This window comes from Mesocricetus auratus, unplaced genomic scaffold (assembly GCF_017639785.1).
Source record: "Mesocricetus auratus isolate SY011 unplaced genomic scaffold, BCM_Maur_2.0 Super-Scaffold_100011, whole genome shotgun sequence".
Lineage (NCBI taxonomy): Eukaryota > Metazoa > Chordata > Mammalia > Rodentia > Cricetidae > Mesocricetus > Mesocricetus auratus.
The window spans coordinates 58,976,918-59,121,096 of record NW_024429195.1 but is presented as its reverse complement, the minus strand read 5'-3'; the positions used below and the strand labels follow the sequence as shown (position 1 = coordinate 59,121,096).

The window sequence follows — 144,179 nt, the reverse complement described above, 5'->3', positions numbered from 1 at the left end:
AGAAAACCTGAATTCAGTTCCTACCCATGCCAGGAAGCTCACAACTGCCTGTAACTCAAGTTACAAGTGCACAGTGCCTCCAGCCTCTGAGGAAACAGGCACACATATCAACAGATGCACATGCAAGCAGATACACACAATTAAAAATCAGTCATGTTTTATCTTTTTGAGATTATCATGTTTATTATCTTAACTCAAGAACCCACCCTCTAATTCTCTGTAATTATTTCATCTGTGATAATAATCATCTCTCTGTTGCTCCAGTCAGTCCAGCAACACATAAAGAAATCTGTCCAACTTCTACTTTTTGAATCTAGAATGATAACAAGATCATATCTTACTGATATATAACTGATTAATTAGAAATGTGAATTAGAATGTTGATTTAGGAATCATGAACCTAGAATCATAACTTATCTAATCCTCTTTACCACTTCATTAATCTAAAATGTGATCGTGTACATAGTAATGTAAATGGAAGGTTTTTTCCCATCTAGTCTTATCCCACTTGGACTGGTTTCTCTCCACCCACCAGGTCCCCCATAGCCTCTTGTAAGACAACCACTCAGAGACTTAATATATATTTATAATTGTTTTGCCAATGACTTAGGCTTATTACTAGATAGCTCTCTCTCTTCTAAATTAATCCATTTCTACTAATCAGTGTATCACCATGTGGCTGTAGCTTACCAGTGATGCTCTGGCATCTTGCCTTCCCAGTGGCTACATAGTTTCTCCTCACTCTGTCCCTTTGTTCAGGTCTCCTGTATAGCTATAATCTGTCTGTCCATTGGCCAAAACAGCTTTATTCATCGACCAATAAAAGCAACACACATTTTCAATGTACAGAAGGACATCCACATCAGAGGAAGGAACAAAAACACTGTGTTTAGGTGCCTCTGCTCATTACAAAGTAATCTTACTCAGAGAATTTCATCCACTCAGACACAGACACTGCTGTGTGGAACTTTGTGAGTTGTCTTGTGATCCTTACCTCTTAAGCTTATATTTGATGCTAGGTCAGTACTTCTCTGACTCCAGTTCTACCCTGCAGGAACTGAAAACCCCCATTCCAGCAGCCCTAGGAACAAAAAGGCAGATACCACCCAGGCTCCATGGACCAATCTTCCTTGCTACTGTGTGGCAGGCATTCCCATTTCATGAGTCAATAGATTATATGCAATTACATTCCTATTATTGCCTCAAAGCATTAGCCACGTTGAGGATTCACACCAGCATCACACACTGCTGTGAAGAAGTAAAGCCAAGTGTCTACATGTGATATAGATGGGTTGTCATTACCTCATGTCCAAACTCTGGGAACTGCCATGTGCCTTCATCAAAGTGTCTGGAAATCACCCCTCATAGAAGCAGCTATCACCAAAGTTAGTGACACATTGTGTTACCCACAGAATAACTGACACTTTGGGTTTATGTTTTCTGTGGGAGGAGATCATCTCTGACATGAACATGAGAGTTCAGGGATTGAGTCATGAAGCAATGCATAGGACAGGAGCTGAGATAATTCTTCAAATTACAGGCCTTAGACATTGTCTCACAAAGCTTCCCATGTAATTCTCCCCAGTCACATCGTGCTGCCCTTGAGAAAAAGTCAATAACCCAATTATCTTCTCCAGGGATGGATTCTTCCCCAAGGCACCTGAACGTCTCATACAGTAGAAGCTGAGCTCCAAATAAAGACTCAATTTTTATTTTGCTTTTCCTTGTTAGTAATAAACTATCAGAATTGGTTTATAGCTGCAAGAAAGATATACAATATCTTTCTCAGGAGGGGGCCAAGTAAACAAGTTTCTGTGTGGTTTCTAATGTCTTTACTTCTGATGTGCAAGCCCAATGGCAGAGAACATTCAGGTGAGAGCTTCCTGCAATAAGGGTGTGTCAGTATTGACAGAATGGTGCCCAGGCAGGAAAGGCAGGAAAGGAGCAGGTGTCCTCGGTCTAAGAGACAACATACAATTGAGATCAGGTTTGAGGTCAAGGATGTAAGCGGTATACGTACAACAAGCTGTAGTGACACCAACCGAGGCCAGCCCAGGGGACACATCACCACACCCTATGTAAAAATGGTGACTAATCCAAGCAATCTATTCTTCTTCTCTCACTGATTCTCTGTCACACCTCCAGCATGCCTCACCATCATTCCTCCATTCTGGAGGACATGCTTCTCCAACAACAGTCTTAGACACCTGACAGGAACCCAGGATGGTTTACATCAGATGGGTTTCTCTACCTATAAGAGGATGAGGACACATAGGACTTTGGGCATCGACTAATCTAAATAAAAAAGAGAGGGGTAAAAGTAAATGTTTCATTCTCACAGGTGGGAACTGGACAGTGCTCTTCCCTAGCCCCATCAATGTTCTTAAAGCTATCTTAGATGCCAAATCCTGTGATGAATGCAACTTCTCTCAGTTGTACATCTCCAGCCCAAATAACCCTTCTTCCATGACAGACTTTAAAATACTTCAGAGCAGCTATCATGCCCCCTCAGTCATCTTTTCTCTAGGCTAAATTTCCCTTGATCCTTCAATTAGAAAACAACCATGCCTGAATAGAGCCATTGAAACAAAAATCCCAGCAGCATCATTGAAGCGAAGAATCCCATCTGTAGGCATCAGTGTAAACATTAAGTAGGGAAATCCCTCCCATGCTGTCTACAAGACAGCCATCAACACAGTAGGCCATGCTAAACAAAGTCATCAGCATGGGCTTGGTGAAAATTACACAGATTTTAAAAACTATGTCCAAGTGTAAACATAAAGTTTACTTCTTATCACAAGAAGGCTATCTGGCTGTTTGTTGGTACTGTGCTCACCAGTCAGAGATGTATGAGATCTCTGAGGACAGAACCAATATTCCATGACCCTTCTCATTGAACATCTTGGGCATATAGCTTACATTTAGATCCTAAAACATGTGTCTACTAGTTAAATATATAGCTGGTACTCATTCTATCATCTTCAAAGACAAGCTGCCTACCAAATTAGAAATGGATTTGGTACTAAGAAACTGGCATACTGGATGGTAGTACTTCTGGATGGAGGAATTTAATGTATAACAACCCAGTTCTCTGTTGTCCACAACACTCCAAGGAAGCTAACTCTCTTTATTTGATAGAGACTGGTGTTGTATACTTTAAAATACAAACTGTATTTCAAAAGTATTGAGTGGTAGTTTACAAAAGTATCAATATTATAAGCAGGACAAAATGTTCAGAGAAATATGGCATGGCCTATTTCAAGATCAAATCAGGAGGGGAGATTCAAATATAATCACCTATCATAAAATTGATTTAACATGCACAGATTTAGTTATTCAATAAATATTTATTGAACACATGCTGTGTGCCAAAATGCTATCCTCAAATCCTGAATTACATTAGCTAATTATTGCTAATCATTATCAACTGCAATTAGTCAACTATTGCTGCAATAGTTCTGCATAAGGAATAAAACTAAAATTTGATGACTTAAAATTACCAATATTTTTTCTTTTTTTTACAAGTATTCGTATAACTGGGAGTTCAGCTGGACTACAATTCAGTATTAGATGCATTCTGGTTTCCAAATGCTACCCACAATGCAATCTTCACAAAGATGCCTGAAAAGAGAGCCTGTAGAAACACATCTCTCTCAAGACCCATTCTGTAAGTAGTCACCTCTACCCACTTCCCACTGGCCCAAAGAAAATCCAGCTGAGGCCAATATTAGAGTGATAGGGAAATAAAATCTGCCTGCTTTAGGAGAAAGAGCTAAATGAATGTTGAAAGGCTTGACTACATAATTCTTAGGAAACAAGCAGAGGATGGAAAACAGCCTACCATGAAGACATGCATGACTATGATCATGAGACTCAGGTTGCATGGTATTAAATTAAGGTAGTAAATAAATCAATAAGTTCAATGGAATTTGGTTAACCATTTTAATGGGTTCTATATATATGTGGATACATTCTGAGATCACATTGGCAGCCCCTGAGGAGTAAGATGCAGAGGTGTATGTAGGGAGAATAGTCAGTGAACAGTGTCAGTCCCCACAGTGAGAGATGATGACCTGGGCTAGAGAAAGGATGGATGAAGTCAGGAGGGGTGGTGAAAGCCAAACCTTACAAGTTTGGTCACTAAGAGATGTGGCATGTGGGAAGAAGCATATTCGTGTAATGCCACTGGAGCTCCTGACTTAAAAACAAAGAAATGATGACAAAATGGGGAGAAAATTATAATCTTTGTGGTCAATGTCTACAATCCATTCTCTCAAAATGACTAATTAAAACCAATAGTCTTAATAGCACAAATGCCTTCCCTCCTGGGGGTTCTAGGAAGTGTGGGAGAAAGGGTAGTTCAAGATTTTCTAGTGACTAAGAGGGTTACTTGTATTTTTCATTCAGAGTCCCTGAATGATATGATTCTGAGATACAGGGTTCATGGAATACTCCCAAAAAACAAAGGCCTGAATTTTTCTACAAGAAGCATCAACATTTCTGTTGCGAAACACCAGCCAAGACCCACGGATGTCAAAACCACCCACTCCCAAGTGGTCAGCCAGGAGCAGGTCTGACTCGATCCTGTCCAGAGATACTGGAGCAGAGCCCTAATTAATAAGGCAAAGACACAGAAAGATCCCTAGATGACATGTCTGGGACTTTCCACAGACATCCTACAATCTAATGACAAAACCCCAGATAAAGGAAGAAAAAAGAATGAAAGGAAATGGGACTTTGGAAACATCAGTGAATTGTTGAATCACACAACCTTAGACTCCACACCATATGCATACAACTGATGTAGAATATTTCACTTATGCTGCATTTGTTTAACGATTTAATGATGAATGTTTAATTATGAAAAGTTGTGTTGCAACTGTTTCACCTTACCTGCCTAAGGCACCTGATTGGTCTAACAGAGACCTGAACAGTCAATAGCTGGGCAGAAGAAACGATAGGCGGGGCTGGCCAGCAGAGGGAATAAATAGGAGGAGAAATCTAGGCTCAAGAGATGGAAAGGAATGATAGAAGGAGAAGAATAAGGGAGAACCCAGGTCAAGAAGCCAGGCAGACACCAGACAGACAGACATAGAGATGCAGTGAAAGTAAGATACACAGAAGAAAAGTCATAAGCTCTGAGGCAAAAGATAAAGAGAAACAGGTTAATTTAAGCTAAAAGAGCTAGCCAGAAATGAGCCTAAACTAACTTGAGCATTCAAAACTAATAATAAGCCTCTGTGTCATGATTTGGGAGCTGGCTGGTGGTCTAAAAGAAAAAGTCTGGTATACGCAGCAATTAATTAGAACTCAGTCTGTTGTTGTTGCTGCTGCTGTTGTTGTTGTGTGAGTAAGAAAGCATTCTAAATCATAAATAACAGATATATTAAACAAAAAATTAAGTCTCATTTGCTGAAAGAACTGGGTCTGTGCTTCAAGCTCTCAATATACAGGTTTGGAGTATAAACAAGAATGAACCTTCTCTTGGAGATATCGATACATAGATGATTGATAGACTACATACATAGATTCATAAATAGATACAGAGAAATACAGATAGATAAAAAGCAGAAGATAGATAGATAGAAACAGATACATAAATACATAGATCCAGAGACATATAGATGATAGATAGTTACATAGATACATAGATAGATGCATAGTTAAATAAATATATGGATACAGAGATAAATACATTGTTCTGGACTGTGCAATGAAGTACACTGTCATAGTTCACACCATTAAAGATGGCATACATAAAATCACTGTGCATTTGATGAAGTGTTCTGGCCTTTTGATCAAGTGCGGGCAAGATGATAACTAGTCATCTCAAAGTCATAAAGCACATGTTTGTGTCTCCTGTTGTCTCATGGATACTTGGTTTTTTTCCCAAAGGTATAAATGAAATTTTACTCCACACACACAAAATAGAATACATGGAACTCAGGGGGTTTCACTGAATTGTTTTATGTCCCAAAATTCCATCTTCACTGTTGTTGATACTGGTTAAAATGTTTCTACTTGACTATATCACATATCTAAACCCAAAGATCACAAACTATAGACCCCTGGATAAGTAGCACACAGCTTGATATTGGGGGCAGGGCTTGTCTAAGTGAAGTGTGTTTGCCTAGCAAGTGCAAGGTACTGGGCTCTGGACTCACAATGAAAAGCACATTTTTATTTGACCAGTACCAATATTGAAAACAGTTTTCCCACTAATGTCTGGGTATGTGGTTTCAAAATAAGATTGGTGACGCTGTTGCCATTTTCCTGCCTGTCAACAAAGGGTTGGAGCCAGCAACATCTCTACTCTCCATGCCAATCCCCAATAGCTGACTTCACTCACATTCTGACATGTGGCCTTCATCTCTCGGCCATCAAGCCCACTCCTCTGCAATAGCCAGGTTGAACAATGTGACCTAGCTCTAGCACTGTTTCATCTAAAGCCATGTCTTTAATTGTAGTATAACAGATTTCTACAGCTTTAGATTCCCCTTCCCTTCATTTCCATCTCCCCTTTAGCATTTAGTGCTAACACTGGTGGTCCCTAGTTTGAAGCTAACTGTATTGCCTAGTAAAAGATAGAGTCATCAAAATTCTCCTGTGGCTTAGTTCGAGGTAAACCTACAGTTTTACCTCTGTGTGTATGTGTGTATGCATGTGTACATGAGTTTACATGAGTATGAAGGTAAGAGGTTAATGACAGGTCTCTTCTTTGGTTGTTCTCCAACTTATTGTTTGAGACAGTCTCTCACTGAACCCGGAGCTCAACAGTTTGTCTAGACCAGCCTCAAGGATCCTCCTGTCTACATATTCATCTCTGCAGTTGTTGGGTCACAGGTATGTCTTGGCACATTGGGGATCTGAGCAGAGGTGCTTGTGTTTACACAGCAAGCACTTAACCATTTGAGCTGTCTCCCCAGCCCCACAGTTCTACCTTTGTAAGTTTACAGTTTACCTTATTGATAAGCAAGCATCTTCTGTTTTGTAACAGAGAGAGACAGAAACAGAGACAGAGAGAGAAGCTAGGTTCAGCCCAAAGCGAGTCCACTGTACTAGCAAAAGAAGAGTAGCCGTTCATCTCCTCGTTTTCATTATGAACAATAGGGAAACAGCTTTTTAAAATGTTTCCACTTCCAGCAAAAATTCACTGATTTTTATTTGAAGACACTGGGCAACTTTGTAGATACCTCAAGCAGAGGAGGCAAATCTGAGGCTCAGTTTTCATTTTCAGTAGCATGTCTTAGCTCCTCTTGCCCTCCATGACACCGGGATGAACTTTTCAACTCTTGAGCCATCTTGATGTTCACTCTGTTGCACTAACCAACAGGCATACTCATTTAATATGTTTAAAAGCCTACAAAGAGTAAGGACATTAGTTCCTGCTCTTATCCCACTTTGACTAAATAAAATGCAGATCTATGATCAACAGCTGTATTCAGATACAAGTATAAAAATTTGTTCACAGTATACTGTGCTACCCTTTTCTATAATCTAGAAATCTTGTATCCAAAATACTTATCTACAGAGCACTATATTAAGGGCTTTGTATTGACACCCAGTAGATGATGTTCAGATAGAAGAAGCAAGACTAACTGTTTCCAACTGCAGAGAAAATAAGAAGCCACGTCTCCCGAGAGCAATGAATTGGACAAATACCCTTTATGTCATTCACCCAGGCACCAAGTGTAGTAAAGGAGGAATGTAAATCAGACGGTCATGGAAATATTGGGACTATTATGGCTAGCCTATGATGAGGATGACATATGAGGTCACTAGCCCATTTGTCTTCAAAATTTTCTTCCTCTTCCTTGAACATAAAATGTCTCACTGCTTTTACTGCAACAGATATATTTTTTTAATTCTCAGTAATGTATTTAAAGAGCATATACAATTAAAGACAGACAACAAATAGTAATAGAGGAAATGAGTTTTCATTCATTTAAGATGTTAAAGAAAAGAATGTTTAAGATTATTTTGGCTTAGATTTTTCTTTCAGCTACATGGGAATGTATTTAAAGGAATGGACTCTACTAAGATTTTTTTTTCTACAATGACTGTACTAGGGAGCTATTAAACAAATCTTCAGGTAAAGAGACCATTTTTTCAGCCGGGCGGTGGTGGCGCACGCCTTTAATCCCAGCACTCGGGAGGCAGAGGCAGGCGGATCTCTGTGAGTTTGAGGCCAGGCTGGACTGACAGCCTTCCAAAACAATACAGAGAAACCCTGTCTCATAAAACCAGAAAAAAAAGAGACCATTTTTTCTTGTTTACTATAATGTTTTCAAAATGTGCTTTCAGTTCTGAATTGTATAAGTTATGTGCCTACTGTGTGATGTAACTCATGGTACCACATCACTTCTAATAAAGCTTCACCACTCTGTATTCTACTGATGTCCTCCTCAGAAGAGGCAAGGACTGCAATTGATAGAGTAAGGTAAACTAACTCTCACAGAATATCTGCTTGTCATCTCAGAGGCAGATTTAAAACCCCCAGAAGCTGACCTTTGTCTCCATTTTGATAAATTGCATTCACAATCATATATGTTATGAGTTTTGGCCAACTTTAATATTATCTTTAAGCTCCAAGAGTAGAATGTGAATCCCACTATGCATCCTAAGAATAAGTACATAAGACTGTTAGGTACTTGTTCTAGGAATAATCAGTGATGTTGCATATCTGATATATGCTGTTACATGTCATTATGATAATTTAGAATATAGGAATGGAGCCTGTGATTGTAACCTTATTCAGAGGGGAAACAATATATGGCATACAAGGAAAATATATGTACAAGTATAGACTTCATTTTGTTCACTCTTCACTTGAAAACTTTCTACATGTGGAAGAGGATGATTTGGTAATATCAGATGCAGATCTGGGGCTATTAAAAATTGCTTAGGGATCAGGCTCAAGGCAAGAGCCCTATGGAGTTGAGGCCAACCTTAGCTACATAGTACAGCTGTCTCAAGAAACACACAAACAGAAATCTGAAGTTACGTAATTACAAGAAGAGTAAGAACAAGATCACAGTGCATTCCTATTCAATATGATTTTTTAAATATATGTAAAAATACTCAGTCTACTTAGTTTTTATATTTTAATATGATGAACTATTCAAACTATTTAGAAAATTATCCCTATTGTGTACTCAACACTTTCATCTTTCCACATATCCTCATTCATCCATTGAACATTTATTGAGGCCTTATTATGTAGTAGGACATGATGGACATTTAAAAATCCTAATTAAAGAGCATTTACCATAGTCACAATATATGGTACACATATTATACTGCCCCTTATAGTACTGTATATATTTATCAAAATACGAAACACACATTGATCTCATCAGCCAGGTGAGGAGGAGGCATGCTAACAGTGTCTGGGTGACGTGCTTCTTTCCTAGGACAGAAAAGGCTCAAACTGGGGCTTCCTGGGGGACACGCTGTCGCATATGCTTTTCTAGGACGGATTAAGAGAGTCAGAGCAGCTGGGACTCATTTTCAATATGAAACCAGCGTGAAAGGCTTTACATGAATGGCTAAAACTCTAGGTTCGGATAAGCTGGCCGAGCCTAAGAAGAGGGTGCATTGGTCTTGGTGTTAAAGCAGAGAAAATTGATTAGATCACAAAAAGGGCAGGTTTAACTTTCGATTCCGTAAGCCTAAGAAAATGAAAAACAAAGGTCTGTGCCATCATACGTCAGTCCTCGCGTGTGCCATAGTCAAGAGACCATCAGGATTAAAGCTCTGTAAGAAATGCCACAAGGGGAAGTGAAATAAGACGATAATTTGTGTTAGAAGCCACCCGTTTGCAAAATTTTAGACGACTCTCGATAAAGTCCACTCTCTTTATATTGTTGAGCGTGTTCTTACCTTGCTATCTATGCGTCTGTTCCTCTAATTGGTATAGGTGGAGCTTGTGCTTCAGGGGGTCTCTCTTTCTCCTATTGCTATAGTTGGGGGCTGTGGCTCCCTTGGCCACTCCTCCAGGCCCAAGTAGAGCAGGGCTTTCCTGAAAGCTTCACCTCCATCCTGCTGCTTCCGGGTTTGAGGCTGGGACCTACCTCTAACACTGCTTCCGGTTCTTGAGATTCATGGCTCCCTTGATGCTGCTCTGGACATGAAGCTTCAAGGTGCATTCTCAAGGCTTCAAGTCTGAAGAAAATGGTGTTTTGCCCAAGATAAGGCATATTTGCCATTTCCGATTCCTTGAGCCTCTTCTAGCAGGAGTACCACATTTATGGTTAAGGACTTCCTTGAACATCTTTATATACAAAAACAGCTTATTGCCAATGACTCAGGCTATATTCTTAGATAACAAAATAGTGGCCTAATATTTAAATTTGCATTTCAGTCAAACGAGATAGTAAGAACCTTGGGAGTTTAGAATGATGAATTAAGGTGAAAATAAATATTTAATTCTCTATTTTTATTTAAGGAATATTGAATGACAGAATGATAATCTCTAGGCATGTGGACACGTATCTAAAGATAACACTTTGATGGTCATGCAATGTGAATTCTTTTTTAATTATATACACTTATGCATGTGCATACACACTACAATCATTAGAATTATTTTTTAATATTTCATTGCAGAAATAGATGGAGTTTGTAAAAACAAACATAATACCTAATATTGGACAGTCTGAGATATTTGATCTTTACTCCATTACTCATTCGAGTGATAAAGCCCCATTATTGATCTGACTCCTGATTTCACAGGGTAAGAATCCCATATGACTTCAGGAATCCTTCAAACGTCACACTTTAAGTTTCAGATCAAAAACTGTCTTTAAATTCTAGGTTTTTTATTTATTTTAATTACTATTCTAATATTGTTCTTTAGTGGTTGCAACATGTGATTCTCATATTATCTCAATTTTTCTTCTCCAAAGAATCTCTGTCATTCAAAAAAGGAAGTAGTAGCATTGTTGATGTTAGACGCTCTGGAAGGTCTGCTCTGTCATTCTTTCCCCTGTGGGTTTCAATGAATTTGCACACAGATGAAGGATGCTAGGTGAGGTGAGACTGAATTGTCCAGTGTATTTAGCACTCTAGATGGTGGGTGCATCTGCCAAAGAGTCAAGCTTTTTTGTTGCCCCTGAACATTTTCTCCCAAGTCCACACTTTGACTGACTTGGGGAAGTGTACATTTGTACAAATCTCCCACCCAACATATACATGGATGGCACCAAACTCCCTGTAAAAGTTCAAGGAAGGCTGCACATGGTGACCCCACCCACAGTTGAACCATCAGCCAATGGATGACTTTCTGGCCTTGTTTCACCAAGCGGTTATTTAATCCTCCCTTCCATTGAGGAAAAGCAATGGTTTAGAGGTACAATGAAAATCAAGATATTGATCTTTCTACTGTTTAAGGGGAATAACTTTATGAGAGGTTTCAATAATACTTTCCCATTAGACTTATCTTCGATAGATAGATAGATAGATAGATAGATAGATAGATGGATGGATGGACACACAGGCAGATAGATGATAGATGGATAGATAATGAATGGATGGGTAGACAGAAAGATAGATGATTCATAGATACATACATACATACATACACAGATACATAGATAGATGCATAGATAAGTACACAGATGATGGATAGACAGACAGGCAGATAGATAGATAGATAGATAGATAGATAGATAGATAGATAGATAGATAGACAGACAGACAGACAAACTGGACTAGCAAGTTGGATCATTGAGTAAAAGTACTTGTTGCCATGCTTGACAACATGAGTCCCCAAATCTTTGTAATGGAAAGATAGAACCCTCTCCTACTAGGTTTCCTTTGTCTCCCACATATCGCTCTATGTCCTGCACATGCATACACACATATAAAATAAACAAATGTCAAAAAATGATAGAAAAGCATTAGAAATTCTATTGTTTTGCCAGGATACTCTGCAAAATGATTAAACTACATAAGCTCGTTTGCCTGTTTCTCACTTGCCTAGCCAGTCACTAATGATTATGATAACAAATGCAGCCATTGGTTATTCTGTTGACCTGATACAGAGTCATCACAAGACTTGCAAGCTTCATCACACACACACACACGTCCATACACACTCTCACATGTTCCTTTGGATATTTGTCTAGCAAGACCCTAAGGGATACCTGCCCATGCTGGGAGAAGCTCTCTTACCAAGTTATCTCCTGCACATATTCACCTGTTCACACCAGGCAGCGCTCTCAGCATGGGAACAAAGAGCAAGGTCCTGGTCTTGTAGACATTCATTATCCAAAGTTGCTACTGCTAATGAATAAAAATAATAATAATAAGCAAGTTCACTTTATATAATGATAATGGAAAAATGTGCAAACTATTCTGCTTGATAGCTGCCTAAAGATTACACAATAAAGGCTGTAGAAAAAGCCTTTGATGCAGATTCCTCTAAATACAGACACAGCATGAGGACAGAAGGGGAACTACCTAGGGGATGGAAAGAAATTGGCAAGATTTGGGGGTAATGTCATGTTGGATATGAGCAAGGCACAATGATATACGTGTTTTGGAATGAAACTCACCATTTTATATGCTAATGAAAAAACTTGTTTTAGTCTGGAATAAAAAGAAAGAGGCCACTGGATTCAGGTATCTGAAAGGTAAAGGGCTCACCCTGAGACATAAATTAGAATAAGATGCCAATAAAGTCTAAAAGGAGGCATTTAAAATGTTTGAGGCAAGATGAGCGGTGGTGGTGCCTTTAATCCCAGCACTCAGGAGGCAGAGGCAAGGTGGATCTCTGTGAGTTTGAGGTCAGCCTGGTCTACAGAATGAGTACCAGGACAGGCTCAAAAGATACACAGAGAAACCCTGTCTCAAAACAATAAGTAAATAAATAAATAAATAAATAAATAAATAAATAAAATATTTGAGGCAAACAGCAATAGTCTAAAGGTAGAAAACGGTAGTTGTCATCTGTACACACGTCAGCTTATTCCAGAAACCTGATGCTATTAAATATTCCAGTCTGGCACGTAGCCTGCTCCTTCAGAAACATGTGATACACTACTGAGAAATGGCACATAACAACAAGTATATGAGCAGGTACACAGTACCTCTCAAATGTCAAATCACCAGTAACTGTTCTCTTATAATCTAACACGCATATGAGCAGGTACACAGTACCTCTCAAATGCCAAATCACCAGTAACTGTTCTCTTATAATCTCACTTTGAACCAGTACATGCACAGTCCCCTCAGTGATTTTGTTTTCAGATCTTCTCTGAACAAGGTACTTGTCATTAGATTCTATTATAAACCTGACTCAGCACCCCAATGGCCACTTAGGCTCAATTAAGGGAAATGGACAATTAAGCCACTGTAATACAATTTGATCAGAATATCAAACTCGGGTGTTGTTGGTTGTTCTCACTTGGTTGTTGTTGTTGTTGTTGTTGTTGTTGTTTTGGATTTTTTTTCCCGAGATAGGGTTTCTCTATCTCTGCCTCCCAAGTGCTGGGATCGAAGGCATATGCCACCAATACCCGGCCTGTTTTTATTCTAACTCTTGACTCTGCTCTTGCAGGACCAGCCACCCAGCTCCCAAATATATCGCGATTCTTACATATAAATATCCAGTCTTATCTTGGCATGTTTATAGACAGCTTCTCTTAACTTAAATTATCCCATCTTTTTCCTCTGGGTTTTGACCTTTCTCCTAGTTCTCTGTATCTTAATTTTCCTCTTACTCTGTGATTGGATGGGTGACTGGCCTCTAATGTCCTCCTTTCCCTTTGTTGCTCCCTTTTCCCCTCTCCTTTTTACTCTCTCTGCCTGCCAGCACCACCTATCCTTTCTCCTGTCTCGAATTGGCAGTTCAGCTCTTTACTAGACCATCAGGTGTTTTAGATAGGCAAAGAGTCACAGCTTCACAGAATTAAACAAATGAAGCATAAAAGAATGCAACACATCTTTACATCATTAAAACAAATGTAACACACATTAAAGTAACATTTCACAACAGTCAGGCACTATAGGTACATATACAACTGTTACTTAAGGAAGGAAGAGGTCAGAAACTAACATTTCAATGATGCTTTTTGGATATGCAAGTACTAGCCAGACCACATATCCGACAGTGGCCAAGAGAAGAAAGAGCCTTGGGGAGTTACAAGTTTTTGGCTGTATCTGTAGGTGGTGTGAAAAACTGTGAGAAGATAAATAGCATAGGATCTTAGCAGCAAATCTCATGGACAGTATATGCTAAGGAATTTGAACTTTATATGAAAGCAGTAGGAAGCCACTGTAGCAAGAAAATGACAAGACAGATTCTAGAGTTTTAAAGAAATGTCTAGAGCTTCCGTGTGGAGATTCCAGGGATGGAAAGACACAATGAAGGCTGAACATAATCCGTCCAAATAATTTCCTGTGAAGACTTAAAAGTCAGCATTGGGCTGAACTTTAGCCAAATTTCACAGTGCATTGCTTTAAATGAGCTAACCCTCACTTACAAACTTCACTCACATTTTTAATGCTCAGGTGGTGAGTTCAGTCCCATGAGGTTGCCTCATATTACACTTAACTTCACATATTTCAAAATGTAAGATTTTCATTGACTCAGCACAGCCTTCTTGCTTAGCTCAGGAAAACGTGTCAATCTTTATATCCCCCCAAAATGCCATTAACACACATGACATCAAATTTTGCTACGTGCTGTAAAATTAAACCATGAGTCTTCGCAATGTATTACAATAAGCTACTTCATTGGCTGTTTTCAAATGTTAATCAATGTGGCTCCAAATGAGCAGTTAACATATTCAGCTTGCTCAATGGATTCTATGAATGCACTCACCATTACAAGTTATAATTATATTACTTTTAGAAGTCATTTACAGCACTTGAACAGCCAAGAGAATTCTAAACGACTTGTGTGACAGTACAATTAAACAATATGAACTGCGAGACTATTTAATATCTTGAAATTCAGTTATGATGTTACGTTTCAGCGGAAGTGTTTTTGGAACAAATGTGGATGTTTTTTGAGTTAAAGCTTTATCGCGTTAGATTCTGGACCAAGTAAAATGATGGTACGTATGCTGCGTGGCATTAAATACATCTCTAATAGAGAGGGGCACTCTCTCCTTCGATTAAATGACAGCTAAGAATCTTTTCAGCCAAAACACTGCCTGGGAAAAGGTGATTAACTTCTCAGAGCACCTATAACATGCCACAGTCTGTGTTAAGAACTTTATATTTTGTGAATCATGTGATCCTGAATGCCTGTTGAAGAACTCATCCTTCTGATGGGGAGTGTCCTTCTATATGCTGTGAATATATGTTTCTCTTATTGGTTGATGAATAAAGCTGTTTCAGCCATTGGACAGACAGGATGTAGCCAGGCAGGAAGTATAGGTGAAGCTACCACACTAGGAGAATTCTGGGAAGAGGACCATAGAGAGTGAGTTGCCAGGGAGATGCCATGTAGCTACCAGGAAGATAGGATGCCCAAACACTCTCCAGTAAGCCAATACCACGTGAAGATACATAGATTAATAGAAATGGATTAATAATTAAGAGAGAGCTAGCCAATATGAAGCCTGAGCCATCAGCCAAACAGTTTATAATAAATATAAGTCTCTGTGTGTTTATTTCAGACTGAACAGCTACAGGACAGGGCAGGACAGAAACCTTCATCAACATCCTTCTCTCAGGTTCTCTGTTTCTGATGGTTCATTTTATACATACATATAACAGCATTATTGTCCATTGCTACATAACACATCACCCAAGTTTAGGAGCTTAAAGTAACAACAGCCATTATCATTTCTCATGGTTGGTGTAGAAACCATGTGATTCTGCTTCTATGGTGACGGGTAGGCCACTGAGTTAACTGGTAGGTCTGTAGTGACCTTGAGCCCATGACTGGCTAACGGCTTTGTTTCTCTTCTATTGGAGGCCTTTCCACACACTTGCTTGGGCTATCTCACAGCAAGCAATTTGGTTCCAAGGAGGAACAGCAGCTAAAACTCTGCGTAGGTAACTGAGGTTGTGATTTACTATAACATTCTACGTAGCATAGTAAACATCCAAGCAATGTTGAAGAAACTTCATATGATTTATTTTTCTGTTGCTAATTTAATAACCATGAACAGTGTGACTTAAAGTAGCACAAATTTGCTAGCACAGTTTCTGTAAGACGTAAGTCCAGTATGGATCTTTCCGGGCTCAGGTTCAGATGTTAGAAGGGCTACAGCCCTTCCACAGGCTCTGGGGAAGAATCTTATCTCAAGTACACTCAGTGTCTTTTGAACTCAGTCCTTTGACTCTGGAAGTCTTGAGGACCCTGTTTCCTTGCTGACTACCAATACCTGGGGCTTCTCTGCAGTCCTTGCATGTGTCTTCTTTTTTATTTTTTTATTTAAATTAGAAACAATCTTGTTTCACATGTCAATTCCAGCTCCCTTACCCTCCCCTCCTCCCCTGACCTCCCCACAAGGTCCCCCAGTCCCCCACCCAATCTCCACTCCATTCCCCAGGGAGAGTGAGGCCCTCCATGGGGGAATCTCCAGAGTCTGTCATTTTGTTCAGGGCAGGGCCTAGGCCCTCTCCCAAGAGTCCAGGCTGAGAGAGCATCCCTCATTGTGGGATGGGCACCCAAAGTCCAATCATACCCTAGGGATAAATACTGATCTACTACCCAAGGCCCCGCAGATTGCCAAGGCCTCCTCACTGACATCCATATTCAGGGGATCTGGATCAGTCCCTTGCTGGCCTCTCAGCCATCAGTCTGGGATCCAAGAGCTCCCCATTTTTTCAGGTCAGCTGTTTCTGTGGGTTTCACCAGCCCAGTCTCAAATCCTTTGCTCATCAATCCTCCCTCTCTGTCACGGGGTTCCAGAAGTTCAGTTCAGTTGCATGTGTCTTCTTAGTGCATCAAATTCTCCTCATTCTGAAATCCCAGAGTTTTGCTGACGCCCCTCCTTTCACATGGAGAAAGCTCTCTGCTAAGAAGGTTGTATAATCTTTCCTATTTATTTGGTTTTGTGAAATAATGTCTGCCTGTGTGCCCCAGGCTAACCTTCAGCTTTAAATCCTTCTGCCTCTACTTCCTAAATTCTGGGACTACAGGCAGGTGCCACCACACTCAGCTATAATCTCCCTATTTTAATACCTTTCATCTTAATGATCCCTACAAAGTTCTCTTGCCATGTAACGAAACATAGTCTCAGGTTGCAGTGATCTAGGCAAAAGCATTTTGGGGGATCATCTTTGTGGGGGTAGGGGCTATCCTGGCCAGTACAATTCCCCGACCTGAGAATCTTCATGCCAAGCAGAGCTGAGAATGCACTCTAGTCTGCTCTGCCCCATGGCCAGCAGTAAAGCCTTGGGGGCAGGGACAGCACAGATGAATCCATCATCAGTCATCATTCCCACCCTCCAACAGCTTCTCTAGGAGAGAATTTATCTGAGCTGTTATTCCTCCAAAACTAATCACAGTTGGATATTCCATAGCTAACTCTACCTCCTCATTAAAGGCCAGGCTTTCAGACAAGCATCAGTGCTGCTTTTACAATGACATCATAAACTCCCTTGGTTGGCAATGAAGACCACCAATACCTAGATTAACTGAGTCAAAATGATCTCATGACATCACACTGGAGTCTATGAACAGACATCTCCACGTCCTTCTTTACTCTGCAAATATTCTGCGTGCTTTGATCAATATTCTAAACTAACTTAGTGGTTTTGTTGACATATCTGAATATAACATTGAGAGTGAGTTGTGATTACTCCATGTGACAGAACAGTGTTTCCTACGTATAGTTACACTGAGATAAGGTGGGTTGGCAGAGAGAGGAAGAACCTATACTTTTAAAAAGTCACACTTATTTATTCCAGAATATTAAATTTTATTCTATTTCACTGGACATTATTGAGAAAACAAAGCTAAGAATTAAGGAAAGGAACAAAAGAATGTCTAAAATTTGTGAGACTTGTATGCCAAATTGTTGTTAACTATTATTCAAGGAGAGGAGAAATGTTATATAAGTGGGTTGGTAAAACCTTCTTACTAGTGATGAGAATTTTAATACTGTTCCTCCAGGGAAAAATTCAAAGTTCTACCAAGAATGGAGACAGTGTCAGGAATATTAAAGCTGACTATAAACGTAAGTTGGGAACCTTCAGTTCTAACTTTATACATTAAGGTGGAAGAGAGCCTCCTTCTGGTGAATTACACAGAAAGGAATTTTCCTTTTCTACTAAAAGCTCTTCATCTGTTTTCAAGTTAAAATACATCTAGCTTCTTTAACAGAAAAAGATTCTGCAGTATTAACACAAGAAGAGCAAATTAAAAAATTTCTGTCAACTTCCTCAGGAGAAACGTGTCCAAACATACCCGTTCTTCAAAGTTAAGAAGGTTCTGTGTTCTTTCAAATATAAGGTAATCATTTAGCACAATTATCATTTCAAGCAAAATGCAGTCCACACACCATGTTCTCCAACCATTGGTATATTTAGGACAAACTGCGTAAGCTTGAAAGTGAATTCTAAGTGACCTTTTCTGTATTAAAATATTTATTATTTGGTGTAATTTAGATTTAGACTCCTAATATTGTTTATAATGCACTATAGGAGCATAAATCATAATCCACACATTTTAATTTAAAATACATCAATTTGATTAATGGAGTCATTTTTTCTATCTTTCAAGTCAAATCCCTCAGTAACACATGAGCTCACCGGGAGATGTCTTGCCAGAATTCTTGGCACACAGTAGGCAGTCAATAAATACTGAAAATCATCAGCATGTATTTTATCCATGTCTATGTAGTAGCCAATTTTCAACCATGTGTAAACTCTTCACATTAAATGTTAACAAGGATCCAGTTTGTCCCATGTCCAAAACACCTGAGAGTTTTTTCATCTGTTAATTGAATTGCATTCTGGAGAAAGATGTTAATTACTATTAATTAAAGTTCCTATGAAAGTAATGTGTGAAGCAGCGCCATCCCTAAATACTCCGAGAATACACAGCAAGGATCTCAGAGTTGTCACATTCCTGTCCCATCAGCATATGCTGACACAGAATCATCTGAATGCAGACATAGCCACTTAGCAAGAAAAACAGCAAGCGAGGCTCACATACTTCCTTTTATATGACCTGGGAAAGCCTCCCATTTCTTTTTGTTTCCTGAAATTTCTTTTATGTTTAATAATGTATTCACATGCATGTCTGTGTACACATTACTATGAGTACCCATGGAAGCTAGACTCACTGGATCTCCTGGAGATAGAGCTACAAGAAGTTGTGAGCTTTCTGGTGGCTTTTAAGAATCAAGGTTGGTCCCTGGGAGAGAGATTCTCAATCTCTGGGCCATGTCTCTAGACCAGCCTCCTAAATTCTTACTCATAAAGATCAAATAAGGGAAAGGGGTCTATTCTAGACAAGTGCAAGGCAAGAGACAATCCCCATCCTTGAGAGACTTACAACAAAGTACTGAGACAGAAAGAATAAGCTAACAGAAGATAAACTTGTCTGTTGAAAGTTAGAGCTAAGGGAGAATTTAGAAAACTTTTCCCCAATTCCTTTAACTGAGGCACATCAGGTTCTCATGATAAAAGGTACCTGACTGTCTACGTCTTCCTAGGGAGATGTAGGAAGCGTTTCAGAAATTAGTGTGCAGGCAAAAAAAAAAAAAAACAATAACTGGAGGCTTTTTCACATAATCTTGCAATAGGCTAGTCCTTAGTCATCAGATGTGTGTTCTAATGCCAGATGTGAAATGCCAGACCGAACTTCTTACCGGGTGCACATGTATGCACATTGTGTATTACCTTACACTGTAAACTGATTTTCATACCCAATCATAAATATTCAACAGCTTGAAAACTTGACTTACTAAGGCCAAAGCACTCCAGTTCTCCAAAGAGATTCGTGTGTCCTGGGCAAATAGGAATTTTGAAAGCATGTCCCAAATATTAAATTTAGGGTGGGGGTGGGCAGGGAGCTTCCTTTCCCTCCACTAACTACCTTACTGGCACATCTACCCAGTAAGGACAACAGTGCAATGGCCACGTTAGCATGCCATCCCCAGAAAGGCTCAATATTCACACTGCTTTCCCAGCATGCCCCGGGACACTGCATTAGTGACTCACAGGGAGCTCCTTAGTTAATGATGAAAAATTTAAAACCTCTCCAATGATAACCAGGATAATAACATTCCCAGATGTTATCATGTGGTAGAAGTTCTGCAGCGTGCGGGGTGTGGGGTTGGGTGGAAATCGGTTAGTTATCTCATCTTCTCTTCCCCACAGTTTCCTAGAAGAATGCTGACTGGGATGTGGGTTGCTTATTTGTACTGCCCAGGAAGGAACACAGAAGCTCCTGCTGACGCCAAATAAGGCACGGTAGCCACTTGCTGTAAGCCACCATATGGAGCCGGTTCTACCTGGGGCATGCTTGGGCAAAGTCCAAATCATCCTGAGACCTTATGTCCAATTTATCCTTGGATATGACTTACCAAGTGTTGGCCCGAGGTAGCACCACTGATGCTGGGAGTCTGCTAGTAGAAGCAGGCCAGAGAGCCTAGAATGTACCCAAGAAGCAGGAACTATCAGATACTGGGCTCTCTTACTTGTACCCCGGGTCCTGGGGCCATTAAGTTCATATTTGTTGTAAGAGCATTTATTTGGAAAATTAATGAACAAAAAGTTCATTTGCTTTAAGAAGCGCTAAGAAGAAGCTCAACAATTTATGGGAAGTTTTATTTGACTACCGGGTCAGCGGTTTAATTTCACATATGCTCCCATAAATGTAACCAGCAGTGTTTTATAGGAGCCTCGTCTTGTAAACCAAATGTGCTGGCAGAGGGAAGTCAGTTTGTGGCCCCCAAGACATTAAGGAAATTGGCAGGGACCGAAAACACCTGTAATGCACTCCTCCCCAGCCTACCAGCTAGCCACCAGAAGAGGCATAGCCTTGTGCAAACCCTGTCTTCTCAAGTGGTTAGCTATTCTGCCAACCAATCACTTTCAATATTAAGAAGGAGACACTGGGACCAACAATGACTCTTATTCCAGTGATAACTTGTTACATATGATGTAGTTATCTATCTCTTGCAGTTTTCACTTGGCCAAGACCCACATGGAAAACTGTGCTTGTGGGAATGCCATGCCCTAGATATTTACCCCAGCCTGCTAGAGCTCAGAAATACACTGAAAACAGCGTCCATCTGAACTTGAGGGCTGAAATGATGCAAGTTTGTATTGATTAAGTGATTTAGGATCTCTGCAACCTAGTATCCCTTAATGTGATTACAAAGGGTCATAATAGGTCTCAGCAGATACTGCTGCCAGTTTTTATGGGAACCCGGCAAAAATAGAAATGATGCTGGTTTACTGAGCTTAACCTCCTTTGGTATGACTACCGTCTTGGAGGACACAAATCCTTATCCCTATTTTACAGACTAGAAGCTGAACCACAGGGAAGTTAAAAGATGAGGGAGGGATACACATAAACTTTTAATCGGTTTCCAAGGCCAAGATTCTCTCAGTACTCACAGCTGCTGATCTTAATACATGTATAGTATTATTACACATCTTCTCAGTTTGAAGACACAATAATTTGTCTACTCTTCGAGACTAGGACCAAGGACTGTCTCACTCCTCACCTGAGATCAAGATCTGTAGACCACAATAGGAAGTAACTTCTTTTTCCTTCTCCCCCTAAGAAAAATTTGATACACATTATTCATTCATTCAGTTATCCACTAAGATCCCTCTCCATGGCATATACTGCTACAAAATGAAATGAAAATAATGAGTGAAAGAGAGTGCCTGCCATCACAGAGTTCACAATATTAGGAATTCAGGCCAGTAGCAAAATTGTGATTTCTCTTCCATGGTAACAACTGTGGAAGCAAGTGTGACGTAACTGGACATAGATCGAGGAAAAAGCTCCCATGGGCACCCTTTTTCAGGTGTTAGTGCAGAGTGGTGCAGAGCACAGTATGGTTACAGTGACCTGGCAAGTCTTCTGGGCAGAAGAAGAAAAAGAATGGATGCTGACTTAATAAAGAGGACTTGCAAGCACTCGGAGAGCTCAAAGCTCTGGGTACTTCTGCATCACTAGAGGAGAACAGGAGGAAGCAATCCTACAGACCAATGTTAGGAATTCATCCTAGAGGCAGCTCTTAGTCATGCAGGCAGAGTCTCAGGAAGCTAGAATCCTGCATAGGGCCACATCCGGAACTCACTGCACAGGACCACATCAGGAGCTTACTGCACAGGACCACATCAGGAGCTCACTACATAGGAACACATCAGGAGCTCACTGCACAGGACCACATCAGGAGCTCACTGCACAGGACCACATCAGGAGCTCACTGCATAGGGCCACATCAGGAGCTCACTGCACAGGACCACATCAGGAGCTCACTGCACAGGACCACATCAGGAGCTCACTGCACAGGACCACATCAGGAGCTCACTGCACAGGACCACATCAGGAGCTCACTGCACAGGACCACATCAGGAGCTCACCGCATAGGGCCACATCAGGAGCTCACTACACAGAACCACATCAGGAGCTCACTGCACAGGACCACATCAGGAGCTCACTGCATAGGACCACATCAGGAGCTCACTGCACAGGACCACATCAGGAGCTCACTGCACAGGACCACATCAGGAGCTCACTGCATAGGGACACATCAGGAGCTCACTGCACAGGAACACATCAGGAGCTCACTACACAGAACCACATCAGGAGCTCACTGCACAGGACCACATCAGGAGCTCACTGCATAGGGACACATCAGGAGCTCACTACATAGGAATACATCAGGAGCTCACTGCACAGGACCACATCAGGAGCTCACTGCATAGGGACACATCAGGAGCTCACTGCACAGGACCACATCAGGAGCTCACTGCACAGGAACCACATCAGGAGCTCACTGCATAGGACCACATCAGGAGCTCACTGCACAGGACCACATCAGGAGCTCACTGCACAGGACCACATCAGGAGCTCACTACATAGGACCACATCAGGAGCTCACTGCACAGGACCACATCAGGAGCTCACTACATAGGACCACATCAGGAGCTCACTGCACAGGACCACATCAGGAGCTCACTGCACAGGACCACATCAGGAGCTCACTACATAGGACCACATCAGGAGCTCACTGCACAGGACCACATCAGGAGCTCACTGCACAGGACCACATCAGGAGCTCACTGCACAGGACCACATCAGGACCTGGACACTGCCCTTGTGTTGCTTGCACCAGCAGATCCCTCATTCAGTGCTAAGGGGAGGCTAGGGTGTTTTCCCACTCTGTGGTGATGATGTTCTCTATCTGTCCATGGTCATTCACAAGAAAACAGCAGGATCCAAAAAGGATGGTACAGTCATTCACAAAGGCATTCACTGGGTTGATCCTATATTTAGCATAGACAATAGAGTGATAACAGCTTAAAGCCGGAGCTTGTAATCTACCTAGTGTGTATGGACAGAATGTGACTCAGCAGCAACTTTTACAAATAACCGACTAAGGCTATGACTGTTTGATATGGGCGTCTACGGCTGCTTTCACATAAGAGGGCAACAGGGACAGTCTGTGCCACAGAGCTGAAAGTATTTGTCACCCAACCATTTACAGAAGCTGTCTGATTAGTCAGTTCAAATACTGCCTCTGCCACTAGGGTTGAATCTCTCTCAGTCTATCTTCTCATCTATAAATCAAAGATGAAAATAACGATTATTTACCTAGCAGATTGACTTTGAGAATTAAATACTTTTAGAGACAGCCCACCAAGCACAAATTAAACATTTATTGAATATTAGTTGTTCCTATTCATTCGTTCACCAATATTACAGGAGTGGTTGGAGGGCTGGGGAAAGGACTATGGTGGGTCCTTTGTCCAATAGTCATGACCGCTGTTCTGTTTAAGATGCCTATTACATAAGCACATAAGAAGTATGGGTTGTAGAGGGAAAAAACTTGGACTTGGTATACACTCTTGGGAGTCACATATGTATTTAAATTAAAACCTAAGTAAATTAATTAAAGAGAAACTCAAATGAGATCACTGGGGAAAGTGTGTGTGGACAGGAGAGGCAGACCAGGAGTCAAATCTTAGAGTGTCCTAAGTCTGAAGTTTGGAAGAGTAGGGTCATCCGGGAAAGTGGTTAAAAGTAAGAGACCAAGAAAGTGAGAGAAAATTGAGAGAGCACATTAGTAGAGAAGGCAAGGTTTGCTTTATTTTTTCAAAAAACTGTTTTAAGAAGAAAGGTAAAGTGTGCTCATACACAACTAATGGTTCATACAGACTGATGGAGCATACAAACTAGAAAATGGTCATTTGAGGTGACAACACACCAGTCACTGGTGGTTTGGCAAGAGTGGTTTTGCCGGCTGGTATGCTCTCCAAAGCCGGACATCATATGTACGGGCAACTACTCAGAGGGTGTTTCTGCAGAGAAACGGGGCAGAGTGAAGATGTGGGCCAGAGAAAGGAAATATAACACGGGAAGTGGTGCCAACTGAGGATGCTGGGGTAGCTGATGCCTCAGAGAAGATGAAAGTGAAAACTGTTGCCACAGTCAGTGAGAGGGGAGAGAATCCAGTGCGAAGTGGAAAAGTTTACCCATTTTATAAAGAGAGAAGGCAGAATGCAAAAGTACAAGAAGAAATGCCAACAGATTCTATGGAAAAAGAAAGAGGCTTTTTCTGATTATTTTTTATGGTAAAACACAAAGAGAAGTAAAGAGGAGTACTACATAAATATGAGTAGAGCAGAGGGGAGTACAAAGCTTGAAATCTAACTGAAGGGTTTTTAAGTTTGAGAAAAGGAGACAGAGTTGATAAGAGAAGCACAATAGCATTGCTTGGTAATGATGTGGCCCCCGTTTCATTCTGTAAAGTTAGAGAAGTCAAAACGGATGTGTTATTTTCATCCATATCCAACTATTCTGAGGCAGGGGGAGAATGGGACCAAAGGTAGATCCATTGAGAGTTGGAATCTGGCCAGGAAAGTGAGTAAAAGGAACTTGGGGAATTTGTTTGATAATAAGAGGCTTAACAGGAAAAAGATGATACTGGCTGGTGCTGTAGTAGAAAGGTCAATGCACTGCAGGGCTCATGGTACCCAAGTCATCACAGGAGGGTGCGAACTGGAGACATCAGAATCAATATTGAAGAAGACAGAAAGAGCGACACCCAGTAATACACTTAGCAAATTAGTACCTGAAATTCTTGAGGTGTGGGCAGAGGCATTGGTTGCTATTGTAATACTTAACATTAATAATAAAAGCCAAAGGTGGTCTCCCAGTCTAATTCTCGTGTGCTTTAAGAGAGCTTGAAGAAGTGAGTGGAAATAAGGATACAGGAGCAGCCCTAGAGAGGAAGATGATCGCCTGCCCTAATTAACTTCAGACGGCAGAAAGAAGCTAGCATCCACTCAGTAGAGTCTAAATGTAAACAATACAAAAGAGTATGTTACCAGAGCAACAGACACCAGCTGCTCTAAAAACCATAAACTCCCAAAGCCCAGTAGCTTAATGTAATAGAAGTTTGTTTCTTGCTCAGCAAATTCAACGGAAGTTTAAGTCTTTGAAGAGGAGGGGCTCTTTTTACGAAAGTTATACAAGACTCAGGTGGATGCACACCCTGTCATCTCTAACTCATGGCTTCAAGACAGGAAGGAGAAAGGAGAAGAGCCTGGCATTATGAGCCAGGCCTAGTTATGCCAACATTCTTTCTTCCTATTGAGTAATTTGACTGGAAATGGAATCTGTATTCTGTGCCCAGAAATAAAGAGAAGTTAATCTGTTGCCTTGCATAGCGAGTCTACAGAACAGTGTAACTTCATACTTTGATGGAACTTTCAGAAAAAAATGTGATGTATTTTAAGGCATCGTGAATTTGGAGGAACTGGATTTAAAAATGTGCACAGTGATCTTGAGCAAGTCATGAAAACTTACCAAGTCTTATTTATAATACTACAGTAAGTTGGTTTCTGGGTATTAAAAAATATCCTATAAACTCCAAAACAGTGTATAAATGCCTTATTATTAATACAACTGATATGTTACCCAATCTGACTTCTCCAACTTAAAAATACATGCCTCCACAAACAAGTATAATCCTATAAACAACTGCTACAAATATCAACATCCCTGTCCATTCATGTACTCCCTTCTTCTGCTCAGTTTCTGGCCCCTAAGACCTCCTATTTCCCATTCTGATATTACACTTCATTCTCATTTTCTTCCTGCCTCAGAATATGAGAGCCAAGCTTCGGCTTACCGGGCTCCCTCTGCTGTAACAAAGCAATATTTTCACAGACAGCAGTGACACATCTTGAGGTCAAGGTCCTATTGTTCACCCACATCCAGCCTCCAGGTAGCCCCACAGTGAGGTCTGTGTCCACCCAGGTGTAAGGCGAAATCATCCGACCCATTCAGGAAAATTAATCATAAAACTCAAGCAGAAGATGCCGTACTTAGAGAACCAGTGCTGCCAGTCTTCTCTTAAAAACTGTAGATGAATATTTACTGATCGTTGATGGCACAGAACTGCTGATTAATGAGCAGGTCAACTGCAAAAACACATTTGGAAGCTTGTTACACGCATGCCTGTGCTCATTATTAAATAAACCCATGGTGAGATTGTACATGACACTGCACTGATTCTCAAACAAGTAAGCACACCCTTTTTTCAAAATCCATTCAAGCATCCTACTCTCCAGGGTTAAAACACAAGCAAAGAAGCCCAGGGTCTGTGCTTCTGATTCTAGGCAGGGGCTTCCTTGTAATCTGGATAGCACCTTTAAATGCATCTTATGCAACTGATGCCCCAACATCTGCCCTGAACTGAAAACTGCCAGGTAGAGTCAGAGAAAAACACACACAATAAACAACAGCCAGTGTATGCATAACATAAAAGGAATTTGCCCCCAGGAAAATGTTCACGATAGCTGAATTTATGATCTCCAGGCTATCTCAGCACACATTAGAGAAACACATCCTTTGACACTGTACTAACCCTTTCATCTTATTTGGCCCCTATACATGATTTGTTATGATTTATCCCCATCCATCATCAAGGACCAAACTCAAAACCTATATTCTTAAAAGGATATATGTTATAAGATTATATTTATAGGAATACCCAAAGCAGCCAAATCGATAGGCACAGAAAATAGGATGGTGGTTGTAGGCACAGAAGATAGGATGGTGGTTGTCAAGAAATGAAGGAGAGACTGACTATAAAGCTACTTAATGAGTGAAAAGTTTCAGCTTGTGATATCAAAAAGTTCTGTCACTCTTACCCTCTGCCATGAATATACCTGGTACTACTGAACTATACAGGTGCGGATGTTTAAAATGGTAAGTTGTTATTTTTCAGCCTTGGTTAAAAATAAATTGTTTCATATCCAGAATCTCACCAATAATATATGTAAGCAAATATACATGTGGATATAAAGAAAAGCAAACAAGGGAAGATAAATGTAAGGGGATGAGAAAGGACTGAATGCAGGTAGTAGACAGGACATGTGAATGAGGAAATAAAGCCAATCGTTTTTCTAATTCTAAGTCTGGCATGCATTTTTTTAGTTTGGGTGGTAGATAGCTGTGTAAAATATATTTGATACTGGAAGTGTCAAATTTCATATGAAGCTTCACAGCTTCCAATATGAATGACAATTCTAACATGTATGTGTTTAAGTTATATAGACACGGAGTCTGGTAGACTTGGGTGTGTGGTTTTTTTGTAATTTTGCAAAGTTTTTATAAAATCTAAAGAGTAAAAGTTCTAAAAAATAAACTTTTTATCTGGGCATGGTGATGCCTCCTGTAACCCTAGGATTGTCCAAAGGCAGAGGCTATTACAGTCTATACCGTAAGTTCCAGATCACTCAAACCCACATAAGACCCCACTCTCAAAAAAAACATGAATTAAAATAGATTGTTTTTAAACTACATTCTTGGATTCTGTAGAAGAAAGAACCAGTTTTCCTTAAGATCGTGGCCCCTGTGAATCCACTGTGCTGCTGCAGTGAATGGCCCCACATGCATGAGTATATAGGCAGCTCAAATTCAACCTGTGGGTTATGAAAAAAGAAGAAGAAGAAAAAGAAAAAGGATAAGAAGTTGGGAGAAGGTGGGTGCAGATCTTGGAAAAGTTAGGGGTAAGAGTGGGAGGTGAATAAGACAGAAATTTCCTGTATGCACAAAATTCTCAAAGATTAATGAAAATATATTTTTGAAAGAAATTTTTAAAAGCTACATTACTTATAAGTTTTGTTCATTTATTTACGTGTGTGTGTGTGTGTGTGTGTGTGTGTGTGTGTGTGTGTGTGGTGTTCATGTACCATAGCTCTTTTATAGCTCTCTCATGGAAGTCAGAGAACAGTGTGCAGGAACTGTGGTGTGGGTTCCAGGGATCACACTCAAGTCTTCAGGCTTTGCAATGAGCACCTGTGCCCGATGAGCACTAAAACTACTAAGAAGTCTGGTTTGCCCACCTTGCCTGAAAGGGTGCCACCCTCTCTCCCCAAACGATTGTCTACAATGGTTGCGTACTCGTGTCACTACTTGCAAGGACTACTGTCTTAAACTATGTGTGTCATTTAAATATGGAAAAAGTAAGTAAATGGCACAGCTACAAAGAAATTACCTTAAAATTAGAACCCACATCTTAACACATAACCTCAGTGCCTGCCATACAGTGATATTTGCTTGTTTTTGCTTTACTTTTATTGTACCATGATAAGAATAGCCAATGTGTGTTCTACTCTCTAGGATGCTGGATAATTTTATCTTGCATTATGAAAGCATTAATCTCCTAATTGGTACCACCCCATTTCTCCTCTTTCTTAGAGCCTGGCAACCACAGTTCTGTCTCGGCTTACATGGTTTTCACTATTGGAGCCATCTCATGTAAGCAAATATTTTGCAGTGTTTGTCCTTCTATGGCTCTCTCCTTTCAGTTACTATAACATTCTCACATGTCAACCATGTAGTCAATATTGCAAGATGTGGGAATGAATAATACTCATTGCATGTGTATTTACATGTATTTCCTTGTCAGCACACTGTAATGGACATGAGAGTGCTAATCTTGAGGTCCTTCATCCAGGTCTTCTGGAAAAATACTTAGAAATGGGGTTGCTGAATCAAACAGTAGCCCTATTTTTTATGGAGAAAAGACAGCACCTTTAACAAATGGTGCTGGGGAAAAAAATGGATTTTCACATGCAAAAAACTAAATAAATTAAACTCATACCTACCACTCTGCAGTAAAATTAGATTCAAATTGGTTAAAGATCTCAATTTGAAACCTTAAACACTAAAACTGCTATAAGAAAACATAAGCAGGTGAAGGAGCTGATGTCCAGAACAGGACTCCATTTGAATCAAGGCCAACAACTGATGATGTGGATGTTGTAAAACTAAAATGCTTCTGTGCAGTTAAGGACACGATCAAGTGAGTGAAGAAGAAATCTGCAGGATAGGGAAGAGGCGTTACGAGCTGCACAGCTGATAGGGGGTTACCATCCACACTACAGAAGGAACCCAAAAGACAAAGAGCGGAGGAAACCAATGGCAGAGTTGAAAAGTGGGCTAGGCATGAGACCTCAACCCTACTAAAGAACTCCAGGCAACTAAGGAGTCCTGAGCATGCGAGAAATAGTTTTCTTCAATGAAAACTCCACTACTTGGTTATCCACTACCAAATGGTCAGCTGGAAACTATGCGTATGAATAACATTATACGAACTGAGAAGGTTATAGTTAGATGTATATCTTAGATATATGCAAGTAGCAGCAATTAATGAAAAAGATGAGTTTGAAAAAGAGCAAGGAGGGCCATCTGGGAGGGTTTGATGGGAAGAAAGAGAACAGAGAAATGATGTGATTATATTATAATCTCAAAAAGAAAAGAAAAGAAACCGCTAAAAAAAACTTATGGTAGCTTAAGAAATTGCCACAAAATTAAAGGACTGTGGATCTGAACAGAAAGTTCTCAACAGAAGAAATAAAAATGGTTACGACATACCTCAAAATATGTTCAAAATTCCACCAAGGAATTCCTATAGCTGATAAAAACTTTCTGCTAAGTAGCAGGATCCAAAATTAATATACAAAACTCAGTAGCCCTTCTATCTACAAGTGACAAATGGACTGAGAGGGAAATTGGGGACATAACACCTTTCACAATAGCCTCAAATAATATAAAATATGTTGAGGTGACTCTAAACATGCAAATGAAAGATTTGTATGATAACTTTAAGACACTGAAGAAAGCAATTGATTGCCAACATTTTGCTAATGTGGAGTCTCATGAACCTTTAGCTCAACAAATGATTGTGGGGTGCCCGTGAATAAAACACTATGGTTATTCTGTAGAATGCAATAACACAATTTCTCCTCATGGGAATTTATAATTTAGCATTCTATGACTGTTTCTCGTGTGTGTGTGTGTGTGTGTGTGTGTGTGTGTGTGTGTGTGTGTGTGTGTGTGTGTGTAGGATCATGTCAGCCAGTGATGGGAAAGGTATCACTATCCTCATTTCTTTACCGTCAATGAAAGAGTAAAGGAGTCATCCTAGATCACGTGGCTGGAACGTAGCAGTACCCGGATGTGAGATGCATCCACGGGGCTTGGCACCACATTCTCTTCCAGCTCACTAGGTTCCTCTCGCTGTCTCTACCTGATGTCCAGACATCACATTTCCAAGTGGTGGCTGATGCATGAATGAGGATTTTTTTTTCAGCGACTTGTGCAGCCCTGTCGTTTCCAGCTCACTGTCACAGCATCTGCCCATGGCAGATATCATCCTAATTACAGCATTCTTCCTGCCTTCAGTCTGTTCATTTCAGTGGCCAACCAGCCAGCACCAGCCAGTCAGACTGGCAACCTAAAGAAAGCCAAGTGGCGGTCGTGGGCACGGTAAACGGGCATCCTGGTGTCCATCTCGGAACAGAAAGGACCATATTACATCATGCTTGAGCACCCCTAGCTCAGCATGGGGATTCTACTGGGACATGGACCTGCCTCAATTCCACTCCATACAGGACAGAGGGAAGGAAAGGGGTCCTCGGGACTTTGAGGTTATCACTTATACCCTAGATGTAAGCATTTTGTTTTTTGCCATTGCTTGACTTACAATGTATGGATTCCTTTTTTTTTTTTTTTTCATTTTTGCTTTCTGACTTCTTAGTCGGACCAAAGAACAAGCTACTAATACTAAGGGGGAAAATGATCGAGTGGTAAAAGGGACCAACTAAAGTGTAACATTTATTTTTGCCAAATCCTTCCCCTTGTCAATTTGTTGCCAAAAACACTCAGTTATTTTGGGAATTATGAAGCAGAGTGTTGAATTAATCAGATGATGCTACAAATAATATCATCAGCTCAACTCAGAGGAAAGAAAATAATAGATGATTAAACACCTCAGTGTTGTCTTCTTGGGACAGTGTTTTCTAGTGAATTACATGGTGAAGATGCGTGGGAAACTCTTTTCCCTTCCAAGGGATGTTCTTTAATGAGGCTTAAAATAGTCAGAATGGTCCCCAAACAACTGCACAAATGCTTTGTTTTCAAAGAAACACTTTGTTTAAATAATAAATGAACAAGAGCAATACCCAGTGATCTGATTTTACATTCTAAGTGTGTTTCTTGCTCTGATCATCTTGAATCAACATGGAAAATCACGTGTTTTCGCTCATCACATCTTCATTTTAATCCTTACTGCCATCTCTTATACCAATACACACTGGTATAAATTTCAAATGTTTCGGGAAAATGTCACAGACACTGTGTCAGTTACCTACAACTGCCACTTTTCTGAGATCTCTGTCTAAGGCTCGCATTTTTCCAAGTCTTTAACCACTCCTGGAGTCTCCCACTTTAATACGAGCCCAGGCCTTGTACCAGAATAATACCCGTCTTCTGTGATTGACTTTCTTATTAGTGTGGGTATACAGAATGCTGGATTTCACTGCAGCATTTCATATGTACTCTCTGTCTGTCCCTTTTCCTCATTCTATTCCTCTTCCTTCCACCACCTCTCCACCCAATAGACCTACTTTACTTCCATGTCACATGTATTATATTACCCTCTCCTCCCCATTGCCTTAAGATCTCTTCCTATCCTGTAATGGTCCCCTTTGTAGTTTCATGACCTACACACAGACACACACACACAAATTAAAATATAGCTTTTCTTTTGGCTCCAGTTTGTAGGCATCTTTGAAACAGGGGTACATTTCTTGGAGTAAACAGATTACATCTTGCTTTTTAATCTAGCCAACTACCCTACACCATTTGAATGGTGAGTGGAGGCCATCTGCCTTCAAGGTCACCTGCAGTGAGAGGGCTCACTGAGTCCTCTGGTTCGGGTGGCTGTGGTTGGCTGGAACACTGTTAGATATGTTTTCCCCCTTCCCTGCTAGCCTCTGAGGTTTGTTGTTGCACATGATGAATTCCTTCTCAGAAATCTTTGTTCACTGATTTCTCTCATGAGATTTACTTCTTCCTGTACTCTTGTGAACGAGACTGGCTGTCTTCTTCCTCCATGCATTTTCTGCAGTGGTGTGTGGTCGCAAATTCCGCTGCTGTGTGGTTATCCTGTGTTCTTTTTCCTTTACAACCCTTTTAAAATATAACTTTGCAGGGTATTTTGATGGGTATAACAATCTTTGTTGGCAGTTCACTTACTTTCAGGAATAAAACCTGTCCTGCTTTGTTGGCTTTTAGGTAGCTGGTGAGGAATCGGATTTTACCTTGGTTCCCTTTCCTTCTTCACTCTTTCTCTCCTCTACTTCTGGCATTGCTTTTTCTTGTGACTTCTTACAGAGTCCTTTTCTAGACACCAGCCTTGGTCTCTCTCGAACATTCTCCTCAGTGTTTCTAACATTTATTCTGGAGAATTTAAATCTTGTATTAAGGTGATCAGTGATTTCTCATAGCTTTTAAATCAGACCCAACGTTGTCATTAAGGAACGGGGAAGGAATGTGGCTTCTCCGACTTTCCTATCCATCTCACAGTTTGTGATTTTAACACTAAACTATTTACAATGTATTGCTTTTCTTTCCTTGTGGTATTTCCTGAATCTTTATCTCTATTCATATTCATTTGTCTGCCTGATTCTTATGTAATTATAATGTTAAGATAAATCAAATGAAAGATTTCACTATCTTTGAGGTTTAAAGGACATCCATCCTAGATGGTCTTGGTGAAAAGAGGTTATAGTGATGCAGAGAACCATTCTGGAAGAAGAAAGAATTTAAGGAGCTAGGCAAAATATTTTCGAAGGGTAAGACAATTGCCAAGATAGAGAAAATTTGAAGGGAAAATATCCAAGAGAGGAAAAAAGTGCAAAAAGCTCAATTTTCACCCTAAGGCTTTTTTCTGATATGAATACAAATTAGTACAATCACTTTAGAAAACTGTTTGGCAGTAACTACTAAAGCCAAGCTACCCATGCCTTACAACAAAGAAATTCTGCCCTTATATAATACTCAGAAATGTACATCAAAAACCATGTATAAAAATATTCACAATAGCAATATTCCTAATAGCCCAATTGGGAACAACTAGTATTTTCATTAAATAATAGAATTATGAATAATTTGTATTATAGTTGTACATTAGAATGCCACACAACAATAAAAAATGACTCCTACTAACAATAGCAATAGTGAACTTCTAGACATAATTATATGAAAAATGTCACCCTTAAGCGTGTATACACTGTAACACCTCATTTGTACCAATTACAAAAGCAGGCAAAACAAAATACATGTTCAAAGTCCTGATAATGGTTTTCTTTGTAGAGAAAAGGGAACACAATAATTGCATCCTGATAACATCCATCAAAATTGTGTTTTCCTTAAAGGCATCAATTTATGATCATTTTTCCAGCTGCCTATGACTTGTACAAGCTTTGGCATGTATGTTACACACCAATAAGAACTTCTTTTTAAAAGGAATGAGTACATTTTTATCTAAATAGAAAATAGTACTGTGTAGAATTGATAAACGGATCTAAGTATAAAGCTATATTTTAAAGAAACAACTCATTTTAAACTGGTTATCTCAGCATAAATACATAAAAATCTGTTCTTACTAAATTACCTAGAAATAAAGCCACAAATGATTATGATATATATGCATTCCTACTGCAAACAAAAATTCATGTAGTAGTTGTACTTGTGCACAGTCAGTAAGGCTTCTGTGTTTCCACAACAGGAAGCAGAAATCAATTTTGTTGGGTCTTTCCAACTGACATCACCTGGGAGCTACCTGTCAATTTTATTTGTTTTAGGGCTCGGCCAAAGCTTTTGAACTGGGGCTTTTGGATTCCCTTATACTTTACAACAAGCAAGTATGTTCCTTATATAATTTGTCACCGCCTGCCAGGATCTGCAAGACTGTGTGTGTCTGTGTGTGTGTGTGTGTCTGTGTCTGTCTGTCTGTCTGTCTGTCTGCCTGTCATTTTCCAGTGCATTTAGGACTACACAGATAGGTACTGCTTTTTAAAAGCATAGAAAATAGTCTGACAGTTTCCAGGTGTTTCTCCAGTTTTCAAACTCAGGGGAAAGTTTATGTTTAAAGATGTTTGTAAAAATGAACATTAGGAAGCCAAGGAGGCATCTCAGTGGACAAAGTATATACTGCTCAAATTTTGAAGATCTGAGCACTAGGGCACCTGTCTATAAACCCAGAATTGGGGAGGTAGAGACAGCAGGATACCTAGAACTCACTAGCAATCTAATCTAGCCAAATCCTTGATCTCCATGTTCAATGAGAGATTCCCCCCTCAAAAAAGATGGGGGCTGGAAAGAGATGGCTCAGTGGTCAAGAGCACTTGGTGCTTTTTCAGAGGACCTAAGTACAGTTCCCAGCACCTGTGCTGGGTAGCTCACAACCACCTATAACTTCATATCCAAGGTTATCCAATGCCTCTGGGCTTTGAAGTCACCTGAACTCACAGGCACACACACACACACACACACACACACACACACACACACACACACTTAAAACTTTAAAAAGCAATGAAGACACAGACGTCAACTTCTGACCTACACATGCATATGAGCACACTCCACACAAGGACATACATACACCACCACCATCACCGTACACACGATGAGAATTAAATCATCAGCTCCGAGCTGTGGGTTTAAGTGGTGAAAGGATGGTAACAAAGGTTTTCATACTAATCTCCTTCAGCTTGTAGCCCAGAGATAGCAAGAGAAGCCAGCTGAGATGTTGCATTTGACTCACACCTTCTAGCTTCTTGCCACTATCCATCGTATATGGTGCAGCAGCCAGAATTCCTAGCCTACATACAAACTCATACTCTCCAGGTCCCTCACTTCCCCCAACAACGTCAGTTTCTACTTCATCAAACTACTCAGACACATAATTTTTATAAAATGGTAGTTTTCCCCTCTGGCTTCCTTTGGTCCTAAAACAAAGACTTTAACTTCCTTAAGAAAAAAAGGAATTCTGCTTATGGAGCATGGCACCAGCAACTGTCCAATAATAACCTTCTTGTTGACAGACATACAACTGTATCAGACTGGTGTAATCAACTTCCACAGTTGTGTTATCCAAACCTCTGCAGTAAGTTTATATGTGTGTGTGTGTGTGTGCGTGTGTGTGTGTATCTGTGTGTCTGTGATGTGTTATATGTACGTTTATATGTGTGTCTTTCTGAACTCCTGACCCACATTATACTATTTATAACAGTGACTAAATGTTTGTTGGTTTATATCACACTGATTCGTTATGTAATAATATATAGCATAACATTTTCTTTTACTTTCCACCTTCCAAAGAATTCCCTAAATCACTGTAGAATGCTGATTATATATTCCTTGCATGCCTCTTGGACTTTAGACAAGATTAAAAGAAGAGCAGACACTGCTCCTGAATCTAAGCACACAGTTACTATATCATGGGGGCCTCTATAATTAAGATGCCTTTCTCCCTGTAGTGAAATGTATATTAAAACACATAAGACAAAAAACTTCATAACCTGTTCTCAGTGGAAGAAATGACTTTGGCAACCCTAGGCTTTCCTTGCTACTGTCTGTGTTCAGTCATAGAAATAATGATACCACATTAGCAGAAATAGCATCAGCCCTCAAGGTGCCGCCCCTACCTTTCATAGAGCTTCTATTCTCTGAAATCTCCTCCATTCCCGTTTTTAACTTCCATTGGGGTTCTTCACAGACGAAAACAAAAAGAACTCTTCTCTGTCTCCATCTAATATCCTCCTAGGACATCCTCCACCCTGCTTCTTCCGTGCACTTTTAGGAAGATCTAGTGTTGAGCCTGCCAGTAACTGTGAAGTCTGCTGTCCATGGTGCTGATTTCTATATCACCATATCCCTAATCTAATGGAACAAAGCTCTATCTCATGTCATTAACAGCTCCAAACACCAGTCTGAGACTTGGATGCTGGATTTTGGCACGAAGGACTTTGAATATTCTCATGGTAGTGGAAACGAGTTTCAACTGAAAATACAATTGCTGGTGATAGGTACAAACATGTACCAAAGTTTGATATTCTCTCCACCTACCTTGTGAAACCCTTCATTATTTTATTGCATGCTTATTCAAGAGGCATCAAGAAAATGTTGCTCTTAGTGTATTAGCAATTTTTCATCATGTTTCATCTTCAGTTTCCTATAAATTAATATATAATCATCAAGCGGGAGAGCAAGTAGCAAACAGTTTATTGTATTACAACTCAGTCCCCAATTCTAACTATTAAGTTTGTCTATTAATTTTCTTTTTTTTTGATGATTTACATTATTTTTTTATTTTAATTTTAAATAGCTTGTTTTACATGTCAATCCCAGTTCCCTCTCCCTCCCCTCCTCCCACACTCCCCTTCCACCCTCCCTCCCACCCTATTGCCAAATCCTTCCACATAGGGGATGTCTAGAGTCTATCATTTTACTCTTGGTAGGGTCAAGGCACTCCCCTAAGAGTCCAGGCTGAGAGAGCATCTCTCTTTGTGCTATAGGCACATGAAGACAGATTGTATACTAGGGATAGACACTGATCCACAGCTCAGAGCCCCATAGGTTGTCCAGGCCTTCTCACTGACACTCACATTTGGGGGGTCCAGATCAGTCCCATTCTGGCCTCCCCACTGTCGGTCTGGGTAATTTTCTTCTCTCATACAACAGGCTAATTGTCAAATGTTTTTTGAGACTTTCTTCTGAACAAATTCTGAATGAACATGCCCTGGTGGGTAAAATGCTAAGAGGAGAAGGATGCAAACACAGCCTCAGGATCCACCTACACCACATTTCATTAGTAACTAGTTTAATTCAAAGAAATTTATGATTTCATATTCCATTTTTACAACTGAAGAATTCATGGCCTCAATTTAATTAAGAGATCTTAATTCAGCATGTTGGTTGACTTGAATTTACTGATTATAATCTTGCAAGTGATGTAACGGTTAGAGAGGAACTTTGAAATTGAGCCCACCACAGTCCCATCCATCACTGGCTGTGAGACCCTCCAAGAGTTGACTCTCCACTGGGTCTGTGCCTCATCATTCTTAGCTCTGAGATTATTAATGATGAATATACCCTTGGGTGTCAGCAAAGACTAGTTTACAACAATAATCAACATAAGTATGTGTGTATGCTTTACATGTATATCTATGGAGTTACAGTAAATATTAACAATTTTATATGAATTTGCTAATGTTATAAAACAATAGCTGAATTGCTATTATCAGCTATCCACCCCTACAAAAGAATTCTCACCTAGTGACTATAATAAGAACTGCTGTGGTCTAGTGTAGTGATAATTATTTATGATTTATTATAGGCTTGCCTGAGGATTCAGAAAGCAAAGTCAGCCACAAAGCATAGAAGCCAGGCACACATCTTTAATCCCAGCAGCCAGAAGTTAGAGGTGGTGGTACACACCTTTAATCCTAGGACTCAGGATTACGAGATAAAAGGATTTCTGTGAGTCCAAGACCTCCCAGATCTACACAAGAGTGAATCAGTCTAAAAGAGACTTATAGCTCACACCTTTAATCCCAACATTAGGAAAGTATCTGAGACAAAAGCAAGGTCAGTATGGAGCATTGGTTCTCCAGCCACACTGAGGAGAGGCAGCAGTTTGAGACTTGGTGAAGGGCTTGTGTGTGGATGAGTCCTTTCAGCCTGATCTAGAGGAGAGCTAGTGGCCAGCTGTTTTGCTTTCCTGATCTTCAGGTTGAACCCCAATATCAGTCTCTGGGTCATTTATTTATTTGTGTTACAGTCTAGATATTTGGTTTATTTATATATGTGGTTTATTTACCCCTTTAATTTTGTTTATGTATATATTTAACTCTTCTGTGCCATCTGAACTGATAGACACTTATGCATATAAAAGATTGTATAAATGTTTGTTATATTTGTCATAAGACATTAAATTCTATCACATGCTACAACTGGAAGATACTTTGTTTGGTAGAAGTTTACAAGCAAATGTGTTTACAGGCATAAAAGCATCTTTCCTGTGTACATACAGCCATGCATCTTTACTAGCAGATGGCAAAGATATATGATATTGATACATTATATATTCTAGGCAATATATAAATCTCTGAGTGTCAAGCTAAATAATTTATTATTATTGTACCAAAATAACTGTCAAAATTGTATTTATTTTGACTAAGACACACATCAACAAACATAGAAAATATACTGCTGATTTTTATGTTTTCCTCATTTAGTAGCAAAAGTGAATTGACAAAATGAAAAATAGATTTCAGTGAACACTTAGATACCCAAAACACATACTTTGATATTCATAACTGATTCATTCCTAAGCACCAAAAATGAGAAGCAAGCCAACTTGCCAATCAGTGAGTAAGGAAGTCAACAAACTATGGTATTTATTACTACACTGGTTATTTTCTTTTTCCTCTTCTTTTTTAATTTTTACAAGACTGGGTTTCCCCATAGCTTTGGAGGCTGGCCTTGAACTCACAGAGATCTGCCTGCCTCTGCCTTCCGGGAGCTGGGATTAAAGGCATATGCCACCACCACCCAGCAACACTGTGTATTTACGTACCATGACATAATACTCAGAAATAAAAAATAGTGGCATGAATATTATGAGGATAATCAACAGCTCTCTGACTGGATTTGAACCTTGTTCCATTGGGCAGACCCATGTGTGGTACTGGCAACCCAGTCAAGAGCCTTTAGCAAAAGAGGGAAATGCCCTAGAGGGGAACCTACTCCTAATGTTTGGCTAAATGTAGGTAAATGTAGGGGTGAGCCCGCAAAACTATCCACCCAAAAGGGCGGGGATAGGAAGATTATCACAGGTAGGCTATTTAAGGAAAAGAAAAGTATTCTCTCACTCTCTTTGGTTGGAAGCCTGCCACACTTCTGATCTCCCAGCTTGTATGTTCTTTCTCAAGTAAATAAATATATTATATTCCATATTGCACTGACCTCCCTTGTCAAGTAAACTACCTTATGAATGTTCATACTTATGCCCGCCCATATATTAGTAACGCTCCCAGATCTAGGGAAGCATCTTATAACTATGACATCAATTAATGTAGAGGGTCATAACCAGTCAGAGTGCCAACAATAAGTACTGGCAGAGTGCTCAGCCTTAAACGGGACAGGTAGATCACCTCCTCCAAGGCTCAGGGAACATTGTGGAAGAAGGTGTGGAAGGAATGTAAGAATCAAAAGGTAAGGTAGTATGCCACAAATGTATATCTCCTGAACGCACCTCAGTTGTGGTTACTTGCACAAGATGGGACATTTCTGCATGAATGAGAAAGTAATTAATGAAGACTATCTCTCCAGGAACTATTGATAGCTAATGGTTGGTGGATAATGAAGTGTCATTTCAATTTGTGATAGACCCAGTGAGAAGTATCCCATGCCCTGGTAAATCACCTCCATTCATGCTCTTATAAACAACTAAAATGAAATTCAATAGGACACACACACACACACACACCATAAGCATTGGAAGAGGGACTAATAGGGAGTTTTTCCACAGTAGAAAACAGTGTGAGAAAGGATAAAGACTACAATTCACTATATATCTGTACAATTTGGCAAAAATAAATTTTTCAAAATGAGTGAAATCTGAATGGTATGATTTCATTCTGCTTAGATTTACAGTATCTGTCATTTGAAAGCAGCAATTCTGCCATCATGATTCAATAAACATTTGCTCACAGCCTCCTGAGCCCTAAGAACACACAATAATAGGTATTTCGGCAAAGAAAATATTGCGTGACCTTTACAGATTTCCTGGCAGCAGGTGCTTCAGCTCCTATTCACAAATGAAGAAATAAGTGCAATGATATTAAGAAACTGACCAAAGTCTCAAGCCCAGCACACAGCAGAGCTACCTTTCACTCTCAAGCTGGTGGCAGGAGGCAGCTAGGCCTATAAGGCAACAACCACCTCCAAAATCTCTGAAAACTACTCCACTTTGATCCCTACTCCCATCTTGTAAAATAAATGTAACCCTAATTTGGTCATGTTTTCTTTATCCACACAAACCAATGGACTGCTGGCCCGTGGTAGACAGTGTGATCAAGGAGAGTGATACCATAGCCAAGCCATGACCTCCAAACTAGATGACCACTTTAGGAAACAACATCTGCCTCCCTATACTATGTAGCAAAGGGTTCCAACACACGATCCATAGGATTTTATTCTCTATTCTGTGTGATAGTCCTCAAATATTTGAAGTTAATTAGTGTGTTGTCCAAACTGTGTCTTCTCCAAAATTCTGCAAACATTCCAGCTGTTCTATGTACAACTCATAATGCCAAGAAATGGCTATAATGTGATTGTGTGTGAATGTGTGCCCAGAATAGGCCTAGCTTGCTCTTCTCACCACTCTAAACATGGAATTTCTTTATTCTATTTTTCTTTTTGAAAATTTCATACATGAACAAATACAGAATTTCCACTTCTCACTTCCCCTACAGCTTCTCATCTGTCCCCCACTCCTGCTCAAATTCAAAACCTATTCTTTAATTAATATTACATATATACATATATGATACAGTTTATTTTATATTACTCATACATGTATTTCTCATATTTGAATATATAATATAAATGTTTTATATATATTTATCAGGAGAGTTGTCCGTGGAAAAAAGTGATTCTCCTTCTCTCAGTAGCAATTTACTACCTACAGCTCTTCATCTGGGGGTAAAACCTATGAAATTTCCCCCATAATACAGACTGTTTTCTTAACATTTGCCACTATTCATTAAATGAAATTTTATATGCTGCTTCTAAGATATGTCTTTTCCCTCATAATTACACAATTGAGTGCTGTTGTTTCTTTCTTTGCTTAACTTGGTTGTGTTTTTTTTTTTTGCCAAGAAACAGGTCAGTTTATATATCTCCCAGAAAAAAAAGTTAGATATCTATTCTTTATCTGTAATTTGAAACATGCTTGGATTATAAAAACAAAACAGACTGTGTGGTGGTTTGAAATAAAATGGCCCCCATATGCTCACAGAAAGTGGCACTACCAGGAGGTGTGGCCATGTTGGAGAAGGTGTGGCCTTGTTGAAGGGAGTGTGTCACTGGGGGCAGGCTTTGAAGTCTCAGATGCTCAAGCCAGTCCTAGTGTGTATCAGTCACTTCCTGTTGCCTGCTGATCCAGATGTAGAACTCTCCAGCACCATGTCTGCCTGCACACTGCCACGCTTCCTACCATGATAATAATGGACTAAGCCACTGAACTGTAAGCCAACACCAATTAAATGTTTTCCTTCATAACAGTTGCTGTGGTCATTCTGTCTCTTCACAGCAAGGAAGCACTGACAAAGACAGATTGAATTCATAAAGCTCTGAGGTAAGGGTGGGACAAATAAAACCATCTGCAATTTTCTTCAAGAGTGGGAAGAAGGGTATCCTATCACAAAAAGCTCTAACAAGGATATGGACTTAAGGATTTTCAGAAAAAGAGTAAAAGTCACAAATTTATTACATGGGCAGTAGTAACCATGACAATTGTTTTAAGTAGTAAAATGTAAAAACGTGCTAACAACTTTGCATCTTTCTGGTATAGTATATCTGTCTACACTGTGAAGATGTGTCTTTGACAAGGCACCTTCTAACTGGTTTAATAAAAAGCTGAATGGCAAATAGCTAGGCAGGAAGAGGCTAGGCAGGACTTCCAGGGACAGAGAGGACTCTGGGAAGAAGGAAAGCAGAGTCGCCAGGAGACACAGAGAAAGCAGGATTGACAATATAGAGATACCAATGGAATGCAGAGCAAGTGGGACATACAAAACACAGTAACAGTAACTGAGCCATGTCATAGAAAGTAGACTAATAGAAGAAGGTTAGTTGAGTTATAAGAACTAGCTAAAAAAGAAGCCTAAGCTAAAGGCCAAGCTTCCATAACTATCATTAAGTCTCTATGTTGTTATTTGTGAGCTGGTGACCCAAAGAAATATCTAGCTGCATCTTTCATTTCCATGTATCTCAGACATTTGAAGTTGGGTGGTCAGAGATTGGAATGATCTGGAAGGAATTTGGGGAGGAAAACAGTTGTGATTAAAACACATTGTATGCCGGGCATTGGTGGCACATGCCTTTAATCCTAGTACTCAGGAGGCAGAGGCAGAAGCAGATGAATCTCTGTGAGTTCAAGGCCAGCCTTGTCTACAGAGCGAGTTCCAGGACAGGTTCCAAAACAATACAGAGAAACCCTGTCTCGAAAATCCAAAAAAAAAGAAAGAAAGAAAAAGATAAAAATTAATAAAATAAAAATAATTCAAGATCCTCATATCAAAGTTTATACATTCCATGACTAATGTAAACCATACACCATCACTGACTATTTTGAACATAACTATTCATTTTAATCAGTAATTATTCATAGCTATATGTAAAATTATAAAAGACCCAGTGAAGAGCTGTTTCCATGTATTTCTCATGGAAGCACAACATCAATACAAGGCTTGATTTTACTATTAAACTCAAAATAATGAATGCCCTCATAAGGCATTAATATGAGCAACTTCCATCATAATCTCATAATCCTTTGTTCTTAGGTGTCCCTGTTAGTCTTCAGGTCAAAGCTTTCTGTTTAAACTTGAATAACTTAAAAAGAATGAAATTCATAAACTCCAGCAGAAATATCAAAGATTCCATACCAAATTAAATGGATATTTTCTGATTTATGCCATTCATTTATCAAATATACAACTTGGGGAAATAAAGAAGTCACACTGTTTGGAAGAAATTATTGCATGGCTAGTTAAGCACTTGAACTTTATAGTATCTTTAATTTTCTGTTTTATAAAATTTCCTCAAAATCCTTTCAAAATTAACAACTTTACCACGTTTAATAAAGAAGAACACTCCTACTTAATTATGGATAGTATTAGACTCTCTAGACATGGGTCTGTCACTGTGAGAATCATTGTCTCATGTTGGTACTGTCACGAGTGTGTGCTCACACACTCACAGGCTCCGTTTTTATATATCTTGCCCATCTCTGTCATTAGCTCATAAAACGCGAGCGATGGAAATCATATCGACAGCTAGTCCCTTGGAACTCCCCATAAAGCCTCAAAATGTTTTGCCCATTGTAGCTATTTAATGAACACTGGCTCATTGCCTGCAGGCTGCAGTTGACAAATTCAGTCATAAAGAATCCATGGTGCTTCTCAAATTTATGAAGTTAATCTCTTCTGTTTCTGTGAGAGGCATTTATCAAAATATTTTCTAATCTTAAATGAGATCGACCTTTATAATCAGATAAGCAAAGGAACGTCCTGTCATGCATTCACAGTCGCCTGCTATTTATGACAGTAGCCTTGCCAGTGTTCAAAATTTAAATTTGCATGACTAAAATTAGAAAGGGATTGGCTCTGTTGGTAGCATTTGCTCATTTTGATACAGTCCAGATTGGGGATATGTGATGCCCAACTTGGGAAAGATGTATTAACCATCATATTTCATATGAGCATTTTTCTAAAACAATACAAAAAACAAAGCAATATGATGACGCACATGTTGGAAGTTCCTCTGCTCATATGGAAGTACTACTTGCTTGTGATGTCACCTAAAAAACTACAGGCAACAATTGACTGCTGGAAGAGAATTGTCCTCTCCCAAGTATGAGCCCTCTTGTTGGGTGTCAGATGCAGAGTGGTCAGCCCTAAAAACATATACACACAAACAATAAAAATGGACTCAGCAGGTCATATATATATATATATATGTATATATATAGCATGTATATGTGACAAATATGTTATATAATTATATTGATATTATATATATACATATGTTGTATATAAGAAATATATATTGTGTTATAAATAACCTATAGGGCATTTTCCAAATTAGTGATTGAAGGAAGAGGGCCAAGCCCATTTTATTTGGCTTACGCTTCCACATTATAGTCTATCTCTGAAGGAAGTCAGAGCAGGAACTCAAACAGAGCAGAAACCTGGAGGCAGGAACTTATGCAGAGACCCTGGAGGAGAGCTGTTTATTGGCTCTTGCTCCCTCTGCTTTTCCCAGCCCGCCTTCTTATAGAACCCAGGACCACCAGCCCAGGACTGAGCCCTCCTCCACCAATCACTAGGTAAGAAAATACCCTACAGGCTTGCCTACAACTCAGTCTTACAGAGGCATATTTTTTTTTGGTTTTTACAAGACAGGGTTTCTCTGTATTGTTTTGGAGGCTATCGGTCCAGCCCGGCCTCAAACTCACAGAGATCCACCTGCCTCTGCCTCCCGAGTGCTGGGATTAAAGGCATGTGCCACCACTGCCCGGCTTACAGAGGCATTTTTAACCTCTCCTCTCCTCTCAGATTACTTTAGCTTGTGTCAAGTTGATGTAAAACTAGCCAACATATACACACACACACACACACACACACACACACACACTCAAATCATTCAGAGAGAATAGGTTTTATACATCATCAAAAAATAATGATATCTCATCAACAATAGTAGAAACGATGAAGCATAGCAATGGCCTCTAAGTTGAGAAGGAAGATGATTTCCCATGTAGAATTCTGTACCCAGCTAAACTATCAAGTGTAAAGGTAGGATAAATGCAGCTTAGAATCTGCATATCTCAAAAGCTTCACCTCTATTGTTGATGAATCCACTAAAATGGAGACTGAAAGTAGAGAAACACTTGTGACTGAACAGAGAGTCTCAACCAAGAGAGAGAAGGAGTACTCGTGATGACATTCTGAAGAAAGCTCTATGGCAGGTTCAGAAAACACTGTCTAAATTTGAATAGGGAGAAGTCCCTGGGAAAAAATATCTTCCAAAGATAATAGAATAGCTCATCTCTTTGGAGATTTTTGGCAACTGGGGAGAACACAGGGTTAAATTTGAAATAAGTACACTCTTTTCTCTAACCAGCTGGGTGAGGCAGCATACACCTATAATGTTAGCAACTCCTATGGCTCTGAAAGGAGGACCACAAATTCAAGTGTAGCCTGAGCAACATAGAAAACCTTACCTAGAAAAAAATCTAAAGTAAGGAAGGAAATAAATTTAAAACTAGGGAAAAAAGAAAAGAATTATCTAAAAAGATAATTGTTAATCTCAGGACAAGCAAATTATTGAACCTAAAAAGGAAAATAATCATGAAATACTATTAATTAAGAGTAATCAGGGGCCTGGAGCAAAGGTTCGGTAGTTAAGAACATGAATTACTCTTCCCGAATACCCATGAGGCTGCTCACAACCCCTGTAATTCCAACTCCAGTGCATCTGCTGCCCTCTTCTGGCCTCTGTGGGTACTTCCCTCACACTCACACACACACACACACACACACACACACACTTTAAAACATTTAAAAATTAAAATTAATAACCATCATTTGTATGGTGACAGCTATTAAAATTCTGAATATAAACTCATCCACATATCTAAATACTATGAATACTTTGAGAGGATGGAAGTGTGTGAGCGAGACCGGGAGAAAAATGAAGGCTATAAAATGTAGTGAACCTTCATCTTCCACAATAGAGAAGTGGTCAATAATGACTAAAATTGAAAACTCAATAAATACATGAAAATACTCAGAAATCTCCAGATGTAAAACAACACAATTACCTAAAAGAGATTAAATGTTTTAACCACTTGGAGGGTTGTGGAGGCGAGGGGGTTTCTTTGAAGGAACTGTGTATTTCATGAAGAACTTTATACAATTATTGACTAGGCCACAGCTCCCTAGCCCACTTCCATCCCTGAATCTTCTTTCTCTCTCTTAAGGCACTGCCTATTACTAGCTCATGCCTAACCCGAAGGCATGACTTTTCCCAATCTCTCTTCCTGATGATAGCTGGTATTTTCACTTAAACTGTAATCAATTTTTGTCTTAAATTCTAACAAATTTGTCCTTGTACTTTAAAAAAATTCATCACATGTGTGGACATGGCACTTTGATAACAAGAACATTTTAATTTAAACATTTTACAAACCTCAAATTTATTTTAATGAAGTAAGAGCAAATTAAAACAGTAGTAACTAGACAGACTCATGGAGGTGGCATTCACATTACTTCTGTTTGTACTACAATGGTTTTCAATGTTCCTAATGCTGAGACCCTTTAACACAGTTCCTCACATTGTAGTGACCTCCAGACATAAAATTACTGTTGTTACTACTTCATGACTGTAATTTTGCTACTGTTACGAACCTAATATAAATATCTGTGTTTTCTGATGGCCTCGGGAAACCCCAATAAAGGAGCAACCCCAGAGGGTTCACAACCCAGAACCACTGTGTGGCTGACAACGTCTTTCCATTGGAGAGCTCAGCTGCAAAGCTGGGAACACGAGCCTTAGACTCCGAATGCTGTGAAATTGAAACCAATGCAAGTGTATGAGGAAAATATGAATGAGAGAGAACAAATCAAATCAAATCTTCATTAGAGGATAATTAAGACCAAGCCCCTGAATAATTCTGCAGCTTCCCAGGGATGCTAATGATTTGAACTGATGGTTTATTTGTTTCTTCATCAGCCATCTCTCTCTCATGTGTCGTTCTCTCTCTCATGTGTCATTCTCTCTCTCATGTGTCGTTCTCTCTCTCATGTGTCATTCTTTGCCACTCCTGCCCTTTGTTTTCAAATACCTCCTGAGGATCTGAACTCACCAAAACAACAACCAACACCACCTCATCCAATTAAGACTCTGACTCTAGTACAGAAATTGTATGATCAAGACCACTGGTGGCTCAATCTTTCCTTTGTTTGTGATTTCCCTGACCTTTGGAAGGTCAAATATTAACTTAAAAACATCTGGCCTGGTTCAGTCCTGGATTCCTGGAACCTGACTTTCTGTTTCAATCTCTACTAAACAGAAGGGCACAGGACTTGTCACAACTGACAGGCCTTCTAAGTTTAACATTTCAGGCTAAAATTTTTGTTGTTGTTCAACCAAAGTAGCAAAAGTCATTATCCAGGGCAAATAACATCTCCCTTTTTCAATGTGACTTGGTCTATTGATCTTTTACTTCACAGCTGCCTTTTCTGTCAATTTATGCAAAACCAGCCAAGTGTGGAGAAGGATGGAAATGGTGATAATTAATTTCATTATGACTTTAACCTTAATATATGAGAGCAGAAGAGTTTAATTAGAGGGTGTCTGACATTAATTTTCTTTTATTATGCAGTTTCTCTGTGCAGGCCACTATGCTGGACGCTTTATATAATATTACCTCTAACCTTCAAGGTAAAACCTCAAGATGACTGTTTCATTGCAGTTTGGGAGTGGATACATCAAGCTCTGAAGAACATGGTCTTCTCGTGATTGCCCAACAAGCCACATCATGGTGTGACCTGGCTGAATCCTGTCATCCCGCAGCCAATAGGAAAGGAGGTGTGCCCTGATAATGGTGAGTTACACCTACCTCAGAACGTTGTTACCAAGATAACACAGCTTAAATACTGAGACCCATGCCCCGAATTTAGAATGCTTAATACTTGCTAGCTCTTATGGTGATTGTCACTGTCATTACATATTAGTGATACAGTAGTTTTTCCTGTCCTCCTCTTTGTATTGCTCCTCTCCATCGGTCAAAGGGAAGAGAGATGCACTATGCCTTGAAGTAGACAAGATCCTGATTTAAGAGCATCGTTCCAGCAAATGTTCTTGTTCCAGACCTTGTCTGCTAATTGGTGCACAGTGCCTGCAGGACTGAGTCTGTTCTGTAATGTACAGCCTGGATGTTTAACAGGAATTAATACCCGGACTGAACCTATTATTTTTAACTAGTTCAGTCCTTCAGCAAGGAGTTACTAAGAGGCTTGTACTACAAGTAAAGGCCACTTATTGAAAAGAGCGTCTCCTACTTCCTTGCTTTTCTCCTTGTGTACCCTGAGGAGGTACCACTTGGATTTCTGGCCCTCTATTGGGCCATTCGTGGCATTGTACTACTCTGCAAACAAGCAGAGTAGTGTTTGATGGTGGGTTCTAGCTATGAATTTCTTTACAAAGATCATTCCCATCAAGACATATTCATGTCTTACACCCTCCACCAGTTACCACTTCATGAATTTACCTTACAGTCTTTCCCATAGCTTCCTCGCTTGTTCCCACGTGTTATCGTTAAGATTTATTGAAATTCCTCTTCTTCAGTTTCTCCTTACAGGTGATTTTCATCCCTTCTTCTCATCACCTGGACATCCCCACACCTAGGTCAAAATCTGATTTCCTGACTCTATTCGTTATTTCTAACTCTTTGAGATATTGGTTGTTGCATGGACATTCTAAGACTCCTTGTATTCCTCCTTCTTTATTTTTCTGTGTATTTCTCTGTCTGTCTGTGTGTTGCATGCAGGTGAGTGTGTGGATGCTCACATCCATGTGCACACATTCAGAGGCTAAAGAAACACTTTAGGTGTCTTCCTCTGTTGTTATCTGTGCTATTCCCTTGAGACAGGATCTCTCACTGAACTAAAATCTTGCCATTTCTGCTAAAATGACTGGCCAGGACACTCTTGGGACCCATCTGTCTCTGTCCCCTTGTGTTGAGATTATAGGCACACACAGTCAGCCCAGGCTTTGAACATGTGTGTCCAGTATTCAAATGTAAATCCTCATGCTTGCAGAGAGTCATCTCTCCACCCTCTGGCTCTCAGTTTAAATCCCTCTCAGGGTTTCTTCTAATAATACCATGCGAAGGGAGGTCTTCAGCCTCTTTCTTTGTCATTAGACTCTGTAAAGTAGAAAGAAGACTCTAAATCTGGAAGAGGGAATTTGTTACTTGCCATTCTTCACCACTATTCAAAGTTTATTTCATGGAATTGTATAGGTGCAGTTCTGAGATTACAAGACTTGTTATTAGAGCAGTGATCCTCTGCTCTAATGTATATACACTCACCATCAATGTCTGGAACACTTCTCCTGCCTTCTGTATATTAATCACTATAGTAAATATAAGGAAAGCAAAAGTGAGATAGATGAACTGGGTCAGAGGAGGGAGAGATGAGGACCAGTGATGTAATTAAGACACTATCAGGCAGGAAATGGTACAGTCCTGAATGAAGTCAATCTATAACAAAGGAGCTAGGAAGGATGGACAGATGCCATAATGGAAGGATCTGTATTTTTACTGTTTGTAAGGAACAGGTGCTGGACTCTAGGATGACACAAATGGTTGATGAGACTAAACGTGTGATAATTTCTGCTCTGTCACTGTGCCTGTAGAATATCAAAATGCAGATGACTGTCAAGGTTTATAACAAAGCCAAAATGCAAGTGTGTGAGAGATTGATTACTTCTCAAAGTAGCATTTTCTTATTAACTTAAGAGACATTTTATTAGCATTCAAAAGAAAAACCCAAAGTAGGCAAACTATAAATCTTGGCACCTGCCTGGAGGAGAACAAGAAAAGATGATAGTGTTTGGGTTGAATAATGCAAGCAGCCACATGGTTGTCAAAGAAGCTTTCAAGTGTGAAGCCCAAGGCATTAGGTAAACCACACTAAGAGAAGACTTAGAAAGAAGAAATGTGATGCCGTTCTATGGCAGACAGAACCAACTGAATTGCAGTTCTGCTACAACTACATTCATTGAAGGTGAAGAAATGAGAGTTACATTATCTAATTGTCCCTCCCATCTCTTCAGAAAGGCTCAAGGCAAACCCAACTTTCTGAGGTGCAGTCCATTGACCAGGCAACTCCACAATCCAACTGGATTCACTCTTAGAGGAGGAGCCAATGTCATGTCCATCCAGAGATAGATTCCATTCTTCACTAGTACACTTCCCCTGCCAAGGAGATAACCTTAAAACAATGTAGGGCAGGAGCTGAATTTGGTGGAATACATATATCCCATTTTTTTTATCATGAAAAGCTAGAGCTCTGGTTTCAAAGCTGTTCACCAGAAGGAATTAATGTCTAGACTGGAGTGTCATCAGCTGCTATCAAAAGATGTTTTAAGAGAATATTTATGCAGGACAAGTCAAACTGTCTTCACTCCAGGATATTGCAAGACTTTTCTCTAGAAACATACATCACTTTGTTTCAACCTGTCACAAAATAATTAACTAAAATAAACTGCATCTTCATCAGATACATAAATGTGAGATGTTTACAGGATACTGATTCCAGAGACTCACAAATTAATCCTCTACAGCAGCAATTCTCAACCTGTGGATCGCACAGGCAATGTGAGGTCTTTTTGAGAGAGAAGAACCACAGCATAGGGATTGGATCTGGGGAAATCTAAACCAGTTCAGGCAAGAAGCTGAGGCTGAGAGGCTAATTCCCACTTGGATGTTTATTTGAGAAAGACTGGAGATGTATACTCTAGGAGAATCCATGCCATCCATCCTCATCTTCTTGAAAAGATGGGTGTAACCACAATGGACAGAGTCTACAAATAAATACATGAATTCCACTTTAAACATATTGAACCTTGGGAAGTGGAGATGAAACTTAAAATGGGTGGCTTCCCTAAAACAAAACAGGTAACAAGGGCCACAGGGGTTACTATGATGTGACTCAGGCTTTAAAAAGTCCATTGAGGAGATGGCCATATCATCAGTAAGTCTGTGGTGGTTGAGATGAGAATGGCCTCCATAGGGTCATATAGTTGAATACTTGGTCCCCTGTGATGGAACTGTTTAGAAAAATCTAGATGAGATTTTGTTGGAGAAAGTGTGTCACTGGGGTGGGCTTTGAGGTTTCAAAGGTCCATACCATTTCCAATCATATCTCCTCTCTCTCTCTCTCTCTCTCTCTCTCTCTCTCTCTCTCTCTCTCTCTCTCTCTCTCTCTCTGTCTCTGTCTCTCTCTCTCCCTCTCTCTCTCTGTCTTGTATATGTGTCTGTCCATTTGTCTGTCTACTCTGTGTGCCTGTCTCTTCTGTGTGTCTGTCTGCCTGTCTTCTCTGTACGTGTCAGCCTGTTTGTCTCTCTCTCCTCTGTGTGTGTCTGTCTCTCTCTTTTCTCATTTTCTCTGTGTGTATCTGTCTATTTGTCTCTCTGTCTTCTGTGTGTGTCTGTCTCTTTCCTCTCTTTCTCTGTGTGTCTGTCTCTCTTTTCTCATTTTCTCTGTGTGTATCTGTCTATTTGTCTCTCTGTCTTCTGTGTGTGTCTGTCTCTTCCTCTCTTTCTCTGTGTGTCTGTCTCTTCCATCTATATCTATCGTCTCTCTCCTCTCTCTTCTCTCTGTCACTCTCTCTCTGTCTCTCTCTTTTCTCACTCTCTTTCTCTGTATGTGTGTCTATTTGCCTCTCTTCTGTGTCTGTCTGTGTGTGTGTGTGTGTGTGTATGTCTGTCTGTCTCTTTCCTCTCTTTCTCTGTGTCTCCCTCCTCCATCTGTATCCGTCTTTCTCTCCTCTCTTCTCTCTGTCACTCTCCTCTCTCTCTCTCTCTGTCTGTCTCTCTCTTTTCTCACTCTCTTTCTCTGTATGTGTGTCTATTTGCCTCTCTTCTGTGTCTGTCTGTGTGTGTGTGTCTGTGTGTGTGTGTGTGTGTATGTCTGTCTGTCTCTTTCCTCTCTTTCTCTGTGTCTCCCTCCTCCATCTGTATCTGTCTTTCTCTCCTCTCTTCTCACTCCCTAAGTCTATTTCTCTGCCCTGTCTTCTCTGTGTGTGCATCTTTGACTCTGTCTGTTTCTCTCTCTCTCTCTCTCTCTCTCTCTCTCTCTCTCTCTCTCTCTCTCTCTCTCTCTCTCTCTCTCTCTCTCTGTCACTTGTAGATGAGATGTAATCTTTCAGCTACTACAGCACCATGCCTGCCTGCCTGCCTACTTGCCTGCTGTCATGCTCACCATCATAATAGTCATTGACTCACTCTCTAAAATATAAACCCAACAAACTCTCTTCTAAAAGTTGCCTCGGCCATGGTGTCTCATCACAGCAATGGAAAAGTAACTAAGATGGAGTAACTTGTCTTGTTGATGGAGGCAATGCATCTCACTGGAGCAAATCCGGTTAAAGTCCTGTAAGAACTCATCAGGTGCTAGGGACTTGTTTTTATCCCTTCATAAATCAAAGGGTATCAAGTACACAAAGCTTCCCAGTTTAAAACTTTTTAAACGAACTTTTTATGTTACACTGCTAAAGAGAATTCCTATCAGAAGCTACATCACTTTGATGTTCTAATAATTTTCAGATATTGATAAGCAAAATATGGAACTCCATTAATATTTCACATAGGATGCAAATTCTAGGGCCCTTGAGAACAAAAGAACATTTGCATAATCTGATTTTTCTGTGGAGATCATTGTGCCTTGTATGCCACCTGCCTTATATCTTACAGACTTTTAACTCTGAGCTTTGAGCATTGCACAGGCTAGGGAGCAGACAGATTGACAATAAATGTGAATGTCTATAAATTTAAAAATGTTTGTAGCTATTTGTCAAATAAATTCCCAATCTTCTGTATCAAGTGCTTCATAGAAGCCACATTCTCTGTATTTTATATCTCTCCTCATAAATATAATATAATCAACACAATAGCAAACTCCATCCTTTGTACTATACTTTTTGTATTTGTGTAACTTCCTTTGCATTTAATTTTTCATACAACTACAAAGGAAGACTAGATGCTCATGTCTATAAGATAAAATGTTTATGATAAAAATAATTACTATATGAAAAAATATTGCTTCCTTCTTTTCACCAAGACAACCTACTTCAAATTTGGAACCTGGAAATCAAACTTCTGCAACATGACTGTCTACATATTTGACTAATTGGTCATCTCCCTCCATTGTTATCTCATTCTTAAACCTGTAAGCATCTGTGGACAACATGGTTCAAAACAGAAGCAGTCTTTGTATAACGGACTTGTATCAAATAAATATTTCTGAAAAGTAAAATGTACAAACTGTTTATTAACATTTTCTGCTCCTTAAGGGCAGTACTTCCAACCCTATTGTGGCACACTATACAAAAAATCTAGGCATAATATGCTTTTATATTTAAATAAACATTTGCTAGTCAGTCTGGCAACACCTCCAATCCTGCCTGCAATCCTATCTCTGCCTTCTTTTTGATTGAGAGTGAAACTTGACAGTGGTTTTTTTATCACTTTGCATCAGTATTGAGCTAAAATAGAATATATTTTCTCCCACACACCAAGAAAACATTTTACATTCTTCATTTTCCTTGCACTTTATGAGGAAAACGATGACTAAATATCTAATATATCATATCACATAATAGAGGAGATAAAAATTGTACCTTCTTTTCCTTCTTCCTTCCCCTCCTTCCTTCTTCCTTTCTTCCTTCCCGCCTCCCTTTATTTGTTTTATTCTACCTTTTTCTGTTCTTCCTTTCCATATGGCCAGCCAGTTGATCCATTATGAGATATTAAATCCCTCCCCCTTTCCTCACCTTCTTTAAGGGGACCTTTATCATACATTAAATCCTGGTATCAATAACAGCGAGCGTTTTTCACAGTGCTTACAAAAGGACACACACTGTTCTAAATGCTGCACATGTCTTGCCTTTATAGCAATTCTATGCACTATTGACCACTTTATCCCCATTTAAGAGATAAGAAATTTGAAACTCAAGAGAGCTTAATAGTCTACTGGAAACCACAGCTGTTAAGTGGCAAAGCTGTAATTTGTGCCCTGGCAGCGTGGCTCCAGGATCCACGCACTTGACTCTCGACTGCTGCCTTTTTCTGCACACGCCCCGCCTCCCTAGCAGTTGCTCAGCTGGTATCACTTTCTATTACTACAGATTTATGCTACATTTTGACCTTTATTAGGAAATGTTCACTCATCCTCTGTTTTCTTGCTCTTCTATCAGCTAGCCATTAGCATGAATTTCTTCATTAACTTGCTGAGTTAAAAATCAGCTCTAATGCATGGTGGTTAGAGAGAATGAATACTCTTTGACACCGAATCATCGCACTCTTGGTCATGTCCACAGAATACTTTTACCTGTACCACCTTATTAGTGCTTACAATAAAATGATATGGTTTTCATCATGCAAATTACACAGATCTCTTCTTCATTCACCCACAGGCATTCTATTTTTGTTTCCATGTTTTCATTATATTGCTCACTCTTTAGTGAAAATATCTATTGAAAAGCTCTTGATTCTTGTATCTCGTTTTCCACATTGTATTGAATTCTCTTATTACAGGATGTGCAGAATTTTGTTAGAAAAAAGCCCCCCTTCAAAATCTCTCTTCCTTCCCATCTCATCCTTCTCTCATCCACTCCCCACCTACTTTTTCTTTCTCTGGGTTTCTCTTTGGTACTTAAAATTCAGTACATCTGCATCATGCAGAACAAATTTCATTATGTTTATTATTTTCACATTCCCTCAAAGTTTTTATACATCCCCAAGATCTAAATGAACCCTACCTTCCAAATCATATAGTGATTTCTCTAATAAGAATTCTGGTGAATGAAGATTTCCCTGTCTTATTGTATTGATAATATATTAGCAAGTCAAATCTAGCCTTTCAAGTAGACTTTGTTCTAGGACTAGAAGACATTTTAGCATAATATGTTATAATACCATACATGAATAGATTAAAAAGGATGAATCTTCTCTGTCTAACATAAAATACACTAACCACATGTAGTTATTTTAATTGAATTTTGAATAGTTTAAATTAAGTTATTATAACCTTGGGTTCTCTTCACTAGTTTGTCACACTTCAAGAGTTAGCACCACATACAGTGGGTGACTAAAAAATTAATACAGATTAAGAACATTTGCATTTCCACCACTGAGGAAAATTCTACCAGACAGATCTGATATAGATTAATGCTGACAATCTTTTGATAAAAGATAATAGTTGTTCTTGAGTAAAAATTTGTAGTCAACTGGAGCTAGCATCAATCTTTTCTTTTTCTTTTTTTGGGGGGGGGTTTATGAGACAGGGTTTCTCTGTATTGTTTTGGAGGCTGTCGGTCCAGCCTGGCCTCGAACTCACAGAGATCCGCCTGCCACTGCCTCCCGAGTGCTGGGATTAAAGGTGTGCGCCACCACCACCAGGCCAATCTTTTCTTAATTGGATAAACATCATAAATAAGGAACAAAGTATATAGTAAATAATGAAATCCAACAGGTATTTTCACTATAGTCAGGAAAAAATGAGTGACCATCACTGTCATTATTTTTCCATTTAGATAGATTTGATATTAACTAAAAAAGTTTCTCTGTCTCATCTCATTTCATCTTAGGTTGGCAATGTGATTCTAACCCAATGGCTTCAGAGACCTAGGCTTTTTCTAAACCTAGGTTCAAAGGCATTATCTTTATTACTAGATTTCAAGATGACACAAAAGCTCCAGCTGTCACACATAAACAGGGACAAGAGAGAATTTCATGAGTGTGTTTTGTACAACATTATGATTCTTTAAAGAATGGATCAGAGTAAAGTGATAAACCGGAGAGCCTGGGTTGGAAAACAACTCAAACTAGTATCCAGCCACTCAGATATGAGGAGGTTTGGGCTAAATACAGAATGAAGTGTGACATAGTTCTGAAAGGCGACGGGCATTATACATTGCAGTTCCAGCTGGAATCTCAGTTGAATTCATCCTCACAATGACCCCCAGATAAAGCCAAACGAGGTAGAGGAAGACTGTAGCTTCACTCAGCTCGAATTCAAATCAACATGAAGAAAATAGACAGCTACTAAACTTGGGTGTGGTTTGCCATCTTGGGTATCTGCTCGTCTGGACCTGCTTGCCAGATCTTGTGCTATACTTCATCTTGCAAGAGTAATGTGGCAATCTGCATTCTGAATCTGACTGTCCTTTTTAAAGGAAACATGACCTCTCTCTTCTTCAGGAAGCAAGTCCATAAAGACATAAATAAGTCTTGAAGAAAAATGTGAACACACTTATACCAATTCTTCTCAAAGTGTTCCACACAATAGAAGCAGAAGGGTCTTTGCCAAACTCTTTCTATGAGGCTTCAATAACCTTGATCCCCAAGCCACACAAAGATACAACTAAGAAAGAGAACTTCAGACCAATATCCCTCATGAACATTGATGCAAAAATACTCAATAAAATACTGGCAAATCGGATCCAAGAACACATCAAAACAATCATTCACCACGATCAAGTAGGTTTCATCCCAGAGATGCAGGGATGGTTCAACATACGAAAATCCATCAACGTAATCCACCATATAAACAAGCTGAAAAACAAAAATCACATGATCATCTCACTAGATGCTGAAAAAGCCTTTGACAAAATCCAACACCCCTTCATGATAAAGGTCTTGGAGAGATCTGGGATAACAGGGACATACTTAAACATAATAAAAGCTATATACAGTTAACCAACAGCCAACATCAAACAAAATGGACAGAAACTCAACGCATTCCTCTAAAATCAGGAACAAAAAAAGGCTGTCCACTCTCTCCATACCTTTTCAACGTGGTACTTGAAGTTCTAGCTATTGCCATAAGACAACAAAGGGGGATCAAGGGGATACAAATTGGGAAGGAAGAGGTCAAACTTTCACTGTTTGCAGACGATATGATAGTTTACATCAATGACCCAAAGAACTCTACCAGGGAACTCTTACACCTGATTAACACCTTCAGCAAAGTGGCAGGCTACAAGATCAACTCAAGAAAATCAGTAGCCCTACTATACACAGATGATAAAAGGGCTGGAAAGGAAATCAGAGAAACATCACCCTTTACAATTGCCACAAACAACATAAAATACCTTGGGGTAACGCTAACCAAACAAGTGAAAGACCTGTATCGTAAGAACTTTGAATCTTTAAAGAAAGGAATTAAAGAAGCCCTCAGAAAATGGAAAGATCTCCCATGCTCTTGGATAGGTAGGATCAATGTAGTAAAAATGGCAATCCTGCCAAAAGCAATCTACAGATTCAATGCAATCCCCATTAAAATCCCAGCACAATTCTTCACAGACCTTGAAAAAACAATAATCAATTTTGTATGGAAAAACAAAAGACCCAGGATAGCCAAAACAACCCTGTTCAACAAGGCAACGTCCGGAGGCATCACCATCCCTGACCTCAAGCTCTATGATAGAGCTATAGTCCTGAAAACAGCTTGGTATTGGCACAAAAATAGACAGGTAGACCAATGGAATCGAATTGAAAACCCGGGTATTAACCCACACACGTACGAACATCTGATCTTTGACAAAGAAGCTAAAAATATACAATGGAATAAAGAAAGCATCTTCAACAAATGGTGCTGGCATAACTGGAGACTGGCATGTAGAAGAATGCGGATCGATCCATGTTTATCGCCATGCACAAAACTTAAATCCAAATGGATCAAAGACCTAAACATAAATCCAGCCACACTGAACCTCTTAGAAGAGAAAGTGGGTGGTACCCTTGAACAAATTGGTACAGGAGACAGCTTCCTGAACATAACACCAGTAGCACAGACAGTGAGATCAACAATTAATAAATGGGACCTACTGAAACTGAGAAGCTTCTGTAAGGCAAAGGACACAGTCAGCAAAACAAAAAGGCAGCCCACAGAATGGGAAAAAATATTCACTAATCCCACATCTGACAGAGGGTTGATCTCCAAAATTTACAAAGAACTCAAGAAGCAAGTCTCCAAAACATCAAAGGACCCAATTAAAAAGTGGGCTGCAGAAGTAAATAGAGAGTTTTCAATAGAGGAGTCTAAAATGGCTGAGAGGCACTTGAGAAAGTGCTCAACATCCTTAGCCATCCGGGAAATGCAAATCAAAACAACTCTGAGATACCATCTCACTCCTGTCAGAATGGCTAAAATCAAAAACACCAATGACAATTTATGCTGGAGAGGATGTGGTGAAAGGGGGACACTCCTCCATTGCTGGTGGGAGTGCCAACTGGTTCAGCCACTTTGGAAATCAGTATGGAGATTCCTCAGAAAAATGGGAATAAACCTACCACAAGACCCAGCAACTCCACTCTTAGGCATATATCCAAAAGATGCCCATTTATACAACAAAGATGTCTGTTCCACTATGTTCATAGCAGCTTTATTTGAAATAGCCAGAACTTGGAAGCAACCTAGATGTCCCTCAACCGAAGAGTGGATAGAGAAAATGTGGTACATTTACACAATGGAGTATTATTCAGCAGAAAAAAACAATGGAATCATGAGATTCGCAGGCAAATGGATGACACTAGAAGAAACCATCCTGAGTGAGGTAACCCAGTCACAAAAAGAGAAACATGGCATGTGCTCTCTCATATATGGATTTTAGACATAGATCTGGGGAGTGCCAGCCTACAATCCTATGTCCAGAGAGTCTGGGAAACAGAAACTTCATTTAGTGACTGATCGAAGAAGAGGCAGACTCCCTAGGTTAAGTACTGAGCTGAACTCAAGAAAGCCAGTAACAGAGAGGGAGGACTGATGATCAAAGGGATTAAGACTGGGCTGGTTTAACCCCCCAGAAACAGCTGACCAGACAAAGGTTAGCTCTTGAATCCCAGGTATCAGCCTGGGAATCCAGCATGGGACTGATCAAGACCCCCTGAATCTGGGTGTCAGTGAGGAGGCCTAGGTAATCTATTGAGCCTTGGGCAGCAGATCAGTACCCATCCCGAGTATACACACGGACTTTGGACTCCCATAGAACAATGTGAGGTGCACTCTCACCCTGAACTCTTGGGGAAGGGTCTAGGCCCTGCCCTATATGAAATGACAGACTATGGACACCCCCATGGAGGGCCTCACCCTCCCTGGGGGAATGAGGGGATAATGGGGAGGGGGTTGGGGGGAGGGCACGGGAGGAGGGGAGGGAAAGGGAGAGGGACCTGGAACTGACTTGTGAAGCAACCTTGTTTCTTATCTAAATTTAAACTGGAAAATAAAAACAAAAAAAAAAAAACAAAAATGTGAACCCACAACAATATTGTTATTTATATGGCGCCTAGTAGCATTTGCCTTGTCTGTGCTTCCCTTCAAATTCATTTTATATTATCTTTCCATTTATTGTCAGTTCTGCAAAGCTTTGATTTCCTGTCTAGATAGTCTAAACCCAAAGCTCTATGTTTTTCATATTAAGATGCACATGAAAATGAGCGTTTACTTGAGTAACAGGCTGACATCATCAGGGGTTCTAATGCCCAGCACACTCACCCATAAAATATTCCTGCTTCTATTTTTCCAGCGATGTCCAGATAAGAAGTTGATCTTGCAAAAGTTCTTCAAATACATATATAATCTGATTCAAACATATCATAGGAGTTTTGCTGAACTAGCTTGCCTCTTGATTTAATTTCCATGGATGCAGGAATGCACATACCCAGAATGCTTTGTTTCTTCCATTTCCTTCTGGATTAAGGGTTCTTTCACAGTTCAGTCATTTGAGCTTTAACAATCACTAATTTTCCATCTAAAAACAGAATTTACTGTTCTTTCGGTTGGTTCTCGGTTTATGTGAACAGCTATGATGGGGGCTACATTTCGGAATGGTGCTTATGTGCCTATCTCCCTATGAAAAGCATGAGCTAAAATGGAGGCATATGCTTCATTCTTCCTCCTCACTCCCTTTAAAGCCCAGTGTCAGTGCACAGCAGACACCAATTTCTGAAAAGCTCTTGCAGAGTCGAGAGTACATCTGAAAACTGAAAATGTTACCTGCTTGACAAAATGAAAACAAATCTAAATGGAAGAAAATATCTCATGATTGATTTTGGCAAGGCTCTTTAAGGAAGAAATTATCAGTGGAAATCATAACTAATTATAAACTAATTATTAAGGCAATGGTAGGGAACGAAAGAAAAAATAAGAAGCATTACAGCTCAAAAACAGTGAGAACTGATGGGGGATGTCCCTCTGTATATATGTTTCTCTTATTGGTTGATGAATAAAAACACTGATTGACCAGTAGCCAAGCAGGAAGTATAAGTGGGAATACCAGATGAGGAGAATTCTGGGAAGAGGATGCAGAGAGGAGCCACCAGGGAGACACGACATAGACGCTGAAGGAGTAATAGATCCAAGCATTCTCTGGTAAGCCAAGACTACATGGAGATACACAGTTTAGGAGAAACGGGCTAATAATTAAGAGAGAGCTAGCCAGTAAGAAGCCTAAGCAATCGGCCAAACAATTTATAATTAATATAAGCCCCTGTGTGTTTATTTAAACAGCTGTGGGGCAAGGCAGGACAGAAACTCTGTCTACAAAGAATATATGAAAACTGTGACTAATTAGAAAATAGTTAACAGTACAGTCAGAAGCAGATACTAGCTTAAGGTCACGTGGTTAATCCCAGTGCTCCAGAGCCAGAAGCAGGAAGATCTCCAAGTTCAAGGCCAGTCTGGTTTGCAGAGCAAGTTGCAGGACAGCCAGGACTACACACACACACAAAAAACCTGTCTCAAAAAAAGTTTGCTATTAGCTTGTTACCATTGCCTCCTCTTTCTAGAATTTGAATTATAGTTTGGAAGTTGACTCTAAATGCAGTTGTTGGTATATAACCTAAAACCACATGGAGAGGCCATCTTTATCACTGGTCTTGGAAGGAGACATTAAAGAAGAAAACAATAAAATAAACAAAAACTGACTAGCCAAGACTTTACACTTTATACTTACCCACAGAAGAAATGAAGAAAAAAATGATGTTTTTAAGAATTCCAGTAGAATCATCCTGACATTCACTGAAACAGAAAAACATCAACAAAAGAGCCATACCTGGAAGAGAGGAGAGCTTGGAACCCAACCGCTGTCTAGTCCTTCCTATTGGTTCATCTTACGTTTTCTAGAATTCAAGTCAGCCAGTGGCATAACACAGAACACACACTTTCGGGTGGGGCCTCTTTGCTGTTCTGAGTATTTTTGGCGTTCTAACCACCTTACTGTGTGTTGCTTCTCTTTCTGCCTGAGTAACAGTCAACTCTACTCCTATGCCACCGCTTCCTCCACCGTTCCTGTGCTGACAGACATCGGGGTTGCTTCCAAGATAGCACTATTATAAATAATGTCGCTATACATTGCGTAAATTTGTATTGGCATGTATTTTCATTATCTCAGGCAAATACTTATGTGTGGGATTCCTGAGTAATAAGATTACATGCTTAAGAAAACACAGAACTGTTTTTGTTTTTGTTTTTTTTAAGTGTGAGGGCTGTTTTACTTTTCCTCTGGCCATGTGTTAATATATGGCCATACCCTGGCAAGACCTGTGAAACTTTGTCAGGGTTTGATGATTATGCTCTTCACTTCTCAAGATGTTCCGGTGATTGGTGAATGGCTTGGCACTGTCGTTTCTCTTCACCATTTCCTGACAGTTAACAATCTTGAGCTAATGATGACTAATAACAAAGATATTGAGTACCTCTCTATGTGTTTATCGACCATTTGTACATCTTTTTTGGAAACTGTTTTGGCTGAGTCTTTTGCTCATGTAGTATTGATTTGTTTGGCTTCTGTTTCTGAATTGAAAGAGCTTGTCATATATTCCAGAAAGTGCACTTTCTTTATATGTATGTGTGTTGAGAATAGCTTCCCCCATGTTGTAAAACATCCATAGAACAAATGCTGTAATTTTGATAATTTTTTTTCTTGTTTGTGTTTCTTCATTCCAGGGTTTTTATGCTTTTATATCCTTATCTATGATGCATTTGAAAATATTATTTTGTGTATGGTATAATATAATGTATAATATATAAATGAAATATAGTAATAAAATGAAAAGCATTTACATTATACCACACACTGTGTCCAGCTATCCCAGTAGTATTAATTGAGACTATTACCCTGTGGTTAATTCATTTACCTTGAGCTTTCACCAAAATTCAAGTAACAATATGCTTACATGTGTACAAACAGGTGTGTGTGTGTGTGTGTGTGTGTCCATTTTTAGGAACTTGTTACTTTAACTTCGTAAGTGTCCTGGCATCTTGAAATTACATAGTTTATGTTCTCTAACTCGATTTCAAAATAGTATTATTGGTCCTGTGCATCTCCCTATAAATTGTGCAATACAGTTCCAACGAAAGAAAGATTACAGAAACGTTGGTGAAGGCTGAGTTGGATCAATGGAACAATTCGGAGAACTTAAAGCTTTTAGGAGTTCCAGGCAAACTGGCCGAACCTGAAGAGGTATGCTTCCTGGTGAGCCCAGAAGGGAGGAAGTCAGAGCCAGAAAAAATAAACTTTCTCCCAAGAGAGAAACAGAGGAAGCACTTCCTAAGTGCACTAAGAAAGGGGAGGGAGACTCGAAGGAAAAGGTGTTTAGACTCATTGTGACTATGAAGTGCGCTAAGCCAAATCCTGCCCAGGGGAGCAGGTTCCTGACTGGGGGTGGGGACCCAGGGCCACTTCCAAAAGGTAAGAGAGTGAAAGCTCAGCCGGTTAACCTCGACACAAACCCACAGCCCTCCGGAGCTCAAATCCAGTCGCAGGCGGTAGTGAGACAGTGATACCTGACTGATGTGTAAGTGGTGGAAATCCCGTTTTTGTCACCATGTCTGACGCAGAGGGAAGCACTCGGGTACCATTTTCAGAAAGAATCGGGTGTTGAAATCGGAGTCACCCTCGGGGCCTAAGATCAGGAATTCACAGACCCAGGGGACCGGGTTTGCCCTGACACAGCCCCTCGGAGAGGGAAAAGCCAAGAGGCACAGGTAGCAGGAGATCAGTGAGCTATATAATAAATTGTGAGCGCTGGAGTGGAGATTGCCCGACCCTAACTGGCAAATCTCATCAACTAATAATGAACTTGGAGTCTGAGGTCTCTGAGCCAGAGGCCAGCATATAAATCAAATTCTGGAGCCATCTATACAAGAATTCTAACTTCGGGGCATACATGATACTCTCGGTGGCATGCATCCTGAAGGATGAAAGATCCTCGGAGGATTTTTTATTATTATTGTATTATGTGTGTATATTATTGTTGTATTATTATGTGTGTATACTATGTGTTCTGCCTGCATGTATATCTGGACACCACTTTCATGCAGGGAACTTGAATTCTATAAGAAGAGTGTCACATTCTCTAAGACTAGAATTGTGAAGCAGGTTGTAAACTCCCATGTAAGGGCTGGAGGTCAAACCCAGGTCCTCGGGGAAAGCAGCCAGTGCTTTCCACTGCTGAGCCATCTCTCCAGCCTCCAGGTGATCCCACAAGTCCAAAGACAGGTCCTCTGTGCCGATCTCAAAGCAAGTTGCCTCCCACCAGCTAAAAACGTCAGCCATGCAAGCAAGACTCAGCCCAGAGACTGCAAAGCCGAGTGTGGCCAGCAGAGGCCACTGGTGTGCAGATGAGGAAAACTGCCACTTTAAAAAAAAAACAAAACAAAAAAAAAACGACCACTCCATCTGCTATTTAGGAATACAGATTCGGGAACAGCAAAAATGACATGAAAGCTAGAGTCCACGGGATCAAGTGACCTCAGGAACTAACTTTCAAAGTCCCAAAGAGACTTTTTTTCCTTCATTTTTCCCTAGTCATCTTTTCACCCTTTTGTTGTTACTGCTTTTTAACTACATATCTAGGACTTTGACTTTAGTGCATTTTTAAAATGCTTTGTTTTTATTTGTTATTCCTCTTCATACATTCATCTAATTTTCCTATGTGCATTTTTCCATGTTGAAGCAATATCTTTCTTTTCTTTGGTTTCTTATTTCCTTTTCCCTGTACTTCCCCTTACACTTACATTTGGTAGAATTTTAAATTTACCCTCACTCAGAGAGCGGTTCACTGATTCAGATATTCTAGCTCCTCAGCTTCCTCTGAGATCCACTGGCTCTGCCTCCGGTTGCTGGGATTGGAAGTGGGATGCCATGCCCCACGGCATTCATGTGGGTTCCAGGGATCCGAACTCCAGTCCTGAACACTTGTGCCCCAAACCCTCTCTGTCTGCTGAGCCACCTCCTCGTGGTTTTCTGCTTTCTAAAAGGAGTTTTATTCTGTACTCCCTTCTTATATCCATCTAATTTTTGGTTTTGAACGTTTTCATTACTGGAAACCTTATCTTGTCTTTTTACTTTCTTTGGCCTTGGCCTCTTTTCTTTCCCTCAAGAGTCTCCTCTCCTCCTTCATGTTTCCATTTTAACAGTTTTTCCTCTCCCCCTTTCCATATCTTCTTCCTTTACCACGTTCACTTCCTGTTTCTGCACTACCTGAAGTAACTGCCAATATAAAAGCACATTCCACAGCAATTTGGTCAGCTTCGCTCTTAAGGTCATTGGTGACACATTGGAGATTTGTAACTACTTTTAATGTAGTTCTAGCTCTTGCCCACAAGAGACAGAATCTTCTCACTGCTCTAGCATTTGTTTTGCTACTGCAGAACGATACGGAGCATTGTTCCTTCACACGTGAATGTTCAAAAGAAGATTCTCCCAAAATCCAAAAAGAGCTATTGAAAATTTTAAAAAAAAAAAGTGGGCCAAGTAAGACAACGGGGCTCTCACACAATTGGAATCCCTCCGCTACCGAACACAAACAGGAAGTGAATGGCAGGTGAAGATTTCCTACACCTTCTGGTAAAACACGATCAGTGGTCACAGAGAAAATACAAATAATCGGGTAAATTCAGCCCAGGGCCTAGAAAGAAAAGTCGACAACACAGAGATCAAAGTCAGCACAATGGATCAGAAAATCAGCAACGTAGCTGAAAAACACAAAACCACAGGAGAAAAAAATCAGAAAGGAGATTGAGACAGGGGTGGAAATGAAATTTTCAAAACGCAGATAAAAAGCACAGTGGGAGGCATCACCAATAGATTTGGTCAACCAGAAGAAAGACGATCAGAAACAAGAGAACAAGTCTGAGGTAAAGGAGCATCAAAGTGCTGATAAGAAAAACAAATACGATCAAGTATCAAAGAGCTCTGTGATATGGTCAAGAGAGCGAATCTAAGAATCTACAGGAAGGAGAAATCAGCTGAGAGGAATGCTGGAAGCATAGAGAACACAGTGGGCGAAATTGTGGCAGGAAAAGGCCCAAGTCTAGAGAAAGAAAGAGAAAGTCAAACATGAGGGGCCTTCAGAACCCAAACCAACATGAACAAATATGCTCAGTGGCATATTCCTATACAGATGTCAAAAACACAAAGTGATGGCACTTTAAAAGCTACAAGGAAAAAAAAGCTACTTACAAAGGGAGAAGCATCAGAATACTATCAAATCTCTCATCAGCACCCTTAAATCCAGGAAGCATAAAACACGATACATATCCAAGTCCTGAAAATAAGTAACTGCCAGCTAAGAGTGCTAAGACAGAGAAATCAGGACATCTCAAGACAAACATAAACAGTTTACGAGCCCCACCACCACCACCATCCCAGCCTCGTCAAAGATGCTTAGAGGAATATTATACGCGCAAGAGGAAGACAGGGAGCCCCAATCACGACAGCACAAGGAAGTTTCCATTTCACTAGAGGAGTGCCTGGACAAAGAGGAGCAGGATGGAATCCATTTTGTCCAGCATGATCCAACAATAGATTCTTCATACTAATAGGAAGGAAAGCAGACAACACACACTTCAACCGGTCAGAAAAATAACAAAATTACAGTTAGTAAGTGCCTCTTAAAATTAACTTAAATGTAAAAAGCTTCAACTCACCTGTAAAGAGACAAAGTGTCTGACTGAATTTTAAAAAAAAACTAACACCAACCTTCTCTTATCTGCCAGACACACACCTCAGTGGTAAAGGCTCCCATAGGCTGAGTCAAGGGATAGAAAGGGATGGAAAGCAAAAGAAAGGAAAAAAAACAGAAAACAACGTGATAAACACTATTATGGTGTTTGATAAAGTAGATTTCAAATCAAAATAGTCAAAAGATATGAGGGACGTCACATAACACATAAAGGATGTTAATGAAAACAGTTCATCAAGAAGGCATAACAAATGTAGATGTGTCGGATGCTGGGCTTCCTTATAAAACAAACACTGGCAGATGTAAAAGGTCCAGAGGTCTTGATACAGTGATAACAGGTGATTTCAATATCTCATTCTTGTCTCTAGAGAGGCCATGGGTACTGAAGGCCAGAAGAGTTAAACTGCACCATTATCAAATGGACTAAAGAGGTGTCTGCAGAATGGTTTATCTCACAGAACACACATTCTTCTCAGCAGCCCATGGATCCCTTTCTAAAACAGAGCATGTTCTAGAGACAGTCTGAACAAATCCAGATGGACTTAAGTTACCTCTTATATCAATCATATCAGATCATAATGCAATAAAGCCAAAAATCAATAGAAAAAAAAACAAGCTACAGGAAGGAACTACACATGGAGAGTGACTAGCCTTCATGATACAATTTTAAGAGGAATCTGTACATTATGCTAACATTAAAAAAATCAAATGATCCTATCCTGGACTTGGTCCTGGATATGGCACCTAGACAGGTCTTGGTGTAGCCTTCTTTAAATGAGGAACCTGATGGCCAGAATGCAGTCTGTGACAGAAATGTCTAGCTGGTCCCAAGAGTTCCAGCTTTTTACCATAATACCATGGCAACAATCAGTATACACCTTGATTCCATTATAGCATGAAGTTCTGCTTCTTCTCTCAACAGAGTGTGAGAGGAGTGAGAGATGGTTCTCCTACTGTCTTGTCTGAAACAGAAGGCTCGAAGCTTCACCTAAGGATACCACAGTAGAAGGATCTGGATCTGAGAGTGACCACACCCGGACGAGGCAGCCACCCTCCAGGAACAGTTAGCAGACATGAGAAATAATGACCCTCGCTAAACCATTGAAGTTCAGAGGCTCATTTGGTACACATATTAATGTGCTCCTGAAAGGTGTGGCGGAGACAGCTACACAGCTCTGCGAGCGGTGAGCATCCCGTCAGAGAGAGAGCAGTTGTAGTGTGATCCGCAGGCAGGATAAGAAGGGTGGAATGTATGAGCAGAGCCCCAAGCCACCTGATAGCAAATTGTTATCACCTTGACTGTACCTCAAAGCAGTAGACTAGAAGCCACACCTCTGAGCACGTATAACCCACGATAAGGACATTCTCCTTGACCTTGCACCAGGCAGACAGTTTGGAGGATGTTTGAAGCGGAAGGGAGATGTGGTGTGACATCTTAATTGGCACGCTCTACCTGTTATTCAGGAACAAGTCCCAGACAGATTCCAAGTGGGAAGGTCTGTTTTGAAACTATTAAAACAATCTGGGGAGAGCGGTGCCAGGTGCTTAGACTCAGATGGGATGGTGGAGGATATAAACTGTATTTGGAATCTGAACATGTCTCTATAGTAGTGCCAAAGGCTTCTTGTCTAAAATCCAAACACAAACGATACTTGTTTTTATATGGCTGGCTGGCTTCAATCAGAGGACTGTGTGCATTACAAGCAAAAGTTGGCTCCCAGCAGCTCATAAAGAGCAGGGTGTCCTCTGCGGTGGAAATACATGATGGGATTATTTATTATTTCATTATGAGTGTTAATAATTAATGTGTAAAGAGTAAATAAAACCAGCGGAAGCTCTTATGAATGTGCACTGAATTGCCCAGCCCATAAGTATTTCTCATTGAGATTTAATGTTCTTTTTATATATAGCAAGAATGCCAGTGACTTAAAAGACAGGATTTGGGTGGGAGTGTCAAAATGTCACCTGTGATCACCCTTGCTTACTTCCTGGAAAAACAAGAATTGGACTGCCTGTATTAGATAGGGGTCTCGCATACACAGAAAGAATGGAATGTGTGTATATAAATACACTGGTCTGAAGAAATTGGCTAATGACTCAGAATGAAAGAAGTAGCTGGCAGGTGGAAAATTCCAGAAACAGCTGCATTTTGAGTCAACCAGGAAGAACTTATGGGGTATATGAAGCCTGAACCCTGCATGCAGGCAGAATCATGCTTTCCTCATTGGAAGACATCCCCCTTTTCTCTGTCTATGCCCTCCACTCCTTGAATGAGTCCCATGCACATTATGGAAGTCACTCTGCTTTACTGACTAACCAGTTTCCATGAGAAAGATCTCAATGAAGCACCTTGGCAGAAACTGCCATAATAAAGTCTAATTAAATATCTTGGCATTGAGGTGCAGTCAAGGTGATGAACAATTTGCTATCAGGTGGCCACTATGAAGTAGATAATCACAATGCCCTATCTACACCCACTCAGTGAAATTGGCCTCACAACAACCACAAGGAGTTTTCCTTCTCTTAAAGTCTAACTGACTATTATGAGTCAACAACAACAAAATCATTGGGGACAGTCAAATGGCTCATCACACAAGGTACTTGCCATCCAAGCCTGGTGACTAGAGTCTCATTCCAGAGTTTCTGTAAAGGTGAAGGGAGAAAACTGAGTCCACAAAGTTGTTAGCTGCCTTCTGTGTGTGTGTGTGTGTGTGTGTGTGTGTGTGTGTGTGTGTGTGTGTGTGTGTGTGTGTGTACAAGCATACATACACAATAATATTTTTTAAAGTCATTAGACAATAACAGCCCAGTAATTTTTGCTATTATAAAACATCTAATTCATCTCTTTCCTTGTTTTGTAAGATTTAGACCCACAGTTAATGTGATACCTCACATTGTCTCTTTTTCTTTGTTCTCAGTTATGTATCTGGTACATTATAACATTTCTCTCCTTTAACAGAGGCACTAGAAAAATGACAAGATATTCATATGATTGTGTTGTTATTAAACTAGCCATTGTGGTTGATTTATATTGGCTCTGACTATGGTCTAATCCCTGAAATATTTAATTATTTAAAAAGATCAAATAATTACAGAAAGTTTGAGAAAAGAACAAAAACAATTCACCCTAAGGGATATTCTAGTATTATGTCATTGTAATTGCAAATATCAATAAAATATTTAATAGCTACAATAAAAGCAACCAGTAAAGTGGAAAAACAAATTCCTAGAGTAAATGTCAGTAAGCTTAAGAAAATAGTAGAGTGATCTCATGGGAACTCTACCCAGGAAGAAATCCTGATGTTGAGAATCAGAAGAAATCCTGCTTGGATCAAACGAGTAGACAGAATTTAACTGCCTTGGCTAAGAAAAAGTTGAATAAAAGCCTAGGTCTAAATCAAGACAAAACTATTAAACACTAAGAGGTGTGCAATGACTGTCAACTTGACTACATCCGGCGTGAACTGCAACCCAGAAATGGAAGGTACACCTGTGAGAGATTATTTTCACTTGGCTTGAAGTTGGTGGACCCACTTCTAGTCCAGACCTGTGAGGTAGGAAGCCACACGCCTTTGATCTGGATCTGAGGTGAAAAGACACACCTGAATAGTTACCCTAATCATTCTGTACCAATAAACATTCAGGAGTCGGATATCGGGCTAAGAGCCTGGAAGATCAGAGAAGCAGAGAAGTCACCAGCCCTCTCCTACCTACACTGTTCTCTCCTCCAAACAGAGAGCCCGAGCCCCCTTTGCCCCGCCTCACTGCTTCCTGTCTACAGCCAGCTAGTGGCTAACTCCACACTCTGATTCCAAACAACCTCAAGCAAGCTTTTTTTTTTGTCAGAACACGATCAAAATATCACACAAAACACGTCTTTAATCTGGGCCACACCTTCTACTGGAAGACTGTATAAGCACTTGGAAAAAGGAAGCTTTTGTTCTTTGCCTACTTGCTTTCCCCTTGCTAGCAAGTCCATAGAGACTGCTTCTTTGGAATTCCAGTGTCCACTGAAGACCAGATGAGACATACACTCTTATGGACTGAACAACTTCTGGACTCTTGGACTTTCCGTTCATAACCCGCCACTGCTTAATTATAAAGAGATTCATTCTGCAAGTTCTGCTACTCTAAAGAACCCTGACTAATACAAGGCATTGACCTGATATGGCTTGTCTTTATGAGGAGCAGAAGAGATCCAGTACTATATCCCAAACTCTGGGCATCAGCACCTTGCAGAACCAGTAACAAGGTACATCCTCAAAGCAGTCGAAGACCCAAATATGTTTTTACTTGATGGTAGTGGCAGTGGCTGGTGCCCTTGATGCAGAGCACAGTGGTATCAAAGAGCATGTGACCTTCTATTTGAGGATGTTGGCAAAAGAGGGCCGTATTATGTTGCTGGAGTTTCTTTCCAGCCTGGCCCCGCAGCCAATTAGCCCCAAATAAACACACAGATGCTATATGAACTATAAAACTGTTGGGTGATGGCTAGGCCTCTTACTGGCTACTTGTGTCTTAGTTATTAACCCATAACTATTAATCTATGTATTTTCACATGGTCTTGGCTTACTGGAGAATGCCCGGACCTGTTACTCCTTCCTCGGCTACATGGCATCTATCCCCAGCCTCTCTCTATCAAGCCAATCAGTGTTTTATTCATCAACCAATAAGAGAAACATATATACAGAAGAACATTCCCCCATCAGTACTGTATGGAGATTCCTGGTTCCTCGCATTACCAGTGAGTGTAGAAAGAAACCAACACTTGGCATGGGAAGGTTTAGGTATCCTGGGAGGTTAAAAGACTTTTTAAGAATATATGTGACAGAGGACTAACAAAATTCAGTCAGAGAGGACCAGGACCAGTGAGATGACTCAGTGGACTAAGGTACCTGCCACCAACCCTAATGACCTGAATTCAGTTCCCAGAATGAAGGCAATATCCAGCTCTTGCAAATTGTCTCTAATCTCTACAAGTGCTTCATGGTACACACATGCATGCACACACGCACAATACATAAACACATGTATAAAAGATTTTAAGATTTCTCTCAGAAGAAAGGATGTCTTTAAATAAGGTTAGAAATTACATTGTAGGTGCTTCTCTACTTTTGATGGTTTGGCTTACATGTTGAGACTTTACAGTGCTATATGTGTGGTACATATGCAGTAAGATTAATATTTTGAAGCTTTATATTTCCTGGGCTGGTCCTAGACAGTCTGAGTCTACCTTGCCAAGTGTAGTGGCTCTCTGCACCACAGCTCCCAGCCAGTAAATGCATGGTACTCTACAGTATACTCTATGGCCAGTCATTTTTGAGTTCAGGTATCAATATATTATATCAGATATGGAGGGGTTGTTCTGTAAAATAAGGTTTGTAATACATGGGTTTGCCCAATTATAAGCTAACGTGAGTGTTCTGAGTATGTTCAAGGTAAGTTAGCCTAAGCTAATGTTTCCAGTGAGATAGGTACAGTAAATGCATCTTCACCGCTGACACTTTCATTGTGTGACTCTGTCACAAGTTCTGGTTGTTCGAATGAGAATGACACCCATGGGTTCATATTTGAATGCTTGGCCCTGAGTTGGTATAACTGTTGGGAAGGATAAGTAGGTATGGCCTTGTTGGGGGAGGTGTGTCACTGGAGATGGGCGTGGAGATTTCAAAAGCCCGTACCTCCCATCATGTCCCCCACCCCCTCTCTCTCTCTCTCTTGTGGAATATTTGTTGCCTCATGTAAGTTCTTAGCTATCGCTCCAGTGCCACAACTGTCTGCCTGTTGCCAAGCTCTCCACTGTAATGGTCATGGACTCTAACCCTCTGGAACCCTGAGCCTCCAAATTAAATGCTTTTATAATAAGTCTTCTTGGTCATGGTATGTTGTCATGGCAATGGAAAAGCAAATAAGATACAAGTCAAGAAGCATCAAGAAGCTTCTCTATTTTGTACATGGAATTTTAGAAAACATTGTGGTCTTCACTTCAAGGTTCACCCAGCTTTCACTAAAATTTCTGATGAAAGATGTCTTCACAGGTTACATGGGTGATGTTGGTCAAATGATTACTTGTTTTTCAGGAAGTTCATATTTGATGGAGTTTTTTTCATGAAGACAACATCTAGTCTTTGTACAGAAGGTGTGCTTGACACAAGCTGTAGACATTTTGGAAGAGGGAATCTCAAGTGAGAAAATGTGCTCACCAGATTAGTTTGCATTTTATTTCTGTCATTTATTTTATAGACATATTATATAATATGTAATATGTAAATATTCATTATACAGTGTCATATAAAGCAGTTATGTGCATACTTTAAAAAGAAAAGACAGTATCTCATATATAAAATGAAGTCTAATCCCAAATTTTTCTCTCTCATTCCTTACTACAACCACATCTTTCTGCCACACAGTGAAAATATTCTTATTTGGTCCTATAAAGTATTATGATAATTAAATGCTATTAAGTAATACTATTTCATGGGTATTAAAAGTTATACCCAGACATTTAATTTTAAACTGAGAAACAAGAAAGTCACATAGTTATATTTAGTATGATTTTTAACAGCTATACTATTAAAATATAAATGTGTGTACACGAATATACATGACAAGTTAATGAGTAGAGATGTATTCTATTCAATCAAATATAGAAATAAAAGCTGTGATTCCAGTAACATCCTCACATATCCCACATCAAGTAACTAGAAGCTAGTAGGAAATAACTTTAAAGGTAGCAAAGAGTTTCAGATGCTAAACTAAGTGTCAGAGAAATAAATAAAAATTTCAGGCTTTTCAAGGTCTTCCAAATTAGTTTGCCACTTTTAGAAGAAACTAAGGCCTAGGTTGTCAATACCAACTGTCTCAAGAGAAAGCTCATGGCCAACCTTAATCTCAAATACATGCACTTTTAGTTCTCAAAGGAAATTCTTGACTTTCTTGATAAGACTCAACATTCAGAAGAACTTGATTGATCATTTCTTCAGAATCTCCGTTCCGGGGCAGTAGTCTGTCCACTGTTACTCCCCAGTGTGGTGCCTCCAAACACAGTGCTCAATATTGCAGCATAAATGATGCCTGATGTAAAGGAGGGCCCAGTGCACATGTGTGTGCGCACGCTCGGGCGCGCGCGCACACACACACACATTCCAACACTAGTCCCATAACCACTTAACTCCAAAGTCATCTGTGGACTATTCCTTTATACTGTATGAATATATGTCACTGTGATTGCTTTAATAAAGAAGCTGACTGGCCTGTAGCTAAGCAGGATAAGCATAGGTGTAGAACCACATCAAGACAATGGTGGGGAGAGGAGGGGTAGAGACTCGAGAGTCAGGGGAGATGGCATGAGATGCAGAGCGAGCAGGATGGGAAGTATGTACGAGGTAATGAAGCCTCAAGACAGCACATAGATTAATAGAAATGGAATAATTTAAGTTATAAGAGCTAGCTAAAAACAAGACCGAGCATTTATTATTAATATTAAGTCTCTGTGTGGTTATTTGGGAACTGGCTGGCGGGACAGAAAATCCACTCACAATCGTCCAACCTAGATCTAGTTTCAGTACAGCCTCTTCCCATGCCTCCTTCAGTGAATACACAGCAACACACATCGATACATCCCAAGTATCTTCTCCCATAGTGAAAGTGCAAATCATATTATTAAGAAAACTGCCCTTGTTCCATTGTGCTAATGTTTACAGGAGTCCGTTGTGCTAATGTTTATGATATAACGAATAAAGCTTAGCTAAAGTTCAGAGTGCAAAGCTAGCCACTCTTGTCAGTCAGAGATGGCCAGGCCATGGTAGCACACACTTTTGATCTCAGCAACCACAATAGTTAGTCATAGAAGCTGGTCGGGGGTGGTGCATGCCTTTAATCCCAGCACTAGAGAGGACTGTTAGGAGCTCAGGGTCTCTCAGTCTGAATTCAGTCTACAGTCACAATGAGGACAGGATCACCCCAGCCTTGGTAGACGCAAGAGCTCTCTAGAGGCCAGTTGCTTTGCTTCAGCTTGAACCCCAATATCTGTCTCTGGGTTTTTATTATTCATGCTACAGTCTATGGATGACAGCAAATGAATTCCTCTGTTCCCTATAGGGCATGCACTCACAGTTGGGGCACCTCCCTTGGAACAGCTGGATATCTAGAAATCACTAGGAAGGTTTTGCTATTATTTTCTTTATGTTGTCATGAGCCAGTTCTTCTATTGCTCGCAATCAGTCGAACACAAATGTTTGCCTTCTCTGGCCTTCTTCTAGTTAGAAAAGTGAATGCACCAGGTTCTCAGATCCATGAATGGCTGCTGACATAGCCTTTGTTTTTTTAAGACCAGTCCTCTCTAGGTAGCCCCAGCTGACCTGGACCTTGCTATGTAGATCAGGGTTATATCTGCCTCCCAAGGGTTAGGATTAAAGACACGAGCCACCATGGACTGCTCAAATGTTATTTTAAACAGCAATTTTCAGTTTAAGAAGAACAGTTAGCCAAGTCTGGTGATGAAGGTCTGTAACTCAGCTACCACAGAAGGTAATACAAGAAGGCCCTATCTCAAGGCTGTCAGGGCTATAGAATGAGTTCAAGTCCAGCTTGGGCAATGCAGCAAGACCCTATCTGGAAATTAGAATGTTGGGCCTGGAGAGACGATTCAGTGATTAACAGTCGCACTGTCTACTTGTCCAGCGGATCTAGGTCTAACTTCAGCACCCATATGGTGGCTCATAACTGTCTGCAACTCTAGTTCCAACAAGTCCAATGCCTCTTCTGGGCTTTGCAAGGCACCTGTCACACAAGTGGCTCACAAACACACATGCATCCAAAACACCCCCACACACAAAATAAAATAAAGTGGGTGTTAAACATCAAAACCTGAAGGGCTGGTGGTGTAGCTCAATGGTGGAGGGTTTGTACAGCAGGGATGGGGCCCTGGGTTTGATCCCTGGTCCAAAGGCAGTGTGGGAAAGGGGAGAGCTATTACACAGATCAAGTGAGGCTTGAGAACTGCCAGGATGCAAAGCCAACATCCCTGTGTTAGGTGAAACCTGAAACTTTACTTTGGAGAGCAGATGCCACGTTGAGAGCTATTCATTTCCATTGTTCGTGGCAGAGAAAGAGGAGGAAAATGTCGGAGGAAGCTCATATATCGACGGGACACCCGGGGCATCTTGCTCTAGAGTTGACCCTCACCGATTCCTTTTCCACTACAGTTATTCTTTCCATAAAATGTGATTAATACAACGTCTCTGAAAATCTTGATGTCCAGAATCCAAAAATGGCTCAAGACCATTTGCAGGTTTAGAAAGTGGGGTCAAGACCCCTCTGGAGGAGGGGCCAAACAACCCTTTCACAGGGGTTACCTAAGTCCATAGGAAAAAACAGATATTTACGTTACGATTCATAGCAGTAGCAAAATTAGTTATGAGATAGCAATGAAAATAATTTTACGGTTGGCCGTCTCCACAACATGAGCGATAGTATTAAAGGTCGCAGCATTAGAAAGGGCGAGAACCACCGGGATGGAGTGTGCTGTGTGGCGAGAATGCCAGGCATCGTCTGGAGGAATTCTGCTATGCACAAGTCTCCTAGCCCTCTGACCCTCTTGCTCACTCTTCTCGCTCATCAGGGTTTTCATTCACCATCACGTCCGTTTCATCCATGACACAGAAAGACCCCGTTCTCAGCACCTCTGCATCTGCTTCAGAGAGTAGCGCATTCCCTACCTCTCTCTGTCTTTGGTGGGATCTCTGTGCTACTTCTGAACCACAGAGTCCAAAGAACCCACAGGAACTGACGATGAAGCACATGGCTGGCATAACGTGGAAACCCAAGCCCTGGGCATTTTAAAACACTGGATACTCAGGTGCAAGACAAGATCAAGTGAAGGCGAGACACTTAGGCACGGGATTCAAGAGATGAAGGGATGCTAAAGCATACGCGAGGTTGAGAACTACAAGCTCAGCGTAGCTCAAGGTTATCTGGGGACTGGAGCCAGACTCATGATCCTAAGCCATTCCAGACTTTTCAAATCTGAAGCAGAAGTTTGTAGAATGGCCCCAGGTTCCTCCACGCTTCTTCCGTTGTGTGGAACAGTGTGTGTCCTTTCTCCTGGAATATGGATGAACTTTGGCCTAAAAAAGTAATACAACATCAGCGTTCTCTTCCTTCTTACGCTGTGATAGGCTGTCTACTTTGCCCCCTGAGACTTCATTTTGATTCTTTGAGGCTACCGTAGAAGCCCAACTTCCTGGAGCGCCCAGGCTACAAGGAAGTTTAGGACACACACAGAAGCCATATGTAGGGGCTGCCACAGCCTATTTTCCATGTGAACATCTGAGACACTGGTAGGGTGAGGATTCTAGAACTTACAAGCATCCGTTCTAATAAGTGTTCAGTATCTTTGAACGCGACTATCAAGTTAGGATTGTTCCGATTTTTCTACAAATCTAGGATCATTCTTACTTAAAAGTACAAGTGTCTGTGTCTGAAACTATGAGTTTTTCTTAATTCAGTAGAGGCTACTCCTGAAACTGATAGAGGACTTTTTTTTAAAAAAACAACTCAATGAAACAAGCACATAAGTTTTGAGACATCAGAAAAATGAATGGATTTTAGTTGTTTTAATTTTGTATGGACTTTGGGTTTTGAACAGTACTGAAATCCATTGTCACTGCCTTATTTGGATGACTTTTTATTTATATGATAAATAAAAATATATATTTATGTGTTTTATATATATATATACTTGCTCTTTTAAGTTACTCATTTTGTAGTTAATTTATTGTTGCAGTCACAGAAAACTACTACAGCTATAAATAATGTATTTCCTTATCTAAATTCTTGGCATCTACATGAGGGGAAAATGTAGTAAATTCCAGTTTTACTCCTTATATTTCCCTATGCTTCTCTCAGTCTACAAGACAGTTTTCAGTGCAAATTTTTAATTCTTTGTGTGTGTGTGTGTGTGTGTGTGTGTGTGTGTGTGTGTGTGTGTGTGTGTGATGAGGTGTACATGTAAATGCCAGGGTGTAGACCTGAGGTAGCCACTGGATATCTTTTTTCAATAGCTTTCCTCATTTTATTTGATTATCCATTAATTCATTCCTTTGAGACAGGGACTGTCACTGGCCTGAAACTCATCAACTAGGATAGCTTGACTGGCCAGTGAGCATCTGGAATCAGCAGGTCTCACAGCCTAGGCTACAGAACACCCCACCCCTAAGCTTTTTAAATGGGCGCTGGGAATCCCTGCTTGGTCTTCATGCTTGCTGAGCAAGCACTTGTGGATTAAGCCTTTCCCCCAACCCCCATCTTGTTTTGAACACAGGGTCTTTCCTTTATCTGAAGCTCACTGATTACACTAGACCGCCTAGCCCTCAAACCCCAGGGATCAGTCCCTGTCTGCCTGACGCTGGGATTACAAACAGGCGCCACCACACCCAGTTTTGTAATATGTGTACCAGGGATCAAACACAGACCCTTTTTGCATGGCAAGCACTTTATTGGTTGAGCCATCCCTCTAGTCTTCAAAGTGTTACTTGCCATAGAAATAGTTTTGCTACCGTAGTTTGTTTATTTTACATGCTTTCTGGTTTTTTCTAAGGTATAAGGCCTGCTGGTCATTCTTAGGTTGTATTTACCAGCTGCCTGGAGCAAAAAGTGAAGGACTTGACTGAACATTTTGAATTCTGCTGAGAGCAAAGGCTAAGAATGGATAATGAGAATGCTAGTTTTACAGTAAAGTTACTGGGGGGGGGGTGATAGTAGGCATGTATGCGTTGAAGAGGGCCATTCGAAATCCCAGTTGAGGGTACCCTACAAGGGGATCGTTACAAGAGCTTAGGAAACATGAACAAAAGCTATGTCCTTGAACAGGAAGACAAGCATCAGGTAAAATGAAAACCTGAATAAATAGTGAAGCTGGGTACTAGATGCATGAACTCCTCTTTACAGTATCTTTTCCATTTTTCTGCAAACCCAAAACGGCTCTAAACATGAGTTTCTCGGGGGGGGGTTCCTGAAACAACCATCCTTCCTTATGTTCCTATTTTAAATAAGAAACCAAAGAAGTGAAACATCTAATACCAACCAGCAGTATTCCGGAGACATCCTTGACTGTCTCCCCCAGAAGCTAGCCCTTACAAGAAAACTATCTAACAACACCTTCTCGCCCACATTCATTCTTCATGATCTGATCTGAGAAGGAAACGCCACGAAACCTCTTCCAAAAGGCCTTTTGGGTTGGCTTCCAGGCTTGTTCCCAGGGCTAACGGGCGTGCCATCTGCTCCCGGGCCAGGTGGTAACCAGGGTTCACGTGTCACCCGGCACCGGGTGCTGGGGAGCCGCCCCGGCAGGTCCAGGCAACTCCGCGGCCGCAGGTTGCTGGGGGGCAGGGCGGCAGCCACAGCATCCCGCGCGTGCGGATCGTTTCCCCGGTCCCATCTGCTCCGCGGGGACCGGCGCGGGGTCGGTGTCCCACAACAAAAGGGCGCCCCGCGGAGAGCGCGCCGGCCCGCGCCGCCCCGCCCCGGCTTCCCGCGTCCGCGCCCGCGTCCCCGCGGGAACCGCTCCCGCGCCACCGCCTCCAGGTACCCGGAAGGGGGAGGGGGCGAGGCGACAACAATCCGGCGGGCGGGCCGAGGGGAAAGGCGCGGCGCCGAGCGCCAAGACAGCGAGGGGCGGGGCTCCGGGCCGTGCGGCCGCGCCATTGGTCGGCACCGCCCCTGCGGCCGCCGCTCATTGGTGAGTGCTCAAATTCAGTCTCAAGGCGCCAGAGGAGGTGTTTTAGCGGGGACCGCGGTCCGTCCCGGGCTGGAGCTTCGCTAAGGCGGGTAGGACAACGCTGTCGCTCTGCGGACGGACGGACGCTGCCGGCTGGAGCGGGGAATCTGCGAGGCTTGCCCGGCCCTTCCCATGTCGCCAGCCGGCCGCTGAGATCTACTCGCACACCCTGCCTGCCCGCGCACGCGTGTGGCCGCGGGTGTCCCCGGAGACGGAAAGCCTCCATCGCGCAGCGACAGTAAGGCAGCGTGCGACCCCCGCGGGTGGGGAGGCGGGAATGGGGAGAAGGGCTGCCCGCCGCGGCTGCCATCCCACTGGCCCGGGATCCGAGTGCCCCGGCGCTTGTGCTGCCTGCAGCTCCGGGTGAAGGAGGCTGGTCCCTCCCCACGATTTAGGGGGCTCCATGGGAAGAGTTTAACTTGGGGTGTGCTCAGATGCCTGGGGAGGGGCTGCGTGCATCCCAGACGGGTTGGTCTGGAGATCAGGTTTCAGTCTACCCCCTGCTTCAAACCCACTCAAAGCTGAATTCCTCCCAGTTCTTTGCGCCAAAATTAACTGACCTGGGAGACCCTGTAACTTTCTGACATTTGCCTAACACCCTCCTTAAAATAGTAACTATTTTCGCCTGCTGGTTTTTGTAAAGAATTGCTGGCGCAATCAGTTTTTCTCCTTCCCAGATTTTCAGTGATTCCTAAGTATATTTTAAGTGTTTGTTCACGTGAGTTTTAATGAGGATCGGAGGGTGTCTTGAGTTCCTGGAAATTCCCGGGAAGGCTCTAGGGAAGGGGAAGTTGATGTTCACGTATGGCATTTTTGTTGTTGGAGGGGAAAATAAATGTAAAATCGTTTCCCGATATAATTGTGTGTTCCAGATGGAGGTAAATTGTTTAACACTAAAAGACTTGATCAGCCCCAGACAGGCCAGACTGGATTTTGCCGTTGAAGATGCAGAAAACGCTCAAAAGGTAAGCACATATAAATACTTGAATCTCTAACGTAGTTTTGATGGGGATGCCTAGATTTCGTCTTACATACAGCATAGATTTGATGACCATTACAGGAGTCTTTAAAGAACCGTTGTTTCAGTTCTACTGGAGTCAAAGGTATGCCGGATGCAGCAAGTAATCCAAACTCTGTAATGCTTAGAGTTGTCAAGAGTAGTTTAGATAATGCTTTGCGGAAATTAGAAGTATTCGTTCCCTGGAACAGACTTTTGTACTTACAAATACCAGATTTAATGTTAAAATGCTGAGAAATACCAGCTTCATCCTAGTGAGCCACATACAGAGGTTTCCCCAAGAGTACAGTTTCTGCACACCATAAAGGGTCAACGTGACTGACCCCCACCAGCTGTTCTGAAACATTTATAGCCCTTCTGCTTCTTTTATACTGAGCCGCACCCTTACTTTATCCTCTTCTGTGTATTTTCAACACATTACCAACCAAACTGGCCATAGCAATGTCTACACCATCACCTTGGCCTGCACAGGCACAGGTGTGCAAATCAGTGCCGGTTGAAAAGATACAGCAAGCCGGGCAGTGGTGGCACACACCTTTAGTCCCAGCACTTGGGAGGCAGAGGCAGGCGGATCTCTGTGAGTTCGAGGCCGGCCTGGTCTACAAAACTACACAGAAAAACCCTGTCTCGATCCCCACCCCCCAAAAAAGAGCAGTGAAATCTGGACACTAAGCAACAGCAAATAGATACAACAAACCAGTTTTTAGAAACCTTGACTATAAACATATAGTAGTAACTTTCTAGAGTCCAGGTGTTAGTTTTAGGTTAGCATCAACAATGAGCCTGCTTGGTGGCAAAGAACTTTCCTTTATACAGTATTTTTGTTAGAGGGAAAAATGTATACTGAAACATTGTTGTTTTAAAAATTAGCTAAGAATATGACCGCATGAATATATTCAAAGTTTTGGTTTGGGGAGTTACTTTTCTGTTTTCCTGTGTAAAATTGGGGTGGTTCTGTGTGAAGAGAGTCTCCCCAGTCAGTACTCCATTTCTCTTTCAATCAGTGACTTAGCACCCTCCCCAAGGGTTCATCCCCCGCTCCTGTAGTTTGCTTCAGTTGGTGTTGTTGAGGTTTCTCATGGGGGTGCAAAGAAACCCAAAAGACTCAATAGATGGGGAAAGTGGCTAGAATGTTTGAACTGGAATGAGTAAGCAGGGGGCTAGCCCAGAGAAGATGCAAGAGATGAGACCAGAGTGGTTTTATACAGACATTGGGGGCCTTGTCCTTCCCACTGCTGCACAGAAAGGCTTGCTAAGGCTTGTGGGAACATGGGGTATGTAGTCACAGAGACCTGAGTCTGATTTCCTGCACACCATTGACTACCTACATGACCCCACATAAACATTTTTAGGTTTTTCAGCAAATATTTGTGTTCCAAAGGCTAGAGATAGGGAGGTTTAATACCACCTAACCTTTCTTAGTCCACTGGTTACCCCTGTAACCACCTCACCCGCTGGGTTTTTATAAAATGCCTAGCTGTACACGTTCCTCATGCACTGAATGAAAATGACAGTCCCATCGTAACTTGCCCTTTGGTTACCCTGGGAGGCTCTCAGAGACCCAGGTGGAAAAGTAGACAACCATATTATACTCTCAGAATAGAAGAGGAAGAAATACATGCGTAGACATTGGAAAGCTTCACGGGGTAAGATTTGGGTTAAACCTTACTGGGTAAGGAAAGTCAACCTACATTAAAAGAGGTACTGAGAAGAACATCCCAGACACAAGAAACAAGATTGGAGCCTCTGAGAATTCCAGAGTGCCCAGAAGCCAGGGAGGCAAAGTTATGATCAGGAGAAGCTGGATCACTGGTCCCTTAGAGAACCCGTGGACACACTGGTCCAGATCTGTGTGTACTGTATGATGCACACATCTCCTGATCACTCTCGGAGAAACTTGGTTTGCAAAAGAGAACTTTTCAACATTATCACCCAGCCCTACTGTTCTTGGTTGCAGTGTAATAAATGGACCAATGTCATGATGGATGATGAAAGGAGGAAACGGACAGTTTGGGCAGAGAGGTGAGGGCTAAGAACGGAGCTGTTAAGAGGAGTTGGTGAAATTGCTGATGCATGCATCGGGCTTGGAGGGAATACATGCCAAGGCCCTGGAATGTGAGAGGAGGGGAACCGGAGAAGGAATAGAAGCATACTGGGCCTGACAGAGCATGTCTCTAATCCAGCACTCTAGAGACTGAGGCAGGAGAACTGTGAGGCTAGAATGACAGGCTCATACCACCATGATCTTCCACGTGTGTTCTTTAAAGGCCATTAGCATCTTTGGGGAGTAGCCAAGGAAGATGGTGATTCAGCTTGGCATATGTTTACGCCTGTGTGATATACATACAGACAGCAGGAGGCAGCTGATTGGCTACGTTTATTAGAATTATTGAAAGGTTATAGCCTTGGGACCAGCTTGGAATTGTGAGCCTATAGTTTGACTTTAAAGCCATGTTTATGAGATTGGATGAACCAGTCCAGAGGCTGAAGAGAGTTAGATATCTAGATATGGACTCTTGTAGTTTGTAAGAGTAGAAAAGGTAGCCAGGCAGTGGTGGTGCACACCTTTAATCCCAGCACTCGGGAGGCAGAGGCGGGTGGATCTCTGTGAGTTCGAGGCCAGCCTGGCTTACAGAGTGAGTTCAGCCAGGACTGTTACACAGAGAAACCCTGTCTCAAAAAAAAAACAAAAAAACAAAACAAAAACCAGAAAAGGGAACCAGTGAAGATTGAGAAGGTGCAGTCAGAAATAAGGAAAGCTAAGAAAGAATGTGTAGTGTCTCAGATGCTTGTGTCCAGATTTTATAGAGCCAAAAATCACTGCCAACCTCACCACTTTGGTGGGGGAAGCAAGATGGCTTCAGCACCAGTTTGATGGGCAGCCGAGAGTTGAACTGAGCAAACATCACGGATTGGAAGAGACTCATGGCTGGGGTACCTCTTGAAAGGTGGCAGCAAGGAGGTCTCACTATGGATTGCTCTTTCTAGAAAGCATGTTCTGGCGGGAAGGAGAGTTGATGGCCTTTGGCGGCAGGCGGGGTTTCACCGGGCAGAACACTGCATGTAGTGTTAAGGAGGCGGCGATGTTCAGATGAAGGGCTTGGATGTAATGGAGGGCAGGTTTGAAGAAAACCAATGGGACAATGTGTGAGCTGTGTATGAAGAGGGGACTGGGGGAGACATTACTCAGACCCCAGCAAGGATCTTGGAAAGCTGATGGTCATGTATATGATTTGAGATTGCATAATCAAAGCAAGTTGAGAAGCAAGGTCTTTGAGCTTCCAAGCCTTGTCTATGGTGATACACAGCATGTTTCCCCATAGCCACAGTCCCGGTACTTATTAATTATGATGGCAAACATTTGCAAAGCATTTCCCAGGCGACAGTGTTTTACTTTATTGTCTGAGGTGACACTCACAGAGGCTTTGTGACAGATCTATTCCCTCCTTTATACCTGAGGGCTGTGAGACCGCTTCATGACTTGCATTTCTCTGGATTCCCCGACCGAAGTGATGTTCAGGATGCTGCGGGTTGGATTTCCTGGCAAGCAGCTCTCGAGTCAGTGTGGTGTGCAGGAGAGTTGTGAGCGCCCAGGACTGTAGCAGGAGAAGGGAGTGGGAAGGAGTTGGACCGAGAAAGAGACTGAGCTGCTGTTGAGGCATGCTGGGACTCTGAGATTACAGAAACCAGATCTTTGCATGCTGGTAGGAGTTCTACCAGTCACTGAGTTCAGTGGTAGCCTCCCAGGAAGGGGTGTGGTCCTGGGTTTATGGGCCCTTGTTACCCAAAGCAATCCAGCCAAGGGTGTGTACTGTTGGCATGACTTCCGAAAGCTGGGAGAATGACTCATTCATTCCTGAAGAGACCTGGGTTCATCTAGTGTCTGCCTTACAACTAGGCACATTACTAGAAAGTCTTGAGGATTAGTCTGAACTCTGTCTTGTGTATATATGGAAACATGGAACCAAGTAGAATGAATACCCAGGGCTGTAACTATTCTAATCCCTTTTGCTGTGCCCTCATGGCGTCCAGAAAGCAGTACAGACAGGTGGCACCGAGTATAAATCGATCATAACTGACTTTCTTTCCTACCTGGGACCTCTCAACACAATTTGCATGACATTTGTAAATTCTGATGGAAGAGGTGTTGTCTTAGGGTTTCTATTGCTGCAACAAAACCGTGACAAAAAAGCAAGTCGGGGAGGAAAGAGTTTATTTAGCTTACACTTCCATATTGCTCTTCAGCATTGAAGGGAGTCAGGACAGGAACTCAAACAGGGCAGGAACCTGGGGGCAGGAACTGATGCAGAGGCCATGGAGGGGAGCTGCTTAATGGCTTGTTTCCCTGGCTTGCTCAGCCTGCTTTCTTATGGAACCCAGGACCACCAGGCCAGGGTTGGCACCGCCCACAATGAGCTGGGCCCTCCTGTGTCGATCACAGCTGGATCTTGTGGCGGCATCTTCTCAGGTTAGGTTCTCTCCTTTCAGACGGCTAGTTTGTGTGTTCCGCTGGCCTGAGACTAGCCAGCACAGGTGGGATATGGTCCTAACCTAGCCACATTACCCAGCTTCACTCTGACTCTCTCATATCAACTGTGCATTTGGAAAAATGCATCTGTGTATGAAGAAAGTATTTGTTCTGAGTCGTTCCCTCACTACAGAACTTAAGAACTCATTCCTGTGTGGACACGTACCCTGGACACAGATGGGAAAAAGAGAAAATCTGTCTACTCGTAAGCCTAGGACACACCTTGTGCCTTTTGGCAAGACATGGTGTTCATTTAGCACCTGTAATGGGCAAGGCATCACCCGAACATGGTATGTGGGACTGGCCTCCACAAGTGCAGACTCATTACTGAGACAAAGACATACATCCAGGAAGCTAAAGAGCAATGAGTGTGCTATATTATGTTAGCGCTAAGTGCCAGGGCTGATGGGACAGAATGGGAAAGAGGAAAAGACAACAGCTAAGTGATATTGGGTGTTCACTCTGCACTGGTGAACTAGTCTGGACCCACGGTGAGGTGGGGGGCACTTGCCCACTGGCCTGAGACCCAACATATATAACCACTCTCTGATGCTGTCTCTCCGGGTACTACTGAGTTCGTTTCCCAGAACTTAGGAAAAAGTACTTTCCTTCCGATTACACCCAACGCAAGTTCATTTCAGAAATGTTCCCAGCTGCTTTTTACATGCAGCTTTCTTAACCTCTATACCTGAGGTTATATAAACTGCAATAAACAATAGTACCTGTGCTGAAGGATCAGGGGTTGATGCAAGTCCAGGAGACAGGGCGTGGCGTGTATTAAACACTCAGTCATTTCCCTTGAGGGTTCACTTGTAGACACCATCAGAATGGCTCACCGGCAGGGACTTGCTACCAGAACTGGGCAACTCTCCCAAGGCTGCTGCCACTGAGATGTGAGACCTCGTGGCCTCCACCACGTGCTTTCTTCACAGTCCAGCACTACGGAGTGTCGCCATAGCTAGCTGGCAGCTTCTGCTACCCAGTGGATAAGTGTTGGGTGGCCTGTGAGCACAAACACCAATTTCTCCCAGTTGGCTGCCTCTCTACAGAACAGGACAGTTTTAACCACTGATGGACCGGAACTGGTGCACAGAGTAGCTGTGTCATGACAGATGCATGTCTGTAAAAGTGGGGATGCTGAGCCCTTCCTCCTTTTTCATTATGTGAGTCGCTGCTGACAGGAAGAGAATTCCGCGAGAGGAAGAGAAGAATCTTTCTGGTTTCAAATGGTATTAAAGAGTGTCGGAAAGATGCTTGCTTCCATTACTTGGTGCATCGAAATGCAGGCTCTGTGTTTTGTTTTGTTTTGTTTTGTTTTGTTTTTAATCATGTGTTCCCTTTGAACCTCTACAGTTGTCCAAGGCAGTATATACCAAGTATGCTGTGGGAGCAGGTGCTGCTTCACCAGCTATTTTGAGATGTAGCAAAAGTTGAAAAAGCAAGACCTTGGCACTGAGCACTTAAAACCTTGCTAGCAATTTGATACTACAGTTGGGGTGTCTAAGCTTATGAGCCGCTGGGGGTCTCACTTGTTGCAGAAGCTATAGGTAGATTTAGGTGACGAACTCAAATGGTAAATCATGTGTGGTAGAATTCCACGATAGTCCTATGATAGGGAAAGGTGGCTTAGCGTATACAGGACTCTGGAAATACAAAAGCAAGCAAAAACCTGGCCATTCATTCACTGAATGGTTGGAGAAGCAGAAACTGGCCCTGCACTGTGAATGGTTAGAGAAACACTACTCAGAAAACATCAGACAGCTCTCAGGTTAGCTTGCACTGGCATTTTGCTGGCTTCTGTCCCTTTAACTTGTCCTGTTAGTAGTAGCTTTTGAACACTGAACTACAGTGGCAGAGCTGTTCTTTATTGGTAAATGCGAACTTGTAAATAGGGCCTGAAAATATGAAAATTATGGCCTGAACTTCTTCATTTCCAACTATTATGAGCATCTGTTAGTGACAGATACATTTGTGACTTCTCTTACCAACACTCCATGAAAAATATGTATAAAGGGAGTAGCAGATATAATGGGTATCCCTTCGGAGAACCCTGTTCGATGCCTTTGGAGCTCTCTGGCTTCCATTTATCCGGCCCTGATTCTTGCCAACCTTGGACATCTGTTTAGATCGCCAAGTCTCAGTGGAACAAACTCTGTAGTCATAGCTGACTCCTGCCCTTTCTTAACCTCGCTAAAAGTTCTCTTCTCTCTAAACAGGAAAATATATTTGTCGATCGATCAAGGATGACCCCAAAGACTCCGATGAAAAATGAACCAATTGACCTGTCCAAGCAACGAATGTTTACCCCGGAAAGAAATCCCATCACTCCAGTGAAGCTGGTGGACAGGCAGCCGCAGGTGGAGCCGTGGACGCCCACAGCCAACCTCAAGATGCTGATTAGTGCCGCCAGCCCAGACATAAGAGACCGGGAGAAGAAGAAGGAGCTGTTCAGACCCATTGAGAATAAAGAGGACGCGTTCGTGAACTCCCTGCAGGTAACTAGCTGTGCTTGTGGAGCTGTGAATGGTTAGAGAAAAGATTTACAAGATTACTAAAAAGAAATAGGACACCTGTCCAGTCAAACACAGTGTTAATTAAACGTGGCATCGTTTTGTTCACAGCTGAATTTTCACTCAGATTCTTATTTTTCATAATTAATTTCTCTCTTTTCTTAACCAGACTACATTTCAAAAATAACATTAGTAATTTGATTCAGTAAAGAAACTTGAATTTTTTTTTTTAGCACTGCTGTGAATTTTTAGTTTCAATAATTTTGACTAGGAAAGTCCTATTCTATTTGCTAGTTTGGGGCTTTATTCAAGTTAGGCCACTTTAATGTATTTCTTTAATCTGCTTGGGGTTTTTGTTGGGAGAACTCTTGTTATTTTGCTGGTGTGTGTGTTGTGTTGTATGTGTGTGGTGTGTGTGTGTAGTGTGGTGTGTGTGTGTGTGTGTTTTGTGTGTGTGTGGTGTGGTGTGTGTGTGGTGTGGTGTGTGTGGTGTGGTGTCTTGTGTGTGGTGTGGTGTCTTGTGTGTGTTGTGTGTTGTGTGTGTGGGTGTGGTGTGTTGTGTGTGTGTGTGTGGTGGGTGTGTGTGGTGTGTTGTGTGTGTGTGTGTGGTGGGTGTGTGTGTGTGTGTTTCTGCTGTTTTAGCCACTCTTCTGTTGCTCCGAATCGGCACCATGACCAAGGCAACTCTTAGAAAAGAAAACATTTAATTGGGGCTGGCTTATAGTTCCAGAGATTTAGTCCATTATCATCATGGTGGGGCTCAAAGCAACATACATGGCTCTGAAGAAATGGCTGAGAGCTACTGGCCTGTGGCCAAGAGGGAGACACAGGGCCTGGTGTGGGCTTTTGAACCCTCAGAGCCTACCCCCAGAGACACACTTCCTCCAAGAAGGCCACACCTCCTGCTCCTTTCCATACAATGCCACTCCCTGATGACTAGGCATGCAAATACATGAGACTATGGGGACCATTCTTAATTCGGACCACCACAGCTGCCGATGATTCGACCCAGGGCTTTATACATATAGGCAAACCTTCTGCCACCAAGCCACATGCCCAGCTCTCAATGTAGAGGGCTCTTAGGCCATCTTTAAATTGCCTGTGACGCGAAGAAGAGGAGCTGCTCAACAAACAGCGTCTGCACTGTTTTTAAAAGACTTAACCGTAATTTTCACTCCACTAGCCTTCCTCTGAGGCCTCCCAAGAAAATGACTTCCAGGCTGGAGTCTCCCAACTATCCAACTATTTTTCCCCTTTTTTGTGGATGTTCTTTGTTGTTGTTGTAAAATTTGCCAAAACATAGAAAATGGGAAACAAAAGGATAAGAAGTCACATTATAGCTTGAAGCTAACAGCAAAATGAGTTTAATCTTCCACACACACCCCTAATTCTTCCGTGCAGGTAGATGCAAATCATGCAGTTTGAAGAACAATTTCTTTGCGCTTAATCCAGAAATTGTTCATCATTCCTCTTGCATGTCTGCTCTTTTCCTGGGCTTCTTGTCTGTATTTTATTTGGTTGGAAAAGTACAGGAAGCCCAGCTTCGGAAACTGTGAACTCAGATCACATGTGAGTGTGGCTAAGGGCATTGGTTTCTGGGTCCAGAAGGCGGGACACACGTGGTGCTCCCTGCTCTGGTTTTCCTGAGATCTGCTCTTTGTCTGTTACAGACCTACCCAAGTGTTCGTTATTACACACACACACACACACACACACACACACACACACACACACACGAGTGCTTTTTTTTCATTTATTGATAAAATACAGAAAGTAACAGTCGCCCAATGAGAGATGTTAATAATCTCTAACAAAATATTGATACCTTCCTTTGGTAGAACTTATTTCAGATGTCCCTAAAACAATTCCTAATCAGACTTCATAGCATTTTAATCCCTGCCCCAAGCACAGAGCAGTTTTAATAATTTACACCAAATAAGGACTGCTGAATTTATCATTCTCTTGCAATCTTTAGGTCACTATGTTGTATATGTTTGTGCTCTTATAGACTGTTGCTTGGGCTGTTCTGCTGGGGTTGCAAGCTTTGTAAAGTTGAGACTATTATAGTATTTGCTCATCTTGTCAAGTTACTGGGTGTCTTGTGACTTTCTGTGGCTTGTAAAATTACAATTCTTTCCACGTGACTGCTGCCACCATGGGTTTTCCTCTTCTGTGTGTGTCCATTTGAATAGGGTTGTTTTTCTCTCTCGTAGTGGTTTCTAGGAGATGGTTGCATTTCTTGACACTAAGCTGTTGTCAGTTACTTGTGTCACATATATTACATATATATCTTGGTTCAACTGGTATTTGATTTTCCTTTTGGTTCTCAGCTCACAAAGCTCTCATGTGTAATACGGTTCTGTGTATAGACCGTATAGATCCTTTCTTCTTTCTTTAGGATGTTTTTCATTCTAATTTTTACTTTTTAAATGTACTTATGTGTGTGCCTGTGTGCCTGCTTCTCTGTTCATGTACCATGTGTGTGCAGATGCCCATGCAGAGCAGAAGGGGGCCCTGTATTCCCTGAAAGTGAAGTTGCAGAAAGTTCTGAACCGCCACATGGATTCTGGGAACCCAATCTGGGTCCTCTAAATTTAGTGACTGAGCCCATCTCTTTAGCCCCTACAATCTCCTCTAAGGGTGATCTTCTGGCAGCTAGAGAGATAGTTCAGTGCTTAGGAACACTTGCTCTTGTAGATGATGAGTTCAGTTCCCAGCATCCACGTGGTGGCTCACAACCCACTGAACTCTAGTTCCAGAGGGCTTCACTGCCTTCTTCTGGCCTCTGTGGGCAATGCACACATGCGCATAAGAAAATGCATATGGATGGTCTCTTTGTATCACAATCTTTCTCTAGTGCAGGCTTAGAAACTTGTTCTCCTACATTTTCTTTATAATTTGCTTTTTAAGTCGTGAGTCCATTTGGGATTCCTTTTTCAAGAACTCCGCTTTTGGTGTCTGTTTTTCATTGTCTGCTTTTCTCAGGAGCTCACTTTCACTTGGCAGTGTGACATTTGTCATGTCAAAGTTCCGTATTTGTGTGCTTCGGTTTTAAGAACCCTTGCCCATTCGCCTGATTGAGGCCAGCACCATTGTGCACTAAGTTTTGCCAGCAGGCAAAGCATAACTTCACCATATTCTTAAAATGTGTAAACGCTCCTCATGCTTTCTTTCATATATGTTCCAAACTGGCTGTTTTCTTTTGCTTCTTTGGAGGAAGTGTCACTATGTAGACCTGGCTGGCCTCAAACTCACAGAGATCTGCCTGCCTCTGCTAGATCTGCCTCCCTAAGTGCTAGGGTTAAAAATATGCGCCACCGTGCCTGGCTCTAAATTTCCATTTTAAAAGGAATCATTTGGCTGTATTGATTGGAGAAGTATTAACCTCTCTCTGGTGCCAAGCCTCCTCCTATCCATGAAAATGGTACATATCTGCAGTTGTAAGTGCTCTCCAAGACAGTCTTCTCAGTCTTCTAACCCTGCGATCCTTCAGTACAGTTCCTCGTGCTGTGCTGACCCAACCAAAAAATTATTTCGTTGCTATTTCATAACTGTAGTTTTGTTACTGTTATAAACCATAAATATCTAATATGTGGGATACCTTATATGAACCCCCTGAGGTGTTATAACCCACAGTTTTGAGAACCACTGCTCTAAAATCATGAGTGTTTGCTAGATTTACCCTAAAAACCTCATCATCTTCATTGCTCTTATAAATACCGCCTTTTCTACTTCCTTTCTCTTGCTGTGTAGGAGTGCAGCTTGGGTTTAAAACACCTCTTCCTGTATTCACCTGTCTTGCCAATTCCTCTTATTTCCATAGATTTGGGGTGGGGGGTTGTTGTTAATTTTTTGAGACCAGATTTCTCTGTGTAGCTTTGTAGACCAGGCTGACCTTGAACTCAGAGATCCTCCTGCCTCTGCCTCCCAAGTACTGAGATTAAAGGCCTGCGCCGCCGCCGCTAATGCCACCACCTGGCCCATAGATTTTTGTTTTTATTTATTTTTTTGAGTGACTTGCCATAGCCTTTTCAGAATGAAAAGATTTGGGTTGTGCTTTCCAATCCTTGCTTCAATTTCTTTCTTGTCCTAACGTACTGACTAGGATTTCCTGCAGAAGACAGTAGAGGGCCAGTAACAATTGGCATCCTTGTTGTTTCCCTGGTTTTAAGGGAAGACTTCCAAGGTTTCTCAGGTAGCCAGATATTAGCTTTTGGGTTTTCGTGAATATGCAACATGAAATTTAATCAACAGCTTCTTCTGAATCTATTGAGATACTCTTACCACTTTTCTTCTGGTGTCTACTTTTCTAAAAAAAACCTTATCTTTCCTGCGGAGACCTGATTAAATATGGGTAGAGACCAGAATGCTCCCTGAGGATACTTAAAACAAAAATGAATTTGTCTTAATGGCCCTTGTGGAATTTCACCAAAATTTGATCCATCATGAAATACAAGACAGTTTAACAGGTCACTGTATCGCATGCTTTGTCACAGAATGGTAAGAAGCAGATTTGACGCACCTGGTCCAAGATGAGGCCTGAGATGCTACCACATCTCCAGTGCCGCCACTGCAGCTGCCACTCCCGCCACCAGGTCCACCCACATAGGAGACGAAGGCGTAGAGCAACCTGTACAGGACGCCATTCCTGTTTTAGACTTGTACCCATGAGTCTCGGCCTCGTGGTATAAGTGAGAAACAGCTTAGTCCAGAGAAGATAATAAGAAAACCAGACTAGACGTTGTTTTTTGCTGGAATCTTGAGCGGTGCGGATTGGGACCGTTTTGCCAGCAGCTTTTCTAACAGCAGCAGTTAAGGCGGTAACCATGGCATCTCCTCCCCCTGTGTCTGCCCTCCGTAGCTTGATGTCGTTGGCGACGGTGCTGTGGACGACTATGAGAAGCAAAGGCCAAGCAGGAAACAGAAAAGCTTAGGGCTGCTGTGCCAGAAGTTTCTCGCTCGCTACCCAAGTTACCCCTTGTCCACTGAAAAGACCACCATCTCCCTCGATGAAGTCGCCGTCAGTCTTGGTATGTATCACCCTATTAACTGAGGACCTGTTGTTGCCTGTGGCAGTGGGTTACCTCGGGTGGGCCAGAGGCATCTAGAAGCCTCCTCTATTAACAGAGGACGGGATTGGGTGGCTGCCTCCATCCTCACTAAATCTCCCTTAGGTATTCGTAGAATTCACGGAAGCCTAATCCACAATAAAGGTCCAAATGGAAACTCCGGGGGTTTCAGTCTTAAAAGTGTGGGGGGTTGGGACTATAGGTCAGTGGTGGAGAATTTGCTGAGGTTGTACAAAATGGATTTAACCATGAATACCATACAAGAAAGAATGTGTTTCATTGTAAAAGGTAATATGTTTATACTTATATTACCGATTAATCTCATTTTAAATTCATATTCGGAAACTAAAAATATAAGCTGTATCTGGCAGCACATACCTATAATCCCAGTACTTATGAGACATAAGTAGGAGGACTGTAAATTTGGGGCCAGCATAGGCCCTGTCTCATAAAGAAAATTACCGATATCTTGCTCTTCATTCTTAATAATGCTTCCAAGAGTTTGGAAACTAGCATCATTTCCTATATAAAGCAAAAAGTCGAGAGCAAGAACACGATGCTTGAAGCCCTGTGCCGCCATCTTCACAGCAGGCCTTTCAGGACAGAAAATGCACAGCTGGACATAACTCAAACAGCCAGGCTTCCTAACAAAGAATGCATGTGTTCACGTGGCCGGCGTATGTTTAACCTGTGACGCCTGCACAGCTGCAAATACATACACTGTCACTTTGGATGAGGGACCCCTGGTGGACAGGGGCTGTATTTCAGGATGGCTGAACTGTTGACAGTCATTGACTAGAAATCATGCTCATCTGGAGGTATTATAGGAGTATCCACATAATAAACAAGAAAGCTTGCTGTATGGAGGAGTATCTGAAGGGATAAGATAAATGAACGGTTAATAGTTTGTGTTTCATATCTGTCTGTCTTCCATAGCCCCTAGAAACATCCCAGAATAGTGGGCTGTCAGTCTGAGTCACCCAGGCTGAGAGCTGAGAAGGTTCTGGCTGTGGGAAACTGAGACAGTGAAGAGGCGGTTGTTTCTGATGGAAAGACCATGGGCTAGACTTTGGGTCACACAGGGCCTGGCTCTGAACTTCCCCAACTTATAAGAACGTTGAGAAGCTATTAACCCTCTTTTGACTGTAACATAAACTGCCGAGATGTCACAGAGTTGAGCTAATATGACTACTGTGTTTAACTCAGGCCTGGCAGGGTTCCTGGAAAACAGTCTGGCAGAAAACAGGGGTTAACAAACAGATCATGCAGTATCCTCATTAGGGATCATGAAGTCTTCCTACACCCCTGCATGTATTCTGTGGAGGCTCTGCACTGGTGTTCAAGTGGAATCCAAAGATGTTTAGGGGGACCTTGCAGTCCCATGGAGGATAAAAGAGGGGTCTTTTACTCATAGCACCTGCAAACATGCCATGTCATAGCTTCCTGGAACGGAACTCCAGAGATTTTCACAACAGCCTCCCAATGCCCCAGGACGACACAGGCCTGCTAAGTCAGATGTATTGCCGTCTCTTCTCATGTGAGGGTGAAAGCTAGTGTCCCTCCCTAGGAGCTGGTTTCCTGGGTGACCATCTCCTGGCCTTAAGTCCGAACCCCTTGCTCCCTAATTTAAAAGGCCACCATTTACTCAAAGATGGGCAGAGTTTCCAGCTGTTGTTTCCAGGGTCTGCTGCGATGCAGATCTGAATCTGGTGTTAATGAGTAAGCATTTAAAGACTTGGGAATAACTTTAATGAACAGAAAACAGAACAGTGCTTGATGCTGAGCCGAGTAATGGTCTCTCGGTCAGTGCCTAAGGAAATAGACAAGGAAAAATGGTGGTCGTCATTAAGTTACTACTGTATGATTAAGCGTCACAGAACATAGGATAGACTGTCACCTCATTTGGTCATTATGTCCTTGGATGTACAACTGGGACCATCAGTAGATTGAGTAAGACCACCTCAGCACAAAAGCAAAAGGTGGCAGAATGCCAGGGAAAACCTCCCTCCCAGCAAGCCACAGAGGAGCCTAAAAGTCTTGAGTCCTGTGAATGCAACTTTAGGAGCACAGCCCCCCTAAAGAGCAAAACTTGGGCATGATTGAAGTGATGAGTGATTAAGCTGGCAAGGGGCTGCCACGTTTGGTGTTAACCAAAAGAACCCACCAAGTGCCCCTTTACACATAACGCCTTGCTCTCAAAGCAGTCCCAATTATCTTCCATTTTCCTTTCTTGTGATGCCTGGCCACGAGGTGGAGACCAAACAGCTATTATCAAGCACAAAACAGCACAACAGACAGTCATATGGCCAGCCCCAGGGCGTCTCAGTTGCATTCACATGACATTTCTAATGGGAAGGTTTGGGGATGGTGCAGGCCAAACAGCATGCGTTACTATGAGGTGAAGACCCAGACAGCTCTAGACAAGAGGCTGCTGCCAGTGCCTTCCAGCAGGCAGCTGGCACCAAGCCTGGGGGGGTTGGGGAGGCCAATCAGGGTCATGCCTGGAAATGTCAGACCGTGAAATGCCTCTTCATGTGCGTGGTAAAGCACTTCTTCAGCCCAGAGTTGTCTCTGTTATTTGGTGTCTTTCTTGTATCTGTGAAGAAAGAGCCCAAAGTTACCCTCGCGGAGTCTGTTTCTGGAAAACCAGACAAATGGCACATCCGTACAGCCAGTCTGGGTTTTCTGCAAAGCGCCTGAAGGCTTCAGCATAGATGCTCAGATGAGAGCAAAGGCAACAGCAGGCCTGGGGCTGTTACACAACAGAGTGAGTCATGGACCAGAGGTGTTTAAAATCTGCTGCTGTGACTCTTTGTGTTAGTGGGGGTTTTAGGTAGCTCCAAACTGTGGAGATACCTTGTTTGTATAACAAATAAAGCTTGCCTGAAGTTCAGAGGGCAGAGCTAACCATAGACCCTGGTCTACAGAATGAGTTCCAGGACAGGCTCCAAAGCTACACAGAGAAACCCTGTCTTGAAAACCTAAAAAATAAACAAACAACATATTGTTATAGACCTCTATGGTTAGCTATTCCCACCCTCTCATCTTCAGGCAAGCTTTGTTATACAAAGAAGGTATAACACCAAACCGTGCAAACATTTAGATAAAATTAACAACTGTTGAGGACCCTTTACTTTTATGCTCAAACTTAATTATTTTATAAGAAAGTACTACACCGTGAAGATGTTAAGTAACTTCCTAGAGTGGACCACTTATAAGGGGTAGGTTGAGGATGCATGTCCCGGCAGTCTGATTCTAGAGCCTTCCATGCTTAACCAGCATACATACTTGCAGTAATTAGAAGAAAAACCCTGCTTGGGGTAGTACAGAGAAGCTACAGCGAAGTGGATGGTGAGTTTTGTTTTCATGGAAGGCCTGTACTGTCCTTCACTGTTGGCCAGCTTATTAGCAAATGGTGAATGAGAGAGCAAGGCGACTTACTACAAGCCATGGCAAATAGGGGACTTGTGTTCCTCCAGCGACACAAGAAGGGAATCCAAGCCCTTGAATCTGGAGTTGCCCGTTCAAAACCAGAAGCAATATTTTCCTTACCATACTGTTCAGAGAATTAGTATATTCGTTTTCTGTTACATCATTCATACCCCCAAGAAAGGACAGGACTGCCAAGTAATGAGGTGACGGTCCATCCTATTCAAACCCCCAAGAAAGGGTTCAGTGATGAGGTGACAGTTCATTCTATAGTTTCGTGATGGTTAATCTTTGCCGTCAGTGTAATGACGGGATTTAGGCTCATCACAGGAACCCACCTCTGGGTGAGCCTACAAGTTTGTCTCTAGAAGCATCTAATTGAGCAGTGAAGACCCACCCAGAATGCGGCAGCACAGTCCCACGGGGTAGGGTCCCCAAATGACCAACGTGAGAAGACAGGACTAGCTGAACTCCAGTTTCATCTCTCTGCTTCTTGACTGTAGGTGCAGCCTCTGCCTCCCAGCCCTCCCCTCTGACTTCTTCACCATGGTGGACTGTCTGCCCGAACTATGAGTCAGAATAAGTCCTTCCTTACATTGCCTTTGTCACAGCAGTGAGACGAGGCGCTAATGCAAGTCCACCATTAGGAATGCAGGTCACCAGCAGCCAGCTGCCGAGTCCAGCAGGCATGCTGCTGTCACACTGGCATGCCACCATAATGGTTGGCCTAACAGGTCTGAGGCAGCACAGGTGCTGTGCTTTCAGGGCCACACAGACAGTAGTCTGGCAATCTCAAGAAGATATTACCCTAGTGGTATTTGAAGGTTGGGTCCCAAGAAGAAGACACTGGGCCTGTTTGAGTCTTCCTCAGATGGCCTGAGTCATTATCCACAGTTGATGGGCATCAACTTGGACATCAGTCACATAGTTCACAGAAACGTCCCAGGCCTTCAGGAGTGGCTATGCAGAAATGTCCACTGGTGTGATGTCTTTTTGCCCTCTCCTTTGCAAACAGGTGTGGAAAGGAGACGCATCTATGACATCGTCAACGTGCTGGAGTCCCTGCATCTGGTCAGCCGGGTGGCTAAGAATCAGTATGGTTGGCATGGTCGGCACAGCCTGCCCAAAACCCTGAGGACACTACAGAGACTGGGGGAGGAGCAGAAATACGAAGAGCAGATGGCCTGCCTCCAACAAAAGGAGCTGGACTTGGTGGAATATAGGTTTGGAGAACGCAGGAAAGACGGCTCCCCAGATTGCCAAGAGCAACACCTACTTGATTTTTCTGAATCCGACTACCCATCCTGTGAGTCCATTATAAACTCATGAATAATGAATGGCAAAGGGAGTAGTGGTCCCTTAAAAAAAAACTGACCACTAAGATGTGAACTGCCAGTTTGACAGCCCTGGGGGGATACACTCTTGTTCTGAAGAAAGGCAGAGGGCCCCACACGAATGTGCAAGCACCCACTCCACACAAGCATACACGCCCGCACATGTGAACTTGTACACGCACAACGCGGAACTGGAGTTCTTGCTTTTGAGAGGAGAGTTGGTGTTCCAAAAACAACTCCTGATCCTTACCCCTCTCCTTTTATCTGTCTGCATAATCTCTTCACAGAGTTGCTTAAGGAAAACTGCCATGTGGCTTCTATTATGTGACACAAGTAAGAAGCAGTAAGAGCAGTTGAAAACCAGTCATCTTACGAGATGCGGGGAAATCCTCCCGATTTCTTTATGGGCATATTTTTGTGATGTGCTTCCAGTGGGCTTCTGTTACCGGATGATCCCTCCGTGTGCTAGTGCAGTGAGGTAGCTCTGCGAAACTGCGAGCAAAGTCTTTCTTGTGGTAAGTCCACGTTCTGATGCTTTTTATTTTTCTTCCCCTTTCCAGCCTCTGCAAATAGCCGCAAAGACAAATCCCTAAGAATTATGAGCCAGAAGTTTGTCATGCTTTTCCTTGTCTCCAAAACCAAGATTGTTACCCTAGACGTGGCTGCCAAAATCCTCATAGAAGAAAGCCAAGACACCCCGGACCACAGTAAATTTAAAAGTAAGAGCCTTCACCTAATCCATGCGTCGGCACAAGAGGGGCAGGATTGCTGATGTGGTTCCCTGCCTCGGAAATGATATATCCAAAGAGGGGCCTTATTGATGGTGGTGGTTTTGGAGAAATGTATTCCTTGTGCTCATAAAAGCCTTGGTGCTATAAGCGGTCAAGAAGCTCATAGAACCCCCCACCATCCCTTTTCCTCCGAGAGTACAGTGGGCAGGGCGAGGCAGAAAGCTCCCCGAAAGCCCAGGCCCGGGAGGGTGTGGTCCATTTGCGTTCTTTGGTGATGCTTCCAAGACAGAGTGCCTGAGTCTTCTTTCCCCTTTTCTCCCCATCCCCCGCCTACTTCCCTGAAGGGTGGAGATGAAAGTTTGCTCCAGGTAAGCACCCCTGGAATGGCCAGGGTTGGGGGAGGGGGAGGGGGTCAGGCTCAGAAGGGAGACAGAGTCTCTGGGTGTCACATACACCCTTGCACATTTCTTCCCCTTTGAGCTTAGCTGCACAGTCTGTGCCCTCTGCCCTGGTGAGGAGCCATGAGCTCATCATTCCCAAGTTGTGTTTTGTTCTTGGCTGGGATAATAGCCGCCCTGCGGGTACAGTGGTTAAGATAAATCCCAGCCCCTGCCTTGGCCCTGACATCAAGTGGACAGCTGGCCCATCTCCAGTTCTTGAATGGAAAAGCAGACAGGCCATCCTGTCCTGTTCTTTAACATGACACCGGAGGTACCACCCTCTTCGTACATGCATTTTCCAATGTTTCTCCAAAGCGCTTTTTGATGCAGGCCACGCCCTCACATCCCTCCGCCTTGGCCAGGGTTTCAGGTGAGCAACTGCTCTTTTTCAAAATGGTGCCTCATGACCTTGAATCTTCAGCGTCCCGTATACCAGGAGTGTGGCTTCACGGGGACCCTAGGGAAGCCCTGTCTGTCATTGTCACGGGCCAGCTGCCTGTGAAGCACTTGCCACCACCTCTTGCTGGGGAATGTGCAGGGCAATCTTTTGTTGGCCACATACCAGAGTTCTGTTCCATCAGCCTTTAATCAGTTTCCCCCTGCATTTCTGCCACTGTGGAGCCCCGTGCCTGTCAGCAGAGGACTCTTTCACGAGATGCGAAGTTGTGCGAAGGGAAGGACGCATTGTCCTCCTGACATTCATGTGTCTGTAGATGCTTCGGGTGCATAGATCTCCCATGATGCCATGACAGCCATCAGTCTCATGCCACCCATCCTCTGAAGGTCTATGTGGTAGCTGAGGGATGTTCCCTGTCACATAAACTGAAACGCGGTGGCATTATACACGGCGTGACCATAGTTGTGTTTTATATCTTCAAGCAAAGGTACGGCGGCTCTATGACATAGCCAATGTCCTGACCAGCTTGGCTCTGATAAAGAAGGTGCACCTCACAGAAGAGCGAGGCCGCAAACCAGCCTTCAAGTGGATCGGGCCCGTGGACTTCAGCTCCATTGGTAAGGAGATACGATTTTGCCCCGGGCCTGCTGTAGAGTGCCTTAATTATACATCTAGCAGCAAAATTGGTCTTTTCCCATTCTCTATGCCACACTGAACATTCAACTAATGATGTCATTCTTGGAACGATAGTTACTATCCAGAAAGCGTAGGTGCTGGTTGTCTCAGACACATCAGGAAGGAAAACACTAGAAGTCTGTGGGTTTATGTAACTGTTAAAGTAGACTTATTTGTGAGTTTTTATTTTGTTCTGGACCTTTTTCCTGCAAGTTTAGGACTAAACATTTAGAGTGACTCTTCTAAACTCAGAGTTGTTTCTGCGGCAGCAAAAGAAACCATGGCTTTTCAGGGAAATCCCACATACCATTTAGAAACTATAATCAGTTACTCACAAAGCTAGCGTGACATAAGGTAGCTTCTAAACCTAGTGGGGACATATTGAATACCTTTTATGTAATTTAGTTAAAAGGTTAAACATACCAGGATCTTGACAAACCATGATCAAAGGTATCGCCTGTGCTTATTTCAGTGCAGTCAAGGAATGGGTCTTCTGTGCAAGGGACTTTACCTGCAGCCACGCTGCCTGGGCACCAGCCAATCAAATTGTTTTTAAATTACTCTTTCAGTGTTGGCGTAGTGGCACATATTTATGCCACGTAACTAGGACTTATAAAAGATAACAGCTCTCTGCCTCCATGGTGACACATTAAGGCCTAGATAAAAATTCCTTAATATCAAGTATAACTACTTCAACACAGCAAGTACTTACTGAGTGTAGACTGCAGGCCATTTACTATCCTTCATTCCATGAGAGATTCAGGCTGTGTGGGGCAGCCCTTGCTTACCCGAAAGAAAAGACTTCATGGGGTTTTGTTTTGTTTTGTTTTTTGCTTCTGTACCTTTGGCTTCTCTTCACCTGTGACGCCTTCTCCTTATCAGCATTAAAAATAGCCGTCCCTTGCTTAGTGGTAGGCATTCATTCCGAGATATATGCCACTAAGACATAGTTCACCATTATGACAGTCTACCTACACAAAGACAGAAGGGGAGCAGTGTCACATAATCTCTATACCTGACCCAGGCATCCTTCTGTGACACATGATTTTGTTATCTCAGCTCAAATACCAACCCCATGAGAAGCCAAGGAGTTCAGATTTGTGCACAGCCTGTGAGACCACGGCTGCCAGAACTCTGTTCCGATGCAGGAAGGATGATGTGCATGCCGATCAGAGATTGCAAATTCAACCTTTCAGCAACCTATTTCTTCTGTATTCTCCTGCTCTGTTACTGACGCTATGGTCAATCCAGTGGCCACGTTTAGAAACTCCTTGATTTCTTCTTCGCCCCTTAAGGTTCTCATATTTTAGCTTCCTAAGTGTCTCTCTTCTTTCTCACCAGCACCGTAGTTGATTTTATGTGGGTGTTTCCTTTTTAATTTGATTGGAGTATCGCTGAGATGCAGTAAATAGCATAGTTACACTTTGATGAGTTCTGTATACGTAACTTGGGCTAAATAATGACTGTGATGAGGATAACTTCCTCACGGTGTCCCGTCCTTCATTTCCCGCTGCTGGCTCATCCCTAGATGACTGTGGCTCTGCTTCTGCCACTGTAGATCGGTGTGGATAATCCTAGAATTAGCAGTAAGTCATGTAAAATTGACCTTCATTATTCATGGATCCCATATTTGTGAATACAGGTGCCCATTAAAATTTATTTAGACACAAATCTAAAACGAGTCATTTGCATATATGCAAAATAGCAACAACAAAAGTGGGGGAGGGGCACTGAGTTTCCCAGTGGACACATTCGTGAATGTGGCTGTATGGACAGGGCTTCCAGTGTCAGTTTCACCGGCTGTAGGGCCGTGTGTTTACACCACTCTACTTTTTGTTAGTGATCCTGCTACTTAAAATGGCTCCCTAGAGTGACATCCACAAGAGGGCAGACTACAGATACCTGGTGAACAGCAACCTCCCTGGAGTGCAGAGAGGTCACAAGTGTCAAGGGCACAGAGGGACATCACAATAGACCTGAGAAGGTGGAAGTGCCAGTCTCCCCAGTCAACCCCGAATCCAGGGACAGTGAGCAAGAGGGCCCCACAGTCTCCACTCAAGCCACAGGCACCCGTAAGGTGTCAGTGGAAAAGCCAGAAGCCCTCACAGGCCCCAGGAGTCCTTTCATCTTGAAGTTCAGTTCACCCCACCAGGAAACTTCCCAAAGTGGTTCAGCCAGCTCAGCCTTGTGACCCGGCCTGGTAACTGTCCTCATCCCAGGACATACCTAGGTAACCCACCCTGAGTAGCTCAGTTTTGTACCTAGGTAACCCACCCTGGGTAGCTCAGTTTTGTACCTAGGTAACCCACCCTGGGTAGCTCAGGTTCGTACCTCGGTAACCCACTCTTGGTAGCTCAGGTTTGTACCTAGGTAACCCACCCTGAGTAGCTCAGTTTAGAGGTCTCTGCAGAAACAGGTGGCTCTTCCTGCCGCCTTCTCGTTGCCCCACAATTACCGAACATCCATGTCAGCCCACCCTACCTACCAGAAGCAAGCCAGCAATCAGCCGATGGCTGAAGCCCTCAGTGCCACAGTCCCATTAAGCCTCTGGGAAGGGAAGCTTGACCCACCTACAGAGCATCTCCCTCACTGCCCAGAAAGAGTGGCCCATTCCTCCAAGACTTTAAAAGCAGCCACCAGACCTTCCCTAAGTGGACCCAGTCCTTGTCTCAAAAAAAAAAAAACAAAAGCAAACAAATAAACAAAAAAGAATTCTGAACTTGACAATCTTCAAACAAAGGAAAAAGAAAAACAATGCCTTTGATACTTACTCAACCATAAGTAAGCAAGCATTCATCTGGTGGTGTTCCGGAAGGGGGGGGACAGTAAAGAGCCTGAGAAACCAACACCGATGGAGAAACTGTTGTAAAAGCCACCAACTCCTAGGAATGACACAGAAATCCAATCTCAAGAAGCACCCAGGCTCACGCATGCGCACGCACATACACACACACACACACACACACACACACACACACACACACACACACACAATCTATGAGATGGGACACCTCTCTGAGGCATGTCATTATCAAACTTAAAAGCACAAGACACAGGTGGCAAGTGGCATTCCCATTGCTCCAGCAGACCCCTCAACCAGAGCCTTGCACCAGGAGAAGATAAGGTGATGTATTCAGAATCCCCAAAGAGGAAGTGGACTCAGTAAGTGGGTAAGAGACCTGAGAGCACAACTGTGAGAACCAGTTAGGATGTCAACACCTCCATAACTAGCCCTGCAAACACCTTAAACTCTAACTCTGAGGGATTCAGATGTTTCTGGCATCCACATTACAAGTTGCTCACCTACACAAATGTGGGCAGTAATGGCATAATTTTTAATCCCAAAAGGGGAAAAATTGTTAATTGAGAGGGAGAGAGAGAGAGAGAGAGAGAGAGAGAGAAGTCATGCCAGGAAGTGGTAGCGCACGCCTTTAATCCCAGCACTCAGGAAGCAGAGGCAGGAGGATCTCTGTGAGTTCAAGGCCAGCCTGGTCTACAAAGTGAGTTCCAGGGTAACCAGGGCTACACAAAGAAACCTGTCTCAAGAAGCCAAAAGATGAAAAGTATATTTCTAAGACAGCAGTCCTTGAGAAATGAGACAGAATTTTGTTTTGTTTTGTTTTTTTGTTTTTCGAGACAGGGTTTCTCTGTATTGTTTTGGAAGCTGAGACAGAAATTTTTTGTAAAACAAACAAAAACTGATGAAATTCATCCCTGCCAGAATAGCACCTGCAGCCAAGCCTGAAAATGTGTGTCCAAGCCCTCTACCCACAAGCTGTTCTCTAACCTCCAATGCATTCTGTGCAAGTGCAGACACATACTCGCACACGCAAAGGTGTAAAATAAATGCAATAACTTGTAAATCTCTAAAGTAGTCTTAACACTAGAAGCAAAAGGATCGGTATATCATACGGATATAAAACATTAGCAGAGTAGCTGTATAAAAGAAATAATCAAATTGTGTTGATGTAGCAAACCAAACATCAAAGACAAAGAGAGGAAGATGTCCTGAAAAGAATGAACAAAATGATTAGTATAAATGATTTGTGATGACAGGGAATGTATACAGATCCCCCCCCATTAAAATGGATACACTGAAACGGTGAGCTACATAACAAAGTAAAGGTAGCAAAAATATACCATGCAGATAGAAACTGAAATGAGCAGTAACTGTTTTTAATATCAGATAAAATAGGGTTATGTGTTAAAAAAAAACATTTAGTAACAAGGATGGATTCCATCAGAAATTTCGGTTGTGTTTATATATGCCCCCAGCACCCAAGCATACAAAGCCAGCATTCCTAGATGTCAGAGGAGAGATGGGCTGTAATGCTGTCACAGTGGTGACTAGCAAAAGCCCACACTTGACAGGTAGAGGCAGGTGATCTATGTGAGTTCTAGACCAGCCTATCTACATATTATATTCCAGGACAGCAGTCAGGATTACAATAGAGACCAAAAACAAAATGGAGGGGGGAAAAGTTTTTAGAACCACAGAAGACCCCCACAAAGAGCTAGACCAAATCTGAACCAGAAACAGTAAACCAGAAGCATCACAGTACTTGGCTTCGGAACATTCTATAGAGTAGAACATCCAAACAGAATGATGCTGGCAAAGAGAGGAACCATGAAATAAGTCCTCTTTACAGCCAGCTGACTGTGACGAGAGCGCTGTCTGAAGAAAGTCTCTCCCATAAATGGTGCCAAGAAAACGGTAGCATTTTCATAAGATACTGGAGCCTCATCTCATTAAAAATTAAATGAAAAACAAGTATATGATTGTTTCAGGACATTAATCTGAACAAAATTTTTAAAAATACAATCTCAAAAGCATAGTCGACAAATACCATTGGAAAATAAGATTACATCAAAATAAAAAGCTTCTGTATAGTCATGTAAACAACCAACGATGAAGAAACCCCACAGAATGGGGGTAGGTGGTTATAAACTCTCTGACAAGGAATGATTTTCAAAGTATAAAATGAATTTGAAACAACTCAACAGGAAGGTGAGATGGGTAAAAATGGTTACACAAACTGAAATGGACATTTCTCAAGTGAATGAAATCCAAATGCCCACCAAGCATGAGAAAATGCTTAAGGTTATTGTTCACAGGAGAAGTGGAAATCAAGAGAAATCCACAGGGAAATGTCTCGCTCCAATTAAATGACTGTTTATCAAAAAGACCAAAATGCACACTTTGGATATGGAGAAAGGGGGAGCCATATCATTGCTAGGATTGCAGAGTAATAACTACTTTGCAATGTTTGCAATAGTGGGCGGCAATATGGAGGTTCCTCAGAAATGAGAGCCGAAGCTACTGTGTGATCCGGCAGTCCCACCAGTCGCCAAGGGAGCTGAGATCAGTGTGTGGAGGGGGGTGTCTGCACTCTCACGGCTGTTACAGCACTATTCACCGTGGCCAAGATGTGGGATCTACCTAAGCATCATCCTCAGATGTGAACAGAGGGCTGGACCACTTCCCGCTGCCAATGCAACATTGTTTTTAGTGCTCTCAAAGATGCCCCTGCAGTGAGGTTCTCCTCCTCTTGTCCCTGCCCTGTGTGAGCTATAGGAGGCTCTTCTCCCTGGCTCAACACCTCCAACGCACAGCGCGCGCGTGCGCGCGCGCGCGCACACACACACACACACACACACACACACACACACACACACACACACTGTGCTTCTTTCCCTCACCTCGCATAGTGTTCCGATTCCTCGTGTTCCGATTCCTCATTCTGCAGAGTGCTCTGGGGAGCCCTTTGCAGGCCCCCGGCTTTCTGTCTATTCAGTTGTCCTCTCCAGTATTCTGCCTTGTAAACTCTAGCTGCCACTGTGCTGAGTCCTCCCAGCTGCGCCCTCAGCCTGGGGAGGCTATCAAGTTCCTGCACCCCAACCTAGAAACCTCCTGCTGGCAGTAGTTTAGGAAAGTCTAAGCTTGCTTAATTTCATTTCTGCCCTAAGGGTCGCTGTCGTCCCAGATCTGATGCCTCGCATTCTAAGAGCCACGGGTGTATACATTTCTGCTCTGTTTTATTTGATTCAGGAGAGCCAGCAAATGTGGCCCCTGGGACTAGCTTTACCTAATTTTTCTTTTTGCTTTATACTTCTGATTTTATCAAAGGAACATATATTGGACTTTTGTTACCTGACAGTGAAAGCCACAAAGATTTAATTTTTTTGGTTCTGTTTTAAAGTGGCATTAGGTCAAAGTGCATTTTCTAAAACTCTAGGTGGACTTTTCGGCATGTCAAATCAGATTTATAATTAAAATCTGTATGCTTTGAGTGGAAAAGAAATAAACACAAACAAAGCAGGAATTATTGTCCGAACCCTGGGGGTGGCTGCCTGAGCTGCAGACATTTCCATCTTGACTTCACTCTGGCTCCTTGAAACATAAAATGGTCTTCTGGCCCTAGCCTATTCTCACTGTTCATCCCTTCAGCCCTGACATCTGCTGACCTAATTCCTTGGTCACTTGGTAACCAAACCTCTACCTGTGCTAAAAAGAAATAATAAAACAAAGTAGAAAGCTGAAATTCTCCTCTGCATTGCCCTGGAGCTTCGGAGTGAGAGCTGATCTCGGTTCATCTTGAAACTGAATCTCAAACTACGCATGCGGAGCTGAACACGAGCAGTTTTTCCTTTGCTGTTGGGCCCTAACCGAGCTTGAAAACGGCAGACCTGTTCTAATTCGGGTTGAAGAACATCTTGCTCCAATCTGGTTGCAGTTGTGATAGTTTATACATATGGGTTCATTCTCACTTTATAGTTAGCCATTTTTCTTTTTCCAGTACATGGAAAGATACTGGGGCTTGAGATAGCTCATAAGATTCTTTGGATTGTCTCAGATTTTTTTTTTAATTTTAGGGTAACTCCATTTCAATTATAAGTTCAAAGTCACCTCTTTTATTTTTTTTTCTTTTTATTTCATGGGCATTGGTGTTTTCCCTCGTGTATGTCTGTGTGGAGATGTCAGATCCCCTGGAACTCGAGTTACAGACAGTTGTGAGTTGCCGTGTGTGGTGAGAAGTGAATCTGAGTTCTCCGGAAGAACGGCCCGTGATCTCAACCACTGAGCCAGCTCCCCGTCCCCTCAAAACCATCTCTTAAAAAGATGGAAGACTGGTGCTGAGAACAACACTGCAGTTCTGTTTCTCTCTCTCTAGACGAAGAGCTATTGGATGTCTCTGCATCTGTCTTACCGGAATGGAAGAAAGAAACGTATGGCCAGATTCGAGCGTGTGCCAAACAGAGGCTGGCTCGGTATGGTTCCTTTAACACGGCTCAGACGGCTGAGAAGACAGAGAGGAAAGTGAGCTCCGAGCCCAGCAGCCCACAGGGAGGGAAACAAGGTACCTGCCCTTGCTTAGCCTTTGGAGTCCGTCGGTTGCCATGAAATAGTAGCCCTGGTGATACACGCAGGCATTTTCAAATGATCTCTCCAGACCATGCCAGCTTTTTCAACTGCCAACTTTTCCCTTGCCTGAAGTCAAACAATTATTGGCTGCAAAAGAGATGCTGAGTCCACAGTGTGTGAGCACAGCCTGAGATTGATCCGGTCGGCCTTGATCAATGGGCTTGCCATGCCCAGCCTCTTGGCTGTATCACAGAAGTTTTTAACTCGGGGAGCCCCGCTTGTTTTACTCTCTTGCTTATTCTCAGCGAGACCTGAAATCATCATTAATAGCTAGTTTCTGGAAACTGCCCTTTTTGAAACAAATCCACAACAGATTTGAAGCAGTCCTCGCAACCCCTAAGCCTGGAGGAATGGTCTCTGTCGTGTGTGTCTGCGTAGGCAAGGCTCTGCCACATCTGTTAACCTTGACGTTCCCTTTCCAGGGTCAGCCTATTCCCTGGAAATTGGAAATCTGGCAGCCATCTACAGACAGAAAGTAGAAGATAACTCACAGTGAGTAGTCTTTAAGAACCCGGGGTCAGGTCATGACGCTGTTCCTGTTGGAGATGGAGAGGTTGATGGCAATGGCTAGCAGACATATGAATGGTTGATAGGTGCACTGTGGCCTGTTGACTTTCAGAGCTCAGTTTAATATATACATACATACATACATACATACATACATACATGCATGCATGCATGCATACACACACACACACACACACACACACACACACACACACACACACATATATATCCCAAAAACTTAAAAAATCTCATCAGGGGCTTAGTTTTGAATGAGGACTGCCTTGGCATTCATTCTTCATTATTACTGAGCAAATTGAGAGGAGAATAACCAAGTTCCAAGCCAGTGACTTCCTCACTACCCTCTTTCTTTCACATTGAATTATGGGTAAACTAGATTAGCTTTCCTTTCCATCAGTCTGGCCCAGACTCCCCTCTACTCGTACTGTCTTCCTAGTAACAAGGAACCTGGCCTTTGCCCTCAAACAGACCTGCAGTGAGGCCCAGTTTCACGTCTGTAGAACTATAGTGGGTGGATTAACTTTGAGCTTGGCTAGGGTTCTCCTCATCAGTAGATGGAAATGCACATAGCTATGACTGTAGTGTCTGTTAAGGGCCAGGTGCTTCATCCTCAATAACCATTAGCTGTGGAAGAACCAGTGTCAGCCAATGGTCTAAGAGCCCAACAGCTCTTCCCAAGTTGGCAACTCAGGTTGTCTGAGCAGTCCTCCCTTACTTCTCATGAGGAAAGCAGGGGCTCGGAGGCTGTGATAGAGCTCGGAGACTTGTGGTCCTCACTGTTTCTCTTTATTACAGGGGGGAAGCCTTCGCCAGTAAGAGCACGGCACCTCCACCAAGCAGCTCGGACCCTGCCCTCCCTGCTGACTCAGAATACTGTGTCAAGCCTTTAGCCCATCCAGTATTTTCTGTTGCTCAAACGGATTTGCAGGCCTTCTCCACGCAGAATGGTCTGAATGGACAAGTAGGTGGCTGCCTTCCTTCTGCAGCCTCAGATGCAGACAGCTTGAAGCCGGCCCTGCTTGCTGGCCAGCCCCTGGTGTATGTGCCTTCCTCCCTGATCATGCTGTGTGGGAGCCTGCAGGAGGGACTGTCCCCAGAGTCAAGATCAGAGGAGGACAGTAGCTCAGAAGTCCCAACTGACCTGTCACTGGCACCCTCTGCTCAGAAGCGCCTCTGTGAGGAGAGGAATCCCCAGGAGGAGGATGAACCTGCTGTGAAAAGACAAAGTCAGGAATTTGAAGACAGCCCCTTATCCCTAGTCATGCCCAAGGTAAGGGAATGTGGGTAAATGTGCCATCTCACTGGCTCTGAGATTAGTGGAGACAGATGCTCCTAGGCAGTAGCCTCTGGACTAGAAGTGTATTTCATGTGTTCCTCATATATGTAACAAAGTGCAAGACTGGTTTTCCCAAAAAGTCTCACCATAAAATAATACTGTAAGAAATGTAACTTTTATTTTAGCAAAAAAGAAGTCACACTTCTTATAAAATGCTAAAAAAGAAAGTCTACAGAAGATAAAAAGCTTGCCTGATAATACAGGATAGCAATCGTTGTTTGTGTGTTTGTATTATTTCTTCCCAATGGGTTTTTGTTTTTTGTTGTTGGGTTTTTTTTTTTTTTGTCTTTTTATGAATCATAACAAGTCATCATTTGGGGCCTAGAAATAGTGGGGCACCTGAGTCAGGAAGGCCGGGACTGGGCTGGGTCAGCTCCCTGCACTGCCCAGTGCTCCTGGTTCCTTAGCTACAGAAGGAAAAGGACACAGAGATGAGCGTCTGCATTCCCCCATGGAGTAGCCAAGCAGAGGTAACGAGGTGTGTGACCAGAAAGGCTGGAAGAGCAGCGCCAGCTCCTCTCGGCAGCTTGCCATGGGTCGGCCGGGCACGATGCGTGGGAACTGCTGCATTAATTAAGCCCCTTCCCCTCTGCCTTTCTTTCCCTTACCAAAATGGGCTTTTCTGGTTTTGTGTATAGCTCAACATTGCAGATTAGAAGTGTAAGGAGTGGGTAGAGTTGATACCAGCAGGTGGAAGAGAGAGTAACCAGAATGCATTATATACCTGTGTGAAATTGTCAAAGAAGTAACTTAGCAAAAAGGACATCAAGTTTTTATTTGAAAACTGGAGGAGAAAAAAAAACCTGGAAGACTGACAAGCACTTGTTTTAGACAAGCAAGGCAGCTCTGGGCCAGCCCACACACGTCTTAAAAGCCCCTAAAACAGTGGTTCTCAACCTTCCCGACACCGTGTTGTGGCGGCCCTTCCTCCCTTCCTCCCTCCCTCCCTCTCTCCCTCCCTCCCTCATAAACCATTTTCATTGCTACTTCATAACTGTAATTTTGCTACTGTTATGGGTTGTAGTGTAATAAGTATCTGACACGCAGGATGTATAGCCATTGTTACAAACTGACCCACGGGGGTCACAGCCCACAGGGTGAGAACCACTGCCTTAGGAGTGCAGGTCCAACACTCCTTGTGGGTTACCAGCACAGCAGAGTTTCCTTCATAGGCCGAACGCCATGGCCACGTTAGCACTGCCGTAACCTCTACCATATTTGTACTTGGGAGTCATAAACCCACACATACACATCCATTTCTGTGCTGCACCAAAAATAGAATAAAAACTGGCTGAGCAATGGTGGCACACACCTTTAATCCCAGCACTCTGGGAGACAGAGGCAGGTGGATCTCTGTAAATTTGAGGCCATCCTGATCTACTACAGAGCTAGTTCCAGAACAGCTACACAGAAAATCGCTGTCTCAAAACAAAAAACAAAACTGAGTTGTTAATTCAAGCGACACCTGGCTGTTCTCTCCTCTACATGCTAGATACTTTAAGAGAACTCTTGTAAAGTGGAAAGTTAGTAGAAATCTAGCAGAATTTTGACCTGGTTTCTCTGCTCTGTGGTTTGTTCTTAGAGACCCTCAAATTCCACAGCCATCGCCTCTCCTGTGACCACGGGAGACGGGAGATCTACACCCATGGAAGCCGCCTGTGTGAAGGGTCAGCTCCCGGCTGCCGAAGAAGTTTCAGGGAAGGCCGTGGCAAACTGCTGCTTCCTTGCTTCTGAGTGTGGAAACCCGTCGAGAAATCCAGACACTGAGAAGCCTCCAAGCGAAAACGAAATCGCCAAAGACCCTTCCCTGCTGCAGTATCTGTACGTGCATTCTCCAGCAGGTAAGGGATTCCTCGTGCGCTCACACCATGCGTCCCCAGCCTTGCCTGTGTCACCTGACCAGAGAGAGCAGTTAATTGTCGTGCTGCACCTGTCTCACTCCCAGCTGCCACAAACAAAGGCTGAGACTCCTGTCCTCTGTTCAACAGCTACCAGGGTAAATAAGATACATTTTTAATGTGTGGCACTTTATTTGATGAAGAAACTGCCCATCTAAAAGATAGTTTATTTTTTGATTCCAGCAACACTGGTTCAGAATCACAGTATGACAGTGTTGGCTGATTGTACACACGTAGCATTCTGATTTCAGTTCGAGAAGTACCAAGTACGTCATCGTAGTCTCCAACAAGAGGGCTTGATTATAAACCACTTAATGCAAGCATTCAGATACTCTCATTAGTAGAAGAATAACAGTAACACCTACTTCTCTGGAGTACTAAGGAAACCAAACCGGATGTAAGGAGTCTAGAGGACCTAGGGTGACAGTGACAGTACTTACTAAGCCTCAGTAGATCTTGTTGCTATTCTGAATATACTGAATTAGAGTATACAGCTGTTAAGGTATATCCCATGTATGCTAAGTTGTTCTTGATACAAAGGTATCGCGTAAAGTTGTTCTTGATACAAAGATACTGTATTAGTTACTTTTCTGTGTTAGAAGGAAGTACTTGAGGACAAGTTAAAGAAGGGGAGGTTTATTTTGGCTCGTGGTTTGGGAAGGCACAGCCAAAGAAGCACCAAGTGGCCAGTTATATTGTGCCTGCTGCGGGTGAGACCCACAGAGGTGGTCGCTTCGGCCACACGCGTACTAAAATTATAATGATGCAGAGACAGTTAGCACAGTCCCTGTGCAAGGATGACAAGCAAATCTGTGAAGCATTCCACATTTAAAAAAAAAAAAAAAAGACCCAGAAAGGGTCAAATGCTCTTGCTCACTGGCTGTCCACCTTTCATTCAGGCCAGGGCCCTGGCCAATGGGCCAGAGCCGCACAAGTTTAGGAAGCATCTTCCCTCATCAGGTAAACCTCCATGGCAAAAGCCTCACAGACGCCCAGGCATGTCTCCTAGACGACTCCCAATTCCATCGAGTTGATAATGGAGATCAGCCACCAAATTTCTGAAACTGCTTCTGACCAGTTCCTTGCTGGCTTAAGTCTGGTCTGCCAGGCAGAGGAGACAGGTGTTTCTCACTCACCGCCTGTCATGTCCTCCGCTTGGATTGTTGACTCTGGGACAACTCAGTGCTGAGGACATTTTAATGAGCAAGGACAGACTCGACCACTGCAGAATTGAAATTATAGTGCAATGTGGGATTGTTTGGTTGGCTTCTTTAGCTTTTTTTAATTTTTACTATTTCTCATTATGAACCATTATTAGACAACTGAGAGGAACACTTGGACTCCTCAAAATGTTTACGAAGCAGACACCTTAGTAGATGGTCTTTAAAGAGACAATCCCGGTGAGACTGAAGTAAAAAGTAAATTTTTAGTTATTTATACTAATAAAACCAGTGCAACTGGGCAGTGGTGGCGCACCCCTTTAATCCCAGCACTCAGGAGGCAGAAGCAGGCAGCTCTCTGAGTTCGAGGCCAGCCTGGTTCACAGAGAAGCAAGTGATCCAAAAGCAGGTTCAAACTCCCCATACTCTAAAGGCTGTGAGTGTTAAGCATGACGGTAAGACCAATCTACAGAGTTCCGGAACGTGGCTGGGTTACGGGCAGAGGACAACCTCGGTGTCTTTGCTCAGGCACCACCCACTTTTTTGGTTTTGTTTTGCCAATTGATTTTGGACCAGAGCTCACCAAATGGGCTATGCTGATTGCCCACTGGACCCCAGGAGTCATGTCCTGCCGGTGGTCCCATCCCCCATCCCGATCCCTCACCACTGCCACCTCCCTGACACTGAGGTCGCAGTAGGCAGCAGCATGCCTGACTTGGGGAGGTTTTCTTGTGTGTTTATGGAGCTCAGATTTAGGACTTCTGGCTTGAATACGGCACTTCCTCAAGTGACTATCTCTCCAGCTCCATATCTGTGCTTTTCTGTATTGCCAAAGTAGTATTCATAGTTAGCATTTGCTGCTTGTGATCACTGAGGAAAATAGAAATTTTTAGCTAGAAGTTCATAATAATAAAAATCAGGTTTTCCCCCACCAAAATTGCATTCTCCCCTTCACGTAGGATTCAACGCAGTTCCCCCTAAGGCCCCTCAACAAGAGGATGCAGAGACAGTTCAGTGAGTAAGGGGCTTGCTGAGCCAGCATGAACACTCAGTTCAAATCCCCAGAACCCATGTAAAGCTGGGCACAGTGGTGTATACTTCATATTCCCCACACTCCTGTGGAAAAAAGGGGAAACTGAGGCAGGAGAATCCCCAGAAGATCTCAGGACAGCTAACCTGGTCTGTGCAATGGTTAAGAGTAGAAGGTGAATCCAACACCCAAAGTTTTCCTCTCATGACCATACCTGCCTACATTCACACATGCATCCGCGGAGAAAGAAATTAAAAAGACTTCTCCACAGGCATTGACCACAAGGCCGTGCAGGTGAAGGTTGACTGGCTGTCTCGCCACCCGTGTGATGTAGCAATGTCAGCTGGTAGAGCACAGCAAGGATGTTCACCCTCACCAGGGAGAAAGTTGACCATCAGTGATCTATTATGGCCCCCCTTGGAGGAGTCTCATATTGTGGTTTTCACTTTGCTCTCCTTCTGTTTCAGGGTTAAATGGTTTCAACATGCTCTTATCGGGTGGTCAAGCCCCGCATGCCGTGGGGCCGTCCTCGAGTCAGCTGCCATCCTTCGGGGTTCCGTGCATGTTCTTGCCATCTCCAAGCTTGACCCCCTTCCCAGTTCTGTATTCTCCTGCGATCCCCGGGCCCATTCCTTCAGCTCCTGGCGTGCTCCCAAACACCGGACCCATGAATTTCGGCTTGTCCGCCCTAGGATCTACAGCTCACTTCCTCCTCAGCCCTGCAGCTATGGTCAATCCGAAGTTGTCCACCATCCCTTCCACAGATCCTCAGTGTCAGCCCTCACTAAACCTGAGTCCAGGGATGCCAAGCTCACACGGTGCCATTCACCCCGAGTCCCCCAGTTACATGAGACATCCGGTATCGATGGTAAAATTAGAACAGGTGAGACTTGGTCACTCCATGATGGGGTATGCCTGCACAGTTAGCTCTCTCCTTGGACAATTGACTAATACAGAGGTGTTACATCAGGTCCTACCTGGTTTTCAGTATGAACCATGTTGTCTGCTTATTCCACAGAGCACTGGGCTCCAAAGTAAGAGACATCATGCTTTTAAAACAGATCTTCTCAAGGGTAGAAAGGATCTTATTAGGCATAGTTATAAGAGAGCTCTATACTTGGATTGTTTCCCTGGTCTGACAGTCTTCTCTTTGGGCTGTTTGAGGAAACCATCGTAAATTTAAGGATAGAGCTGCAGGACAGCTCACTTCTAACTCAGATACTTCTCACTGCCAATCCTTTCTTAAAACATGCCTCCTGGGAGCTTAGTTACCCACACGCTCGTAAGAACACACACAGGCAATCAGTGACCATGTAGTCAGTAAAAACCTGTTCTGCTCTTTTAGAGTCACTAATTACTCTCAAGGAACATTTTTCTAGGTAACCAAAACTCGTCTGAGGTAGCTATTCAGAGGTTTGGAAGTCTTGTTAAATCTTTGAGGATTTCATGCGGTCTATTTTGATCCCCTACTCCCAGCTCCTCCCAGATCTCCTCCCTTCTCCCTCCCCATCGGTTTTCTCTCCCCCTCGGTCTTTCTAAACTCGCTGAGTCCACTTTGTGGTGACCCACCCTTCCTGGGCATGGGGCTGCCCCAGGTGTGGTCAGTGTAGCTGGTGTGACTACATTAAAGAGCATTACATTACATCGACTCTGCCTCTCATGGCAGCTGACAGATGCCAGGAGCTCCTCAGCTCATAATAGGATACTGTACCTACCTCTCTCTGGGACTGGGATCTTTTTTTTTTTAAATAAAAAAATAATTGTCATTTTCCTCCTCCCCTTTTCTCTGTTCAGACACTCTTATACACACCTGCTTTCTTAAATCTGAGGCCTCTATTTCTTTGTTGTTAGATATATGTTCTATATTCATATGTGTATACGTGAAATGTACTCACTCCCTATAATGCAGCTTGCTTGGGTGATTTCAGACCTGAACACTTAGTCGTGGATAGCCACTTTGGATGCTCTTCCCTGAGAGACTGTTGTGTCTCCCTCTCATCCCCCGTAGTTACCTAGAGCTCTGTATCAAGTGCTGAGGTCCGGTGACATAAATTTTACTCCAGCTTGAGTTTGCCCAGGTCTAGTGCACGCCATCACAATATGTGCATCTCTCCTGTCAGCATAATGCCTCTTGACTGCTAGCTATGAACCAGGTACTGATCTGGGCAGTGTAGACAGAATTAGCAGACTCCTGCTCCCTTCCGGTTTAGGACATTAGAAAGCATATTAGCAGAAAGGAACCACAGACACACAGTTGGTTTGCTTTGCATCTTCTAAAGGTCTCTACCAAGAGTTTCTCACTTTAATTCTTCTAGTTCTGTGAAGCTGGTATTCATCCCTGATGGGGATGCAGCAAATGAGGGGCACAGGTGAAATAGTTGGTCCAGTATCGCACAGCTAAGTGATCTAGGCCCTGGCTCTAGACCTTGGCCACATCTGTAACATTTCTAGTTGGGCCGTGCTTTTCTGTCTGCGACACTCACGCATTGTGCTGAGGGTTGGATGGGTGGGAAGCGTGCAGTGGACAAGCAGAGCAGAAGGGACAGGCAGCCCAGTGACACCCAGCAGGAACAGAGTCCCGTCTTGGAGCCTGAACATCATTTCACTTGTGCTTTTACTCTTTCTATCCAGTCACCTGCGCCAGCGACTCCCAAGAGCATCCACCGAAGACACCGGGAGACATTTTTCAAGACCCCCGGCAGCCTTGGAGACCCCGTTTTTAGGAGAAGAGAAAGGAACCAATCACGAAACACTAGCTCGGCCCAGAGACGACTAGAAATCTCTAGCAGCGGGCCTGACTAACCTCGTGCTTCAGGGGATGGAGTGGCCTCAGCACCTGAAGTTCCCTGTGTCCCAGACAATGTCCTAAGTGGAACACAGGCCATTCCGGTCTCAGCTTGTGTCCCTGCTCTCTGGCATCCACTGGTCCTGCTAACTTCCCAGTATCATGAGTCAGCTATCTTCTTGAAAGTAATTATTACTAATTATGCATCTAATACCAGCTAGAGTTCCGGCTCTGCATGTCACAGCGGCAGTACGGACTGACTGGTGTGGTCTGGTCTGCTTAAGAATCATCTGAGTGCTAGAAGTCAGTCCTGACAGGCTGCTGGAGCCTTGTGGTTTTTCTGAAGTGGAGGGCTGTCTAGCACTTAACCAGGGCGAGCGTTGGTGATGCGCACTGCCGCCTGCCCTGAGTGCGTCTGTGTGAGAACTTCCTCTGCAGCCTAAACACACTACTGCTTCCTCAGGCTCCAGGAAGCCACCTTCAGTTACAAACCCTACGGTATTATTTATTTTGTTCCTGAAGTGGGACTTAACCACACAAAGTTTACAACATCTGTTCTGACACACATTTTTTCAGGGTATCGCGACTTGAATGTTTTAAGACTTTCTTTGTATAATTTGCCCTGCACTTATTCTACAGCCTATTAATAATGTGGATAAATGTATATACATGACAAATGTCAAGACCAAAATAACTGTGAAGGCTACACTTAGCTATTGATGAACTGTGCTTGACCCATCTGCGGGCATGGAGGCGAAAACTGAAGTCTGGGTGCCTTGTTGCTGTTTCTCTGGTAACAGTCAAACAATGAGGTTTTACTGTTTGTTGAAAACAAAACAAAAACCTACTGTGCTCAGCTTTTGCTCCATGCCCTGTGTTTTTTAACTTAAAGGTTCTCCGTACGGTGTCTGGTGTGCACACCTTCTCACAAATGCCATTGGTAACAAGTTGAATCAGGGCAACAGGAAGGAGTGGAGAGTATTAGAACCTGGATGAGAGCTTTGGTTGAATTATAAAGCATAATGATAACAGAAACAGAGAGAGCAATAGCTAATTCTTTTCCTTTTACTTCTTTTCCTCTGGGAGAAGAGGGAGAATGGACACATCCTGTCCATTTCTAAGAGTGTTCGTGAGTTTCGTGGTCCAGAAAAGGAACAGCGGCCACAGGGGTTGGTTGTCCTAACAACTACAGTTCAGGAAACTGTTGCACATTTCCCTTTGCGAGCAACGTTGCTTGAGGGGTCTACATTGATAGTGTGTATACCTCAATCTTATCTCTTCACAGTAAACCTCTCTCTCCCTTTCCTCCTCTTTTTCCTCTTCCTGTGGTCTTTTCCCTCTAAACACCTCAGATCTAGAGTCTTAGTATAAGGCTACCTTTTCTCTGTATTTCTGTGCCCTGTGAAATACCATATAAAAGAATAAAAAAATATTAATTTAAGAGACTCTGGGAGTCTGATCAAAGTAGTCTTTTATATGAAGTACAGGACACTTTAGTCTTAATACCCCAACAATAGCTTTTGAAAACTTGAGATGAGTGAGCAGATTTAATACGTTTGCTACTTATCGAAATGTTTATCAACACTAAGTTGCAATATGGCATTGTTCCCCTTGTTAAAAGTTTGTTTTTTGTTGGTTTTTTTTTCATGAGTTAGGTAAAAATTGCATGGGCATGCTGACTCTGAACCACACTGCTGGTTCCTTTCTGGAACATGAAAATCGTCCTTTTTCAGGGTTTAGCGGACATGCCGCAAGTGAGTCTGCTGGAGGCACTTGCATTTAAAATCTTTAAGACGCCGCATTTCCAGAGAAACACAAACCTCTCTCTTGTTCCTGGGTAAAGTTCATCTACTCTAACTTTTTTGTTGTTCTTTATTATTAGAGTCTTTGCTCTGTTTGTGAATTGAGCACATTAACCTCGAAAATCTGTGATTCTTAGGAGGGTGTTAAGCAGTTTCATCAGTGGAAAACACAGTTACTTCTGCATGAGGGTCCCACGTGGTATAGCTTTTGACTCTTCCAGAAGCCCAGTACCCCTTAATCGTGCACAGCTAGACTTGAGTACCTGGTACGGAGAAGCCGTGGCACTCTAGAGTCTATCACAGAAATAACAGTTAGTCCTACGGAGGACATGAGCCCTGAGTCAGCACTGAGCGGATGTGCTGCCTCGAGCCACGCTGTCCAGGGTTTGCGAAACCCTTGCGTTCTGGTACAAGAGTTGGGGGTATAACTTTATACTTGAACCTACCTACCAAGTTTACATTGCTCAATGTAAGGTGCTATTTCTGTATTTAAGTAACTTTGATGTAAAGCTGCTCTCTGCTTACCTATTGCACTGCTAGCTTTTTGTAGACGTTAACTTTATTGCTGCTTACGGCTTTGTTCTCATGGGTTTGGCCCTGCTCTTTCCTAATGGCTGTATTATCTGTAGCCATCTACTTGCAACTTTACTACATGTAAACCAATCTTCTCTTTTAGAAATTACTAAGCTTTATAAAGTAGCAATGAAAATAAAGGCATTTAGTAAGAAATGTTAGCTATATTGCTTTTTTAAGCCTCTTTGTTTATTGTGTGTGTGTTGAGGGTAGTATGCCATGGTACATGGTGGAGTCAGTTCTCCCCTAAATTGTGGGTCCTGGGATCAAATCAAGTGGTTAGGCTTAATGGCAAGCACCTTTACTGCCAAGCCGTCTCACAGGCCCTGAGTATTTCCTGGTGGGTTTTCTTTGCTACCATTTATTGTGCAATTGTTAACAACTACAACAGTCACATAGACACTTCCTGTGGTTCTCACACTTCAGAAGTAACTGCACCGGGCTGTCCTGAGAGCTTGAGAGGATTAGGACCATGCTGTTGGCCATGTGTCTGCTGTATCCAGCTGGAAGTTTCGAACTTCCAGACTAGACTAACATTCAACTCATCAGTCACAAATGAGACCATCAGTCACACCTTCATGAGGTTAATGGCTTATTGGTCTAACATATGCTTGCTTCCATACATACCAAAGTCTGCTATTAGTATGGATTCCACCTAGCTCTCTAGACTCAGAGGGTGTGTCCATGGTGCATAGGTTTCAGTTCTTCTGCTACATTGTTAGGTGGGACAGGCAGATATTTGAGCTGGTGTGCTTTGAAAGAAAATGGCTCCCAAAGGGAGCGGCACTATTAGGTATGGTCTTGCTGGAGGAAGTGTGCCACTGTGGAAGCAGACTTTGAGGTCTCATATGCTCAAGCCACGCCCAGTGTCTCAGTCCACTTCCTGTTGCCTGCAAGGCAAGATATGGCACTCAGCTACTTCTCCAGCACCATGTCTACCTACATACCACCATGTCCCACCATGATAATAATGGACTGAACCTCTGACACTGTAAACCAGCCATCTCAATTAAATGTTTTCCTTTATACGAGTTGCTGCGGTCATGGTGTCTCTTCACAGCAATAGACACCCTAACTAAGACAAGTGGTTTACATGGAGGGGGCTTGTGTCTGAACATCTATGACACAGGGAATGCATTTTTTCCTCCGCACACTGTTCCTCCCATAGCCCCTGGTTTCTTCATTAACCAGCCCCAGGCTGGCCATCTCATAGCCCCTTAGCCTACAACCAGTGTCCTTTCTACTGACTAAGAAGACCCAACCAAACCCTACCCTGGTCACCCATCTCCCCAGGCAAGCCAGGCACCAGGATCAGCTTCCTGCTTCAGGAAGGGCTGGAGGCAAGCAACAGGGAACACCTCTCCTCATTCCCTGCAGGCAAGCAAAACTGATGCCGCCAATTCCACTTGTCAAGCTTTTCATAACCTTGAGGGTGAGGAGACTCAACAGATGTGTTACTCACCTTTCACAAAACCTCCATCATTTCTGCGGAGCCCGTTGGCATATAGCATGTGTTGTGACTGGTGCTGCAGCCACACTATAATATTCTGTTACAACATCCTCCGTCGTTCAGGATGCCCGAGTCAGTAGAGGACCACTGAAGCAGTTAATATTTCATACTTAATAAAGTGGTTCTGGTGGTTAACTTCTTCTGGTGTTAAGGTTGAATTGATTCTGTGTCTTTTATGACCTGAAATGCTTCCAGATTTAGGAAATCATACCAAAAACTAAAATGCCTTCCATTCTCCCCCATCCAAATCCATTGCTTTGTGTAGCCCACTGGCAACCCTTCATTCCAGTGGCCCCTGTAAACAGGAGATCTGAAGGGCTAGGGTGTTAATGGATATTAAGAACGAAAAGTGAGCCGGGCGGTGGTGGCGCACACCCTTAACCCCAGCACTCGGGAGGCAGAGGCAGGTAGATCTCTGTGAGTTCGAGACCAGCCTGGTCTACAAGAGCGAGTTCCAGGACAGCCTCCAAAGCCACAGAGAAACCCTGTCTCAAAACACCAAAAAGGAAGAAAAGTGGGAAGCACTGAGAACTACAGTGTCTGGGGAGGAGGCGTACTCGCATGTGCCTATATAAATGGGGGTCCACATCTGGTGTCTTCCTCATCGCCTCCCACTGTTTTGAGGTAGCGTTTCTCAGTGGGCCTCCATCTCTGTCTGCCACCCCTGCCCTGGCTCTGGAGATACAGGCCTATACTATGTGGGTCCAGCCCTCCCCCCCCCATGCTTGCCCCCTAAGCATTTTACCTCTGAGCCATCTCCCTCCCCTCACAGTTCGACCTTCACTACGAGATTACAGACTTAAGTATCTTTGACTTAAACATCGGCTTGCGTATGAAAACTTTCTCACGTCTGCTCTGGAAAAAAAAAAAAACTGACAAATCAGTGCTCCCAAGCCCTCTAAAGCTAACTTAATTCTTGACTCCCTTGGGGTAGAGGCCATATGTGACTCTTATCAGTATGCACTATGACTGCCTCAAAGGCATATTCCAAGACACGGGGGCAATACAGAGTTGCCATAAAAGTTATATTGAAAAATTAAAGCTTCAGAGGGCCCTTTCATTACACGGCTTCAGGAGCAACGACAACCTAAAACTGTATCACATGGCGTTTTCGTTTAAATTTAGGAAAACGGGCTCCGAAGTATAAGCAATGCGTGTAAGATGAAGTTGGTCATCAAAGTCTTCCTGTAACTCTCGGTTGTGTCCTGGGCAGCGCTCTGTAACCCACTGGTGCGTGCCCTTGCGTCTCACACTGCTTCCAGCTTGCCAGCCGTGCAAGGCACCCTCTCCTGACTGCCGGCATTCACTCCTAGGCCCCCTCTAGTTCCTATCCCAGGCACTGAAAACCTGGCGACTGCATTTCCAAGACTCTGCCACTGCCAGGTCTCTGAAATGATTGTGACTGATTTTGACAGATCCACTCATCTCACAAGACTGGGAGACAGAAGGGACACCCGGGCTGTTTCTCTCACAACAGAAGCAGCTCAAGCTGCAGGGATTTGAACAAAAAGCATTAAAAGGAGCAGAGTGATCGGTTGGTGATCACAATGGACATCTGCTTTTATGTAGCGATCTGTGGGCGAAACCAGCAAAATCGGGCTTAATCAGAGTTAATACAGCTCATCGTGGTAGCTGAAGTTTGAACTGTGATCCTCAAAAATAGGTGGAGTCTCACTATGCTGTGATGCTGGTATGTGTGCCTGTGTGTCACATAGTCTGTGACTGGGATTAATTGTGTATTTTAAACCCACATTTTATTTGAAGACTCGTTAGTCGAGGATCTCGTCAGTGTGGTCCTCACTCTCATACTCTGCCACTGTAGGAGCAACTGGGAGACTTTCAGTGCAAGTATTCCTAAACTTATCTTAAACAGACTTACGACAGTCCTAGTGAAGGCCAGAGGTAGGAGGGGCCACATCATTTCTAACAACTCCTTCCGGCTTGCTGCAACAATTCCTTCCGGCTTCCCTTCTTGCTCCCTGCATCCGGTGTTTCTCCTGGGCCACAGCAGGTAAAGCCCCCACACAAGGCATATTCAACCAAAGAGAAAATGCAGCTGCTTAAAACGCTGCTTAAAACTCCTTCCACTTTGAATTCCTCAGGATTCCTCTCCTCAGCGCTTCCAAATCTAGACTGGCAAATGCATCTCCTATAGTTTAAATGTAGCTTCCCCTTCCACAGCCCTCACTCTTAGGTGAAGAGCTACAGACAGTTAGCAACTGCAGGGGGGGGGGGACAAAGGGAGGGAGGGAGGAGAGAGGAAGGGAGGGAGAGAGGGAGAGAGAGAGAGAGAGAGTCCTTCCAGGGAGGAGTCCCCTAATTATATACCTGATACCAAGCAGTCAGCCTAAAACATCCATATAAGCAACATTGAATGGTTGTGTTTACATATCTTGTTATGTAGCACTAATAATGAAAGAAAAATGCCATGAACTTGAGAGGGAGGTGCTCAGAGGGCCTAGGGGATTGGGGGAAGAAGGGAGCAATGGTACAATTACATTCTAATTAAAAATAAAATGAAATTAAAAACATAGTTTTCCCCAAGGTCCATGTGTTAACCACTTGATACCAAAGGCAGCGCCACTGACACATGGTGCCATCTTTGGGAGGCACGGCCCAGTGGGAGGCCCAGTGGGAGGCCCAGTGGGAGGCCCAGTGGGAGGTCTTGTGTCGTTGGAGGCTATGTCCTTGAAGGGATGAGCCCCTGGCCACCTCTTCTCTCCCTGCGATCCGCAGCTTGCATTGCGACCTTTTTCTTTGACACATACTCCTCCTGTCGCCATCCACTGCCCTCACCAACAGAGAGCCAATGCAGGTGCCACGCCTTGGGATCTATAAAACTATGAGCTCAGTAAACAGTTTGCGTTTATAAGTTAGCTACCTTCAGTGTTTTATCACTGTAATGACTAAAACACTCACTTCGGACCAGTTGGGTCTAGGCAAGATTATCTTTCCTATTAAAGAAAACTACTCACGGGACAGAAGAAGCATATGGGCTCTGTAAAGGGAGATTGACCCCTGAACAAAATGCAGCCTCAGTTAAAACAGATGTTGCAGAAACTTGATGCCGGCCAGCAACAGTGGTTTCACTCTCTCCCTAATCCCTTCATGACCAGACATCAAACCACAAGAAGTGATAACCAGGATGTCAGTCCCTACACTTATAAACTACCATCACCCAAGATATACATTCCCTTCTGTTGTCAGGTCCCCATTATCCCTCTGACATCACTGAGTTTCTTGGATACCATGACCAACTCTATGAAACACCCCTGGGCCTTCTTCATACAGACCCTGGGCTTCCCCAGGTTTCCTTTCTCCCAGTTACCTTCACCAACACTGGCTTCCCCTAAGAAAACAGTAGCTTCACACACAGACCAGGGACCCAAGGCTTGTGAATCTGCCTCTGGGACTTTCAGACACAAAAATTATTTTAGGTGAGAAATCCCATGATCCCATGACCTGCAAAGTCTGTCCTTTGGGGCTGCCATCAATAAAACTTCAACTTGGCATGCAAAAGCTATCGACGCTTTCAACCTACAAGGCTGTTTTGGCTAAGTGATTCAAACATTTCAAGGGCATACATCTCAAAGAAGCATACACAAACTAATACATAAAGATGTTCATTGTAAACCCATGAAAACAAAATTGAAAGTCTCAACGACACAGATAAATTAGATCTACTCACATAATACACCATTGCTGAGTAAATGAAATATCTTAGTTCTATACATGGCAACACGACACATCTGAAAATATCTAATGTCAAGTGGGAATGGAAATGATACAGATTAGATTTCACAACATTACAAATTTAAAGTGCTTTTGCAGCAAACATACAAAAGGATAAACACTAACACACACTCACACACACCCCATTCTGACAATAGGTTATCTCCAGACAGGAAGAGCATGGCGGGGGAGAGGCTACTGATATTCAACTGTGCCTGAAGTACCCCATTTCTGTTACAGCAAAGGGAACTGAAGTCAGTTTTGGCAAACGGCAGCCGTCATCCCAGGATAAGCAAATACCTGTGTGCGTACTTCTCTGTGTGCTGAAACTGTTTTGTAAAAATCACAATCTTTAACGTAAGGTTTTAGAACACGATACCCATTTGTTAGTTGTGGGGCTCCTACACTTGGGCTGTGCATGGAGCCTTGGGTTATCAGGTTAGTTCAAGTATCTCCTGCAGCTTCCTACAGGAAGTCTGTACACCCTCTCACACAGAGCTCTGGGAGGCCACGGCTTACTTGTTCCCCAGAAATATGGGAGGAAGTGGTATGCGTACCTTTGGAGCAGAAGTTCTGAGATAGTGTTCATGGGTTTCTGTGTCTGTTTTTCACTTTTACCCTTAGCCAGGAAACCAGTTGTCCAGGACCAGGGTCATTTGGCCACGCAGGATCTGGGACAAGAAACAGATGCGTGGCCAGGCCAGCCTGTGGGAGCATGCAGGTGAGCAGACGGAAAACACATTTTTCAAGCTCCTGAGGTTTGGGGCTGCCTGCTACCTCTGTCTGATTTATGGCTGTGCTGGCTGACATGATTTCAATGGGTAATAGCAAACACAGAATCCAACGTAGCACAATTGCTGGGACTTTTAGAAGATCAAAGGTTTCAGAATGACTATGAATCTCCCGACATCCTTTTTTTTTTAAAAAATCCATAAGACATTAAAGAAAGGAACTCAGTAAATTCAACATTGGAAATGTGTATGTGCGTGTATGTATGCACATGTGTACACACGGTGTATTTTGACATCTGCAGCTGCATAGGCCTGCATATGCATGAGGTTAAGAGTAGGATGTTCGTTCCTTTAAGACAGCCTCAACTGTCTAGGAGGCAAATCTCGAAAAAAACATTTGAATATTTGATTTTTATTGATTGGTGCCTTAAATATATTTGAGCTTTTATCAGTAATGAAAATGTGAATAACGAAAGCCTCATATTCAAGTGAAACTTAAATTTAGTTCATTTATTTTGTTAGAGAAATGCAAGCATGGATTTTTACAAGCACATTATGTCTGCAACATGAGGGGTTTCAAAAGCTTGAAACAGCTGGTGCACTTCAAGTCGCTGTTCTGTTTGTACTGCACTGTGCTATATATATATGAAAAGAGTGATGAGTTTTATCTTAATATTGTGAATATTAATATTCATAAACCATGCACGACTACCTTCCTTATGGGAGCTTTTCAAACCGCGCAGCCCTGCCACCTCCTCCCGCTCCCTGCGGGTTCCCAGCACTGTCCACAAGGTGGCAGTAGCGTCCTCACAGCGTGGCGGATCTCCACAGCCAGATGTTTCCAAACCATTTCCCTTGCAACCAATATATTATACAAACTTTACATCGCCCTTGAATTATGACATAGCTAGAGTGAATAATGGCTGAATCTCCAAGTAGCTCATTAAATTTTCCTGGCATGTGACAGACAAACTAATTCTACAGATACCAGCGCTTTTTTCCACCTGGGACGGACCTGGATGTTAAGCTAATTTTTTGCATACTTCGCTGCCTTTGTCTTCCCCAGTGCTTTCACACTAGGCTCCCTGCCTCCCCTCCAGTTGCTAAGCAACTAAAAGAGCTTTGTTTTTCTTAACCACTAGCCATTAACCGCCCTCATTTTCTCTAACGGGAACATGGCTGCAGAACAGATTCCCGCCTCTTTCTAAAATCCCAGAGCAGGATGCTTACGACTTCTGTTAATAGCGTGGTAAATCACATCACAATGGGTAAATGCGGGAGAAGGAAACTCATAACACAAGCTCAGCTCTGCACACAGTACATACGCACTGCTCTAACGGCGCATTTTGCCTGAACAAGATCACAATTTTACTGAGCATTTATAACATACAAGGCACTCTGCTAAATGTATATTTCTTTTAATAAATATGTGTGTACACACACATATATATATAAACATAATCATACATATAAACACATATACACACATATATGTGTACACACACACACACACACACACACACACACACACACGTACGACTTTTCTGGCCCAGCAGAGAGCATCACTCTCTTTGCATTTTGAGAAAGGGAAATGGAAACACTATCCAAATAAGCATTCATAGCCATCTTAGAATGTTTATGTATGTATGGTCACACACACACACACACACACACACACACACACACACACACACACCAGGGCTTCATTATGTAGTCCATGCTAGATTCTTGTTGTCCTCCCACCTCTACTTCCCAAATCCTGAAGTCACAAGCCGATGTAGCAGAGGCGGTAAATTTGTTATTTTTAAATTTTCTTTCATCTTTATGTCTATGGGTGTTTTGTTTGCATGTATGTCTGAGTACCATGTGTGCGATGCCCAAGCATGCCAGTAGGTGACAAAGATCCCCTAAGACTGCAGTTACAGGTGGCTGTGAGCCACCATGTGGATGATGGAAATCAAACGCTGGTCCTATATAAGAATAGCCAGCATTCTTAACTACAAAACAATGTCTCCAGCCCACATATTTATTACTTATTTTTAAATTTTTATTTTTGGATTCTTTTGGTTTTTCAAGACAGGGTTTCTTTGTGTGGCCCTGGCTGTCTTGGAACTCAATCTACAGACCAGACTGGCCTCAAACTCAGAGACCTGTCTGGTTCTGCCTCCCAACTGCTGAGATTAAAGGTACTATGCCACCATGCCCAGCCTAGTCTTTGTTGGGTTTGCTGTTGTTGTTGTCTTAATACCCAAGACTAAAGATGTGATTCCCACAGAAATTAAAACATGTGTCTTTCAGAGAACCAGAAAGTGACAGAAGCATATTCTGTCACAGCCACAATAATACACTTGGCTTCTTCTTAATCATATAGGATTTGGAATGTTACAGAAGCTACTAGTGCTCTACATCATTGTCCAGCATATAAAAATGGGATGAGAATGTCTACCCTCAAACTGGCACCTTGAATCAGGGTGTGAATATTTGCAGCCCCCGCCAGAATGAACTAAGTGACTGGGTTTGGGTAGTACAGCCAGGGAATAAGGTAGACCCCTGATTTAGACTTTGGTTTTCCCTCTGTAAGAGTGAAAATCAATGCTATCTTCCTCGTAGGCATTTAAAGATTAGCTTGTGTATTAATAGAATTTCTTATCTTCTTATCATGAATGAACCCCAAATGTATAATGGCTTAAAACTTTCCCTCACTGACAGCACACCTCCTTTTCAGAGTGAGAGGTTGGTGGTACCATTACCATCTTCAACATGCTGCCTCCGGGATCACCTGGGGCTTCATTCTCATCCACATAAGGCAGGGGCAGGAAAGGATGGGAGGAGAATTGTGGAAGGCTGTTTAAAGGGAGACCTAGATGAAGGACACCACCCCCCTGTCACTTTCATTTACACCTTATCAGCCAGCAGCTCAGGTAAATAAACAAAAGACTTCAAGATGCCAAGTGTTTGGCCATTTAGTTGAGTTAAGGTTAAACACTGCACACTTTTCTTTCTTGAGCTAAGCCAGGCATCCGTTCTAAGCAATTCCATATAGTAACTCATTTAGACCTCACAGTGACCCTACAAACGTGGGACCGTTATCCATACGTGTAGACAGAAGAAACAAGCTCACCCAGTTTCAAGTGGCAAGGTCTAGATTTGAACACAGCCTGACAGAAATGCTCATATACACACAGGGTATGATTTGACTTTCCAAGTGGGGGAGAGGAATATATATGCAAGGAGTCTGCAGTGCTGGGTCCTCAGTAATGCAGTGCAGTGAAGTTAGAGGCTTAGGATCAGCCATGAGCCAGCCCCTGCTGCACACTTCACAGAAGACTGTGGACCGTTGGCGTAGCGTTGTACCTTCACCAGCAAAGCTGTGATGACAGTTTCATCTAGGTACTTGGAAAAGATAGGGATACATAAATTCCTATAGGCTGAGACTGCCAAGGCCAGGGATCTACTCCCCAGCCATTCTGATGCGATCTGTCCTTTGGGGAACTGAACTGTGCTCCATGTCTCTGTGACACCGGGCATGCTCCTGGCACAGGACTGCCGGGCACAGGCGTCACCTCTTGTCTCTTTCAGTGCTGCTTACACAGACGGGTCAGAGGATCTCAGTTCTCACGTGATACTGCAGATAAAGGGACACAGCCCGCAGAGACAGACGAGGGAGCTGGTCAGTGTCCTGAGGCTATTTGGGGATCTGTGTCGTGTGGAAGAGAGGAAAGCAGAGTGACATTTCCTGCCATTCTCCTCTGCAAATCCCTGTAAGGACCAAATTGGTTTTCTATGGTCAGAGTTTAACAGAAAAGGCCCCATTCCTGGCTTAAGGGCCTCTCTGCCTGATCTTCCCACCTATTTCCTTACTCACCAATGCCAATTTCCTTTACTGGGAATAGCCTTTCAACTTTACGGTGCAGTTGTGAAACCCAAAATCGAAATGGCTCGATGAGGTAATGCTTAGTTTGAATGTGTTTCTGTGAAGTGTCTCTCGCCATTTTGCAAACACATGGACTGCATGAGCCTTTCCACACTTTGATAAGGCCACGTAGTGGGGCGACTGGAGGTCTCACTGCAAAGGTGGGAAGGAGAAATACTAACAATGAGACACTTCTGCAAGACTATAAGAAAGAACACTACCCATGTCCAGAGGAAACACTGCTGGTATCCAGCAGAAACTCTACCCCATGCATAGTGGGGTGCTGCTCCTTGACGCTCTGTAGAAGTCTACTGTGTCACATAAGCAAACACGGCAGATCTTTTCTGACTTAACAAACTTCGAGTTAATTTTTTTTTCAATTTCTTTTTACATTCAGTTTGTAATGGACACATTGTAGTATGATATGTATAAAAAGCAAGTCCAAAAATAGAGCTATAGCCTATCTCATAGCAAAACACTGCAAATATATATTTAGGCTGATGTGACAACCCTCACACTACCACAGAACTATGTAAAATTAGAAAATTCATGAAGGGTACCCTCCTTCCTCAAAATAGGCTAAGAACCACAGCACAGAGCATGCCCTGGAGGTACTCCACATCAGGAGCTCAGATTTGATTGATTGATTGATTGATTGATTGATTGATTGATATTTTTGTTTGTTTGTTTTTCGAGACAGGGTTTCTTCATGTAGCAGCCATGGCTGTCCTGGAAGTCTCTTTGTAGACCAGGCTGGCCTTGAATTTACAGAGATCCACCAACCTCTGTAATGTACATTCTTCCTGCCAGCCTGGTCCCAGAGCTGCATCAGTCCCAAATGAACACCCAGGACACTATATTAATTAAGAAGCTGTTGGCTGCTTGCTACGGTTTCTTATCGGCTAGCTCTGACTTAATTATTAACCCATAAGTGTTAATCTCAGTATTTCCATGTGGTCTTCTCTTACTGGAGAAAAGGTCCAGACCTCTTACTTCTCTAGAGTCCAACATGGTGACTGACTGTGCCTCTGTTTCCCAGAATCCTCCTCGACTCCTAGTACCACCTATCTTGCTTCCCTATTGACCAACAGTGCTTTATTCATCAACCAATAAGACAAACATGTACACAGAAGGACTTTCCCCATCATCTCCTCTTTTCTGTCTAAAAAGAAAAGGTTTTAACTTTAACATAGTCTAATTATATATAACAGAACAGTTATCAAATAAGAACCATAGTTACAATATTTAGTCCATTAATGTTTAGTAAGATTTAAATAAAGTATTTTATCATCTATCCTATCTGTGTGAGTATAAAGTTTTATATGTAGGTTATCTTTTATCATAACTAAGGAAAACTATAACTATCTGTCTTCAACTCCATCAAAGACCACAGAAGGATAATATATAAACTCTAGAATTAACAGAGACATCTCACTGCCTGGACAGACACCCGAAGTTCCTCTGTAACACTGGGGCATCCATCTTCAGCCTATAGGCCAAAGTGTGTCTGGCAAACTTCTCAGAAAAGCAGGAAATTTTAAAACAACCGCCTGCATTAGCAGTTTGTCAGTCATTTTTCTGTGTCCTGCAGACTCTTCCATGAAGCAGGAACCCTTTAGAACTGTCCCATCAAGTTCAGCAGTCACTTTCCTGTGGGTCCTGCATGTCCAGTATATCAAACAGTAAAGGCAAGAGCAGTTTCTTGCCCAAATGGCTAATCTTGTCATGTTGAAAGCAAAATCCACAATGAGTTTCTTGTGCCCATCCTCCTCTCAGACATAGTTGGTGTGCCAGGAGTAGTTGTGTCTCACTATCATGAAAAACCCTAAACCATTTAAATGCCATATATTCTGTAGGTCTTTGAAAGGTTTGAAGATATATCTCTGAGGTTTTACTTTATCTGAATCTGACTTTACTGTAAACCTTTATGTTTTTCTGGCCACATGTCTTTTACCTGCTAAAAGCCTCAGCTATTTTAACTGCTGTCTTTCCAAGATGGCTGGTGTGAGTTTACCGCCAGGCAGTGCAAGTCTCTGCTTGTCTCTAGCAAAACAGAGCCCACCAGAGAAAATGCTGTTACCAAGAAGCCATGTTTCCCTCTGTTCTTCTGTTTTTAAAATCTCTTTTCAGCTTTTGTTAGACTGACATGGAAATTCTTGCCACACGTTGAGGGTGCCATACCTCTGCCTCCCAAGTGCTGGGATTAAAGGTGTGCACCGCCATGTCCAGCCAGAAGTTTAGATTTTAAAGGAAAACAAGAACTCTCTGGCCTTGGAGCCTCCACATGAAGGTGGAAACTAGACTCATGGTTAGGATCTCTGTGGCCCTGAGCATGTAGTTTAGCATTTCTAAGTCATTTTCTACTGTTCATGATGAACCACAGGGCCTGACACATAACCTGGGGTAGTCAAGGCTTAGCAACATTCACTGTGACTTCTTAGATGCACTAGAATACCAGTTTGCATATGCTTAGGGAGTTACCTGATATTTGAAAAACACATCTGTTTCTCGTTTCTGAAATTTTGCATACAACTCAGTTTTTGGTACTTCAAAGATACATGGCAACTGCTACAGCTGTAGGACCACTTAAGATATGACTTAGGCTGGCAAGTAGACCAGATGTCTCATGATTATGAAAATCTATGTAGACTATCATGTGGGGTGCGTGGTCGGAGGGGGGTAGATGGCACTGAGACCAGGGTCCTGATGGAAGATTTATATTAGCTTTGGACTGCCTTCCTACATCCTGTTATGTCAGAAAAACAATTCCTATTTGCCCCTGTCACCATAGCTTGATTTATACTGCTTACAGACAATACATTCATATCAATTAATGAAAATGAAACCATTCCGAGTAAGATAAGAAAGGTCCCCCACCCACTTCCAGGACAGTGTGTGGTAGAAAAAAGAAAACAGGAAATTTAACTTTCATATGAGTGGGGCTGGAGAGATGGCTCAATGGCTAAGAGCCCTGCCTGTTCTTCCAAAGGTCCTGAGTTCAATTCCCAGGGACCACAGGGTGGCTCACAACCATCTGTAATGAGATCTGGTGCCCTCTTCTGGCCTGCAGGCATATTATGCAGGCAAAACACTGTACACATAATAAATAAATCTTTAAAAAAATGTACAGAAGTGGAGTGACCAGAGGATCTTTTGAGAATGACACACCTATTGTTAAATGTTGTGGATGGTGCAGTATTGCTATCCTCACACGTCTGTCATCCTACTCAAGTTTTATTAATGGGATGTGTGGAAACTAGGTTAGAGCTGAAGCTCTCATCCAAAAGAGGTCTAACAGAAGATGAGGAAGTAAAAGTCCAGCATCAAGTCAACCAAAGGGATATAAACCCACATAGAATCCACAGGTGGCTGGGCACAGGGGTGAAGCTTGCTTAGGTTGTGTTATCTAGGGCTGTATTTGAACCAATTGTGCTTGGGTATTTGGACTTGGAAGGATTCTGGATAATATTTGGATTGTGTCTTAAATCTAACAATACTGTAGCAAACTGGTCAAACAAACAAACAAAAAAATAGTAATGGGGTGTTTGCTTTCACTAAGTTAGGAGAGCACTTTCAAGGATGCCTGATTTCTCCTTTTCTAAAGAAAGGGAAGCCTAAAACTAAATATTGAGCTGACTTCTGAACTGTGCTATATCAGCACAGAACTAATAAAGAGTTCCTTCTGTGCGTTCCTTTCCCCCTAAGGCTCAGGAAACACTGGGGAAGAAAGACTGGAAAGACCCTAAGAACCAGAGAGCAGGGAGGACCAGGGCTTCTTCTGGAGGTCACAGAACTGATGCAATCGTGAACGCACAGCAGCTGTGGCTGACTGTGCAACACCTGCACAAGAGACAGGCAGTCAACACTCCAACATGGACCAGGGTTCATGAGCACCCTCCGCCAACTAAGGAGCTATGAGGGGGGCGATAACCCATTTTCCTTAATGGTACAGCCCTTGTTAGGTTGGCCATGCCCAGGTGGATGCATGACTCTATACCCTTGAGTATCTGTGTAGCACACACTACATTCAGTGCGTTATTAAAAGAGATGGGGGAGGGAGAGTCAGAAGTAGAGGGGGAAGGAGAGAGGGAGGGAGAGGAGGGAGGGAAAAGTCAAGTGGGGAGAGAGAGAGAATGAAGTTGGGGGTGGATGGTGAAGAGAGGACCTAGCTTCCTTGATATGTCATAGTGGCTGCAACTTTGGCAAAGGTTCTTCATCTTTCTAAGGATGATGTTCTATTCCAGACATAGTCCCTGTGGTCCCATACCCTCTGTCTCCTCTTGGCCTTGGCTAAGACAATCAGAGTCTCCATCCTCTCCCCCAGGCATCCCTCCACACTCTATCCCTTTCTCATCATTAGAGTATAAATTCTAATTATGTATTGTGTGGTTTCTTAAACTTTACAAGGTTAAGGATCATGAAATAATTTTTCCTAATTGGAGAATCCGATTTCACATGTTGGGATTCTGTCCATTTTCAACAAGTACTTCCAGAAGATACTGGGCAGATTACACTTGGAGGCGTGGCGTTAGCTTGTTACCGGGTGATTATAATCTGAGTGGTCATAGGTTATCTGTGTTCTGGCAACCAGTATTTGTAGAAGCAAAGAAAAGTGAGTCTTACACTGGGAGAGAATGGGGACAGGAAGCAGAGGAGGCAGAAAGAAAGACAGAGTGAGAGACAGTGATTAATGCTCTCTCTCTCATTTGGACCATCAGAGCCCTGGCTATACTGGCTCACCTGTTGGGCCTTAAATGTCTCTGATGTGAGGTCCAGTGTAACCTCCTGAGCCTGGCTAGAGTTTGGCGACCTGTCTCTGGCCTGTAACCTCCACATGGGAGTGACTCAGCAAGGCCTGACGTAAGATTGGCCCCTGCCTAGCTACCTGCCAGCTTGGTGGAATATTATTGACCCTTACTCCTCATGTCACCTTACCCCATCCTAAGAGGCCCACCACCTACCTCAAACCTATATAAGTTCCTCCCTGTTGGAATAAAATGAGATCCTACTTCCACAAGTCTCCTGACTCAGTATGTTTCTCTCTGGTAATTGACATTCACCATCCCACTCAGCCCCAGGAAGAGAGGGAAGAGACCGGCCCTTCCCCAGCCCTACCTGCCAGGATAATGCATTATTTGGTTTGCAAACAGCTGCTTTTACGTAAGCCACCCACAGCCTTTTAGTCTTTATCATCTTCTTAAAGACAGCACGGCGAATTATCTCAAGAATCCTAAGAATGTCTATGAATCTAATGAAGACATTTCAATCACACTGCATATTTCTGGAATGTGAAGTTATTTTTAGAGGTCAGCATCACATGTCCTAATAACAGTAAAACCATGGCTACTTGATGACATCTATACACACTGAAAATTGTAGAGTGGCAGCTGGGATTACTGTGTTTTACAGGCGCATATCTTTTGCTTTTTATTTGTTTATTTATTTATTTTTGAGGGTTTCCCTGTAACTTCTAGAGCCTGTCCTGGAACTCACTCTGTAGACCAGGCTGGCCTTGAACTCACAGAGATCCACAGGCTCATATTTTGACATTTACAGCCATATTATATTTGATGCCAATGTGTACCAGGCCCATGTTACCGAGGGTTGCCTTCTGCTTTAGAGGTGAGACTATTTGGGCTCAGAGAGATAAAAAACCTTAGCAAAGATCACATACCAGGGAAACAGTTTCAGAGTGTGACTCTAAGCCAATAGCTCCATCTCTCCATGTTTCTGTTTCACACACACAGCCACACAGGAAGGAACTATGTAAAGAAAGCAGACTACCTTGACTGGGTAGCATCCATATTTTGTGGGGGGAGATGGGAAAATGCCAATGTACCTTTCAGGAAGAAAAACCACTTCGAAGAGTCTAAAGCAGGACTGGACAAAGGTGTGTGGGGGTGGGTGGGTGGTGGGTGTGGGTGTGGGTGTGGGTAGGTGGTGTGTGTGTGGGGAGGTATGCCATGAAGTAACAAGAGGAAGCTTCCAGGAAGGAGTGATGGAACTGTATCAGGACAAGGACCCTTGCAGTAGGGAAAGAAATGTGCCCTATCTCCTTCTAGAGTCAAGAGTAGTAAAAGTCTTTCTATTTGGTATCATCAAATATGTGAGCACCGTGAATGAATGAATACACTTCCTTAGCAATCTGTGTCCCCACATCAATTTAAAAATGTCTTCTGTGGGGCTGGAGAGATGGCTCAGAGGTTAAGAGCACTGGCTGTTCTTCTGGAGGTCCTGAGTTCAATTCCCAGCAATCATATTGTGGCTTACAACTATCCATAATGAGTTCTGGTGCCCTCTTCTGGTGTGCAGGTGTGCATGCAGGCAGAACATTGTCTACATAATAAATAAATATCCCTTCCCTTAATTATTAGCTCCACTGCTGTAATGTGAAGGCCCCCTTCCCCCCCCCCACTCACACAACGGTGGGGGGGGTGGTTTCATGGTCTTTGTTTTCAAAAGCAGGCCCTGCGATAGGTTGCATTCACCTTCTTAGCCATACTTTGCCAAATTCTAAGCTACAGCACTGAGAAGTTGCTAAATGATGATGGTTTCTTTGAACTTTGATAGAGATCCCAGTAAGACTTGGGCTTAGTTGCGATTGGGAAGAAAATGTAAGTTGCTACCATTTTCCCAGACTGTGTGGTTTGAATAGCTCCTGCATTCCCTTCTGCATCAGATAACGGAAAACATTAAAGAGGGAGGACAGAGTTTAGGTGTGCCGGGTATACTGGAGTTAAAGCACTAGCTCAGAGTCACTGTGAACACAATGTGGTCTGTAGTATGTTACAGTAAGACAAATGGTGGGGTTACAGCAGGAAATTCTGTAACAGCCACACCGCTAGATCCAAGCAGTGCCAACTTAGTCAAGTAAAACATAGTGCACTGGAGTGCAGTTTAATGTTACGGAAGATTTCCATGAACTTGGAAGTCAGATTGTAACCATATTGACTAGACCCAAGAGAAGCCAAAGGGATTTCACTTGATGCTTAAAACTAAGGAATGAGAGCAAGTTTGCCTGAGTGAGTGAGTAACCAGCACTCTTAGTAATTGCAATATGAAGTCCATTACAAGAGATGCTAAAATGAAACACAGTAGAAATGCTTGGACGCCATTAGCCATGAGTGTGGCCTCACAGGGTGGGGACTCTTACCTTTGGGAGGTGACATACAGTTTAAGGAGAAGATAAAATGGATTAGGATAAAGTATGTCATTCTCCTTGCCTACTGTGGTCTGCAATACAAATGCTAAATCCCAAGAAACCAACAAAAAGAAGAATTTAGAAATTGGTGGTCTCAGGGCAGTAGCAGCCTTGGGTAGGGGAAAATATGTCCCTTTTGAGGTTGTTCCTGGTTGTGACTGATACTCCTGTCTCCAAAATAAGTATGGTGGATTGCAGTTTCAAGTACTTCTGGCCGAGGTTTCCCCTCCCCCCTCTTCTCTGGGTCGTCCCTCCCTTCCCATCTAACCCCACCCCTCCACTTCTCCACCATCTCCATTCAGAAAGGACCAGGCCTCCCATGGGCTTGAACAAAGCATGGCACATCAAGTTGAGGCAGGATCAGGCTCCTCCCCTTCGGTCAGGGCTGGGCAAGGTAATCCAGTATGGGGAACAGGTTCCCAAAAGCCAGTTAAGAGCCAGGGACAGGTCCTGATTTCACTGCTAGGAACCTCACAAAGAGACCAGGCTATGTAACTGTCCCATACATGCAGAGGGCCTAGGTCGGTCCCATGCAGATTGGTCCAGAGTCCATGAGCTGCCATGAGCTCAGGTCAGCTGTCTCTGTGGGTTCTGCAGTCATGACCTTGACCCCTCTTGGGGCATGCAATCCCTCCTCCCTTTCCTCAGCAGGACTCCAGGAGCTCAGCCCAGTGCTTGGCTATGGATAGGGTATCTCTGATGATAATCAGGGAGGTCACAAATCTGATTACGGTAGATGACCAGTTCAGGCACCCTCTCCACTATTGCTAGGACTCTTAGCTGGGGTCATCCTTGTGGGTGCCAGGTTTCCCTCTAACCCCAAAATGCCCCCATCAATCCGACTCAATGAATGGAAAGTGGATCTGAGAATTATTCAACCCTCTATGCAATACCCAAGAATATGGAAATATTCTTTCTCTGGGCATCCTCCCATTGATCAGTGGGCAGCACAAAGCTTGAATTTAATTTCCACCCCTTGATTTTCAGGAGTTGGAAGCACATGTTAAAACATGGACGGGAACAAATGAATGCTGCTTTTGTAGGATCGAGTCAGTAAACATACCATTGAAATCACAGAAGTGTCTATCTTGGGTCAAGAGGAGGAATGGTGGGACCTGGAAAGCTAATCAAGTCCAGATGCATTGTAGGAGGACGCGGAGCCCTGAGCATGCTGCTGTTGTAGATGAAGGACCACCGTTCTGCAAAGAGGAAGGGGTAGAGCAGTGACAGGGGCGAGAAGCCGGGTCAGCAGCTGTCCAAACTCCCCTGTCCAACCGGCTGGTGTACTGTTGTTATTGAACCACAGCTAGAAAGTCATTGCACTGAACACTCAGCCACGAGTCACTCAGTCCTGACGAAACCTTAGTGACTGTCACCCCCCACATTCTAACTGACTTTTGAAGGCTCAGGGAGGTAAAATGAGTTACTGGTGTTGTGTTCCCAAAGGTGGGGATATCCGGCCATCACAGACAACATCACAATGGACTCCAATGTTTGATGGTTCTGACATAATGAAGAATAGTCTATGTTTAGTGCAATGCCCAGCTCCATAGTAGCTATCAGTATCAATAGCAGTACTATTATTACCACCCTCCTAAAACTCCCTAGCATTATCCGCATTCCACAGAGGAGAAAATTGAACTAACTTGCAGATGAAAACTGGAATCCCAAGTCCTTGCCTTTAACCGTAGAGCAATTCTGCCTTGAAATTTGAGGTTGGGAGGATGGGCGATAATTGGCTTAATTCCTGGCGTGTAAGAGTTGAGGCTATTAAAACCTAGTTAAACACGTTTAAATTATTCACATAGAACATGAAACTGTCAAATCCTTCTCCATCTCATTTCTGAGTCAGGTCTGAAGGCAGGCAGGCAGCCACCACGGAATTGTTCAGGACCCACAGGCTGCTGGCAGGCAGTCCAGCTCCTACTTGCTGACACAGCTCAAACGTCTGCCTTGAATAACTTTTTCTCTTTCCAAAGGAGACCTTTAAAAATACTTCCCTTTAGCGAGTAACCACAGGAGAGGTTATACTTAAAGAGAACAGGCTGTAAGAGAGAAGATCGAGTTTTTTGAAAATATTATTTTGCTTTTTATAAGTCAGAAACCATATGGAATTTCCACCCTCACGTAGCACCGAAATGGCTTTGCCTGGCTCTCTGGAAACTCGACCCTCCAAACCCCAAGCTCAGCAGCATCTGGAGATGAGCTGCTGTCTGGAACCGATTCTGCTGGTGGGCGGGGCGGGGGAGCTGAGGGCAGGATGACCCAGGACCACTCTCAGGAAGGAAGTGAGCTTGGGAAGACAGAAGCCAGAGACATGGTACTTTGTCCCATCGTGTCCTGTCCTCATCTTACCTCTCAAAATCCTAACAATTATCTAGTGCTGGCCTAGGACGGCATTTTCCTCGTGTCTTTTTCTTTCGAGGGTTACCAAGGACCGGTGGACAGCGCACTGCTCTGCCAGCCTGTATGAGCCATGATTGTCTACAAAGGCAGCAACCGGATAAGAGCAATCAGCTCCCTGACCACTCTCAAGATTTGGCGTCCTGTGGCTTAATCTATCCTAAATCTGTTGGTTGTTAATTTAATGAGAGTATGGAGAAGATTTAAGTTTTGGTTTTCACTGTAGGGTATTTACTTTGTCAGAAGCAGGAGCAAGAATATCATAAGAGAACGCCACGGAGCCAGAGGCAGCCAACATGTATTCCCTGTATTACATATTGTTCTTCCATACACATATGTCCGTATCTGTGGGTTTCACCAACCTCAGATAAGAAATATTTGGAGCTAATTGAGGTGGTTCACCCCTGAAATCCCAGCACTCGGGTTGCTGAGGCTGAGGATCAGTACGGGTTCCAGGTCACCCTAGGTTTGCAGTGAATGCCAGGACAATCTGGGGCTACAAGAGAGAGCTTGTTTCAAAGACAGAGAGGGAGGGGAAACATGGGATGGGGGAAAGCGGGTGAAAGAAATCGGTTGATTGCTGCACACGCCTGCACCTGCACTGATCATGTACTGATGGTTTTCTTGTTATTCTGTGACACTGAATAACGCTTATCACATTCCATCTACATTGCATCGGGTGTTGTATGTGAGCTGAAAGTGACCTAAGGTAACAATAATAAAAGACCCAGAGGCAGATACTAGGCCTCAAGCTGAAGATGAGAGAAGCGAAGCAGCCAGCCACTAGCTCTCACCTCTACCTCAGACCAGAACGGGTGACCCTGTCTCCACGGATCCCAGAGCGCAAGGCAGACTGCAATGCTCTCCACCGTGCCTCAGACTGCAATCCCCTGAGTTCCTGTCTCCTCCCAGCCATATCATGCCTGTCTCCACCTCCCTAGTGCTGGGATTAAAGGCGTGTGATCCCAAAAGCTGAGAGCTGTTTCTCTTTGGACTGGATCAGTTTCCTGTAGTTCCGTGTGGACTTGAACTAACAGAGATCCCTTTGCCTCTGTCTCCCCGGAGCTGGGATTAAAGGTGTGTGCCACCACTGCCTAGAATTCTAACCAGTTGTTTCTTGAATAGCAAATATGTTAGGATATAAAAGCCACTCATACAAAGCAAAGTAAATTTTGCTTTCTGAGACAAGGTCCCACTCACTATGGGGTTCTGGCTGGCCTGGGATTCACAGAGATTTACCTTCTTCTACCCCGAGGGTGCTGAGATTCAAAGTATGTGCCACTACACCTGCTAAAAGAAACCTTTATCCAAAGGAGTTCAGTTTTCTACAGAGTGCTACTTCTTGGTTTCTGAGGATGAATGACTGAGAAATCACATTTAATAACCACTTTAATCCTTTTCTCTATCTGGTCCACGCTGCACAGATTTAAATCAAATCAATGGGAAACTGACCTCCATGCCCATCTTGAATAGCAAAATCCCACCAGTTAACCTAATATCCCGTATTACTGCCTGTTCCCCATTATGTAGAAAAGGAAGGACGATCAGCCCTCAATTAGGCAACATATCACCAAACCACCCTGATTACAAGCTTGTAGGCTTGACATCTTCAAATAATACATGTCCTCCATTTCCCAAGCTATGCAGGCAGAGATAAATTTAAAAACTGACAAGAGAATAGTCACTCCCCTGGCTCCCTAACACAGTATACAAGATAGGCAATTTATCATGAGCAAGGAGGTGTCTTTATCTTGATTCCTCTAATTCTGGAGAACTCAAACAAGCCCAAGGTGAAATACATCATTGTCATCCAGTCCTGAACAGTGGTTTATACAAACGAAGCATACACTGTTTGAAGATACAAGGCTAATTTATGTGCTGGAGTTATGACAAGAAACACAGATGTCCTAACACACTACATGAAAAGCAGCAACTTATCCATGTCTTCTAATTCTCCACTCACTTAACTCCCCAGTAGAAACCCTTATTTCCAGTATACAAGAGAAAGCACCCGAACAACAGTGACATGCAGAGCATAGCAACCACCCTGGGAGGGCCTATGGGCCATAACAACCAGTTGACCAATCAACATAGGGAGGGTCACCCAAACCTGGAAGCGCACCAATCCTGAGACTGTTTCATTCCCCTAGACACTCCCCTTATGCTGCCCTTTAAGATCCCTACCTCAAGGTTGATCAGGGTCTTTTCTTCAGCCATCCACCATGGTGGCCCGGTGAAGGGCTCGAGCTAATGAGTTTAGCTCGTTAAGTAACTTTAATAAAAGACTCTTTGATTTTACATTAGAGAGAGAGAGAGAGAGAGAGAGAGAGAGAGAGCACCAACATCAACTATGACTCCTCCAACCCAGTGAATACTGAACTTCACTAAGCCAATGAAGCTAATTATTCAGGACAAAACTGCTTCACTCAACATAAAAGTCCAAGTGGTTCTGTCACTCTGGAAGTTTTCCGACATCCCATCCAAGTTCACGTAAGACAGAAAGTTTGCTGAATAAAATAAAAATTCTGGCACTGGCCATCTCTGCAGCCCAGAAACCCCAGTCCCAGAGGGTTTGGAGAGAGGAAGAATGTGTCTGTGGAAGGATCAAAGCAAACCCTTCCCCAGATACGCAGATGGCTCTGTCTCCCACTTACAATCCTGCAGGAATCAAATCAATAATTGCTCCACCCACCAGGCCACCCACCAGTGTCAAGCACCTCTGGTGTCCGGGACTTCCAGGAGTCTGATTGTCTAGAGCAGTTTGTAAATTCCTTTTGAAGACCAGTAGTGTGTACGTTCACTAATACACACTTAAGGCTCCTAGGAAGATGGCGGCTTGGACAGAATAATTGTGTAAACAAGCATTAAAGCCCTTCATTTACTCCCCTCTGCAATGACGGGTGCAAGTCATAGTTGATACTATAGCCTCTTAGCTTTCCTGTTTAAACAATCACCTTTTCATTTGCATCATTTCAACATATATTAAATGATGACCTCAATTTGTCATAGAAAAGCAGAGTGGGTGAAGGAGAGTGAATCGGGAAAAGGTGACAGGAAGTGTCACATCAGATAACAGCCTGCTCCAGCAGAGAATCTACAGTGGCACTATTTGAACAGAGGCCAAGGAAATGAGAGGTTGGCCATAGAAATATATGGAAAAATAGAGAAAAGTTCCAGGTGAGTCAACAGGAGGTAAGATGAGAAGCAGCAGGAGTTTGTAAGGAATTACCCTGTCTCCTGCATGGGGAGTCATTTAAAGACATGGAAAAAAACTGAAAAATGTTGGGTAAGCAGAACTAGAAAAGAAAATCAAACATATGTCTTAGATGTGTTCAGTTTGAAAGACATTCAGACACCAGGGAGATGTCAGATGTGAGCATCCAGAACATATACTGAAAGCAGTAAGACAATGTGTGTGACATTATCTTAGGCATGGATGAATCTTCTAATTGTCTATACCAAATGCCTTTCAGACACTTGAATCTTGTGTACAGCATTTCCACCCATGACCTCTTCAGCCTACCTCAAACACTCCCAGTAATGACTGTCTCAACACCACCCTCCAAAGCATGCCAAGACAATTCTGACTAGTAAAAAGTTCTCCTTGATGATAGTACATATCAGGATCCTTGCAAGTTCCACCCACCGGTGTCAACTTTATCCCTTGGACTCCTGCAAAGGTTATCTATGCAAGTGAGCAATTATACAAAAACACAAAAAGGCAATTTCAACCCCTTGAAAGAACTATTCAAATATCTGAACTATTCTAAATTAGCCTGGGCATTGCAGGAGGGAGTGAAGCCATGAGATACGATAATTAGAGAGGAATGGGAGGATTCATATATCAACTAGATCTGTAAAGCCCTTTTAAAGTAAATGTTCCAATGCTAACTGGTAAATATATATCTATAATGTGTTATTAAATACCAACTATATTCAGTACTGGTATGAGAAATGGATTGCTCCATAAAAGCATTGTGAGCTTGCTCTACAAAGCAGTTACAGTGAGCCCTATTTTTATCATTAACACGTTTCAAAGTCAGAAACAATATCACCTCTCTGGTTCACTCCAGAGATAAAAATACACTTAAGAGCTGTGATCCAATGATAAACATCCAGAAGGGGCTAGATTCTCTTGTTTGGCCCTGATTTCAAAGTGGTCACTCCTTTGGAAAGTTAGTGGGTGGGGATTCTACTTCCTTCTAGAACTGAGAGTCCTCAAGGCTTAAACCTGGATCAAAAGTAGACATGACAATGCTTCTAAGTGGACAAACAAAATGAAATTAGACACAGGACTAGAGCAATGGCTCAGCAATTAAGAGTGTGTGCTGCTCTTGCAGAGGACCTGAGTTCCACTCCCAGCACCTGGGTAGCTCACAGTCAACTATAGCTCTAGCTCTGAAGGTCTGATGCTCGCAGCCTCTTGGGGGTATGTATACTCACAGGCACAAACCCACCCACAGACATATAGGCATGCATGCATATGCATATTTTCAAAACTAAATAACAGCACTTAAATTTATAGCAAGTTAGGTTCTCCCAGAGCTTGAACTGTTAGGAGATTCAAGTCAAATAGCCCATTTGTTCTGCTACAAACAGAATCAATGGTATAGTTTGTGAGAATCTATGTGTTTATCCCGGAGTCTTTTTTTTTTTTTTTTTTTTTTTTTTTTGGTTTTTACGAGACAGGGTTTCTCTGTATTGTTTCAGAGGCTATCGGTCCAGCCCGGCCTCGAACTCGCAGAGATCCGCCTACCTCTGCCTCCCGAGTGCTGGGATTAAAGGCATGCGCCACCACCGCCCGGCTTATCCCGAGTCTTAAAAGGTCGCTGTATTAGTTTGCATGTTGTGGTGGCAAAACAGACAGGGAAAGCTACTTGAGGAAAGAAAGGCATGGTTTGGCTCATGGTTCAGGAGTACAGTCCACCACAGCAAATACAACGGCATCCCCTCACCCGCACTTACACACTCAACAAGAACTAAAGAAAAAGTCCATGAACTTGAAGGAGAACAAGGGTGGGAGTACAAGGGAGGATTTGGAAGGAGGAAAGGGAAGGGTGGAATGATGAAATTATCATATCAAACACTATTTAAAAGTAATTAAAAAAAGAGGCAGAGAGAGATGAGTGTTGTTCAGTTTAGGACGCCAGCCCATGGAACAGTTTCATCCATATTCTCAAATGAAGGGATGTCATGCAACTTTAGTCAAAGCTTTCTGGAGAAGTTCTCACGGACACACCAGAGGTTTGTCTCCTAGGTTGCTCTAAATCCTATCAACTTGGCAGCAAAATTACCATCATAGTTGCCAAACCCATAAAATTGTATTTCATAAGTACTGAAATCATGGGAATCAACTGCATCCTTTAAATTTCCCATTTTAGGTGAATTGCGATTTCTTGCATTTGTTCATGCAGTCATAAGCTCCTAATAAGCTTATTATGGGTTGCTACAGAGCCAGTCACTGAGAAATTCATTTTCTACCTCTTTGAAAGACAAAAATAGGCTGTAGGGTAGAATGGCATTGTTTCTTTAAAAAACAAACGAGTGTGCCAATAACTATTGGGTTGTCCCCTCAGGACTATAAAAAGATCATTCTAGTAGTCACATGCTATCCATGACAACTCAACTGTTCTGACAGAATATGTTTTTGACACAATTTTTGTTACTACTTTAAAAATCAAAATGTAAGAGGAGTTTCTTTTGCTGTTTTATTCGATATACTAATATATAAAATATGGAGACAGCAATGCTTCTTTGTTCTAGCATGATATTTTATCCCACATTCCCTGCTGTAAGTTGAGTTGATGATTTCAAAATGTAAAAAGGTATTTGGCTAATTATGTCACAACATTTTATGGTAAACGGTAAAATGCCCAATTTTAAAAGTGCCTAAGATTTACACTGGATAGTCACACTCATTTTCTTCTTCTCTAAATGGCTTCTATAACTCAAATGGGAGAGAGAGGTGGTTTGGGGGGTCAAAAGGTGACATTGCTCTCACAGCTTTGAAAACACAGCAGCTGTTGCCACAGAATTCCTCAATCCTCTACCCCAGTCAACAAGTCCTGCCAGGACTTCAGACCAAGCTATAATCCCTTTAGCAAATCAGAATTCCATGTGGCCCCAGTGAACATACACTTGCTCTCTTTGGGGATGCCCAAGCTTTTTAAAACACCAACATCAGAAATAGATGGGACAGTCTTTTAATTTTAATTTTTATTCACAGAGAAAAGAGAAACAATGAATAACTATACAAATCATTTACAGGAGGGTTTTGCTTACTTACCCCCTGTACTTCAAAAGAGAAGTTTGAAAAACAAAACAAAACAAAAACATTTCAAAGGCACCCTAGCCAGGAAGTCAAACCGTATCCAAAAGTGGAATGCATTGGCTCTGTGGTGGTCCTTAAATACATGGCTTGTTGACAAAATCCCCATGAGACCAAAACTGGGAATTGATGTTTCTCCTTCCCAGGTTCCAGAATGTTCAAACAGAAAAGGAGGAGGGAATACAAGGGTGACTCCCTTAAGTTGGAAACCTTCTTCAGAAGAGACCATGCCAAGAAGTCCCAAGCATGAAACAAATAAAATGATAGTACTGCAGAACTTTCCACTTCAGGCATATGGGGATGGGATGGAGGTGGGACTGGGTTACTGACTTCATTCATCTGTCTGTCTGTCTGTCTGTCTGTCTGTCTGTCTGTCTATCTATTTTTAACCCCAGTCTAAAGTCATCTCAAAATCAATTATCATGCTCACCTTCGTTTCATCCTGGGTCAGACAGACAGACACCTACCTAATGGAGATGATGCTGCCACAGTAGTCACATCCAAGAGACAACAAGGGAGCCCTGATTCTGATCTAAGCACAAAGCCTGACTCACATTTGTCTTCTGGTGCAGAGAACAGAATCATGGAAGCACTTGAAGTGTGAATCCATTGAGTTTATAGTAACAAAAAAGGAGGAAGAATGAATTTTTGCTTAAACAAACATGGGGTCATGTTATACTATTTGTCATTGAGTTGTTAAATTTGTGCTTCTAGATCACAATATTTTAGTTTGGATCCCGCCTTGTTACATAGGTGACCTTTGACAAGACCGTCAATTCTTTCAAAAGCCACAGTTGGGATGTCTATAAAGTGTGGGTATTAAGCCAGGTATGATTATCTTCCCTATAA

The 144,179-nt window shown here is 42.6% G+C and overlaps 1 protein-coding gene and 1 non-coding gene across 2 annotated transcripts; both read left to right on the top strand.

Moving 5' to 3' along the window:
- Positions 1-78,868: 78,868 nt before the first annotated feature.
- E2f7 (E2F transcription factor 7) lies at positions 78,869-117,668 on the top strand. The gene is made up of 13 exons (XM_005068058.4): positions 78,869-79,087; positions 79,722-79,814; positions 86,612-86,890; positions 91,767-91,935; positions 96,419-96,709; positions 97,298-97,456; positions 98,788-98,922; positions 106,153-106,338; positions 106,826-106,895; positions 107,724-108,198; positions 109,847-110,105; positions 112,820-113,235; positions 114,984-117,668. The coding sequence occupies exons 2-13, from the start codon at positions 79,722-79,724 to the stop codon at positions 115,152-115,154; spliced, it is 2,703 nt and encodes a 900-aa protein (XP_005068115.2). The 5' UTR covers positions 78,869-79,087; the 3' UTR covers positions 115,155-117,668.
- LOC121143430 lies at positions 110,888-110,994 on the top strand. The gene has a single exon (XR_005880616.1). It is a non-coding gene; the product is annotated as a U6 spliceosomal RNA (small nuclear RNA).
- Positions 117,669-144,179: the final 26,511 nt, after the last annotated feature.

Coding starts and splice junctions, on each gene's coding strand:
- E2f7 (XM_005068058.4), top strand. CDS start 79,722: ATGGAGGTAAATTGTTTAACACTAAAAGACTTGATCAGCCCCAGACAG. Junction 91,936..96,418: donor TGAAGTCGCCGTCAGTCTTG/GTATGTATCACC, acceptor CTTTGCAAACAG/GTGTGGAAAGGAGACGCATC. Junction 108,199..109,846: donor TATCCCTAGTCATGCCCAAG/GTAAGGGAATGT, acceptor GTTTGTTCTTAG/AGACCCTCAAATTCCACAGC.